Source organism: Lissotriton vulgaris, chromosome 10, assembly GCF_964263255.1.
Source record: "Lissotriton vulgaris chromosome 10, aLisVul1.2, whole genome shotgun sequence".
Taxonomy (NCBI): domain Eukaryota; kingdom Metazoa; phylum Chordata; class Amphibia; order Caudata; family Salamandridae; genus Lissotriton; species Lissotriton vulgaris.
Window position 1 is genome coordinate 30,593,231 of NC_141698.1, and position 121,896 is coordinate 30,715,126.

At 43.9% G+C, this 121,896-nt stretch overlaps 1 protein-coding gene across 1 annotated transcript; it reads right to left on the reverse strand.

Annotated features, from left to right (window-relative positions):
* Nucleotides 1-51,156: 51,156 nt before the first annotated feature.
* LOC147684414 (myosin-4-like) lies at nt 51,157-105,425 on the reverse strand. Its single transcript, XM_086940338.1, has 40 exons — nt 105,296-105,425; nt 100,249-100,467; nt 99,995-100,138; nt 99,308-99,464; nt 98,446-98,473; nt 98,218-98,338; nt 98,035-98,127; nt 97,862-97,925; nt 97,675-97,773; nt 93,987-94,090; nt 93,713-93,851; nt 83,334-83,452; nt 71,342-71,491; nt 71,083-71,253; nt 70,690-70,996; nt 70,501-70,577; nt 69,572-69,659; nt 69,349-69,466; nt 68,908-69,031; nt 68,685-68,821; nt 68,341-68,596; nt 68,007-68,249; nt 67,744-67,920; nt 67,390-67,535; nt 65,431-65,521; nt 64,638-65,027; nt 64,429-64,555; nt 63,424-63,542; nt 61,224-61,420; nt 60,950-61,133; nt 60,700-60,865; nt 59,547-59,671; nt 59,134-59,442; nt 58,842-59,045; nt 58,597-58,722; nt 58,161-58,331; nt 57,968-58,072; nt 57,403-57,498; nt 52,521-52,655; nt 51,157-51,311 (listed from the first exon to the last, which is right to left on the reverse strand). The coding sequence occupies exons 2-40, from the start codon at nt 100,450-100,452 to the stop codon at nt 51,294-51,296; spliced, it is 5,829 nt and encodes a 1,942-aa protein (XP_086796464.1). The 5' UTR covers nt 100,453-100,467; nt 105,296-105,425; the 3' UTR covers nt 51,157-51,293.
* Between the last annotated feature and the right edge of the window lie 16,471 nt (nt 105,426-121,896).

Here is a 121,896-nt window from a genome sequence, read left to right on the forward strand (position 1 = left end):
GTTGTTGCAGTACCAGACATTGTCACTTTGATTCAGAGAATTCAAAAGCATCCAGGTACATGGTATGCTTCTATTGATATTGCTAATGCTTTCTTTTCAATTCCGATTGCCCCTGAGTGTCAGGAACAATTCAGTTTTACGTGGAATGGACGTCAAATGACGTTCCGGAGTCTTCCTCAAGGCTATGTACACAGTCCCACGATCTGTCACCGGCTGGTGGCAGAGCATTTGTCTGAAGTGCCCGCTAATCCACATGTACAGGTGTGTCATTATATTGATGACATTTTGATTCAAGGTGAGACGCAGGATCAGGTACAGTCCCATTTAGATCAGATCCTTGACTGTTTGCGAGCAAAAGGTTGGGAAATGAATCCTGATAAATTACAAGGTCCATCCCAAAATGTGAAATTTTTAGGAATTAATTGGCATGAAGGTCACAGAGAGGTGATCCCACAGGTGAAGCGAAAAAACCTTGATTTTGCAGTCCCAAGGAACAGGAAAGAGGCTCAATGTTTCATTGGTTTGTTTGGCTTTTGGCGTCAACATATTCCCCATCTGAGTCAGATTTTGGCTCCATTATATCGAGTTACTCGTAAGAAGAATGCGTTTGAATGGGGTGAGTCTCAACAGAATGCTTTTAATTTATCAAAAGAAGCTATTCAGTATGCTTTGGATTTGTGGCCGGTGGGTGAAGGTGATGTGGACTTGAATGTGTCCGTGGAAGGCCTGTATGCCAATTGGAGTCTGTGGCAAAAGCAGGGCAGACAAAAAGTGCCATTAGGTTTTTGGACTAAAAAGTTACCTGAGGCTGGTGAGCGTTACTCACCCTTTGAGAAACAATTACTTGCTTGTTACTGGGCTCTGGTGGATACCGAGCAATTGACCCTAGGCCATGCTGTGGTTTTGAGGCCTGAAATTCCCATTATGCAGTGGGTTTTGAGATCGCCGAAATCTCATCGAATTGGACATGCTCAAGAGGCGAGCGTGATTAAATGGAAATGGTACATTCAGGACAGGGCACGTGTGGGTCCGAAAGGTGTGGCAGTTTTACATGAGCGAGTGGCGCAGGCGCCCTCCAATGAGACTGAAAGTGATTGTTCCGTACCCGTAGTGCAGGAATCTCCCGTTAAGTGGGGTAAATCATTTGATGATCTGTCCGCGGAGGATAGAAAACGTGTGGTTTACGGATGGTTCAGCAAAATTCATCGGTGAGAAAAGACATTGGAAAGCTGTCTCCTATAATCCAATCACGCAAAAATTATTGAGTACAACTGGTGATGGTAAGAGTAGTCAATATGCTGAACTCTATGCAGTTTACCAAGTTTTGAAACAGGAATTGCCTGGCACATGTCATATTTTCACTGATTCCTGGTCCACTGCTAATGGACTGGCGGTATGGTTACCAACATGGCATTCTCATAATTGGGAATTGCATTCAAAAGAATTGTGGGGAAAAGAATTATGGCAAGAAATTTGGGAGTTGCTCCCGCAGAGTACTGTAACAATCTTTCACGTGGATGCTCACACTCCAATTGACTCCCTTGATAAATTCTTTCATAACATTGCAGATGAGAAATCTAAAATTGCTGAGGCAGTGGTGGACATGCAAGATTCTGATTTGGCGGGATTGGCGAAATGGGCCCACCAGAAAGCGGGACATTTTGGAGAAAAGGCCACTAGCAGATCATTCTCTGGACTGCTGCTGCAGGATGTGTCGGCGTTGGACTCCTTTTGGCTTGCTACGCCGGGAGAGGAGAGGATCCACCGACTTCGGTTGATGGGAAAACCCGAGTTCCGCGTTCTGCATGGATAACATCATCCAACTTTTGGATAACTTTGGCTAAGAGAGTGACGAACTCTCCACATTTCTGTCTTACCCCCATGAGGTCTGTGACTGACATTTTGGCGACCTGCCTGGTTGCCGTCCCAGCATCTACTGAGACTTTGCGGCATATTTTTAATATTTCGAACGCCCGACCGAATGTTATTCTGGGCGATTTCGCAGCCCATGAATTTTGTCCCTTATGTACTGCTCTTCCTGACCTCGATATCCCTATTCATTCCCGAATTACTACTTTCAACATTACCCCTGGTGATTTATGTTTTATGATGACATGTGATCCAAAAGCTATCACCGAATGCATTAGGTTGAAGATACAGGCTGCAACTTCTTTTTCAGCTCATCAACGATTGCTGTGTTTAAAGAGACTTCCAAATTCGTGTATTTCTGTTAAGAATAATATGACATGTAAACGTTTATTAGTTGCCCCTAGTTATTACCGTTCCATGTTATTACCTTCTGGCTGGCTCTTTTCTTGCGGGAATTCGTCCTGGCCATATATTCCCGCAAATATTTCCGGTGGTCCATGTGCTATCACTAGATTGAGTTTATTAATGTTTTCCTCACATCCTAATTCACATTCCCGTATGGTACGAGATTCAATGTCATTACATGAGGACTGTGATTCCTCCGTTCATCTTTACTCTAAATCGGAATATCTTGGTTTAGCTTTTTCTATTATTGGAGTCCCTGCGTTGGCCGTTTACAATGCCAAAACAATCGGCAAGATGGCCTGCTGGATGGTTAAATCCATCAACCAAACCTCTACTGTTTTATCTGATCTGTTATTAGATGCCCAGGGTGAACGTAGAGCTATTTTACAAAATCGCGCTGCTATTGATTATCTTTTGTTAAAACATGGACATGAATGTTCTGATTTTGAGGGCCTATGCTGTTTTAATTTGTCCGACCATTCTAAATCAATCCAAGCCCATATTGACAAACTCCACGACTTGACTGCAGAAATTAGACAACACATTGATCAGGGTTTCTTTGACTGGCTCTTTAATTGGTTACCTGACTTGCATTCTTTACGACAGATTTTAGGGGGAGTTATCGTTGCCATTTGTGTTTTGATAGCTGTTTGTTGCTTTATTCAGTGCATTCCTTCCCTGCTCCAATTTTGTAGACTTAGCAAGAGACATAGGTCAGTTAATTTTGTTTCCTATTATTCTTCTACTGATGTGAGTTCTATTTAGTTTGTGGTTAATAGACTGGAGTCAAGGGGTGTAATGTAATGGCTGACCTTTTCTGGCTCCTTTAAGAGGGAGAATGATGGAGAGTGACTCCAGCCTATCACCCCTATAGCATAGGGATTAGGACTATAGATAGGATCCCTGCCTTTTATATAGTAGAGTATTTTCGTGTCCCTTTCCTTAGAGTAGGGCTTATGAATTTAAGTTAGGGGATAGATACATAAGTATTAATCATGATTTGCCCATTTGCTAACGTGTTAGGATATTTTCCATGGAGTTACGCATATTGCGGGCCCTGTAGGCCTTAAACGAGACAGACTCCATCTTGCTCTCTGCCTGGTAGCTCGAGAGGCCCTCTAGGTCAAGTGTAATGTTTTAGTTTCAAGCTGTTGTTCGCTTGGAGAGAACCGGCTCAGGCTGGCCCTTATCGAAGGAATGTATTTTTCTCCACTCCGAAGACACAACTTCAGGCCGGCCGGCTGGGAACGTGTCCTTGGTACGGGGAGGTACAAGAATTTGGTGGGCGGCAGGTTGCTGGCCGTAGCTTTCCATGAAGGAACAGGCTTTGATATTAGCGAAGGTGTTAGTTAGTCGACAGTCAGTTCGTAGGCGGCATCTAGCCGTTAGCATCTCTGCCATTAATTATTTCATGGCGGACAGTCGCCATCTTTGAAGTCCGAGAAAGATTTAAGACCGAAACTCTCTGAGAAAGACTGAAGGAGAATTAGCGCGGAGCGCACTGAGACAGAGAGAGAGAGAGACGGTAGTTAATAACCAGCAAGGTTCCAGTGGCCTGGAGGGAAGCAGACGAGGTTGAGCCTAGCGGTGCAGACGTGTACTTGTGACGGCTGGGGTGTGACTGCGAGACGAGCCAGGACACAGAGACGAGAAGGGAACCTAGATGACTGCCGAGTCCCGACTTCACGTTAACAAGGTGATATCCGCCCTCTTTACGATAAGCGCGCATTCTAACCCTTACCTTTTCCTTTTCTCTGCATAATTCGTGTTGCATAGTATTGTGTTATATATGTTAATGACAATAAATACCCTAGTTTCTAGTGAACTAATATGTGCCGTGTATTCTTGTTCAATCTTGGTAAACAGTGCTTCTAGGTGATTTTTGTTTATATGAATGGACGAGTAATCCCAATCAGGTAAGTGGTGATCACATAAATAGGGAGTAAAGTGGACCTTCGATGCCAAGGATAGTAGGCACATTAAACTATTCGGAAACCGTACTAAATTCTATTATTATAGTTTTATCCCAAGTAGACAAAGGAGAAATTGTTCCGATAGGTGCTCATAGGAATGTGGTCGTCGTTGATATGCGGCGTTAGTGAGAACGCTGGGGTGGATTACCAGCGCGTATACCCACAGGATTGTGGCTTGTGTAAGTGAGAGCGCCAGGGGGGATTACTGGCGTGTAGGTTTGCCGGATTGTAAACCGTTTGGAAAGGAGAGCATTGGGTTCTGCAGGCCCATGTGTAGACGCACCGGATTGTGTGTCATATCTGCCCTGGGGTAGATCAGTCTGGGTCGGAGTGGCCGCGAGACTAACTGATGTGAATAAGATATAGTAGAAAATCTATGCATGTTTATTGCTATTTTCCCATCCTTAGGTACGACCTGTATATACATATATATCCATATCCATTGTGAATACGTTCTAAGGAGGGAGGTGAGTACGTTTTGGCTGGGTTATAGGGGCCCCTAGGGGCTGATCCCATCTAAGCAGAAAATCCGGCCATTACAACGCCTAACTGGAGGGTTGGGGAGCAGTCCTGCAGGAATTGTGGATCAGTGGCAGATGGTCAGAGCAGGAAACACAGCTCCATATCAACCTACTGGAGCTGAGGGCAGTCTTCCTAGGCTTTCTTGCCAAGGATCAAGAACTCCCTAGTGCTCGTCAGGACTGACAACACTACGACAATGCACTACCTGAACAAACAGGGAGGGACACGTTCGCTAACACTCTCTTGCGAATCGCGAAAGATCTGGAATTGGCTCATTCTCCACAACGTATCGTTGAGGGTGGAGCATGTCCCAGGCAAGGACAATGTCATTGCAGACGCCCTAAGCAGACAGAGGTCTTCATCACACGAATGGGTGCTAGACATGGCGACCACCGCTCACATCTTCTCAAGGTGGGGAACACCGCAAATCGACCTATTTGCGACCAGGGAGAACGCCAAATGCCAAAGCTTCGCAAGTTGGCATACCCAACCAGGGTCTCTCGGAAATGCATTTTCCATCGCATGGCGCAACATCTTTGCGTACGCATTTCCGCCATTTCCATTGATTCCCAGAGCCCTCAGAAAGATGAAGAAGGAGCCTTGCACTTTAATTCTGATAGCCCCATTCTGGCCGAGGCAACATTGGTTCACAGACCTTCATCGCCTCTCACTGCAGCCGCCAATCTGTCTACGTCAGCATCCATCTCTGCTCACGATGAGCGACAAGCAGATTCAACATCCGGATCTGAAATCTCTCAGGTTATCGGCTTGGCTCCTGAGTACCGAGAATTCAGCAAGATGAACATTCCGCAGGATTGTAAAGATATCCTAGCCAGGGCACGAGCGGACATCACTAACAAGACTTATTCCCTGAAGTGGAAACGCTTCTGCATCTGGTGTGCGGACAAAGGTCTACGTCCCTTCGCTACCTCTCCAGAACAAATATTACCCTACTTGCTTCATCTGGCGCAGTCGGGCTAGCCCACTCCTCCATAAAAGTACATTTGGCGGCGATATCACAATTTAAAAGGACACCTAGAGAGCCCTCTCTCTGTTCTAGTAGACTGATAAAACAATTCCTTAAAGGTCTCTATAGATCTTTTCCTCGACCACGAATGGTCCCTTCAACATGGCATCTGAATGTGGTTCTTAACCAACTAATGAAGCACCCTTTTGAACCCATTCACAGGGCAGAACTAAAATACATTTCGTGGAAGGCAGCTCTCCTCCTGGCGCTTACATCTGCAAGGAGGGTCAGTGAACTGCAGGCTCTTTCCATCCAAGACCCCTTCCTGCAGTTTAGGGATGACAGAGTAATTTTAAGGACCAATCCTAGGTTTATTCCTAAGGTTCCGTCAGACTTCCACTTAAATGAGCCGGTGATTCTCAAATCATTCTTTCCAAATCCCAGCACCGCAGCTGAGAGATCGCTGCACTCATTGGACCTTAAAAGATGTCTAAAATTTTACATTGATAAAACCAAACATTTCAGGAAATCCAACCAACTATTCATAGCCTTCAGTAGACCTAGAAAGGGTCTACCGCTGTCCAAACAAAGCATCTCCAGATGGATCTCTTCGGCAATTGCCTTCTGCCCACACAGAGCCAGACATCCATTTCACTCTAAAATCAGGGCGCACTCTACAAGAGACATGTCGACTTCTATGGCGCTATTTGCTGGAGTGCCAGTTATTGACATCTGCAGGGCGGCAACATGGAAGTCGCCGCCTACCTTCACCAGGCACTACTGCCTGGATACAGAGCTGATGAAGGATGCAGCAGGGAGACAAGCAGTGTTACGCCATCTATTCCAGTGAGGTGAGCCTTCCTCCATCCCTCCATCCTTTTCTGGTATGCACATTTCTCTGTTACTGCTTCCTGTTGATATTTAGGGATGGTTCATAGTCGCATGATATGTATTATCTAATGACTTGAGTATGATGCTCCATCTGAAATGTGCACAAGATATTGCTTGCTACTCTGATTCAGGCATGTGAATCTATGAAAGACACCCATAATACTGGATAAGAAATGCGTTACTTACCTGTAACTGCAGTTATCCAGTATTGGTGTCTTTCATAGATTCACATGCAACCCTCCCGCCTCCCTTGGAAGGACTCACCTATCTCTCTATCAGTGCTACGCCTACTTAGCTTGGTGCGTACGAAAATCTGAGAGACTGAGGCTCCTGACAGGAAGGTTCTAGAGGGAGGTGTTAGCTGATTGGCTCTCTTCTAGAGTTTGGTCCTTTTTACCAAAGGACATAGATAGGCTACTAGGGTGAGACCCTTAGGCCTACTTCTCTCTATGTATGTCTATAGGACATTACTTTTCTATGTACCGGAGACTCCCGTCTCAATGACGGGGAATGATTCAGGCATGTGAATCTATGAAAGACACCAATACTGGATAACTGCAGTTACAGGTAAGTAACGCATTGCTCCCATTCTATTCAGCAATAGCTCTATGCACTAAGTGCAGTCCTCTGGGTTGTCCATAATGTCTTTTGAAGTCTTCTAAATGTTTATGCTTTGACAATTCCCAACAATAAAATGTCAATGACCACCAAGAAAGAATAAGACACTAGTTTACTTTTTGATTGGATAGGAGGACAATCCATACTACAATTGTTGCAGGGACAATTCTGCACAAACAGAACTATGGACACTAAATAGTGCATTGTTTATCAATTATAATAGGCGCAGTTAGACATCCACATACCTCAGTCATAACAGAATTTGAACCCCCAATCTCCTTACTGACTAGCTAGTGTGACAGAGTCATTTAGCTCCCTAATTCATCGATGATTGATCCCCAATGATGATTATCCAACCAGGACATAAGACTACGGAGTAAGTAAGTGTGGAAGGACGAGCGAGTTAAAAGTAATGATGACTGGCAAAGAATGATACGTGTTTTTGAATGCTGCCCATGGTCCATGGCCGGTTGAAGGATGAAGCAAGGATGGGTGGAAGGAGAAAGGGAAGAGGACTGCCTGGGTGGGTGAAACACAAACTGTATGTGTGCGCAATATATCCTTTGGTTGAAATTCAAATGCAAGTCAAGCACGGATGCATGGCTTGCGGTTTCCAAAATAAAATGAAAACGTTGTTTTCCCGTGAGAAAAAGTAAGGTTTGTCCAGTTGAGACATTAAGAAGAATGATTGACATTTACTTTGAATGGATGGATGCCTGGATCATGGTACTATCTGACTCATAGATAGCATATGTGTATGTAGAGAGAGTAGACGGTCACTGGATGAACTAAGTGTTACTTTGAAGAGCATGTAACACCGCACCCGCACGTCCGTTCCAGTGTAGGGAAGGCAAGGAAAAGAAGTTGTAATTTTTCCGAATACTACCATGAATAGTAGCAGTAGTTTGTATTGCAAGCACAGCATATATCCGGCAATTACGGGGGCCACTCACTACCTCTGTTAATAATTTTAGAACAACACTGTCATTCATGTGTGGCCTATCAGTGTTCACTCAATAAAAAACAAAGCACCTAAAGTCATCCCATATGTAATCAAATACATATCCTGTGAAGGGATAGATAATCATATTATTTATCTTCTTAATTTTCCTTTTCTAGTAGTCATTGGCACTGTAGGGTGAAAGTTAAATTAATTAAGCAGTAGCCCTTGTAACAGAGAATTCTCAGTAAGAGCTTCACCACCTGCATGTACTGGACTGGTACAGTAACGCAAGCTTGTGTCATCATGGCGTGCGTCTGTTTTTCTCGGGTGCAAGTTGACTGCGCTGGCATTATGCCGGCTTCCTGAAGTTTACGTACCAATTTCGCTAAACAAGAGAGAAGAAGAAGAATTAGACTGGTGTACTGTCATAGTCGACTCTAATGTAGTGAGTCCATAGTGCTCGTAGAATTGATTCCTGAAACTCCCACTAATGTTAGAGCAAGGCTGAAGAAGTGGGAGGTTAGATAGATACAGGCCACAAATGTTATGTACTGTGCTTGCATGTTCCTAGTTCTACTGTGACACAACTTTCTGCTGAATTATTTTGTGTTAATCTTAAAGAGCATTGGTTACAGACTATGTTTTTCTTTCTTCATATTGATGCTCCTTCAAAACTGTCACGGAAGGAGCTGGCTAGACGGGCCCGGCAATGGAAACTGGAGGCGACTGTCGCCGAATATCGGCGGCTGGTGGCCCAGGAGGAGGAGGACACGCAGTCGACCTCCACAACATCCACAGCGACAGCTGCATCCTCCTCCGCGCTCCCTCGGTCAGCCAGTCAGCGCAGGGCTCCAGCAGTACGGAGACGTGGTACCGCAGCCACCCGCCACCGCCAAGCAGCCAAAAAATCAGCTGCCCCCCACAGCAGGTGCAAGTCACGCGTGCACCGCCTAACCCTCAGGGAGTCCTATCTTGAGCAGAAGCAGAAAAAAATGAAAATCCTGCTCAAGAACCTCCTCAAGGAGCATGACCACCTGGCCAAAAAAGTACACCGCCTTCGGCATTAGAGGAGGAGAGACTGTCCCTTGCCCCTTTTTTAAAGACTTTTGGGGGGTGGGAATTGGGAGTTGGGTGTTTTGGACTTTGGGGACTTTTTATTTCACGGACATTCTTTGGGGTTAGGTTGGGGGGGTGGGTCGGGTCTTGCGGGATAGTTTATTTTTGTTAGGGATATACATAATTATTACTTTCAACTTAAACATAGCATACTTGTTTTTACTGCAGTTGAGGCTGGAGGGGGGTGGTTTTACTGTAAGTTTGTTTTCCTGAAACTTAAGTGCTTCTTGATTCAAATTGTGTAAGTAATTGCCCAAATGTTTACAAAAGTAGATGCCTCTCACAGAGTTAGTGAATTCAATTGTCCTAGGACTGTACTAGTACTACCGTCAGTCTCTCGTCTCTCCTACTACTCCATTATTCTTCCTCCCCCCAAATGCTTATCTTACCTGTAATTCGTGTTTGAAAATAGGGCTAGGCACAGGGCTGGCTGCATGGCAAATGGCGATTATGGTTGGCAATCCTGGGCGGATGAAATGGCATCATTGCGGTGGTACTAGTGGTGGTACACAGTGGCAGTTGCAGCATATGAAAAAAAAGAAAATGAAACCTTGATTAGCCTGAGCGGAGCATTAGAACAGTACGATAGATACTATAGCACGTGACAGTACACTAGAACAGTGCCATAATGTAGTCTCACAAATGCTAAAGTATTGAAAGTATAACTACTACTTGCGTAGAATTTGACATTGCTACTACTACAAGAAATAGTACTGAAGGTGAAGGACACAGCAGCGTAATCATTTGCCACGCGTAGGAGGAGGATGTTCTTCATGAACAATCCAGTTGATGGCGCCCATGAAAATCTGCTTTGATTTCCCAATAGTCATGGGTCTGTGTCAAGCTGAGTAAGAATATATCCTCAGATTCCTTCACAAGCCTTGAAATGTAATTCATTTTCAGTTGCTATGACCTTATCCTCCCCAGCAAGTGTGTGGAATTATTGCTGTCATTTACTCACACATCAATGAAAATCACACAGCCCGTGGGAAGAGGGTTAGGGTTTGGAAATTGGATGAGAATGGGGTTTTTGGGAAAGTTTTGTTGAGAGCATGGACAACAAATGAAGGTAAACAAATCTTTGGATACGAAGATATCCATAAATCTTTTAAGGGACATAAAGGAAGTGCATGCACTACTGCAGGCATGAAGTTGATTGCTAAATGGATGAATTTGCGATTTTTCGGTAATTTCTAGAGATTTGCGAAATACCGAAAAACAGCACATTTTACAAACATAACGGATGTTTGGCTCAAGCTTGAGGCAGTGCCATGCAGACGGTCAAGGCAGGTACCACTGAGTGAAGCAACCTGATGTAGCTTACCTAGGCTCTTTGTCAGACAGACAAAGCATATCTAATTGTATGCAGCAAGCCACATAGCCCCAATTTTACATTAGCTGCTGTCTGGAATGAACTCTGCTTGGCATTACAACAGCAGTACACTGCCTCGCCCTCGACCACTACATACCACGAATAGACAGACATGTAGTTCTGCTGTAGTAGTTGTTGTAGACTGGTTTACCTGTTTGCCACTCACAAATTGGCCATAGTTGTTCCGTAAACCCAACCGACGCTGATGATCGATCCATCCCAGTGAGTGACTGTAAAGAAAAAAGATATATTATTTAATCAATCATCATGGTATATTAGAAAGTGAGTCCGCTCCAAGGACATTTTGCATATTGTGAAATGCAACATAGTGGCCCCTGAATTTGAAGTACAATTTGAATTAAACAAGGTACAAAAAACAGAGTAGTTGACATGAGTTACAATTACTGTGTAAAAGATTAAATAATAACTAAGACAAGACATATGATTCATCATTTCATGCACAAAAAACAAACAGCAATTGGTTTCATCAGAGCCAGACAGCCATTGCTGTCCACTGCATGCCATCTTCTCAAATATTCATTACCTGTTCTACTTTTTGTCTGCATCTTCTTCGGAAAGTGAGGGCCCACAGGGCAGCCTCTCCTGTCAATATCAGAAGTAACTCTGTCAGCAATCAGCAAGCATGTAGTCAGTCAGTAATTTCAGTCCCACTTGAGGGGACTCGTCGTAATCCATCCATCTGCCTTGAGGGAAATGGATAGGGGGAGTCTGGAGGAAGAGTATAGAGGAGCATGATTGAGTTGTGAACTTGTGAACCTCAGGAATACAGACTGCAGCACCTTCAAATCAATAAGGAATATAAGATGAAGACAGTGCTGCTGATGGACTTGTTGTGATTAGGCGATTAGAGTTTTGTTGTGGTAAAAGTTGCAAAACAAAGAAAGACACACAGGAATAAAAGTGACTAAGGACGAAAAAAAGGAAGTCATTTTCAGGGCTCGGTGTCAGGGAAGTAGAGCTCGTCCTCAAACTCCATGAATTGAGACGGGAGTAGGTCAGGTAACAGAGAGGAACTTCCGTCACCTAAGTCGGTGTCCTCTTCTTCCTGCGTGCATTCACGTACTTTGTAATCTGGTGGTATGAAGTGCTGATTCATCTTGATCAGTGTTAACCTCTCCACGTTTTTGGCCGAGAGGTGAGCCCTTTTTGAAGTTATAATGGCACCAGCAGCACTGAAAACACGTTCAGAAGACACACTTGTGAGTGGGCAAGACAAATAATTTAGAGCCAGGTTGGTGATCAGCGGCCAAAAAGTAATTTTCCTGTACCAATACAGCAATAGGTTCTTATTAACAAAGACCTCTGTTGGGTCATCCGGATAGGCCTGCACCATCGACTCAAGGTCCTCCACGGTTGCTCCACTTTGCGTACCATCTGTGGCCTTTGCAGCACTGGAACGAGCAAACCCTTGATGAGTTAGCCAATCCGCTTCCGACAATATTATGGCTGGGCCTGATGCAGGTGAGGATGATGATACGGTTGCTGCTGGTGTCGTTAACGGATGTGAGGGAAAGTGACTCCCTTCGCCCACAGATTCAGAAGTGGAACTTGACGCCGGATGGCCTGCTGATTCAGTTGGACTTCTGCCGGCTCCTTGAATTTTCTGCCGATCTTTTTCGAAGCGAGTGGCTGACACAGCTAGCCAATGTTTGTACTTTGAAACATCTGCTTCATCAAAAGGAATGAATGCTTTGCTGGCCACTGCCTTTTTGTACCGTGGATCCAGAATAGTGGCACAAATGTAATGTTGTTCTGTATGTATGTTTTTAAGCCTTTCATTGTCAACTAGGCGGCTTAATAAACTCTCTGCCAAATGATATGCGTCTTGCTTTTCACCATCATCTCTGAACGTTGAAGACACCGCCTTCAGTTGGTACTCTAGCATGACCAACAATGGGATAGCTTTGCCCAAAGAACAGTCCTCCTGCTGACTTCACGCTTGAAGACCTCAAAAGGATGAAGCATGTCTGTCAGGCTTTTAACTAGCTTCCATTCCTCCAACTCTAGCCTCATGTCCTTCATAATAGAACCCCGTTGAAAGACATACTCATTGATTACCATGCACTGCTCAGACAGACACTCAAGCATGTAAAAGGTTGAGTTCCAACGTGTTGCCACCTCCTGGATGAGTCCTTTGACTGGCAGTCTACGTTCATGTTGAATGCCACTCAGCTGTTTCTGGGCCTTAAAAGAATGGCTGAAATGTGTGCAGATTCTTCGGCAGGTGGTCAGTAACTTCCTGACTGTGTTTTTTGTCAAGAAATCTTGCACCACAATGTTAATACTGTGCGCTAAACACGGCACTCTGAAGTACTCACCATCCTGCATGGCCTTAACTATATTACTGCCATTATCCGTGGAAACATAACCAACTATGCGATTTCTTGGATGCAGCCATTCAGAGACCTTACTGTTAAACTGCTCCAAAATGTTTTTTGCAGTAAGATTTCCCCATGGCAAACATGGCTAATGTTGCATGTTTACGAGTAGCTTGAAAAAGTGTGTATGGGTCAACACCTGCCCTTGACTTGTCTCTAACCCCTGCAAAAGAGACCCAGTGATGCACATGTAATCAAGGGCTTGGCAACTGGTCTACATGTCTGTTGTCAAGTGGATAGTGTGAACAGCACTCTTCTGGAAAGCTGCCCAATCACCTCCAGCACATCTTGATGTAGTGCTGGAACCGCAACTCTGGCAAAATAGGACCGGCTTGGAACCTTCCATTTAGGGCAGACTGTTGCCACTAATTCTAGAAACCCCACCCCTTCCACGAAAGAAAAAGGGAGAAGGTCCAGCTCTAGCATTTTAGCCAGCTTTGCGTTATACAGACATACCGTTGGGTGGTTGCGTTCAAATGGCGCCTCCGACCACAACATTCCGCGAATGGTGGGCTGGATCATTTTACGTGATGATGATGATGACGTCTTCAAACCAGTTAGGCCCAGTGATGTAGTTTTTCGCATTGGTGTCTCTCCAGAGTTGCAGGGGTAGAGAGTGTGGGCGATACCACTGCAGTGCTGCTGCCAGCGGTACTGGGTGTACCAGAAAAAATGTCTGTCGCTTCTTCACTTCCCCCCTGCACGATCAGCCTCTCGTCATCATCAGATGCAATATCAAGGGATACATTTGGATTTGTTTTTCTTTTGCCTTCCTCGATCTTCCTTATGTTTGCTTCCCAAATGATAGTGTGGTGTTTCTTGAGATGACCTCTCTGGCCTCCGGTACCATAGTTGGTACCAAGCTTACCCCGACTAACTGATGTTTTACAAATCGAACAAACGACCATGTTTTCCGCACTTTGTCTAACAGGAAAGAAGTTCCAAACTGGGGACTGGAAATGTCTGCTGGTGGTGGAGGTGCTACTTTCACTTTCAATGCCGGATGAAGTGGAGGATGGGTGTGGCTGAATTTGTTTCTGTTGTTCACTTACAGCACCACTACTTGAGGTCGAGCTGGATAGAAGTCCCTGCCGGCCCTTCTGACTAAAAAATATGGAAGCTGTAGGTCGTGTTGGTGTTGTAGTTGACTGCGTTGGTGGTGGTACCAGTGCCACGCCACCCACATCCCGCTCAGCAGCCATTCAGGATAGGGTCAAAATGTCTGTCTGCTGCATGCCCGTTGGGGCTGGAGTGACGACTGTAATGACTGGGTCATCGTCAGACTGTTCATCAGCAGCAGAAGACACCACTTCTTGTTCGTCGTCATCACCCATAAGTCGAAGCCTTGTGGGAACCTTCCTTTTAGGCTTAGCTACCTGTGTCGGCTCATGGCCTGACTCACTCTCAGACTGCATTGCTGGGTTCCAATCACGATCAAGGTCATCAGAATGAAGGGGGCTTGAAGAAGAACTTGTAGTAGTAGTAGCCCTCCTTGACCTTTTTCTTGCTGGGGATCTGAAAGACAATGGATCATCATCAGGAGGAGTGGCTACCTCAGATGATACCTCCTCTTCAATATCAATTTCCTGATGTGCCCCTACTTCTGGAGGAACAAGCTGCTGCAGGCGTAGTTTTTTTTCCCAAAAAAGGTGTCGGTGGGCACACCAGTCTCCTTGGTAGGTGGTGCCACTTGCTTCTCCTGCTCCTTCTTACTGGCAGTGGCACTGGCAACTTTTTTCGCTGAGGCGCTACGCCCACCTTTCTTTGGGGCCATCTTCTTCAGATGTCAGAACAGCAGGCCGCACGCAGTTGCAGAGTTGTCTTGTCTGTGGCTACACGTGACGTCACGTGATGTTGTGCTGCACACACCGCTGCAGGACTTCTTCGTGGCACTGGTGGTTCTCTTGTGCACCTAAAAGCAATGGAAGCCAGAGGAACATCAGTTATACACCCCAAAAAGTCGAAAAACACACAAAAATCACCACAATCCAATGCCATCCATGCCCTCAATGATGTTTAAATTCAAGACACCCCACAGAAAGACTAGGCCCATGCACCAGTGAGTACCCCTGGGCATAATGGTTGAAAGCAAGGCAAATTGGGTACAGGCCTGAGCACACTGCCTGGCTTCAAAATGGCCCCTTGACCCCCACCACATGGCAAGGCCCTTCCTGTCCCAGGCCTCAAAATGGCCCCCACCCACATGTCCAGGCCCCAACAACACCCCAAAAAGTCAAAAAACACTCAAAAATCACCACAATCCAATGCCATCTATGCCCTCAATGATGTTTAAATTCAAGACACCCCAGAGAAAGACTAGGCTCATGCACCACTGAGCACCCCTGGGCATAATGATTGAAAGCTAGGCAAACTGGCTGCAGGCCTGAGCACACTGCCTGGCTTCAAAATGGCTCCTTGACCCCCATCACATGGCCAGGCGCTGCCTGTCCCAGGCCTCAAAATGGCCCCCACCCACATGGCCAGGCCTCAACACCACCCCAAAAAGTCGAAAAACACTCAAAAATCACCACAATCCAATGCCATCCATGCCCTCAATGATGTTTAAATTCAAGACACCCCACAGAACGACTAGGCCCATTCACCACTGAGTACCCCTGGGCATAATTGTTGAAAGCAAGGCAAACTGGGTGCAGGCCTGCGCACACTGCCTGGCTTCAAAATGGCCCCTTAACCCCCACCACATGGCCAGGTCCTGCCTGTCCCAGGCCTCAAAATGGCCCCCACCCACATGGCCAGGCCCCAACACGCCCCAAAAAGTAAAAAAAACACTCAAAAATCACCACAATCCAATGCCATCCATGTCCTCAATGATGTTTAAATTCAAGACACCCCCAGAAAGACTAGGCCCATGCACCACTGAGTACCCCTGGGCATAATGGTTGAAAGCAAGGCAAACTGGGTGCAGGCCTGAGCACACTGCCTGGCTTAAAAATGGCCCCTTGACCCCCACCACATGGCCAGGCCCTGCCTGTCCCAGGCCTCAAAATGGCCCCACCCACATGGCCAGGCCCCAACAATGCCCCAAAAAGTCGAAAAACACTCAAAAATCACCACAATCCAATGCCATCCATGCCCTCAATGATGTTTAAATTCAAGACACCCCACAGAACGACTAGGCCCCTTCACCACTGAGTACCCCTGGGCATAATGGTTGAAAGCAAGGCAAACTGAGTGCAGGCCTGAGCACACTGCCTGGCTTCAAAATGGCCCCTTGACCCCCACCACATGGCCAGGCCCTGCCTGTCCCAGGCCTCAAAATGGCCCCCACCCACATGGCCAGGCCCCAACACCACCCCAAAAAGTCGTAAGACACACAAAAATCACCACAATTCAATGCCATCCATGCCCTCAATGATGTTTAAATTTAAGACTACACATAGAAAGACTAGGTCCATGCACCACTCACTACACCTGGGCCTACTGGCTAATGGGGCTTTACAGGCACCCCAAAATGTAAAAAAAAATCAACATATAACAGTGAGCTAAAATTCCATGACATAAATGAGAATTAAGTTTAAAACAAATCACAGAAACAGTTGCACCCATGACTAACCCTGGGCCTACTGAATACTGTGGCTACCCTCAATATATATTTTTTTAAAGTTGTGAAAAAAGTTTTAGAACTGTAGTTGCCTCAACTGCAATGCCCCAAACAAACAACACCAACTTACTTGTAAAATCTCAAGTCCAAAAGTGATCCAAACTCCAAAGTCCAAAATGTCCTCAAATACAAATATCCAGCAGCAGCCACAAAAAGTAATCCTTCCAGCTCCAGATCCAAATCAAAAGTGACCAGGACATGGACAAAGCAATGGGAGGAGCCTGCTGGCCAGGAACAGGAAGTTGGAGACTCTGGGGCAATTCCTTCCTCCCACCCACCCCAGAAAATGGACTCCTGCACCAAAAAGTGCAGCCAAATGTCAATCTGAGGAGTTATTCTGATCAAAATCATCATTTTCACAAGGTTTATGCTTCCTGCGGTGGATTTCTTGTGCAGAATTGCAATTTTTGCAATTTTGGGAACGCGAGCTGTTCAAATCTACCGCCGGAAGTCAGCTGCGCGCCGTATCTACGTGTTCGGCATTGTTTACTCCCGCAATGAGTGATCGCGGGCCTTTATGACGTACTCGCGTTGTCAAACTCTCGCTGTGCAAGATGGCAAGCCGCGATAACGTAATTGCGTTTGAAAAACTCTCGCGCGATCACGCAGCAAGATCGAAAATGGCTGAGCACACGCAAACCGGTAGGGAAACAACTCGGCGGACTCAGAATCACGGTAAGTCAACACCGCGCACGCGATATTGTATTTTTTAAGCGTGAATTTGCGTATTTTTGGCCAAATTTGTGCGATTTGCGGATCGCGAAATTGCCAAAAATCCGAAAATTTGCCAGCGAAATGGATTTTATGCCCATGCTTAACCAAAATATCATCCACGTATTGAATGAGAACATTACCCGACGGGAGAACTAACTCATCCAGTACCGCTTTCAGAGCTTGGCTATAAATACTAGGACTTTCAGTATAGCCTTGGGGTGCGCGGCAAAATCTGAAACTGCGGCCAGATAACGAGAATCCAAAAATATGACGGCTGTCAGGATGTATGGGGATACTAAAGAAAGCATTCTTTAGATCAATCACCGAGAAATACTGCGCGGTTGGGGGAATCATAGTCAAGATGGCAGTAATATCAGGGACCACAGGATACTGGGGAATCACTATTTTATTAACCTCTCTAAGGTCAATTACAAAACGATAAGTATCTTTATAATCGGGATCACCATCTAAAGGAGCCTTTTTCAGAATCGGTAAAATGGGACTATTACAAATATTCGACGCTGTTTCTTCGACAATGCCTTTCTTAATTAAATCACGAATGACCTGTAGCAAAGCCTGCTCACCTTCAGGCGAGATTCGATATTGGGGAATACGTGGCAGATGCACATTCGGTTTTAGCGTTATGGATACAGGTGGTATTTTTAACAACCCGACATCCGTGTCCCCTTTAGCCCATAAAGTGGGTGGGATATCCAAGAATTCAGAGGGAGGGGTGCATTTTGGACTAAACATTGAGATGCACATTCAACAGGAGGCCGCAATGTTAGATACACGCCATCAGGAGAACAGTAAATACGAGCATGCAACTTTTTCAAAATGTCCAAGCCTAGCAAATTCTCGCTGCAACTAGAGGTAAGCAAAAATGGTGATTCTACAGTAACGGGTCCAATGGTAAAGGGAAGTGGTTTCGAGACGGGGTTGACAACGGGATGCCTAAAAATCCCACTGATACGTTATTTTGCCCAGACAGAGCAGCCTCTGGGACCAATGCTTGGGCTATAGAACTATTCATAGCTCCAGTATCCACCAAAAACTTCTCAGATATCCCCATTAATTTCCCCTGGACGTAAGGCCCCTGCTGGTCAACTGGTACTGATATATGGTCCCTGCTCTGTCCGTGGCTGTCTCATGCATAATTGTTTCCACAATAGATGTCTTCTCGATAATCTTCATTATAGTACTGCCGTCCTTGAAAATCATCAAAATAACTTTATCCGGTCACCCCGTTTCATACTGCTCCGGTCAGTACCTCCTCTTCCTCGTCCCCATTCTGAAACCGCCCCGTTCATACAATAATGGACACTGGGCTCGCCAGTGTCCCTCCTGTCTGCAATTGGAGCACTGATCGTACCTTAAAGGGGGTCCCTGACCTCCGCCTCCTCTCATCATTGTACCCCTAGGAAAAAGGCCCCTACTTGCTCTTCTTCCATTTTGCCCTCTGCTGACTTGCTGCAGCAGGACACGGGTTTTTAAGTCCTTAACCTTTTTATCCGACTTATCCTTACTCTCATTTTCCCGATGTTCGTAACACTGGGCCATGCTAAGGATACCTGAAGGGGGTGATATAGTCCAAGTGCTTTCAGCAGCTTGTAAGCGGGTCTTTATTTCTGGTAACAAATTGGTGACAAATCTATTTACAAATAGTCTGATACCACCCTCCGTGGACAAATCCTGTCCACTGAAGTCAATAAATACTTTCTCAAACCGGGTAAAGAAATCTGACACATTCTCATCTTTCTTTTGGATGCAGGCTGTTAACTTATCCCAGTCTACCTTCCTCAGTGGAATAAGGGTTTGCATGAATGTAATAATTCGAGCTGGTACAGCTAAAAATCTCATCTTTAGGTTTATTGCCAGGTTTTCGATCTTTGTCCCATGCCTTAATCTGTTCCCAGGTCCCTCCAAGTTCAGCGGCATGATCTGAATCATGCACTTGTCTCCATATATCTACGGGGACTAAAAGGCCGAAAAATAACTCAATATCAGCTAGTGTCATGACGGCAGAATTCGCAGCTTCAGTTAATTCCTTATAATAAGCCGTAGGATTCTTCCGAGGGTCAGGGAGTTGAGCTTTCAAAGTGAGAACTTCACTCCGCTTCCAAGGGGTATAAACCCATTGGTCCTAGAAATGTGCCTCTATTCGCGCTCTAGTGACATTACCTCCTCCATCCAACACTTCGGGAACTTAAGGGTGGAAGATGGGATGCACTTCTCTCATAGGGTACTGCGTCCCCGCATCCGGACATCTCATTCGGCCCCGATAGTTTATTAGAGTTTCAACATCCTGAAATACCTCGTTCACCTGTAACTCAAATTTAAACGCTCGATCTCTGATGTCACACAATATTTGGGGGGCTAGGCCTTCATGAAAACATTGCTCCCATAAAGAAATCATTCTTATTGCCATATGTTCTAATGCTAATTGCTGAGTAACCTCGTTCATAATCTTTCATTGTACTCCAAACGTCTTCTAGAGTATAAATGGGATTCCGCATCCATTGGGAAGCTTGAATCACTACGGCCCGTCTTTCTTCCTCACCTAAAGATGATCGAGTAAAAACCCGACAACCTTCCATCCCTCCTGTGGGGCATCGCGGGGTGTCATCTGAAAAGGCAGTGGTCATCCCACTAGGGGTGACCGTCATTCCTCTAGCCTGGGGTGTTAGAAATATTGGGGAGGTAGGGGAAGCGACCGCCACCCCGGGTAGCAGGGTGATTAATTCTGACGTAGTGGCACGGAGGGTAGGAGGGACAGACAGTGGAGCAGGAGGGTGCACAGCCACTGGAGCGGTTGCAACCGCTGCTCCCATCCCTCCCTTCCGATCTATTGGAACTGCTGGGTACTGACCCTGGGGGGCATATGGTGGTGGGGGACGAGTCTCCAACAGCTCCTCTAATTCATCTTCTGCTTCTGTTCGGGTCACATAACTTTTATCAGTCTGTAACCTAAACTGCCTATCTAATTGTACAATATTTTTCTCTACCTTTTCCTTTTCGTACGCTACTGCCTTTTGGGTTACAGTCTGTCCTGCTTTCATTTTCTCTAATTTCTCTCCTCGTATTCGCCGTCGCTTTGCTTCCTTGACCCATAAGGTCAAGGAGTCGAACATACTCTGACGGCTCCTTCTCAAGATTAATTTGTTTTGTAAGTAATTTATTTTCCTTTCATCAAAAGACCCTGTTAAGGGCCACTGTAATTCCGCATTATCTTTAGTATATTTATTCCACAATGTATTAAACAAAATGGGAGTAAGACCATGTTTGACGTACATATCAAAACTAGGGCTGACTTCCGGAGGAGCAGGCTGTCTTTCTTCCAGCCGCCCACCTTTCCGTCGACAGCACCCAAAACATAACTTACTAAAACAAGACATTTTAATCAATATTCAACAGATCATATCATTTCAACTGCAGTCATACATGTAGACGCGTCTATTCACTTTACACTCTCTCTCTTTTTTCCATTTACCACAAATCAATATAAAGTGCATAGATTTCGATCGAGAAAGAAAATGCCCCGGTCATGACTTTACAATTCTTTACGACATGTCTCTTACGCAATCAGAGCCTGTCAACTCCTGTTCGGGGAATCGATCACTCTGGATTCCAGACCACCAAGAAATTTCACAAAAAGAGACAGTCCAAAGACTGTCCTGGGATCATCAGACAGGCGAACCACAGACCCTCTTACAGACTATCCCCCAGTCCTGTGCAGGTTGGGCCAGGCGTTATGGGTGCCACCCCAGACCCTGCGCTTACCCAGTTGCTCCTGGGGGCCTTTACCCGAAGAGGATCCGGCCGAGTGAGCACCCACTGTACAACACAAAGGCGTCCGACGTTTTCCCAATTATTCACCAAACAAGCCTGTGGAGCATCTGCCCGTGCAGTCACACCTCTGCCACGTCAGATCCCTAGATTCCCTTGTGGTTCACCAACCACCATACCATACGCAGTTAACTGTTTCTTTGAGCCACTTCTCTTTTTTTTAAATTTGTTTTTATTGATATTTGCGTTGCAAGTTTTACACAGATTATGACATGATACCCTTTTGAAAAGAAATTCGACTAGATGTTATACAATATATAGAAAGAAAAAAAAAAAAAAAAAAAAAAAACAAAGAAGAGCTGGATCACACACAGGTACACAATATACAAAATTCGCTAAGTCATTACTTCATCCGTCCATTTCTGAATTGGTGACCAGATTTTTAACCCAAGTTGTTTCCTTTTCTTCCCCTTGGTGGCATATATTGCTGATTCAAGCTTGTATCTAGCTAAAAGACGACCCCTCCATGTAGAGAAAGATGGTGAATCTGGACTGATCCAGTCCTTAGATATACATGCGCGAAATTCAGCCATCATGATAAATAATAGATTATTTTGGTCAATATCTATTGACTCTTTGGAAACACCAAACAATATAAGTTCAGGCGATATAACTATATTTTTACAAAGAATGTATTCAATGAATTTCTTAACATCACGAATTAATCCATCCAATTTTATACACGAATAAAACATATGTAACGTATCGGCCCCTCTTAAGTTACACCGATTACATTTAATTCCAGTAATACTCCCCCATTTCAGAACTTTTGCCGGTGTATAGTACAAATCACACAAAATCATATAATGTTGAGTACGATTACGCCCAGAAAATAAAATAGAGGAAGCCATTTTAATTGATTCTTCCAGAAGTACATCCTTTGTACCTAATTTCTCTTCCCATTTATCCCTGAGATGATTAAAGTCATCCAGAAGATAATTCATTAAGGCGTTATAATAGAACCCAATCCTTCTTTTATTATTTAGATTATCTAGAAGTAGAATTGGGCTTAAATCTATTCTTTCTATATTGGAGGATGAATGTAGGTAGCTGTTAATCTGTAGAAATTTAAAATAATCATTTGAAGGAATTTTAAAGTTATTTTGTAAATCATCAAAAGTAAGTAATATTTCCGAATTATTAATATATAAATCAGAGAGAAAGGTAATCCCCTTGTCATTCCAATTTTTCATCACCTGGTCTCTAAATATTGTGGGAAAACATTGACTTGAATTTAGAGGCGTATACCTGGTAATTTTCCTAATTCCCACCAATTTTTTTATTATTCTCCAGGCTTTATATGCTGCAGCCACTATCTTAAATTTTGTTTTTTTATAGTAGCTTGGCTCTATAAATTTTAACAAATGATAATTTGCATCAGTACCTATTACCATTTCATAAATATTCGGGTAGTGTGTCCAATTAATGGAATTTTTTTTACCTACAATTAAAGGAAACATATATTGGAGTGCGGCTGCCAAATAGTAAAATAAAAAGTGTGGTGCGGCCCATCCCCCCCTATCTTTCGGTATAATCAGCTTCTTATATGCTCTTCTAATACCTTTATAGCCCCATAGAAATCTTATTGCAGTTCTTTCGATTTCTTGGAAAAATTTTAAAGGAAATTCCAGGGGTATTGTTCTAAATAGGTATAGAAATTTGGGCAATATAAGCATCTTTAAAACGTTGTTTCTACCATGAAGAGATAAGTGTAAATGATTTATTCTTTCCAGAGTCGTATTAGCTTTTTTTAGGATTGGAGTATAATTAATACTAGGGATCTGTGAAATAGGTGTAGTTAATCTAATCCCTAAGTAAATTGCTTCCGAAACTATATTTATAATAGGAGGTGGATTTGGTCCTATAAACAGAATTTGCGTTTTAGACAAATTTAGTTTATACCCAGAAAAAGATCCGAATATACCTGCTAGTTCTTCAATCCTCCGGAACGTTCTTTCAATGTCTCTAGTGACTACTACCACATCGTCAGCATAGGCAAGGGCTCTATATGTCGTACCTCCTAACTGTAATGGAACTATACTCTCATCCCTATTAAGCTGATTAAGAAAGATATCTATATATATAGCAAAAAGAAGGGGAGAGGATGGACACCCTTGACGTGTTCCTCTTTGGATAGAGAATAATGCAGATTTATTAAGTCCTATTTTTATTGCTGAGACTGGGTTTTTATATAATGCCTTGAATGCATTTATTATTCCTAGGCCAAACCCTTTCATGGATAGGACATCCCAAAGATAGGGCCACCCTACTCTATCAAATGCTTTTTCAGCATCAAGCAGAGTGATTCCTATTGAATTGTTAGAGGCTTCTGCCCAATCCATCATTGCTATGATTCTACGTACGTGGTCCGCCGTATCTCTATTGGGAATGAACCCATGTTGCCACCGTGATACAATTGTTGGAATAATTCTTGACAATCTTGTGGCAAGTACTTTTGAGTAGACCTTGCTGTCGGAATTAATCAACGATATTGGCCTATAGGAGGCTGGGTTACATGGATCTTTATCTTTTTTTAAAAATGTCATGATTATTGATTCAGCCCAAGATACGGGAGATAAGCCTTTCTGTGCCTCTAAGAATATAGCCAACATCTCATTTTTTATATGTTTTCTAAAGAATCTATAAAATTCTAACGGAATAAGATCCGGACCAGTAGCTTTACCCATAGCTAATGAGTTTATGGCGTTCTCAATTTCCTCCCATGTGATAGCAGCATCTAAGAGTACTTTTTGATCGTGAGTAAGGATCGGAAGAAGATTTCCCATGGCAAAATTCAGACATGTATCAGATAAATAATTATCATCCTCTTGTGTATATAATTTCCGATAAAACTTACGAAAAACTTCCAGGATTTCCTCTTGTTTGTTATACACTTGCCCTGTTTCATCCTGAATTGTATTGATGGCATTATATACTTCTCTTTGCCTGATTCTTTTTGCCAAGATTTTCCCAGTGTTTTCTCCTATCTCATATATCTGAGTTCTATAACTTGCCATCAGTTTTGCTGATTTTTCTGCATAGAATTCGTAAGCAGTAGATTTACTAATTGCCAGCCTTGTTTCTATGTCTGCAATTGGTCGTTGATGTATTATTGCTGTAACTAATTCCTTCTCCCAAAATAATATTCTCTGAAGAACCTTCTCATTCCTTTCACGCATAATTTTCTGTTTTTTGATTGTATATGACAAAGTCTCACCCCTTATCCCTGATTTGAACGTATCCCAGACAATCTGCATTGACGCAGTACCTTTATTAATATCAAAAAATTCTTTCATCCATAAAGCCAATGTATTTATATACTCAGAATCATGTAGAAGTTTACGATCAAAAGTCCAGGATCTCGTTTGAGTGGTTATTTCATCGGTTTTAATTTCGATCACTATTGGATTGTGGTCAGATATTATGCGTGGAAATAATTCAAAGCTTGTATCATGAATAAATGATTTTTTAAGAAAAAAGTAGTCCAAACGGACCGATTTTTTATGAGGATGGGAGAAGAATGTATACATAGGAAGTATAGATTTTTTTTCATAAGCTACATCAACCAAGCCATGATCTAACACCATTGACCGTAGTGACATGAATATTTTTTTCTTAACGCCCTGATAACAAGATATATCAGATATCTCTTTACTCATATCTAAATGAATATTAAAGTCGCCGCACATTATTAATGAAGAGGACCAGTTAGAGAGTTCAAGATTTAGACTATCCAGAATACCTGGATCATCCACATTTGGAGCATACACAGCACATATGGTCCATAATGCATCATTGATTTTAAACTCTGCTATTGCCCATCTGCCATATTTATCCGCCTTATGTCGAGTTAACAGGCCTAACCCCCTCTTGTATAGAATAGCTACCCCTTTTGTCGTTGATCCTTGAGATGTACAAACCGCTACCTGCATACCTAAGTCTTTATATAAATGTCTGTCATTCCATGTTATATGTGATTCTTGAATGCATACTATGTCGTTTTTCATAGATTGTAAAATGTGTGCCGCTACTCCCCTCTTCTTCTTATTATTTAAACCACAAATGTTCCAAGAACACACTCGTAACTTTCCCATTTATAAGATTTTTTTATAACAGATAACATCATCTTAAGTAAAAAAAAAGATTTCATTTCCTTCTCTATAACAAGCCACCTAACCAACAGTATACCTACAAATATCAAAATAGTAAAATACAATCTATTTTTACTTGCAACTTCATTTTTTTCCCTCATCCACCCCTCACCCCTCTCTGGGCTCACCCTGAGCCTCCCCCACCCCCCCACCCCCCCCCCCCTCAGCGCTATCAGGGCAAAGGGACATATTGTCCCTCGTGTTGATGATGTGATGAGCACTAAGTGATTCTCATCGTGCAGCTCGGCTCATGATTACTTATACTTCGTTCATAATCATTAAAGCCGCAGTTAACTCAAATATATCTGAATATATCAGAACAAGTTATATCTTACTGCATTGATGTAATCATTTACTTTTTCCTTACAATTTTAGTCATTGATCAAAGGAAGAAAAAACAAAGAGAGAAAATACGCAACAATTTATCACAAAGTCATCAGGAATTCTTTGGCTGCTGCCTCGGTGGTGAAAAAGCTAACTCGTTCTTTGTATATGACTTTGAGTTTGGCAGGGTTTAGAAGAAATGCTTGGGCGCCTTTTGCCTGAAATGCTGTAATCAGTTGCCTTAATTGCCATCTTAATTGTACCGTAGAATGACAATAGTCCGGCCGGACAAAAAATTCAATATCTCGAACCTTGCGCTTCTTATTAGGTCTTGCTAAGTCATAAAGAGCTTCTCTTGCAAGAAAGTTATTCAGTGAGATAAGGATCGCTCTTGGTTTAGAAACTGAGGCTGTGTCTCGCCTTACTTGGAACGGGAATCTATGCGCCCTTTGAATTTCGGTCTCCCATTTCCATTGACTTAACTCAGGGAAAGCAGCAGAAAAAAGCTCTATCATGAATTGTCGTGGATTTGTATTTTCTTTCCCTTCCGGTATGCCCAGGACTCGGAGATTATTACGGCGAGCTCTATTTTCCAAATCCACCAGTTTCCAATTAATCTCCTCTTTCAAGCCCACCATTGATTCTAGCTGTGCCTTCTGTTGCACCATAGAGTCTTCCACCTGTGATATCCTGCTCTCCGTCTCCGTAACTCTTATAACTGTGTCGTTAGAAATTTTCATTACTTTCCTGAGATTATTTTGTAGCTTTTTTACAGCTCCCTGGGTTCGAAGATTTTCAGTTTTAGTCTCCTCTCTGTGATGCAGCATTACTCTATATAAGACTTCCAGTGTTATTTCAGGCAAGTCATCAGAAGAATTATGGGGTCCAAAAATTACAGGTGTTTGGGGTGAGTTAGGTCTGGTTACTCTTTGTGGGTCAAAGTTAGCATCAGAGTTCTCAATGTCCTCCTCTCGCCCCCACTCCTGTCTATTCGGGGACTCCTCTGGATCTGAATCTGAGCCTTCAGAAATGCTAAGATCATCTTGACCCACCCCCTCCTGCAGTAACTCGGTATTCGGTAACATCTCATCTATATTATCAGAGTCCAATGCTTGGGATAAATCAGTCATAGAGTAAAAGTTACCTGCTGAATCCAAGGACTCTGTATCTTCTCCTCGAGTATCAGCTGCCATTGAAATCTTTTGACTTAAATCTTTATTTTTTTCGCCACCACTAGACGCACCCTTAGCATGGCCTTCTGCTTCTGCTTCTAATTGTTTTTCTAGAGACTTCTGACTTACTTCAGGAATAGCAGATTTTCTCCTAAACATGCCAGGAATTTTCGGTATTGCTCCTGTCCTACAACTACCAGAAGCCATTGCGCTTTCGGCATTTTCAGCTGTGGTACTTATTATTATTGTTGCGTTAGTTGCATTAACATTATTTAATTGTGGAGTAGCTTGATGTAACCCCTCGGCTGTACTTAAAGCAGCTGAAACATTTTCATTACTTGCACTTGAGCTTGGGATTGTACTCACAATTGTAGCAGGCTGAGTGTTACCATCTATCACCGCTGCCGTGTAAATTGTATTTTGACTTGCTGTTGCTGTTGCTGTGTCAGCTCTTGTCTTTGGTTTCTGCTGCCGTAGCGTTCCTGACGGATTTTTTGGCGCCATTGTAGCCGAGGGAAGCCGAGACACTGAAACAATGTTGCAATCAAATCCGTATTGTTCCTTTGATTCTCGATGTCGACGTGCCGAGAAGGACTTTGATTCGCTCCCTGCTCCCTCTCTTACGGTATTCTGGTTGGCAGCTGACACTGATGAAAAGGGAGTCGGGCGCCCACACGCCGAACGAAGGGTTCGAATGTACTTTCTCCACGGGTCCAGGCGCATACCCGAGTTTTGAAAGCGTCCTTACTATTGCTGACACAAAGCACCGTCACCCCTTCAGACGGCTTTTCCTCCCGCAGTCAGGAAGAGAGAAACGAAGCACTCTCGTCTCCTCTCCGACGCCGCAATCCTCCGTGAAAGTGAGTAAAAAGCTACAGCATCGACATTGCCTTCCTTCTCGGCCACGTTCAGTAAGGAACACCAGTAACTCTGAGCGAGCCACACGAGAGCCTACACTAGCGTCTCCTCACTCGGACTTGCAGTCCGCCATCTTGCCCTTTGAGCCACTTCTCAAGAGTGCTCATTTCATACCATACGATCCACTCACCTGGTGCACGCAGGTCTGATTGAACGTTCTCCACCGCCAACTTCCTTTATAGACCAACACGGTCAGCTGTTCCCGGGTTAAGCCCGAAGGACTACGGCGAAGGGTTATTTTATCAGCTGGGAAGGTCTCTAGGTCGAAGAGTGGAATTTTCCGCTTCTACTACAAACTGGTTTCTCACTTAGGATCCTTTTTCAATCCACCCCCTTGACCAGAACCCCTCCCCGTCCCTCTTCTCCCATTTACAGGAGGGGACAACCCTATCGCGGAGTCCCGGCGGAGTCGCCAACTGAAGTACTAGAAAAATATACCATAGAGCTATACTTACCAATAGCCCATGTATCTCATATACCATACATAAATCAGTCGGCAATGGAAAAGGTTCAATCGTTTTATTTGCAAAGCGCCCTGTACAGGGGAGCCTCCCTCTCCACAGCTCGCAAAGGTGTGCAGAGGGGACTGCTGGATCATAGTCAAAACAATGCATATATACTTTCGACATACCTCATAGAAACCCCGTACATGAAAAAGTACTGGTTCAAGATAGAGTAACAGGAACACCCATATAAGGCACAATTAATTGGTGTGAAACTCTGCTGAAGCTATTCCGGGGGTAGGTCAGTGAAGGTGCCTCCCTTTCGTTCTGGAGCACGGGAGTACAGGCATGGTGCCTGCAGGAATGTGCTCATCCCTACAAGAAAGAGCAGATGTGACCTTGGTCTGTCTAAGTTAGAAGCAATGCTTTGTTCATAGCCTAGGCCAACCTTTCAGACTTTCCTCTTAGCAACATGTCACATGCTTTCCTTACTAACGACAGGGGCCTTTGGAAACGAAACCAAGATGGCATCTACTCAGATCGGGACTGATTCTTATAATGCACAAGCGTTGAACGTGTTTACGAGGGACTGTGATAGAAGTAAAATATATATTTGATATGTTATGGCAACCATATGGAGAATCGATTGTATATTCCTTCACCTCCACAAAACCGACTCCACACTCCTGATGGACAATGTAGCCGGATGTGGATTGAGTAACAGATAAAACATTTTTCAAAAACTTATCCTCCACCACTTGAATACCCTTCACATTCTTAAAACCCCAAAGCTCTGCCCCATACATTGCAAGGGAAATACATTTTGCACCATATATCTTTAAAAGCGCTTGAATTGGTTTAACTCCCATTTTGCGGGCAAAACCCAGGACGGCTAATGTGGATCTTGCCAACACATTTCTTTTTGCTGAGATTTGGGGTAACCATGTGCCTTTGTCGTCAAATATGACGCCTAGGTATGGGAAAGTGGATACCCTAGACAACACATTCCCTTCACAATCCATGGTTTTTACCCCTTTTACTTTAGTGCCAATCATCATAACATGTGATTTCGAGAAATTGACACTAAGGTCTATAGATTTCATAAAAACAGCAAATGTATTTAAAAGGCTTTGCAGCCCTACCGCAGTACGTGCTAAAAGGGCGGCATCATCCGCGCACAGCAGTGCCGGAAATAGTCGTTTACCTACCCTCGGAATATCCTTGCACGCCTTGGATAAAACTGGACCTAAATTATTGATATATAGAGGGTGAAAAGCAGGGGGGCCAAAATGCACCCCTGCCTAATACCATTGGTGATACGAATCTTCCCTGTACAATTACCCATTTGGTCGTATCTCACGGTAGCTGACAAATCCCTATGCAGGTCAGCAAGGAAGCACACAATATTTTTATCCACGCCAAGATGAAGAGGCATCGCCCATAATTTGGACCTATTCACTCGATCGAAAGCCGAGGAAACGTCCATAAGCATACAGCTATATTACCCAGGGTCTTCTCTGTTAATGATCCCTTGTGTTGGTCCATCAATCAGGATAAGAAGACAGAGGAGGTGAGCATGGGCTTTCCTTGTTCTTTCCCATTAGGAAGTAGCCACTTTTAGTATTACATTCATAGATGTTCGTGATCATCAAATGCAGTGAAGATTATTGTGATCAGTCTTCTTTCTGCACCTAAGTCTCTGTTTACAGCCATTATTGCAAAATCCATTTGGATAACGTTTGTGAACAATATTGTTGATTAAAATAAATATGAACAGGTCCAGTTTACCTGTGGTTACTGTAGTATCTTTTGATCATGTGCAAGGGGATCCGTGTGGTCCTCGGCAGACTCCTTACAATGTTATGTCATCAGTTGGGGTGTTTCTGGGTGTGCTCAATAAGGTTTGTGAGGCAGTGCGTTTAGTTAACAGTTGAATGCTGAAGAATAAAAACGTGTGTTACAACGCTCAGTGTGTGGAGTGGACCTTTACAGAGGATGCTACAACTGGCAAAGAAGATGGGATACGTGCCTCAAAAGGAGCAAGATTGCTCTCCCTGAGGGTTTGCTATGGTTCAGTAAACTGCTTTTGTGTGCTACGTGCTCCCCGAGGAACAATCAACAGTGGGTGTATTTGGAGACAAAATGGCGCCCTATCTTCCACAAGGCACTCAAAGAAGGTGAAGGATCTACAGAGGAGCACATCCTGAAAGCCCACCAGAAGATTGCTAGTAAGGCCAAAAGATACCACGCCACAGCGTAACACGGAGCCTTCATTCACAAAAAGCAGAAACACTAAAGGCCGCAATAAACAGGTGCAAAGAAAGGCTAAAGGCAGCGACAATCATGTTTAAGAAAGCGCTAAGGACAGACGCGAATGGGAGCAGAGAAACAATAGTCTACTCACTGGAGAAAGAAGGCAAGAGCCTATGACCTCAAGATCCGGTGAGGCAACTCAAGCACAAGCATAGGGGTTGTGCTTACGATGCTGTTGGTGTCTCATGCAGCAACCACCAAAGAGGCCATGGGTAGCCCTCAGTACACCTCAAAAAGTCTTTGAGAATCTGAAGTTATCTAGTGGCGTCGACCAAAGACATGGAGTATGATGCCATAGCATTGTTGAAGCCTCCACCACCATATGATACTGACAAAAAGTAGAATATTGGCGCCAGACAGACTGCATAACTCAAAACGTTTGATTACTTCATAGATACTCTAGAAGAAGCAGATGACAAAAAGATCATCAAATGCTTAAAGAACCTTGCAGATGATGGAGTGAAAGAAGTGATAAAGAAAATGTCACAAACCAGTGAAGCATCTTATGTCAAATCAAGGAAACGTTAGAACCCAAGTTCAATCCGATGCGAATGTCGACTATAAAAGTTACGTCTTAACCAGGCAAGACTGCTAACTGGTGAAACGATGGATAGGTTTATCAAAAGACTTGATGTCCTCATCTAGCTCTGCAAGTTCGGTGAATTCAAAAATGAAGAGGCCATAAATCTTCCTGACCTTACTAGTGCCCTGCTCCCTTCCCTGCACAGCACCACCTGGTAGCTGCTGCCCCTGTTGCTGATCCTCTGGTCAGGAGTTTGAGGCCCTCCTCCACCCGCAGGCTCTGCCTGTGCATCATCCCTAGTGGTCTAGTGGAAGGTATGTAAAGGTTGTGGGAAAGAAAATTATTTCATGACAGTCTGCAGAGCAAAAGAGAAGTAGGTGCATAATACAGAGAAGAGAAAATGGGTGCCAGAAAGTTCCAGAAGCACTTTGGCCACGCCGACAATTCCAAAAGGCAACATCAGTTGAGACAAGTAGAGACTAAATGGACTTGATCGTTATCATAGTCATCCTCCCATGGATCTTCAAAGTCAGTATTGAGTGATAGTAAAGAAGATAGATGTGCTATGGCAATGTCGATTATATGCTAAGGATACCTGAAGTGGGTGACGTAGTCCAAGTGCTTTCAGCAGCTTGTAAGCGGGTCTTTATTTCTGGTAACAAATTGGTGACAAATCTATTGACAAATAGTCTGATACCACCCTCCGTGGACAAATCCTGTCCACTGAAGTCAATAAATACTTTCTCAAACTGGGTAAATAAATCTGACACATTCTCATCTTTCTTTTGGATGCAGGCTGTTAACTTATCCCAGTCTACCTTCCTCAGTGGAATAAGTGTTTGCATGAATGTAATAATCCGAGCTGGTACCGCTAAAATCTCATCTTTAGGTTTATTGCCAGGTTTTCGATCTTTGTCCCATGCCTTAATCTGTTCCCAGGTCCCTCAAGTTCAGCGGCATGATCTGAATCATGCACTTGTCTCCATATATCTACGGGGACTAAAAGACCGAAAAATAACTCAATATCAGCTAGTGTCATGACGGCAGAATTCGCAGCTTCAGTTAATTCCTTATAATAAGCCATAGGATTCTTCCGAGGGTCAGGGAGTTGAGCTTTCAAAGTGAGACTTCACTCTGCTTCCAATGGGTATAAACCCATTGGTCCTAGAAATGCGCCTCTATTCGCGCTCTAGTGACATTACCTCCTCCATCCAACACTTCGGGAACTTCAGGGTGGAAGATGGGATGCACTTCTCTCATAGGGTACTGTGTCCCCGCATCCGGACATCTCTTAACCATTCGGCCCCGATAGTTTATTAGAGTTTCAACATCCTGAAATACCTCGTTCACCTGTAACTCAAATTTAAACGCTCGATCTCTGATGCCACACAATATTTGGGGGGCTAGGCCTTCATGAAAACATTGCTCCCATAAAGAAATCATTCCTATTGCCATATGTTCTAATGCTAATTGCTGAGTAACCTCGTTCATAATCTTTCATTGTACTCCAAACGTCTTCTAGAGTATAAATGAGATTCCGCATCCTTTGGGAAGCTTGAATCACTACAGCCCGTCTTTCTTCCTCACCTAAAGATGATCGAGTAAAAATCCGACGACCTTCCATCCCTCCTGTGGGGCATCGCGGGGTGTCATCTGAAAAGGCAGTGGTCATCCCACTAGGGGTGACCGTCATTCCTCTAGCCGGGGGTGTTAAAAATATTGGGGAGGTAGGGGAAGCGACCGCCACCCCGGGTAGCAGGGTGATTAATTCTGACGTAGTGGCACGGAGGGTAGGAGGGACAGACAATGGAGCAGGAGGGTGCACAGCCACTGGAGCGGTCGCAACCGCTGCTCCCATCCCTCCCTTCCGATCTATTGGAACTGCTGGGTACTGACTTTGGGGGGCATATGGTGGTGGGGGACGAGTCTCCAACAGCTCCTCTAATTCATCTTCTGCTTCTGTTCGGGTCACATAACTTTTATCAGTCTGTAACCTAAACTGCCTATCTAATTGTTCAATATTCTTCTCTACCTTTTCCTTTTCGTACGCTACTGCCTTTTGGGTTACAGTCTGTCCTGCTTTCATTTTCTCTAATTTCTCTCCTCGTATTCGCCGTCGCTTTGCTTCCTTGACCCATAAGATCAAGGAGTCGAACATACTCTGACGGCTCCTTCTCAAGATTAATTTGTTTTGTAAGTCATTTATTTTCCTTTCATCAAAAGACCCTGTTAAGGGCCACTGTAATACCGCATTATCTTTAGTATATTTATTCCGCAATGTATTAAACAAACTTGGAGTAAGACCATGTTTGACGTACATATCAAAACTAGGGCTGACTTCCGGAGGAGCAGGCTGTCTTTCTTCCAGCCGCCCACCTTTCCGTCGACAGCACCCAAAACATAACTTACTAAAACAAGACATTTTAATCAATATTCAACAGATCATATCATTTCATCTGCAGTCATACATGTAGACGCGTCTATTCCCTTTACACTCTCTCTCTTTTTTCCATTTACCACAAATCAATATAAAGTGCATAGATTTCGATCGAGAAAGAAAATGCTCCGGTCATGACTTTACAATTCTTTACGACATGTCTCTTACGCAAACAGAGCCCGTCGACTCCTGTTCGGGGAATCGATCACTCTGGATTCCAGACCACCAAGAAATTTCACAAAAAGAGACAGTCCAAAGACTGTCCTGGGATCATCAGACAGGCGAACCACAGACCCTCTTACAGACTATCCCCCAGTCCTGTGCTGGTTGGGCCAGGCGTTATGGGTGCCACCCCAGACCCTGCGCTTACCCAGTTGCTCCTGGGGGCCTTTACCCGAAGAGGATCCGGCCGAGTGAGCACCCACTGTGCAACACAAAGGCGTCTGACGTTTTCCCAATTATTCACCAAACAAGCCTGTGGAGCATCTGCCCGTGCAGTCACACCTCTGCCACGTCAGACCCCCAGATTCCCTTGTGGTTCACCAACCACCATACCATACGCATACGCAGGAGATGGGTGATGAGGAGGATTGGGAGGGTTCTGAGGACCCTCTGACCAGGGAGTGTCAGTCTCAAGAGGACTGGGCAGGAGACCTTGGGGAGGCCAGTAGTCTGGACACCTCTCCAGACACTGGTTTTGTCTCTCCTCCTACCGTGGCTTCGGAGGAGGGGGCAACCTATAGTGTGGTGTTGACGAGGGCGGCCAAGGCCTTGGGCCTTGAGCTCCCCGTCGTGGCCATGAGGACTAACCTCCTCACTGAGGTCCTTAAACCGCAGTCAAGCTCGGCCGAGCCTCTGCTGCCCTTTAATGAGGCCTTGACCGACGTTCTTTTGGGCACCTGGTCCAAGCCCGCTATGGGTTCGCCCGTAGAAAGGAACGTGGCCAGACGCCACCGCCCGTCCCCGGGCGACCCATGTTTCCTGTCCACCCACCCCCGAGAGTCTGGTCATCCAGGCCTCTAATTCCCAGACCGCATTCCCGTCAGCTCTGCCGGACAGGGAATCCAAGAGGTATGATAATTATGGAAAGAAAATATTCTCCTCCCTTAGTTTGGAACTGCGGTCTTCCAACACCGCATGCCTCTTGGGCCGCTACACCCACTCTCTGTGGGAGATGGTGGCGGAAGTGCTGCCAAAGTGTCCGTTGGAGGTACGGGCCAAACTCGGCCAAGCCCTTGTGGAAGGCCGAGATGAAGCCAAGTATTCTATCCGGTGTGGGCTGGATATCACCGACTCGCTGGGCAGAGCAATGGCAACGACGGTGGCAGTGAGACGCCACGCCTGGCTGAGGTTCGCCAATTTGTCGGCAGATGTCCAGATTACTCTGATGGACATGCCATTCGATGGCCGTCGCCTTTTTGGCAACAAGGCAGACCACGCGCTTGAGCGCTTTAAGGACTCCAGGGCTACGGCCAAGTCCTTGGGCCTCTCGGCCCCGCGCCAGCAAACGGCTGCCTTTCGTTCCTTTTGTGGCCACGGAAGGGGCGTCCCCACACGTGCCGCCAGCCACTCGCCGCAGACTAACATCCAGCGCTTTGGCGGCCGTGGAAACCGCCGTGGAGGCGGTCGGGGACAACGGCGAGGTCAGTCCACACCTTCCCCCGCAGCATCCGCCTCTAAACCCTCCTAGTCTGTGCTTTTCGGCCCATGTGACGCCAGTGGGGGGCAGGGTTCGCCATCACCACTCTCACTGGCGCACTGTCACTTTGGACAAGTGGGTGCTGCAGATCGTCCGGAGGGGCTACTCCCTCCCCTTCGAGACGACTCCTCAAGCCATGCCACCGCAACACCACCGGGTATCGGGGGATCACCTGCAGCTTCTGCAGGAGGAAGTTTCGGCCCTCTTGGCCAAGGGGGCCATCGAGCGCGTTCCTGGGCCAGAAGTAGGACGTGGTTGCTACTCCCACTACTTTCTGGTACCCAAGAAGGGCAAAGGGGGCCTACGCCCTATCTTGGACCTAAGGAACGTCAACGGCTTCCTCCGGAAGGAGAAGTTCAAAATGCTGACTCTGTCTCAGGTCTTAGCTGCCCTGGACCCAGGAGACTGGATGGTAGCGTTGGACTTGCATGACCCGTATTTCCACATCCCCGTCCTGCCGGCCCACTGGCGTTACCTGCGGTTCACGGTAGGCCACGAGCACTTTCAGTTTACCGTGCTCCCCTTCGGCCTTACAAGCACCCCACGGATGTTCACGACGGTGATGGCGGTGGTCGCAGCTCATCTGCGCAGGTTAGGGGTCTCAGTCTTCCCCTACCTCGACGACTGGTTGTTGAAGGCGTGCTCTCCCCAGACAGTCGTCAGCCACCTCCAGACTACGGCGGATCTCCTGCACCAGCTGGGGTTCTCCATCAATGTGCCAAAGTCACACCTGTGTCCCTCTCAGAGGCTCCTTTTCATCGGAGCGGTTCTCGACTTGGCGCAGTTTTGGATTTACCCACCCGAACAGCGGGATATACAGGCTCTGATTCCAATCTTCCAGCCTTTATCCCGGGTTTCGGTCAGGTTGACGCTGCGGCTTCTTGGGCTGATGGCTTCCTGCATCCTTCTGGTGCATCACGCCCGGTGGCGGATGCGGGCTCTGCAGTGGGACCTGAAGTTTCAGTGGGCCCAGCATCAGGGCAACCTGTCCGACCATGTCCTGATCTCGGAGGGCACTGCGAGACAGCTGCAATGGTGGCTCACGGACCGCGATTGGGTCAGCGGCAGACCCCTCTCCCTTCCCCAACCGGAGCACGTAGTTGTGACGGACGCGTCCCTCCAGGGCTGGGGAGGCCACATGGGAGAGGCGGAGATCAGAGGCATTTTTTTGACATTAGGTTCTAATAGCAATGTTATATGCTTTTGTATGTAGTTTTTTCTGTGTAATGATATATGAGGTATGAATGATAGTTCAGTATGAATGGAGGATGTGCTGTAATTTTGTAAATGTAATGGTTTTTTGTGACATGATGTTTTGAAATGTATTTTGTTATATCTGTTTGTACATGCATAATCAAACAAGAGATGTCTCTATGAAGTAATACGGTTTCACTATTGAAAATGAAGTAATAAAAAAATTCAGTGACGTAAATTCCAAAACGGACCGGTATGATTCATTCATAAAGGTGATTAGAAGTAGTGTTGAGTGTAGTCCAGTACTGGCATTTGTGTTGTTACTTTGTTTTCAAGTATAGTGATGACATATTAGCCTTTTGGGACACATGAAAGGAACATGACAAAGCTCTAATACAAGTGTACCATTTGCTCACTGATGCAGGTTTCACTTTGAACATCGAAAAGTGGGAGTTTCTCAAAACCAAACTCAAATTATTTGGGCATCTCATCTCTGAAGAAGGAATCTGTCCCGACCCTGAAAAGGTACAAGTGTTGTCATCCACTTGTCCCTTACAAGATGTGACCATGCTGCGATCCTTCTTAAGTATGGCCAGCTATTGCTCCAGATACATTTGTGACTTTGCTACAGTGAGTACTCTATCGAAAGCTGACCAAGAAAAATGTTCCGTTCCAGTGTACAGGAGGCTGGCTTATTGTATGGTGTACACTTAAAGAAGTGATGCACCTGCACGAATACAGGCAACACTTTTGGGGATTTTAGTGGTCTTTGATAACCTTACGCTCTCAAAGGTAGCTTTGGAGAGCAGCCTTCAGGCTTATCTTGAAGGAGTGTAAAGCAGCTTGTTTTACCACATTTAATCGAAGGTGTAGATTACATTAAAAGTACCTCCAGTGTTCATAAAAATAAGTCTATTTATTACGCAACTTAATCACTATCACATTGGTATATCTCCTAGCCGGAGATATAAACAATACAGATGAAAATACATTATAGAAATCAGGTAAGTAGCACAAATGTACACTGATCTCCAGGGGGAGACCAAACCATATATTAAAGAAGTGGAATGCAAACTGCGAGAAAGAGCGTGACTTGGAACAAAAGACTCAGTAGATCTGGAAGGACAAGGAACCACCCAAGGTAAGTACCCAGGAAACCCGCAGAGGTTATGTGCAGAGTAGAAACACAGCAGTGTGCCCAATGGAAGTTAATGGAGAAGTCACCTTTTTTAAGTATAAGACCCTGTCCAGAGGACCCTGAAAAAACCCTTTGGAGGACAGAATGTTGGAGAGCCATCGCCCCCGTGGATGCCCCAGGACCAGATTACCTGCACCTGGGAAACCAGGTACATGGGAGTGAAGTGACGTTGGAACTTCCCGTAGATGACAATGGAAGACTTGGGAAGTAAGGCCTCTGAAGAAGTCTCTGAGGAGGTCACTTGAAATCCAAGGGTGGATTCTTGAAGAAGAAAACCCTCTAGCAGAGTGGACAGAGTCTATGCTACTCGGAGGTGACAGGGAGGCACAAACCACAATGCCCACCCTTGGCAAGGAGCTCAGGCGAGTTGACACGGACCTTGTAGCTGAAGCTGAAGCTGAAGCTGTGGGGACCAGGCGACACTGATGAAGACCAGGAGCTGAACACAAGCTGTCCTACGTTAGATGTCAGTGTCTCAATGGTTGGTTTCTGGCGGGAGCACTAAAAATCCTTGGTAGCCGCAACTGGCATGGACGATGACAAGATGCAGTCATTGGGACCAGCAAGGTCCTAGGGACTAATCAAGTGCAGGAGAGTCAGAGCAGCCCCAAGCAAGCAGATGAGCCCACCAAAGCAGAAGAAGACCACAGAGAGGACCCTCAGACCAAAGGCACAGGAGTCGCAAGATGACCACAGGAAGCTCACCAAAGATGGATGCCCACGGTGCAAGGAATGCAGTGAGGACACTGATCTTCAGGGGATGAAGTGGTGGAGCCTGGAGCTTCTTGTAGCCCAAAGATCTCTGGAGTGCAAAGCCAATAAGCCTTGGCAATGGCAAGTCAACAGGGTGCACAGGAGTTTGCTCCCTGCTGCTCCGACGAGGGATACTGTCCTCCAAATTGCAGGGAAAACAGGTCAAGCCTCTGGAGAGCTGCAGAACCAATACCTGTGTTGCAGGGCCTCATGTCCGTAGGACAACAGGAGCAGCAGAACAGTCAGCTTCATTGCGGTGCCTTCAGATGCAGGGTAGTGACTACTTCACTCCAAGGGAGATTTCTTAGGATTGCCTTGATGCCCACAGGACTTCTGGAGAACCTGGGTGAACCTGAGTAAAGCACAGATACAAACGATGCCAAAGACTTGCAAAACATCATGAATAGGAGCAACAGGAGTCTGCCTTGATGCAGTCTCAGTTCCAGGCGAAGTCCAAATGTCCAGACAGTCGAAAAATGTCTTAATTTCAGTAGTGAGTATTGTTCGACTATGAATCTGAGGACCCACCCCTGGGGAGCCCTTAAATACCCAAGGAAAGGGTTGGAACGACTTGAGGGTCCGTCCCAGAGGAGGGGCTGGACAGAGGGGAGGGTACTCCTGTGTACTTTGTCCAGTTTCGCGCCAGAGCAGGAACTAAGGGCTCCTGAACTGGCTCAAACCAGAATATGCAAGAGGGCAACAAATGTGCCCTTCAATGCTGCATGGTGGCGCAAAAAAGCACCCCCACCTCAGCTCAATACACTAAGTCCTGAGACAGGAAACCTATTGTTCAACTTTTCCCTGCTCGAGCTCAGCTCAGGAGCAGGAGGGCACACAGTGTCTATGGTTAGCAGCAGCACTAACCTGTGGCAGACCCTGAAAGGCTGTAACTGGGAATACATGGGGCTCCCCTAAGGGGCCACCCAAGTACATGGGATCATACCTCCAACACCAGAATCGGTTTTGGGGTATGATTCTAACATGTTTGATACAAGACATGACCAGGTTTGGTACAACCCATTATGAAGTAAGACATCTCGTAATGACTGATGCCTACTATATGACTTACGATGGCTGACCTATTCATGCAGGGGCACCCTCACACTTATAACCAAGCGCCCTACGCTCAGGACTTAAGGGCCTACCATGGGGGTGACTTATAAGTTTTCTGTGTAGTGACCTCAGAAATAAGAAAAAGACAGACACTTGATGGACGGAATGCAGAACAAATCAAAACATTCACCCCCCAGTAAAGAGATCTGAGTTAAATCCATCATTCTTTTGCTCACCATGCCACCCCAGTTTAGACCTGGCCATATGCAAATCAGTCTTGACTCTATGCCTCATGGGAACAGTCCAGCTCTAACAGCCAAGCCAGGTCCTCCCTGGACCGGAAACAAGCATCCTAGGACCGGTTTAGGGTTTTCACCCCTCTTCAGCCAGGATAGCTTGCTTCCAGTGGCACAGTGAGCCCAGGACCCACGTCTGGGCATACCTGGCGCACTTAGGGCGAGAAAGCAAAAGACACACAATTGATAGGCGGAATGCAGAACAAATCAAAACATTCACCCACATTCAAGAGATCTGAGTTAAATCCACCATTCTTTTGCTCACCATGCCACCCCAGTTTAGACCTGGCCATATTCAAATCAGCCTTGACCCTGTGCCTCATGGGAACAGTCCAGCCTGAACTGCCAAGCCAGGTCCTCCCTGGACCGAAATCAAGCATCCTAGGATCGATTTCGGGGTTTCACCCCTCTTCAGCCAGGATACCTTGATTCCAGTGGCACAGTGAGCCCAGGACCCACGTCTGGGCATACCTGGCGCACTTAGGGCGAGAAAGCAAAAGACACGCAATTGATAGGCGGAATGCAGAACAAATCAAAACATTCACCCACATTCAAGAGATCCGAGTTAAATCCACCATTCTTTTGCTCACCATGCCACCCCAGTTTAGACCTGGCCATATTCAAATCAGCCTTGACCCTGTGCCTCATGGGAACAGTCCAGCTCGAACTGCCAAGCCAGGTCTTCCATGGACCGGACACAAGCATCTTCAGCCAGGATAGCTTGATTCCAGTGGCACAGGGAGCCCAGGACCCACGTCTGGGCATACCTGGCGCACTTAGGGCAAGAAAGCAAAAGACACACAATTGATGTACGAAATGCAGAACAAATCACAACATTCACCCCATTCAAGAGATCTGGTTTAAATCCATCATTCTTTTGCTCACCATGCACTCCAGTTTAGACCTAGCCATATGCAAATCAGATTTGACCCTGTGCCTCATGCGAACAGTCCAGCTCGAACTGCCAAGCCAGGTCTTCCATGGACCGGACACAAGCATCTTCAGCCAGGATAGCTTGATTCCAGTGGCACAGGGAGCCCAGGACCCACATCTGGGCAAAAGCGATGGTTTTAGGCCCTGATCACATGGTCAAGACTGATTTGCATATCGCTGGGCTCAAACTGGAATGGCATGGTGAGCAAAAAAACGATGGATTTAGGCCCAGATCTCTGTACTGTGGTGAATGTCTGACATTGTTCTGCATTCTGTCCATTAACTGTTGTTTTTGCATTTGTCACCCCGAGTGGGATGGGAATGCTCAGACGTGAGTCCCGTGCTCTCCATGCCACTGGAATCAAGCTATCCTGGCTGATGATGGCTGAAAGCCCGAAACCGGTCCTAAGATGCTTGTTTCCAGTCCAGGGAGGACCTGGCTTGACAGTTCGGGCTGGACTGTTCCCATGGGGCACAGACTGATTTGCATATGGCTGGGTTCAAACTGAAATGGCATAGTGTGCAAAAAAACTATGGATTTAGGCCCAGATCTCTGTACTGGGGTGAATGTATGACATTGCTCTGCATTCTGTCCATCAACTGTTGTACACAGCCGGGGCGGAAGTAGAACCGGCGGGGAGAACGGGACAAATTTGTCTGCTTGTTTTGTCAGTCCTGAAGAAGTCGATTGGGATAATTCCCACGACGAAGCATGTGTTGGCTGGGCAAATTTGTATGAAATAAAAGAACAATAGAACACCCAATGACTTATTATTTGAAAAACATTAAGAATAATTGATCTCACTGTGTTATCTTTACTACATGAATGTGATAAAGAGAGACATGAGATGTATAATTAGACACTAATGTCAATGATATCAGTGTGTGCATAGGACAAGTGTTACTTACCAAAGCCATTATGGGATAGGGAGTGCTGATGCTGGCCTCATGGTTAGCAGGATCCCAGCAAACTACAATCAAAATACACTTACACCCCGCAAAATGTTTGAGGGTAACCATGAAAGCAGATCCTACTTTCCTACACAGTGGTCCTCTGAATGTGATTGAAGTATTAAGTAAATCAAACATGCAATTGAAAATGCAACTGATATGGCTCGTTTTGATCAGAAGCCATATATTGAAGTGATAGTTGATGCAAGCCTGGTGGGTTTGGGTGCTATCCTTGTTCAATGCAATGGACATTCAAGTGCACAGAGAAACATTAGGGCAGATTTACAAGCCCCTTGCGTCATTTTTGCGCCGCCGTTGAGTCACTTTTTGGGATGCAGCAGCATCTAAGTCTTCATCTGAGTCTGTATCTGTGACTGAGATAGTAATTGAATTCAAGTCTGAACCATAACATTTAATCAGTTGATTAAATAGAGGTTTCAAAAGAGTTGCCCATGTCTATGGGGGTGTTTGCGGTGGGTTAGGTTGTCTTCAAACTTTCTTCCCTTCCGTTAATAATTACTCTAATTACTTAAACCGCTATCTATTCATTCCTGCATCAGGGGCCATTTTCTGTGCTCTCTTCCTCATGCTTTATCATGTGAAGTGCGAGCGTTTAAGTCCCATATAGAGTGCTTACTTTAAAATGGATATAAAGTTATTTGAACTTGAAGACCTTTATAAAATGATTCCGGAAATTAGATCATTACCCCCTGATGTTAGATAATTTTGAGCACTGGACCTGAAATTGTTATATGATATGCCATAGTCTGTATAGCATATTTAGGCCAGTATTATCGTTAAAATTACTTTTCTGCTAAGGCTCCAGTGTCTCCTTATATGGCCCTTTTGTGCTGCTGCTGCTAATGTATAGAATGATCATTAGTAGCGCGCCACCAGGGTAAGAGCAGAGGTCTGTGTGAATTACTATACGCAAGAAATCTCTACTGGCACGAAATATTTTTAAATAGAGGTCATCAGCTCAGCAATTCAGAGTTTCCAACATGGCACCCCTCAAACACTTTTTTATATGTCAAATCTAATCCCCCATGCATTAAGGACATAGCACTAACCCTTGAAGTCAGAAAGGTATGTCCATCTAATCATTACGACTGAATTGCTCAGTGCAAAAAAGGGAATTATCTGGGGGATGAATCCCAGCTTTCCTGCTAAACCAAATTTTGTGATCTTAGGCAAATATAGAGACCATTGTCAGTGCCTGGCCCTTGCTGCTTATTGTTGTGTGTGTGTCAATGTAGTTGTGATGGAGGTGAGTGAGCTGCTGAACATCTGAGGAGCTTGCACGGGAGGCAAAGGCAAGGTAGAGACATAGGGAAGCAGGTTCAAATCCCTGGGCTCAGCAGCACCCTTTGAATTCCTGCAAATCTGGATGTGCCTGGAAAAAAGTGTAACATAGTTGGTGTCTGCCTTGTGCTCACTCCTCTGTCTGTCCACGTCAGGGTTTGCACCATGTAAAACAGCAACACAAAAAATGTGGATTCTGCTCCTCACACCAACACTAATCTTATGCCCCATAGATTAAGGACAAAGTGGTAAACTTTGATGCCAGAATGAATTACAGATCTAAATATGATTAAAATTGGTGAATTGCAGAGTGTGAAAGTGGAGAATCTGGGGTCAATCCTGGCTTTCATGCTTGATCAGATGGTGTGCTTATTGGCAAATACTTTATTCAACTGAGCAAGTAGCCTTTTTGTTCATTTTCGCTTTTAGAGCACCTTCAAAAAACATGAGTTCAGGATGTACGTTGCACAAAAATCTGTCTTGCTTTTGACTTATTCGCCTTTTTAGCCTAAGTTGCTCCATCAGTCATTATCTAGGCCACATCATGGGGTATATATCATTGGAGCGAATAGTGGAAGTGGGTGGAGCCAATGGAGGATAGGGGTGGAGCAAGGAAAGTGGGTGGTGGCCTCCTACGAAAATGTTCAGCACCTGCACTTCTTATTTTACAAATTAAGCACTGCTCATAGTAGTCATTCATGAGTACTCACATTGTTTCCTGGTGGAAGATCTATCGTCAATCACCCATGACAAAATGATCGAGAGGCTGGATGATGTTTTTCTCAGTTTGGGATGTTTCTTATATCTATGAATCCGACAACAGTCCACCCTTTAATAGATGAAAGTTTAAGGACTTTCTCAGTCGCTTGAACTTCAAGCACCAGAAAAGCAAACCTCTCTGGCCGCAGGCAAATAGTGTAGTTGAACAATTTATGGGCACTCTGAAGAAAGTGGTTTAGAGCGCTTCACTGGAAGTAATCGATCTTAAAACAGGCTTGTGTCCAGACCTTCATGCATATAGGTCAACTACCCATTCAACAACAGGTGAAAGTCCTGTCACCTTGCTATTTGGGAGAGCCATTGGGAATAAGTTACAACAATGGACTAGGAGTGGAATAATAGATACTGATGAAGTTCATGTCATGGACACAGTTGACAAAAGCAAAATGAAAACGTATGTTTTTCAAGCGCCGATGCGCTCGAGATGTGTTTTTGAGAATGGGGGCCAAATCCTAGTCAAACAGAAGCGAATGCGCAAGACTAATGTTCAATTTGATGCCGTTCTACTGAGAGTCGTGACACGTAAAGGACATATATGGTGACTGCCAAACGTCACAGAGATTCCATTTCGAGAGACTCTTCGCACTTCAAGCATCGGCCTCGATGTTCGTCGGGTTCAGATCTCATGATTCAAGTCCATCTGAGTGCCCTAGTCAAGCATCAGAGTCCACCACTGTGATGCCAGATGACGGCGTGACTCCCTCACCCTTTACGACTCGATCTGGAAGAGGGGCAGGAGCACATGAACGACTCATTGAGGAACTCTAATGTATATATGTTGTTTGTTCTTTTTATTTTACAAGGGAGCAGATGACTCATGTGGTCCTCGACTTACTTTTTACAATGTCATGTCATCAGTTGGGGTGTGTCTGTGTGTGGTCAATAAAGTTTGTGACAATAAGCAAAGGGGAAACCTCTATAATGACCTATATTTCTTTATACTTGAGCAATAAAGTTACTTCAAAATTACATACATGATGCTACAAAAAACAGGAATACATTCACTTAAACTTGATTTTGGTATTTTATTTCTTTCAGTTATTTTCTATCATTTTCAAGACAGTTGAGTTTTTTCTCATTTTTTTGTGATTATTTTATCAAAAATTACAATACAGTGACATGGAAACATATGTACTAATCAATTAAAATACAAGAATAAATCATGCCTAAACAAAAACCCCTACACTTTGTATATACAATATTTTCCCTCATACCAACATTCATACATGCTCAGACTTTCATCCTGGTGGTGCTAACATACCTGACACAATACACAACAATGAAAGAAAATGAAAAACAAGAAAAAATGTCCTATAGTAGACCTCTCGAAATGTAGTTGAGACCAATTATTTTTAGATCATGCTTTTTTTGTATATGCGTTGTTGGTCTTTTTTGATCCTTTCATTTGTTTCTCCAAATTTTAAATTGGTTTATGCGTTAGGGTCTCTGGTGCGTACGGCCTACGTACGTTTCGGTGATAAAGTTATTTTACTTCACCTTCCTCAGGGCCAACAAAAGACTGGACAAAAAACAGGTGCATTCATACTCTTAAAACCAAGGGGTTCTCTTTATCTGTGTCTGTATCAGAATTTTATAGACACGTTTAAGAAAGAGTGGTATCACTGGGCGCTAGTATTCTGATCCTATGAACAAATATGTAAACCTAGGAGTTGTAAATCCACTGTGTGGGGACAGTTTTTTAATTGTATAACTGTAGTGATTTCTCTGACTCCATATAGGTACCATTCCATGACTGTGGGACCTTTGACTACGAAGATATTGCGATCTACTTGGGGGCGCCTCCGGCCGATGTCACTGCCACTGATCTTTTATTTAACAAGGGAGCAGATGACTCATGTGGTCCTCGACTTACTTTTTACAATGTCATGTCATCAGTTGGGGTGTGTCTGGGTGTGGTCAATAAAGTTTGTGATGCAGTGTGTTGGAAAGTAGGATCTGCTTTCGTGTTTCCCCCACTTTTTGCTTGGTGTCAGTATGTTTTTGACCTAGTCTGCTGGGATCCTGATAATCAGGACCCCAGCAACTGTGCTTTCTCCCCTAAATTGATATGGTAATTGCTTTGGTAGCTCCACAATTGGCTACTGGTGTACCCTTATAAGTCTATGATATATGGTACTAAGGCACCTAGGGAATAGGTACACCAGGTGTATCCCATGGGGTGCCTCATGTATTGTGCCACCCATGGAAGTCCACTTAAACTGCAACTACACACCTCCCATTGCAGCCTGTTTGAGTTGGTGTTCACAACTTTCACACAACTTTCACAACAAATATGTTTCCTTATATCTGAGGTCACTGGAATTAAAATGTATTAGTCACCCCTAAGGCAGGCTCTTCAGTCCTGAGGGTAGGGTGCTTGGTTATAGGTGTGAGGGTACCCCTGCATGAGCGGGACACCCCTACAACCTTCGGAATCTATTCTCCCACGTTGTAAGTGCACCAGCCATTACGATATATAGAGTGGCCATCCGCCATAACGCGATGACCATCTCTAAACTGGCTGTAACGAACGTTATCATGTTTGGTATCAAGCCCCCCCGCACCGTTAATGGTGTGGTAGGTATGATTCCATGCAGTGTAAGCTCCTCTAGGAGGCCCTCAGTGCTCCCGGTACCAGTCTTCCAGAAGCGGACAGCAAGCTAGAGCTGCTGCCAACCAAAGACATATTTCTGCCCTCCTGCTGCTGAGTCAAGCTCAAACAGGGGAAGGCAGAACAAAATATATCCTGTCAAAGGGAGGTGTGACCACCTCCCAGACAGGGTTTAGTGTATCTGGGCCCGAGACTGCAACTGGTAAGAGTTCTGCTGCTCCTGGTCTCATCGTCCTGCTCGCCTGCTGCAGCATCTGTGCCTGAGCTCCGTACAGGATCTGTAAAAGGCCTGTGGACATCCAAGACACCTGAAGGAACTCCCTTGAAGTGAAGGAGCCACTTCCCTAGCAGCTGCAGGAACCGCAACAAAGCTGACCGGTCTGCTGCTCCTTTGCTCCCACGGACTCCAAAAGGCTCAGCAGCAAAACAGGAGGGTGTTCTACAACTGCCTCGAGGCATGCAGTGTCTTCTCACTGAGTTTGAGGCCAGTATCCCTCGTCGGAACCACAGGAAACAAACCCCTGTGCACCACATCAACTTGCTATTGCCAAGACTTGTTGGCTCTCTTCCTCAGAGATCTTTGGGCTCCGAAATGCTCCACCCTCAAGCATCTCCTACGACCAAGATCTTTTTTCACACCACATCTCTTACACCGTGGGCATGCATTGTTGGTGAGCTGCTTGAGGTCCTCTTGTGAGTCCTGTGCCTCTGGTTTGTGGGTCCCCTTGAGGTACTTCTTTGGCTCCATTGGGCTCCCCTGATTGCTTGGGCCTGCGCCCACTCTCCCGCTTGCGGTGAATACCCTTAGACCTAGCTGGTCCTATTTCTACACCTATTTTCCCTTGCCACATTGTTTGCGGTTGCCAAGGCTTGTTGGTCTTCCAGACGTACACTGACCCTTCAGCTCTCGCCATCAGGCGTGGGACAGATCGTGAACGGCTCCTGGTCTTCCACAACATCCCCTGTTCCACATAGCTGCAGCTCCGAGGTCATCGCCAACTCTCCTGCATCTCCTGACATCGGTGGGCATTCGTCTCCTGAGCCTCCTGGTCACTCCTCAGTGGCATTCTCTGTCCCCTCTGCTTGCAAGCACTTCTCTAATTGAATCCACCTTTGGGTTCCCCCGGAGTTTAATGACGGTTTACGATGCCACTTCACACCTATGCACCTGGCTTCCCTTGTGTAGGTATCCTGGTTACTTGGGTATCCGCGGGTTGGATGGCTCTCCAACCTTCTGTCTTCCATGGGGTTCCTTCAGGGTCCACTGGGAGGGGTCCTTCTTCTTTAAAATTGCAACAACGACTGACCCTTTGACTTGAATAGAGCACGCAGTTGTATTCCCACACTGCACATGGCCCCCGCAGGGTTCCTTGTGTACTTACCTTGGGTAGTTCCTTGGGTCCCCAGTACTTCTACTACTTCTAGGTACAGTCTTGACTCGAGTCGTGATTAGCATCCCTCTATTTTAGTATATGGTTTGGTCTCCCCTGACGACCACTGTGAATTTGTGCTACTTACCTGTTTTTATTGCATAGTATTATGTGCATTGTATCACATCTCTCGGTAGGAGATATGGTTGTGTGTTAGTGAGTGTCCTATAATAAATACATCTTTTTATAAATACACTGTGTGGTTCTTTTTCACTTAACCTATACTGATAAGATTTAGATCTGGTAAAACAAGCTGCTTTACACTCCTTCTTGACAAAGCCTGAAGGCTGCTCTCCACAGCTACCACTTAGAGAGCTTTCTAAGGTTGTCTGCGACCACTACAAGCACCATAAGGATTGCCTGGATTAGTGCAGAGTGCTACACTTACATAAGTGAACACCATATACTAAGCCAGCCACCTACAGTTAGGAATCGATGAGCTGAACACCTGGTCCAAGCCCTGCACAGGGGCTCCTGTGACTAGGATGATTGTTCACCACTATTGTCCTGCACCGGGTGACCCAGTTTTCCTCACAACCCACCATACCCCAAAAAGCTTGGTGGTTCAAGCGTCCACTGCCCGTGGCGTGTTCACTACCACACCTCCCGACAGGAAATCCAAGAGACTGGAATGCTTTGGAGAGAAATAAAATGTCTTCTGCAGTCTGGCATTGGGGTCAGTGAACGATTTTTCCACAGGAGAGTCATGGTCTCCTCAAGAACAATCATTACACATCAACTGCTTGTAGCTGCTACCAGGCTCTTTTGCAGTACGATGTTGGACGAAGGACAGAGCTCAGTCCTGTGTGCTACTCAAGATGGACAATGTGTTGGCCGTCAGATACATCAACCATCTCGGGGATACGTGCTCAAAGGTTCTCTCATACCTGGCGACCAGTTTTGGGCAGTATTGCCTGGAGCATCATGTTTCTGTGACAGCGGAATACCTTTCGGGCTAGGAGAACCAAGTGGCAGACTGGCACTCCCGCCACTTGAGGGACTCTAGCCTGTGGCAGCTAGACCCAGGGGTATTTGCACACCTACAGAGCAGATGGGGTCCATTCTCAGTGGATCTGTTTGTGTCACTCTTGGACCACCAGCTTCCCCGGTTCTTGAAACGAAATCCGCTGGCGGCCGCAACGGCTGCCTTTCTGCAGGATTGGACCCAGGAACAGGGTTATGCCTTTCCTCCCTTCGCCATGATCACCCAAGTCTCGGCCCAGATCAGACGCCAATGAGCGGAAGTGGTTTTGGTCACCCCGATTTGGAGAGCTCAACTGTGGTTTCCAGTTCTACTGGAACTTTCCTGGGATTCGCCAATCCAACTGCGCCGATTTTCTCACCTACTTCTCAATACAGAACGGGATCCCCACCAGTTAGTCCTGGAGGGCGCCCTAACCCCGATGGCATGGCAGATTACAGGGGATGATGGTCAGTCTGAGGACTTTCGCACCAGGCTCAGTAACTCCTGGACAAAGCTTGGGCGGACAGTATGGACAGTATGGTCAAAAGGTACAGGTAAACTTGGAACCGATGGTCACGTTGGTGTCTGCGACGGGGTTTTGATCCCTTGGTCACCGAGGTAGTGCAGATAGTGAATTTCTTGGAGGAACTGGCAACAGAAAGATTGGTCTATCGATCCATAAACACCTTCTGTTCTGCAATATCCACCGGACACAGCCCAGTTGACGGGGTTCCAGTGGGAGAGCAAGTCCTTGTATGTAGTCTCCTTCATGGAATTAGGATGTTGTTACTGCCATCGCCAAGATATTCGGTGTTTTGGGGTTTTAACAGGGTTCTAAACCTGTTTCTCTTTTGGCAACCAAACAGATTCCTACCCTGAAAAGAGCTGTCTGCCAAATTGGTGATGCTGCTGTGTTTAATCTCTTGCAGAAAAGTTTTCGACGTACGATGTCTTGGCTATAACAGGGAGAATATTTTCCCCTTCGGGTGTCTTTCACAGTGTCTAGAAGAGCCAAATCTAATACCAGGGTTATAGAATTCCCAGTCTTCCCTGACTCACCAAAGCTCTGCGTAGTCCAATGTCTTAAAGAGTACGTGTTGATGTCTGAGGAGCTCAGCCCCCTGGCGAAAGACATTTACTCACTGCATTAAAAAAAAAGCACTTGGCAGTTTTCTCACACAGGATTGCAAGATGGATTAGATGGGTCATACAGGAGGCAGGCATCGACCTGACTATGTTCGGAGCCCATTCTACAAGGGGAGCATTGGCATCTGAGGTTTTCTACCTGGGGGCAAGGTTGAAGGACATTATGAATGCCGCAGATTGGTCAGCGGACTCCACTTTTAGGAGATTTTACTTCAAGCAGGTGCTGGATATGGCTCATGTGTTGGTGAGCAAGCTTTGAACCAGCATAATCCTCACCTCCGGTCCTGACATAGAATGAAAATTGTTCTTGTGTAGGAAAGTTTCAATTCTATTATGGACACGGAGGCGAGAATTATCCCACCTGCTGAGAAGTTTTTCCTCTACCAATGAAAGACCCACCCCAAGTCTTAAGTAATACTTTTAAAATGAATTTATGGTTTGTGTAATCTGGCAAAGTCATAATGATGTTATCCTGCAAGTTTTTGTCTTTGAAATGCTCAGGACATCGAATCTCCCTGATCCATCTCTTTTGTTCTTAGGCTTGGATGGCTCTAAATCGGACCAATGAGGAAGTGACTGTGGCATGACTCTTGCAAAGAAAGAGGGGCATGAAAGCGGAGGGAGGACTATGACAAAGAAATGTGGTTCCTGATCGACCAGGGCTATGGACTACTGTTGAATCCTCATTGCCTGTTTTTTCTTATTCTATTCCCAAGGACTCTTGGGACTGTTAGTTCTTCGCTTTAGGGTGAACCTTAACGAAAATGTGCTTTTTAAAAAAGGGTGCTGTTTAATAAAGCGAAGAGTGTTAATCATATTCCTCGACTCCCTGTCCTTAATAGAATTGAAACTTGCGTACACGAGAGTTAGGAACAATTTTCATTCTCCAGGATTCTGAGCGCTTGTGTTGTTAGCTCCATGATCACATGTCTTTGACACCAGATCTCAGGTAGACTGAGAGCAAAGCTGCATTTGAATGGGGAGTTACTTATAATCTCAGCCATGTTGGCATTACGTGTTGTATCCCTCATCAGCAGCTGAATGTCCACACAGGCTTCCATTTAAGATTTGTATTATATGATACATGTGGACACCCTGCAACTTGTTTCTGTGTTACTTTTCATTTTTGCTTTTTATTTACTTGTTTATATAATGTTACTTTTGGTCTGAAGCTGACACATCCTAGCACACAATGAAAGAGAAGTTAAGAAAAGGATTATTTAAAAACTATAAAATGTTAACAAACACCTACTGAAGACACTCCAGCCTGAATATCAAAGTCCATATTTAATGCAGGGATGAGACAAATTGGTAATGCAGTAACACTTTTATTGTTGTACAGGTTGACACAAGAAAGCCAACACTTAAATAAAGAGGTTCAAGGAAGCAGAAAATCCACATTTTGCAAATTTGTAAGTCTTCACTTGTTGATAGAAGTATAGCAACTATTCACCTTCGGTTTTCTAGGAGAAAGACACATTTATTGAAGCATTAATTGGAATGTATATTTCCATATTGATACAACATGCGTTTTTAATGACTGCATCAAGCAAGCACTTAAAAAAAAAATTACTAAAAATAAGAGTATTCTTTCAAGGAAACAGAAAAACATATGGAAAGAAGTATTAACACACAGACAGTGCTGTCTTTTCCTAAAATGGACACTGGTCAAACGAGACCTATTACTTTTACCAGATTTATAGTCCGAACATTGTAGAATTGGTAGCCTTATATATCTCGTAATTATGACAGAAATATCAATCCATGAGTTTATCTAAAGGTGTTCGCTGTCAAGAACAAGTTTGTATTTTTCATTAAAAAATGATTTCTGTGTTTATGAGGATTAAGAATGGAGGTCTTATTGTTCAAAAGTTTACTTTTGTGGCACAGAGGTAAATTTCTTTCCCTCACCTGCCACTAATGAATTTTCTTATTTTATATTTGTAGAACATGTTGTGTTATGATTTACACATTAATATAAATTCCATTCACTGCGAAAGTAAAGGAGCACGTGAAAGAACACCTAAGAGGGATATACCATCTAAAAAAGTAATTTTGAAACCACCTTAATTGTGAAGTCCAAGTAGAGCTGCAATTCTCTGATCCTTCCTGCCTGGACTACCGGAGTGCCATCTAGGTGGCCATCCCTTTCGCGCCTCTGGATGTCCAGATCAATATATTCAAACTTTGAACCTCTTCTGAACTCCACCTTACATTGACTTTGTACATAACAATTGCTTTGAATTATTTCCAAGTATTTCCGCCATACACAAGTTTTCAACTCAGTAGAAAAACTCTTCTCAAGGTCCTAAAAGCTGACAACTAGATCTAAAACTGTTTTTCTACGTAGAGTCTCTTGCTGCAAGCTTAAAAAGGCACAGAGCTAACCATCTCCAGTAGTGCTACAATCTGTCGAACTTCCACCCTGTTCATGGCTTTGCCTGATCTCCCAATTGCAAAAGCTAAATACAATTAAACTCTTCCTTGAGTTACCAGTCTGCACTGGCTCCGCTAGGTACCCATCCTTCTGTAAGTCTACCTCACTCTTTTTAATCCGTCCATTGCAACTTCAAATTCGTTAAAGTGCTCCAAAGCTGATACAGAGTATGATGTTGGCAAAGTTAAAAACTATAAACCAAATCGTAATTAAGACAGGTGTTGATTTAGCTTACCTTGCTGCCAACGTCACGACTCTTGGTCCTGAGTTTATTCACTTGGGATTCAGCAATGTCTGCTCTCTCCTCTGCTTCCTCAAGTTCATGTTGCACTTTCCTGAATCGAGTCAGATGTGCATTGGCTTGTTCCTCCTAATGGGAGGAAAACAACAAAATAAAAGTTACATACATGTAATGGATTTGCAGAACTATCCTAGCTTGTCAATGCCAATTGTAAATAGGATCGTTTTCTCGAACTGTTGTAAAAATGCATCCTTACATACTTCATATCCTGTCACCTTTAACATTTGTTTTGGTGCAAAGAAAAGTTGTGTATATGTGGTGGGAATTCTGGTCCACCCATCTAAATGGTAAAAAACCAGAACGGTTTTCCTCGACACCACATGTGATAGGAATGAAAAGAGCGTCAGGTTCCTTTTCTGCCATTAGATTATGTGTAACTCCACTGAGCCTGTTTCTCCACACGTGTGCCTTTGCATGGCAATCCAATTGAAACATTTTCAATAGATTAGATCAATACTTGCAGTCCCCATCTGGGCTAGTGGAAATCCAGACTCTCGTCTGCACCACTCCGAGGCTCCTCTTTTATAGGTTTCTGTGGCACACAGATGCATAGGAAACATCAAGTGACAGTATCAGCCTTAAGCCATAATGAAGTTGGTAAATATCCAGATCAGAAAGTGGCACAATTCTTCCCTAGACCCACACAGATCACAGCCATTGCAGGGACTCTCCTAACCCATAGCTCCCCTCCATCACTCCTCATCTGCCTCAGACCAACGATCTATATATATATTTATGAACTTCTCGGGTCAACCCTGCAGGCAGTATTTCATCTCCTCTCCTTGCCTACATCACTCCATATTGTATTCCCAGTCTCTCAATGTACGAATCTGTGGATAATCCCCACAAATGATCACATCCCTCCTTGCCACCGCCAGTGCTACAGTGCAGAGCAAAAGTGTGTAACTATTCAGGTCACCTCTCCCAAGATGCCTAGGCAGATCAACCGAAGAGTGAGCTCCAGGAATTCCCCCAGCACCCCAGAGAGCCTGCGTTGAACCCCTTTCCTGAAGGCCCTTACTCACAATCAGACAACAAATGAATACTAAACGCATCTCGCACAGGAATGTGTCTTTCCAGATGTATCCTGTTACGACTGTAGAACATACATTCAGAAGCTGTTACATTTGCCTTTAAAAGGCCCTGGCCTGCTGGCCTCCGGGCGAAACATGTGTCGGCTGCCTTTGTTATCACTTGCCTTAAAATAAAAAGGATAAGATTATAATGACACAGTATTCTACTTCCTGTATCTACCACGCCAAATCCGGATTGTGGGATTTGAATACCCAAGGATTTGATATTATCATTGTGGGCACAAACTTGTGAAAACTTACCGTATGCCAGGTGGCCCCTGGTTGAAACCACCAGATAGGCATGTGCTATAGCTACAATTGGGTCCGACTAATTGTGTGTAAACCCTGGTATCACCCACTACCCAAAAGTCGTTACACTTGGGCCCCCCAAAGTGTACGGAGCAGCATTCCCCGCTGTCCACAGCCCCCCAGGAGCGTTCCATGTCACATCTCCCATAACACAGAGCTTTGTTCGTGTAAAGTATGCCCAGTGCAATAGCTTTAATTTCCATTGGGTATTTACAGGCCTCCTCCCACTCATCCTCCTCCATTCTACCCAGGTCTCCCTTTCCTCTTTCTCATAGTCTCTGTTACGGGGCCTAGCCATTGCTAAGGTGTGTGGAATATGTCTGTGAAATAGCATGTCTGCAAAGCGGGGCGACCACTGCCCAATATTCCAAGGGGTTCTTGTCTGCCAGGTACTGAGGGTAGGAGATCTGCTGTGTCAAGATAGACCTAATCTATAGATCTCGCCAACAATTACCCCCCCCCCCCGGAATATGAAACTGGCTTTGCAAGTTTGAGCACGTCAGCATTCCCTCCCCTCCCCAGAGATCATCTACTTTTGAGATGCCAATCATATTCCAGCGCCAGTGGCTCAGCAGTCTTCGGAACTCTGCCAACGCACCTGAGTCCGACTGCGGTGTCTCCAGTGTCAATTGACCTGATGATCAGTTTCCAGGAAAGGATTCTAAGATAGGTGCCCTTGGCTAGTTGTTGAGAACCCATCTGTGCCATTGTATGTGAGTGATCCAAGTGTTCCAAATTCCCTCATCTGCCACTGTGCCCCCATTTCCCCTATAGCAGCTGCAGCTCCCTTCAAATGTACCCTCCCAACCCCTATCCCTGCCATCTCATTCTGCGAGTATTTAAAGACCCACCCCCAATGCTCAAGGCACCTGTCTCCCCCCGAACTTTGTGTTTTGTTTAGCACCATAACTCGTCCAGTAGGGGTACTGAGCGGCCCACCCTGCTGGCTCAGACTCCAGCCGGAGCACAGCCACCCTGCTCATATCACATCCTCACAGCCCTGAACCCCAGAGGAGTCCTTTAGGCATCCCAACATCAGGCGACCTTATCCGTTGTCATGGGGTAGTCCTCAGGAGGGCTACTTTCTCAAAATCTGCACTGGAGCTATTCGACCCATCTTCCGAGAGCCCCAGATTCCAAGCAAAGGCCACTAAGGGATGAAGGAGGCCACGTTGTAGCTCCACAACCATCTTTTCCTTGTCTCTCTCCGTTCTTGCCTCAGTCTTGGTGGGCACTTTTCAGGATGGCCCTGCGGCATCAGGTGGCCCTGCCTCTTCAGCCAGTCCCACACCTCCTTTGCCTCCCTGAAGAAATTAACTGATGTGCCCACAACCACCCAGACATGGTGGTCAAAAACAGCAAGGCATATTTGAATTTGAGATACCACAGATGTTTCTTCACAGACAAAACCGACTCATTTTTATGTTGGACTGAAGTCGTATAGTCCGGGTAGATGCTCATCCAGTTGTCCTCAACCCACCAGGTCACATGATGTGGTGCCTAGTGTTGGATGTTGTCCCGGAAATTGAGGAAGCCGGACACTATTGGTCTGGATCACACTCAAGGTGCCAGGGAACGACCCAAAACCATATGCACCCTCTCCACATAGAACAATGTGGTCTACCTTCCCTCCAGCACCTCGGAAGACAGCCATTGCTCCACAAAGAGTTCCCTCAAGTGTCCCTCCACCTAATCCATGACCCCCAGCAAACGCATATTGTTACGGCAGGTGCACCACTCAGCATCTTCCACCTTCTCTGTTTGAACTTCCAGCTCCCTCTGTAGCCAGTTAAATCTGTCCTCGTGGTCCCTCACAGCTGGTTGAAGCTGGGCCATATTCGACTTTGCATCAGTGACCCTATCGGCCAGGATCAATAGATCCACATCAATCAACACCGCCTCTATTTTATGCTCCAGTACCTCCTTCGAGTCTCAAATGACTGCCAGGATCATGGCCGTGTGGGCTTCAAGTCCATTATGGCTCCCACCGGAGTGTGGAGCTCTAAGACCTCCTTCACCAGCGTGGCACCCCCTTGTTTATTGCGTAACCTTGTAGATGCCAGCAGGCCCAGGCCCACAATCATCCATCAGCTCCCTCACCAGCAGCCAAATGTCCAAATGATCCTCAACTGTCTCCCTCGGGTGGCCCTGCACCCAGGGCCAAACAGGGGAGAGAGTCATTGCCAAGTCACTTCTACCTCCACCGAGGGCCCTTGTCTCCACCTGGCCCACCAACAGCTCCAACAGGGATCTGAACCGCCCATGTCTCTGCAGGACACACTCTTTGGCATTGCTGCACCAGAAGAGGAGTGGTGGTTTCTGATGGCATGGGCCCAAGCCGGCCACAGCAGCATTGCGTCTCGTAGTTGTGCCCACCCCCAGGCAAACCTCAGCTCCCAGGGTCCATTCATGTCGTATCTTGGCTCTCTCCAAGATTACTGGAACCTCCAAGAGGGCCGAGCCGTGCAGGCCTACCTGCTGGGTCCACAGCACCCTCATCGGATTCCACATACTTCTCCGTGCCCCCAGTGCCTCTTTATGTGGTCGGCCCAACACAGCCTCCTATGCTGCCCAATCACATCCCCGCCCGGCCTGGCACACCTGGCTGGACACGGCCCCCACTGTGCTCCATATCAGGCACTTCCAGGGCCCGTTGGCACCTCCGCGTCATCCGGCACTTCTCCGGGCAGTCAGCCATCAGCAGCTGTGGAGAGAGTCTCAACGCGGCCCAGCTCATCACACTTGCAGCCCGGCCGCAGGAGGCTCCTGGAATTCAGCCTCTAAGCCCGTCTTGGGCTCCACAGCTCCTCTGGGTCGTCCCCAATACACCTAGGACCCCAATTAGCTACACAGAGAATCGGGCTGGGGCAGATGGCGTAGGATACTCACACCAGCAGGCCAGCGGCATTGGAACATCAAGCTATGTGTCAGACGCCATTGATGCATTTAAAACCCCCCCACCCCCACCCCCCAAACGAGGCTCCTCCAGACAAAACTTCCTCTATGACCAGCAGTCCATCTAAGGGTACAAACTAGAGTGCTTTTGAATATCACAGTTCTCTAAATAGTTCTGCAAACATTCCTGAAGCAGAAGATTTCCTATTATCAGAATCTGTTTGGGAATTTATAAAAGTAAGTGACAGCACATTGTTTTAATCATGGACTGTTATGGTAGTTTGTTCTCCTAGATGAGTATTTCTTTTTAATATGTTTTTAGAATTCTCAGCTGTGCTTTTCAACCTTGCTATTGCATAGTGTGGTAGTTAGACTCCTATCACACATTGTTTGTATAACCACAGTGTTATGGAAAGAAAGTCATTCTACAGCTAGAAGAAGTCCTGGCAGGACATTTGTGAACCAGTAGCTCTATTTTGATGTGTGCATAGGTACCTGTTTCACATAAACAGTATGTTTAAAAATATTTTTTAACTTACCGATTCTTCAACTTGTCTCTTGTAGGCTTTGACCTTTAATTGCAATTTGTCTGCTAAGTCCTGGAGCCTTAGGACATTCTTCTTATCTTCTTCAGACTTAAGCAAAAGGAGAATACACATCATCAGTTCAATATCTGGTTGTACTTTCAATGACCACAGTCCGGTAAAGTTCAAAACAAATGTAGACTACATGTAGAAGATGTATTCTCTGATAAGAACATCAGTATGTATGTTCTTGCTGTTCTTGGATGTTGCAAAACGTTCAGTTAGGTTATCAAAGACACATAAAGATGGGAGACTATAATAGCTTATGAGACACACTGGACATGTCTTCTGGTGTGAGCAGATGTAGTTGTCTGAGGCGCCTTTAGTGAATCGAAGACTTAGAGAGGCTGTGCTTAAAAGGTAGTACTTTTTACATTATAAAAGCTTTACTCTCATAGGAGCTAAAAGAAAAGCTAATCTGTAAACGAAGAGAATGAGTGGTACAGTCAAGTTAAACTTCATGGAGAATTGCCAATTACGTATGACTACAAAATAATTCGAACAGTAAATGTACAAATACCTGATATGTCAGTTCCTTAACTCGCCTCTCGTACTTGCGGACGCCCTTAATGGCTTCTACCCCGCGTTTCTGTTCAGCTTCCAGCTCGTTCTCCAGTTCATGGACCTGAGAGTGGGATTGATATGGTTATTTTATTCCCTCACTGACCCCTACTTCCAGACCCTAACGATTTGCACTCTGCTGTGTAACTCACTCTGCTCTCCAGTTTCTGGAGCTGCTTCTTCCCTCCCTTCATCGCGAGCTGCTCGGCCTCATCCAGGCGATGCTGCAGGTCCTTCACGGTCTGCTCCAGGTTCTTCTTCATTCTCTCAAGATGGGCGCTTGTGTCCTGCTCCTTCTTGAGCTCCTCAGCCATCAAAGCAGCCTTCATGAAAGCATAGAAATGTGACTTACTATTGAAAACAACAGATTCCTTTCAATCACAATCTTCTAATAAATCACTTTAACTAAAAAGAGTAATAAAATCCAAATAGGTACTGTTAGAGTAAGTGACTGTTTAATTTGACTGAGCTTCTAAAATGTCAATTTTTATTTTGTGCAATAACCAGTCCCAAGTGTACCTGTATATTGTTTTGTGATAATTCAAAATAAATATTTACTTAATTGCTTAGTTTCCATAAGGAACCTACATCGGTAATGGCCTTCTTGGCTTTTTCTTCAGCATTCCTGGCTTCCTGGATGGCTTCCTCTACTTCGCTCTGGAGCTGGCTGCTGTCACTCTCAAGCTTCTTTTTGGTGTTGATCAAACTTGTATTCTTAAAAGGAAAGAAAAATGCATTCATTAAAGACTCCATTGTTTGTAATAGTATATATACATATATATATATATATATATATATGTATCATGAAATGTAGGCCAAAAAAAGGGTTCTACCTGAGAATGGAGGAGCTGCAAACGTTCACTGGCATCAAGAAGTTCTTGTTCAGCAGATTTACGAGATCGTTCTGTCTGTTCAAGAGCAGCTCTTAGCTCTTCAATTTCCGCCTGCTGCAGATTGTTTCTACGTTCAGTGACAGCCACCTGCTCCTTCAGGTCTTCTTGTCCCCTAGTAGCATCATCAAGATGTAATTGAGCATCCTATAAAAAATAAGCATGTTATGACTTAGCTATCTTTACCCAAAAGGAAAGTTAGAACCCCACTTGTCTCCTGTTATCACCAAAGTACCTTGAGTTGACCTTGTATGTTTCTGAGCTGCTTCTGTGCTTCTGCAGCCTGGCGGTTGGCATGGCTGAGCTGAATCTCTATTTCATTCAGATCTCCTTCCATTTTCTTCTTCAGCCTCAGAGCATCATTCCTGCTTCTGATCTCAGAGTCGAGTGTGCTCTGCAGAGAATCTACAGCTCTCTGGTTGTTCCTCTTCAGCTGCTCAATCTCCTCATCTTTTTCTGCAATCTTCCTGTCAACCTCGGATTTTACCTGGTTCAGCTCAAGTTGGATTCGCAGGATCTTAGCTTCTTCATGTTCCAATGATCCCTTTTACAACATAAAAATACAGTTTAAAGACCATTTACTCATTGCTCAGTCTCACCAATTCAACTCCATTGTTTTATTGTTATTAACGTGTATCTTTTACATACTTCTGCTTCTTCCAGGGCTGTTTGGAAGTCACTCTTTTCTTGTTCAACCTGCTTTTTGGCTTTTTCCAGTTCATGAATACACTTTCCAGTTTCTCCAATCTGTTCAGTAAGATCTGAGATCTCCTCTGAAAAGGATATAGATATACAATAAATGTAGCACATTTCAAAAGAAATATGTATTAACCTTTGAATAATCAATATAAAAGAGGTCTTTCATGAAATTAATTTGTATGGGATATTGCTTTGCTGACTTTCCCCTGCAAGCAATTTGTTAATTAATTATTTCTCTTTGTATACCCGAAATAAAATTGTTTGTGCTTTGCAATATTTAACTGATTTCTAGGCCCTTATAAATAGTATAACCTTTCTCATCTGTAGTTTTAATAAGTAGCCTTCTGTAAGTATTTTGGGTTTGACCTCTAAGTCTTGTCAAATGGTCTCCAGCAAACAAGTGGCTTTTATCCATGCTTATCTTTCACTGTCTCTAGTTAACCTTTAACTCAGTGGCCTTTTCAGGCTTTTTTTACACTCTCTCTAGTTAACCTTCCACTATTTAGCTGATCACAAAAATATTATTTTGATTCATTTCTGCTTCACAAAATGCAGTAAACTGTACACAAACCACAGAGTCACTAGCTTATTATGCTGCCTAAGATGTTACCTCTTTGTTCAAATCACAGCCCTACTGAATTTACTTCATTCAACCATGGAGCCATCATTTAAATGGTCCACAACAATTTTCAGAACAGTCTCTGCAATTTCATAGAGAGAGTTTGTTACAATGGCAGCCAGTCTGACTTAGAAGCATCTTTCATTGCTGACTTAGATGAATACAAATTGTTGGGCAGTTTTCTATCCCAATTCCAAAACAGAGTCAATCAAAAGATAGCATCATTGACGATTAAAAGAAACTTAAGTGTGATGCAGCTATAGTTCAGGTGTTGCTATTTCACAAATGAACAATGATGTTAAAATCGAAAAAAGATTTTGTATTTTAAAACAGGCATCTTAATCACTTATAAATCACAAATATTATTGGCCATTATGATAACTAAATATTTGTGAGAATTACGATTGGCGAAATTGTTAACAGGTATCATATATTTGTATCTTGAGTAACTTGAGCTTCATTAGCATATACTGAGAAACGTACGTTGCAGGTTCTTGTTTTCACGTTTCAAGGTTTCAAGGTGATCCAGAGACTCCTCATACGCATTCTTCATCTTGAACAGTTCAGTACTCAAGGAGCGGGTATCCTTCAGAGCAGCTTCTAATTCAGCCTGGCCCTCCTCATACTTTTGTTTCCAGTCTGCAAGGACCTGTTAAAAAATTATGCAGTACACTTAGCAAAACTGCACAAAGTACATGAAATGCTTTCTATGAATCTTTGTGTCAGGTGTTACCTTATCAAAGTTCCTCTGTTTCTTGTCAAGAGCTGCGGCAGCACTGTTAGCTCTCTCAACATCGACCATGAAGTCCTCTACTTCAGACTGTAGTCTCTGCTTGGTCTTTTCCAGAGATGCACACTTAGAGTTCACAGCCTCAACCTGTTCCTCAGCATCCTGAAGTCTCTGAGCCAGCTTTTTCCTAGATATTTGCAAGAACCAGATTATTATACAGTGGAAATGACTCAACTATTTCACATCAACATATATTGGCTTATTGAACTCTGCATACTTGGCCTCTTCCAGTTCCTCTGTCCGCTGAATGGCATCAGTTTCATACTTGGTCCTCCACTGGGCAACTTCCCCATTGGCTTTGGACAGAGCACGCTGGAGCTCTGCCTTGGCTTCTTGTTCTTCTTCATATTGCTCACGGAGCAAATCGCAATCATGCCGAGCAGATTGCAAAGCATGTGCCAAGGCATTCTTTGCCTGTAAGTAGACCAAAATGTAAATACACCTTTTCAGTGTTAATATGGTATGACACAGCATTTCAGAATGAAAGAGTAGAAGTGTGGTGCTGTTTTTGAATGACATTGGTTCGACAATAAGCGAGCATTATGCTGTTATGGTATGTAGAATTGTAGAGCGCACTATCACCCGGGAAAGTTTCCTGGAGCTAAGCAGGTGCAAGCCTAGCCAAACATAAGGCCTAGAGGGGCCTATTCGAATAAACAGGTCTTCAACTTCCTGTAGAATTTAAAAAGTGAGGGGGAGGTTCCTATGCATAGTAGCGTGTTGTTTATCGCTTTAGGATCAATTTAAGAGAATGCTTGACTGGTTTCTCTATGACTGGGATGTATGCAAGTAGCCGACCGGATGAGCGTAGGTGTCTGGAAGGTTTGTGAAAGCAAATGTGATTGTTGAGGTATGCAAGGCCAGCGCTACGTATTGCCTTGAAAGTGTCGGTGAAGAGTTTAAATTGTGTTTGTTTACGTATGCAAAGCCAGTGGAGCCCCTTCAGGTGAGATGTGAGTGCGGCTTGGAAGGTTTAGAGTGATTCTGGCAACTGAGTTCCGATTAATCTGCAGCCTTCTGGTGTGTTTAGCTTTAGATAGTTGGTCTTCATCCAGTGGGTGATTTCAGTCCTGCAGGCCTTGAATTTGATCACGGTATGGGGTATTTAATCCATGAGGAAGGTAATGAGTTGTGTGTCATTGACGTAGGAGAGGATGTTGATGTTGTGAGAGTGGATGATACTGGCTAGAGGGTTCGTGTATGCGTTGAAGAGTGAGGACGATTGCAGAACTTCGCAGATGAGGTCACAGACATTCGAGGTGCATGATGCTGGGCTGACTGACTGGGCCCTTCTAGTGAGGAAAGAGCAGAACCATCAGAGTATGTGTCCTTGGATCCTGATGTTGAATGGGCGTTGGGTGAGGATGGGGTGGGAGACCGTGTCAAATGCTGCAGAGAGGTTCAGGAGATGAGGGCTGCTTTGTCTACTCTGTCCAGACTCATGTGGATCATGTATCAAGGAGCGTAATGTATTTCTGTAGGTGATGATCTGGTTTGACAGAAGTATATGTAAACAAACTTAAATGCTTCTCAAATTTCAGTAACTTGATATGATTTTTTTCATGGGCCATTATCTGTGAAAAAAACGTCTTTATGTTGGGCTCATGCTTCAGAGAAGTTTTAATGAAATATGGTCTCAGACAGCCGTGACTATGCCAATATCGATTTGCAAATGTGACTCTACTGTACTTATGAGCTTTTTCTTATCCTGGATGTACAGATCCCTATCATGCGTTCATAAGATTGAGGGGATCATACTGCTCGATTCCTCTCAGCTGTTTTTAATTTGAGATAACTAAGATACGCGGCCACACGTCTCCTGCCTTAATGCACTTCGTAATACCCTGTTACAGAACAGTATCATTTCCTAACAATGTCAATAACCTATGGGTTCTTGTCTTGGCAACAGTTTCTTTCCCTAACAGGTTCTACTGTCGCCACCCCTCTGTACCTGATCTGTCATCACGCACTAGCTGACTTGTGTTTCCAGGTAGAGCATTTGAAAGACTTCGGCCAGTGATGTCAGAGATCTTTCTCTCATGGTATCTCAATTGTTGACTAATTTTGTACGTTTTCTATCTAAACTGAGATCCCAGTGAAGCCACTTCACTTCGCTGTCATTCAAGAATCTCTCTAACTCATCCACTCTATTTGCGTGGGCTTCCTTAACTGCATGAAAATGTAGTTTGCATTCCATTACCTGAACCGACGCAGATGAAAAGGCGGTGATGCTTTGAAAGGGACGTATGCATGTTCTTGAGCTCTATTAATATTGTCTCTTACTTCCCCTCATGCTACTATCCCATATAATGCATGTCATTCATTTCAAATGCTGTTTCTGTCAGCAAAATGTGGCCTTCAATATTCTGTGAAGACATTTGCTTGGAGCAGAGTTTTAAAAGTCGAAAATAAGGTACCTTTGTTTCCTCTTCCAGCTGTCTCTTCAGCTCTTCTGTCTGCTGAGTGAAGGCTTGTTTGCCTCTAGTGAGCTGGGAGATCAACGATTCCTTTTCTTCCAGCTGGCGAGAGAGTTCACCTTTAACGAACAAGCAAATCATGTAAGTACCTTTAATGTGAATTCTGAATGCTTTCCTGACATATTCTTGTTTCTTCTTGGGATTTATTTCCTGAGGTTGTGTGTATGCAGTAATTATCACCTCACACCAAGAGCATGAAACTTTGGGGCCTATTAGGATGGCGGGCGGACGAAAGCAGTGCTGGGTCCGGCTGCCAGTGGTGCGGGAGTCCCGCACCGGCGATTAGGATGCCACCGTGGCGGTGGCATCCTCCATTCCCTGCATTGTGGCGGGCAGTGCTGACAGCATACCCCGCCACAATGCTGGAAATGCACTGTGTTCATTGTCATGCACTAGGTGACAGGCACCGTGAGGTGCCTGCCACCATGTCCATGACAATGCAGGAGGGTACCATAGGTACTCCCCATGTCCACCCCCCACCCCTCCAATACCCTGGGGGCCGCAACAGGCCCCCGAAAGAAAAATCTGCATGCTTTTTGCCGCCACGGAAAGGCTGCTTCCAGCTCCCATGCTAATATGGGTGGCGGTGTCTAGTGGACACTGCCACTATATATAGCCCCTTTTCTGCCCAGTCAAATTGTCGACCGGCAGAACACCGGCGGAACACCGGCGGACGGTCTTTCCGTCCGCCGGGGTCCCCCCGCCATACTAATATGGCGGGGGGGAAATGGGTGGCGGGCGGGTAGGATGTAGTATCCACAGTCATAATGAATACATCACATTAAAGATGATTGTGAGGTGCTTTGAGAAGAATGCTATCAGTCATGCGTGTTGGAACAGGGTATCAATATTGCTAAATACTCCTTTATGAATCTTGTAAGCATCACTCTATAACTCTAAAGATATGTGCTATAAATCAACAAACATTTGTGTTAAAATTCGTACCATTTTCCGTCTGGAAGCGTGCCTTCTGAGTGGTGAGGTCATTAATGAGACGCTGATGCTCGTCGTCTTTAGCTTTAACCTCACTGAGTTGGTCTTCCAACAGACGACTCACCTTCTCAAGGTTGGCCTTTAAAAAAAGATTGCATTGGCATTATATTCCATAACTGAATGAACCTTCATTATCAGAAGACTGAATTCTAAAGTCTCACCTTAGACTTGGAAACATTCTCCATGTTGCTGGCAAGGTCATCGACTTCCATCTTGTATTCACTCTTTTCTTTCTCTAGCTTTTGTTTAACCCGCTGCAGATTGTCGATCTGTTCCCCAAGTTCTGCAACGCTGTCAGCGTGCTTCTTACGAAGGGCAGCAGCAGTAGCTTCATGCTGTAAAGTGGACTCTTCCAGATCTCGCCTCATTTTCTGAAATTCTGCTTCACGCTTCTTGTTCATCTCAATCTGGGCTGATGTGGCTCCACCAGCTTCTTCCAGTCTTTCACTGATTTCTTCAAGTTCCCTGGAGAGATCAGCCCTCTGTTTCTCAACCTTTGCCCTAGCTGCACGCTCAGCTTCAATTTCTTCCTCCAGTTCTTCAATACGAGCCTCAAAAATTAAAATATTAAATCCTATGAATTGCATTCTATTTATAACAATATGCATTTCTGCTACGCCAGTTCACTTAATAAAGTGTATATCAAATGTGGGGAACAGCCTTTACGACGCGGCTGTTACACCGCATGCCGTTACAACGCGGTTTTTAAAACGCAAGTCGTTACCACGACTTGCGCTGGAGAGCGCTGCAGGACAAGGAATTTTTTAATTTACTATTCAACACCTTCCCTACTGTATGTAGGCTGGTGTTGGAATAGTAAATTAAAAAATTCCTAAGTCCGCACCCCCTCCAACGCAAGTCGTGGTAACGACTTGCGTTGAAAAAAACGCGTTGTAACGGCACGCGGTGTAATAGCACGCGTTGTAAAGCCGTACATCCATCAAATGTAAGTACCTGAAGCTCTTTGATTTTTTTCTGCAGCTGGGCTCCAAGAGATTGTTCATCTTCAATCTTGCTCTGAAATTGACTTATTTCAAAGTCTTTCCTGTTTTTGTGGAAAAATAAGGTCTTATTTTCAAGTAATTTATTTAACCGTAGGATTTTATCAATAGAGCTTTAGGTCTATTGGTTTAAACATAACAAAATGTACTTTGTTAACACAAAATAAGAAACGACTATTAATAGACTAAAAAACTATATAACTTCAGTGCATATAAATCAAATTGATGCTTGCTTCAACAATCAACTACTAACCCTGCTTCTGTTTTGCCCCCACTTCCTGAGGTCTGTGGCAGTCCGCAGCTAATGCCCTGTCTCCTTTATGTCCTTTGTGCCTCCACTGAATTCTTTCTCACATTGCAGTCTTTGAGATAAATCCTTTTACCCTGCTGTAGCCCATTTCCCTCTCCTCCTTCTGATCTGCCACTCCCTTTTCTTTCTTAGTGCAATGTGTGCCATGCTAGCCCTCATTACATACACACTGGTAATGAAGCTGGAAATTCCAGCCCCAGTAGACACAGCTACACACCTTAATAGTACCCCGTTACAGGCTGGACCTTGATGATCCACGTAGGAATAGGGAAAACCATGTGAATTTGATTTAACACACCCTATTCCCCTGTTTTTTCTTCACTCCTTACCATGTGTTTGCCTGGGAATTCCAGCTGCTTTGAGCAGCTGAAGTCCCCCGGGGGTAATGTTGGTGCCCTTGGGATTACCATGTTACTCATAATCCCAATGTGCCCGGTAACTCATGTTACCCGGCCCATAAGAGGTTACAACAGTTGGACTGAGAGCCATTGTGTCAGTGGTAGAATGTTTTTTTTACAGCACCTCTCCTTATCTGCCTATCCTCATCTCTGTTTCCCCACCCAAAATCCTCTTCTTAAACCATCCTAGCATGATGTTTCGGTGGCCACAGATTGATTTTATTGTGTTCCCCCTACCCCTTGCTTGCAGTCGCCTTTTTTTCTACAGCTTCCTCATAGGTTGTCCTTTGTTTTTTTTACATTCTACAGCAGCCATCATGTGTCGAAAAAATGAGAATCAGACCCAATAAATTAAGTGGCATTCCGAGGTACATATATTGGATTGCAATCTAACTCACTACAGTGAATCTCATTTCTTGGCGTGTAACCCATGTACATTTCCAGCGGTCACTGTTTGCTCTGCTTGCATCTTGAAAATTTACAAAACAAATATATATATTTATAAAACATTTATTTAAACCACTTTTTTAGCCACAAGAGAATTAATCAGGTAAATGATACTATTCTCAAAGGTATGGGACTCACACCCCAACAAATGAACTTTTTTTCATCTTTGAGATGTGATAATCTCGCCAATTGACTTAAATTGTTCTTCAAGGTATGAGACACACAAGGTTAGCGAGACACTGTCACGTCTCTAGGCCCTGGTGCTACCCTTCTTTGTGCATGGAGCATGATGTTTTTGACCATGATAATTTATCAGTCAGCTGAGCTCCATGGACTCATCTTCTGGTGCCGTTCTTTCTCTTGTACCTTCCTCTCTCTTCCCTGGAGGGTGCTTCCCCTTCTGGTGTTTGTTGTTTTGCCCTGTGTTCTGTGCCCTGTGTAACCTTTCATCCATCTCAGTAAGGGCCCTCTTTTTGTCCGTGGCAGACCTCTGCCTCCCGAGTCCGGACTTTGTAGTGCTGGAAACAGACACATTCAAAGACACACAAGAAATGTAATGTAATAAATATGTACACTTTTCATTAATGGTGTAATCCCCAAAGTGAAGTCTTCTAAATATATACATTTGTTTTGAAAATAGCCAGTAACGACAAATAGTTTTTTAATAAAACTATTTATAAAAAGTGGCAAATATTCATCATTGGAACTGAAACAAAAACATGTTTTTAGAAATCAGGTTTTCTCTATTGATACTAACTTCTTCAGTTTTTCGTCGCTCTGCTGCTTATCATTCTCAAGATCCATCGTTGTTTCCTGGGACAGCTTTAGGTCACCCTCAAGCTTCCTCTTGGCCCTCTCAAGGTCCATGCGAAGTTTCTTCTCTTGTTCCAAGGAGCCTTCAAGCTGTGTAATGTTAAATGTATCGGTTAATTTATGCTAATCAAAAAGATGTTATTTTTTTAATACTAATTACTGATGAAAATTACCATTTAACTGGAGAGTTTTGAAAGAGCAAAAGCCTATCATTGGTAAATTCCATGTACTGGTTCAGCATTATAACAAGAAATGTGTTGAGGTTTTCTCTGTTAATTCTCTTTTCATGGACACTTACGTCATCTACTTGCTGTTCCAGCTTAGTTTTGGCTTTGGTAAGAGTGCTGACTTTGTCTTCTTCTGCCTGTAGGTCATCCAGGGTCTGCTGATGGGCCTCCTGGAGAGCTTTCTTCTCCTTCGAAACCTTTGCAATGTTTTCATCAAGAGCTGCCATTTCCTCTGTGAGGTTTTTCACCTAAAATAACACAGTAGCAGTCATTTAAATCAATCTTAAATTTACTATGTTGATGCTTAGATTTAAATCGAACTTTATCACATTACCTTATTCTCCGTGGCATGCTTTTCCTTCTCTACTTTGGCGAGAGTGAGCTCAAGGTCATCGATGTCTTTCTTCAGCTCAGAGCATTCGTCCTCCAGTTTCCTCTTCTTGGCTGTCAGCTCAGCATTACTTTCCTCTTCATCTTCAAGTCTTTCTGTCAACTCTTTCACTTTACCCTCCAGTTGAATTTTATTTTTAATGAGACCTTCACATCGTTCTTCTGCATCTGCCATGTTTTCACTTTCCTAATTGAATATTACAATCAAACATGTTTCATTTATTTTTGTTTATAAAAACGTACTTAGTCATCCCTAAAATTCATTACATTTCACCTACCGCTTGAACCTGTAATGCAAGATCATTTTTCTCCTGAAGAAGGGAAACCATTTTCTCTTCCAGTTCCTTCTTCCTTGCTTCAGATTTTACCAGAGCTTCTTTTGTCTTTTCAAACTCTTCTTTCATGTTTGCCATTTCCTTTTCTGTTTCCGCACTCTGCAGAAGTGGCTTTATCTTAAAGTAAAGCTTCATCCATGGCCAGGTTTTGACATTCATGAATGACCTGATGTTGTACTGGATGGTCATAATGGATTCTCTGTTCAGGGTTGAAATAAAGATGTTAAAAAAGACCCCATATAGATTATTAATAAAAGTTTTACTGATGAATCAGTTCTAGTTAAAACCTTCTTTCCATCATCTTCTTGAATTCTACTCTCATGAGGAACCCTCTGCAAGCCGCCTGTGTGCGTGTGATGAGCTCTGCCAGCTTTTCATCTCTCATTTCTTCTAGAACACCGAGGAGGCCAGCTTTGAAGAACACCTTTAATGTAAAGGAAGTGAATGAGAAAAGTCTTTCTTGCAATATTATCCGCTGCCGTTTTATGAAGTGATTACATAATTCCCTACCTTTGTGTGTCCCAATTTGTACTGAGTGTGGTCCACATCTATGGAACCCAACAGTTTCTCACTAGCCTTCTTGCTGTCAATAAATGCGCCCTCTGGAATTGCACTTGCATTGAGCACTTTGTACCTTAAAGAAATGGTGTTCAAACTTAGATTTGTGATAATATGACTTGGTTTATTTAAACTCTTTATAATATTCATTCATTAAATGGGAAGCTCTATCTTACATATTTACGAGAAAGAGGACCCGTGTATGAGTTTGCGTTCTCTAACTTCAGTAGTACATATTCTATTCTAGTTTTACCATGATTCATAAAACAATTATGCTAACTGTTAACTAAAGAGGTATCATATACATTTCCATTATTTTAATATAAGTATGCACTGTGCAATTGCTTAGTTATGGTTCAAGATTTGTTAAACTATTTTTTGAAGTCTTTTTACCTTTGCTTAAAATCACCATAGAGGATCCTGCTTGGGAATCCCTTTCTGCAAATTCTGATGCCTTCTAAGACACCATTGCATCTCAACTGATGGATCAGCAGATGATTGTCCATTACACCTAAAGGCAGAGAATAGAGCTCATATCAGTTCACTTAATGGTCACAAGCAACACAGTGATACTCAAATACTGTATGAATGGGTGGTCATTTAAGAGACACTCTACCTGGAGTCTTTGTCTCATTGGGAATCAGGCAGCGCACAAAGTGGGGATGAGTGCTCCTCAGGTTAGTCATCAGCTTGCCCAGATTTTCCTGTAGTGTAGTTGTAGTGATATAAGTGTATTTAAAATATTGCAAATATTTTAGTTAATGGCTTACGAATTGGAAGCAACAATTAATTCAGAAGACATATTGTCCCATATTTTGTACCAGAAGGCTATCTGGCACATGCATCAAGGTAGGCGTCTGCGATTCTTTAATTGCGATTATTAAGGAATTGCAAAAGTCTATGCATGTAGGAATCTCTATAAAAATAGCGATTCCTAAACATTCCTTAATAGCGACTCGCAAATTGCGAGTCGCAATTGAGGAATGACTTCCCATTCATTCCTATGAGTCTAAAGGCCCATAGAAATTAATGGGAAATTGCATGCGCAATTTGCGAGTACCAGTAAGTACTCGCAAATTGCTCATGCAATTTCAAGGGTGCAAGGGTGTCAAAATGACACCCTATTTCACCCCTAAAATTGTGATGTGTACCCATGTTGCGCACACACATGCCCCAAGGACATGTGTGTGTGTGTAACCTAAAACTTAAAAAAATGCATTTTAGTGCATTTTTTAACGTTTTTGCAAATTACAGACAAGTTTGATTTGTCTGTAATTTGCGGTCCCAAGTAGCGAAATCACAATTTGAAAGTGCTTTTAGCTTTGCATTTAAGGAAAAACAATTTGCGATTCCTTCAATGCAATCGCAATATAGGAATTCGCAAATAATTGCGAATTCTTAAATTGTGCATAGGAAACACTTTCATGCATTTCCAAAGGCCAATTTGCGATCGCAAATGGGTGATTTATTTTGAGATCGCAAAAAACTTTAATGCATGTGCCCCAAAATGTACAACAGAAACATAAGTTTATGTATACTACTCACTCTGAACAAAGCAGACACTGTCTGGAAAGACCCACCCTTCTTCTTCTTTCCACTCTTTCCACCAGCAGCAGCTGCTTCTATAATTTGAACGTAGCAAAAAAAATACATTCATCAGGCACTTGCTTAAGAGTGAATACTTTGCATATTTTCCTTTGCACCTTTTTCCATGTGTTGCTACAAAATATTTACCAGCCTCTGCAGCAGTTGCTGTGTAAAGCATGGACAATACTTTAAGGGAGGACTTCTGATACAGTTGGATGACAGAGTCATTCAATGGATCCTTGTTCTTTTCCAGCCAGCCAGTGATGTTGTAATCCACAGTACCAGCATAATGCACCAGGGAAAAGTGAGCTTCAGCCTTTCCTTTGCCTGGCTTGGGTTTCTCAAAGTTCTTGCACTTGCCCATATGCTGGTCATAGAGCTTGTTCTTGAAGGATGTGTCTGTAGACTTGGGAAACATGCACTCCTCTTCAAGGATGGAGAAAATACCCATGGGCTGAGAAGTATAAATATTTCTATGAGTCTTCAGTGTATTTGTGCATTATATATAGAAAACCACAAGTTGTTCACATAGACACCCACCTTTTCAATAAGTTCAATGCAGGCAGCCAGATCCATGCCGAAGTCAATGAACTCCCAGTCAATGCCTTCCTTCTTGTATTCCTCTTGTTCCAAGACAAACATGTGGTGGTTGAAGAACTGTTGCAGTTTTTCATTGGTGAAGTTGATACACAGCTGTTCTAAGGTGTTGAACTAAAACATAACACAGGTGTTCAGTGTCATTGTGATCAGAGTGACAGCATGGTTTAAAACATCACCCACCAAAAGATCTCAAACTTACATCAAAAATCTCAAAGCCTGCAATATCCAAGACACCGATGTAGTACTGCCTGGCTTGCTTGGTGTCCAGCTGTTGGTTGATACGGATCACCATCCATAAGAAGAGCTTCTCATAGACAGACTTGCAGAGTGCACCGATGGAGTTATAGACCTTTTGGGGAAAAGATTACGTTGGTGAGGTTCAAGCAGTCTAGTTAGCCGTACATTGTTTATTTTCTGCATGTTTAAATGACCCAAAACTTTAATAGTCATATCCAAAGAATGAAACATTAAGGAGATTGCTTGTGGAGAGGCTGTGGTGTGAGCTTATGAAGCTATACCAGAGTTTTCTTGTAAAAGTCCTCAGCACCTATTGCTAGAAAATACCATGTGCAGAGTGGGCTAAAGTAGTTTCAGTTTTAACTTTTTGATTTATCATATGGCACATAGTCAGATACTACCTTTCAGGTTTATATATAACACAGACTCTTTTTCACTGTGGGAGTTTAGCTGCAAGCTATGCTAGAAGACCTGCATTTAGAGGGTGGCATTAAGGATGGATGCTTTTCTTCTTCATTCTCAGGCTGGAGTATCTAAACATCATAAATGGACCTAATTTAAGTGCCAAAATCAGTAAGGTAAGAAACCAGACAGGGTGTCTTCCAAAACAAAGTCACGTTACACCTTTCCAAGACTATAACTATACCAAATGTACTCTTAATGTGAAGTAAATAGATTAAATATCCTGTCTATTCAGGTGATTTGTATTGTAATGTATTCCGTCTGCAGTGTGTACATTATAAAATGCATAGAAGTGAGGGCGTGCCCAGCAAAATGGCCAACTAGCAGGTATTCTTGCCGGCTCTGCCATCTCGTTTCATTATCCTACTATAATCCTGCAATCGTCATACCATCCAAATGCAGAAAACATGCCCAGATTGCCAAGGTTCACAACAGAGCAGGCTGAAAGAAGAATGGAGCTGCCTCGAGCCAATTATGGAAAAGGTGACCCACCTAACTGTAGGCCTGGTAGGCACCCTCAACATAATGGTGAGGAAGGAGAGCGGCAAGATCGGGACACCAGATAACGATTCTCGCAGTGAGTGAAGCTGGAGAAGCCCCTTTCCTGCAATAGAATAAGGCGCAGATGGCCCCGTGTCCCTCTCCCCATCAGAACGTGTGGCGCTGAACACTGGACCCTGAGCAGAGTCCGTGGCAGGCAGAGGTGCAGGCCGAGCCCACCAATTGAGTGAACCTAACCGGTGTGCGCACAGTGGAGTGGAAGAGACGAGAAACACTCTGAAGTTACGACTCCCCCAGGGCATGGGTCCGGACCGGGCCAGTGAGGACACACGCGGCTCCAGGGCCACGTGAGAACGTAGCTAGGAGGGGTCACAGCAAGGCTGTGCTTGCCCTGTGGACACCAGTAGAGTCTGCGAGGCCCTTTAAGAAAGTGCACTGTTGGACATTGAGGCTGGAGGGGACGACCTCACACTGATGCCCTGCTGGACATGGATGGGAAGGTTCCCAGCAGGAAAGAATTACCTTACCAGGTAAGACTGCGATGTTCAACTCAGAAAAAAACAGAGGGTGCTATGGTCAATACATTCTTGCTTTCTTATCCCTTTTCCATTAGACTTCTGCATTCTGCCCGCCCTCTGTCTTATCTGTCTCTGCCTTAACCGAAAACAATGTGGGGGACCTGGGTATATCTAGGGTTGGAACTCTCGTAAGAAGGGCAGTTCAAACAGGCTGTCTCTAATTGCTTCTTCCTTTTGAACATCCTCATGAAGATATTACCCTTTCTTTCAAAAAACATCCATTGTGTATTGATCCATGGTACCATTCTCTAGTCATAGTCATCTGGACAACTGCAATTCTGTCTTTGTGGGTAGGGACATAGGCCTGATGAGTAAGTTGAAAAGGGTTCGATATGTGCTGGTCATACGAGCTCTTGTGCTTTTCACTGGCTTCCGGTGGAAAATAAGAGTTATTTTTAAGTCTCAGTATCATGTTTGTAAAGCTGGATATCAACAAACTGAGGGTTGAGGCTATAACACTCCGCACCCGACATTACAGTATGTGAGCAGTGAATAACAGTGCAAACAACCATGGAGTACACCCCTCTATACTCCTAAACCAGGAAAATATTCCTAATCAAACATAAACACAATAGGTTCTGCACTAGTAATGAAAACAGTATCTGTGTGCACATTGAAAAACTCCCAGTTATCAGTTGTTTCTTTTTGTTCAAAGTCGTATTTAATTTCTTGTTTAAATTCAATGACCATAGCCGACGCGCTTTGTCCCACAAAGGACTTCTTCAGGGCTCCACAATATAACAAAAACTTTCAATGTTGACATTTGTTCAGCAGTCTGTCTTAGGTCTGTTGTTCAAATATTTTGTGAGGTACTCGTTTCCATCTTTATTGCTCGGTGACCGGCAGCGTGTAAGTGCATCTGTTTCACAGTTTGGAAAAAAACGTTTTGTGAGTAACATTGAAAGTTCTTTGTTATATTGCTGAGCCCTGAAGAAATCCCTTTGGGGGACAAAACGCATATTCTATGGTCATTGAATTTTAACAAGAAATTAAATAATGAACAACTTTGAACAAAAAGAAACAACTGAGAACTGGGAGTTTTTCAATGTGCACACAGATACTGTTTTGATTACTATGATGCATTTTATAGTGCTGAACCTATTGTGTTTATGTTTTTAAAGCGGTTCACAATATAGGTCAGGGCTACTTGTGGAAATAATTCACCAACCATGTACCTGCACGTTGTTTGCAATCCTCTGAGGCATCGCTCCTCACTATTCCGAGAATAAAGCAGGTTTACTCTTTTCCTTTTTTGGTGTTGCTAATGCACATTAATGATGAGTGCAGGGAGGTTGATTTAAATTAGCTATATAGTTTTATGCAGTTGGAGAATGGACATTGGATGCTCACAAGCGGTGGTATGGAAACCTTACATTTATGGTGTTTTTTTTAGAGAGTCAGAGTGCGTGAAGTTGGAGTGTGAGAGAAGGAAACTGGGAGGGGGTGTAAGGAAGTTTTGTCAGTACCGGGAGTCAAATGGCAGAATACATATGATAGTTAACTTTTTTATTTTCTGTTTTTCTGTTGTTTCATTTACAGTCTAGAAGTGTTCAGAAAGCATGTTAATATGATGGTTATTATTTAATTGGACTACCTCAAATACAAGGTCCCTCTTAATTCCATTGGTACAACTAACCTATGTTGCCACATTCATAGGAATTACAAGATTTGCTGGGGGACTGTGGGACTGTGGATGCATTTTGATTCACTCTGATATTTTTGCTGTTTAAAGAAACTAAAAAACCTGGGTGAAAGTTCAAAAGGAAATTGAAGAATTAATGGGACAATAGGTTCCGGAATTACTGGTCCCCCTGGTAATTCCTCATGTCAAAGGGAACCCTCAAAGTGCTGCTTGAAATTCCCGGTATGTCTGCCTCCCCCCAAGAGTTACCAGGACTTCTGGTATTAATACATTCACTGAGGTGAAGTTGCCGGGCCTCACAAAGGAGACCTTGTAGTGAGAGCAACTAAAGAGTCCTGTAGTTTCACAACAGAAAGCAGACCAGAATGATAAATTGAGGATTTTTGACTATGTTGGGTTGAGAGCTCAAAGTAGAGATATCAGCCGCGGCCAGCCCAGGTAAGCGTGGTCGGCGGTGGGATACGGCAGGGCTCGGTAGGGGGTAAGCCGACAGACAACGAATAGGTGTTCATTATTTATTTAATTATACCTATTCCGTCGCCTGTCAATCTCCCTCCGGTCCCATCCCGCCCCGCCCCACTGCCTGCCATGTTTACCTGTGGCAGCTGCTGCTGAGAGATATTAATAGGTACATTGTGTCCATGGGTCAACTCAGACTCTTTTCTTGCAAATCACTGAATTGTCCAACATTAGGAAAAGGAGCGGGGGTAAAACATTCTATGCAAAGTGAATCTTTGAAGGGGGACAGTGACTGTTATTTTTCTCATGACAATAGCACATGCTGCTTCTCGTCACATTACATTTTAATTAAGTAATAAATGAAAACCTAATATATATCCTAACCCTTAAGCAGCTATATTTTAGAAGTGGGTGAAGTTTTTGTAGCACCTGCGTACAAGTGGGAAGTTGGGACATTTTGATATTTGTGAAAATACGTCATGTTTGCTGGCTTCACTTGTTTCACCCATGCAAAGGAAATCTGCTAAGAGAATAGTAATAATTGCTTCTCTATGCATGGATGCCTGTGCGTTCACGCACTACTTCTTTTCACATGGAGGACTGGGCTGGAAGAGTGAATGCAGCAGCGGTCGAAGCACATAAAGAAAAGTATGGGAATTGTGATCCTTAGAATAATGGTGGCGTGGAAAGCGAGTGTAGGAGTGTGGTGAGAGACATGGCTAAAAGAACAAAATATTCTGTATTTCTCATAGGATAATTCGGTAGGTTGATGCGACCACTTCAGATACCTGTGGTGTGCCCGTACTGTCACTAACTTGAAACGTGGTTTTTGCACTGGGGAAAAAGTGATGTGTGCTAAAAGGTCCAAGCCTGTGACAGAAAGCAAAGTGACTAAGGGGCTCATTACGATGGTGAACGGTCTTCAGTCCGTCCGCCATTGTCTCCTATTTGGGGCCGCTCGCCAACCTGTGCAGCAGTCCCACAATAGGAATTACAATGCAACCGCCACTGCGGTGGTCGCATTACCCACCTTTACCACTGCGGCAGGTCCTGTTGGCTGCAACACCAGCCGCAATGTAAAAAAACAATGTTTTACATATCCCTGTACTGCGTCACAGGCACCATGTGATGCTTGTCACCTGGTACAGTGATATGTTGGGGGCACCTTAGGTGCCCCCCAACACCCACAGGAATCGGACAGGTGCCTGCTACAGGCTCCCAATGTCCATCCCCGCCAGCCTTTTCCTGGTGGGTGCGCTGCCATGGAAAGGCTGCCGGGGATTGACATCATAATGTGGCCTGTTAGACACTGCCGCCATTCTGGGGTATGCGGTCAGTGCGAATGGTGGATTCAATGCGACTGTCGGAACCTTGCGTTCGGGTTTTACAACCGCCATCGATCCAACCGCCATCATAATGTGGCAGTCGGATCGGCCCTTACGATTGTCGGGGGGACCACCGCTGACGGTGGCAGTCCTACCACTATCATAATCAGGCCCTAAGTCATTAATTTCAAATATGTATTAAACACAGTATAGATAAATTGCACACATACTGTCATAAAACGTGCAAAAATATTTCATTTTCATGTTTTAGTGCTTTCAAACTTACATTTTTAGTAATGTGCTGATTGTAACTAGTGCAAAAAAAATGTAGGCTTGGTTTGAAAGGACGCATTATAGATTTATATTTCTTTCAGGTAGCAGGCACCCTAGAGAGAATGCTTGTTTCTTCTTTGCTTACCTCTCTTTTGTCTCACTTCACGCTAAAAAAGTTCCTTCTCCACTTTCAACCTGAAGCAACTCAGCCATTCAGGAATACTTTTTTGAATAAAAAGTATGAAGACTGTTTTTATCAAATGAATAAATCTTGGGCACATTGTTCTCATGTTGCCTGTCAACTTCGACCTCTGGAATGCAGCATCTGCACTTTTGCCCCAGCCTTCTTCTTTGCCCACAATTGGCATTCGTGAATCAGGGGCCTGTAGCTTCTGACACTGTGGTGAGGATCATGCTGGTAGCTTGTCTCCTTTCTGGTGAAGAATTGGCTTGGTAGTTTAGTCTGCCCTGTTCCCATGATGCACTGGGCCAGGGACAGACTGATTTGCATTTAGCCAGGTTCTGAGCTGGGATGGGGCAGTGAGATAAATAACGGTGATGGATCAAGCCCTGATCTTTGGACTGGGTAAGAGTGGTCTGTTTAACTCAGACACTCTGTTCATCACCACCCCCTTTTCTAAATCGTTTTTGGCCACTATAGGTGTGGCAGGGTATACTCAGACATGAGTCCCTTTCTCACTGCTCCATCAGGATTCAAGCAAGCCGGGCCGAAGAAGGCTGAAATGCCAGAAACCGGTCCCCGGTAGCTTGTCTCCTTTCTGGTGAAGAATTGGCTTGGTAGTTTAGTCTGCCCTGTTCCCATGATGCACTGGGCCAGGGACAGACTGATTTGCATATAGCCAGGTTCTGAGCTGGGATGGGGCAGTGAGATAAATAACGGTGATGGATCAAGCCCTGATCTTTGGACTGGGTAAGAGTGGTCTGTTTAACTCAGACACTCTGTTCATCACCACCCCCTTTTCTAAATCGTTTTTGGCCACTATAGGTGTGGCAGGGTATACTCAGACATGAGTCCCTTTCTCACTGCTCCATCAGGATTCAAGCAAGCCGGGCCGAAGAAGGCTGAAATGCCAGAAACCGGTCCCCGCTAGCTTGTCTCCTTTTTGGTGAAGAATTGGCTTGGTAGTTTAGTCTGCCCTGTTCCCATGATGCACTGGGCCAGGGACAGACTGATTTGCATATAGCCAGGTTCTGAGCTGGGATGGGGCAGTGAGATAAATAACGGTGATGGATCAAGCCCTGATCTTTGGACTGGGTAAGAGTGGTCTGTTTAACTCAGACACTCTGTTCATCACCACCCCCTTTTCTAAATCGTTTTTGGCCACTATAGGTGTGGCAGGGTATACTCAGACATGAGTCCCTTTCTCACTGCTCCATCAGGATTCAAGCAAGCCGGGCCGAAGAAGGCTGAAATGCCAGAAACCGGTCCCCGGTAGCTTGTCTCCTTTCTGGTGAAGAATTGGCTTGGTAGTTTAGTCTGCCCTGTTCCCATGATGCACTGGGCCAGGGACAGACTGATTTGCATATAGCCAGGTTCTGAGCTGGGATGGGGCAGTGAGATAAATAACGGTGATGGATCAAGCCCTGATCTTTGGACTGGGTAAGAGTGGTCTGTTTAACTCAGACACTCTGTTCATCACCACCCCCTTTTCTAAATCGTTTTTGGCCACTATAGGTGTGGCAGGGTATACTCAGACATGAGTCCCTTTCTCACTGCTCCATCAGGATTCAAGCAAGCCGGGCCGAAGAAGGCTGAAATGCCAGAAACCGGTCCCCGGTAGCTTGTCTCCTTTCTGGTGAAGAATTGGCTTGGTAGTTTAGTCTGCCCTGTTCCCATGATGCACTGGGCCAGGGACAGACTGATTTGCATATAGCCAGGTTCTGAGCTGGGATGGGGCAGTGAGATAAATAACGGTGATGGATCAAGCCCTGATCTTTGGACTGGGTAAGAGTGGTCTGTTTAACTCAGACACTCTGTTCATCACCACCCCCTTTTCTAAATCGTTTTTGGCCACTATAGGTGTGGCAGGGTATACTCAGACATGAGTCCCTTTCTCACTGCTCCATCAGGATTCAAGCAAGCCGGGCCGAAGAAGGCTGAAATGCCAGAAACCGGTCCCCGGTAGCTTGTCTCCTTTCTGGTGAAGAATTGGCTTGGTAGTTTAGTCTGCCCTGTTCCCATGATGCACTGGGCCAGGGACAGACTGATTTGCATATAGCCAGGTTCTGAGCTGGGATGGGGCAGTGAGATAAATAACGGTGATGGATCAAGCCCTGATCTTTGGACTGGGTAAGAGTGGTCTGTTTAACTCAGACACTCTGTTCATCACCACCCCCTTTTCTAAATCGTTTTTGGCCACTATAGGTGTGGCAGGGTATACTCAGACATGAGTCCCTTTCTCACTGCTCCATCAGGATTCAAGCAAGCCGGGCCGAAGAAGGCTGAAATGCCAGAAACCGGTCCCCGGTAGCTTGTCTCCTTTCTGGTGAAGAATTGGCTTGGTAGTTTAGTCTGCCCTGTTCCCATGATGCACTGGGCCAGGGACAGACTGATTTGCATATAGCCAGTTTCTGAGCTGGGATGGGGCAGTGAGATAAATAACGGTGATGGATCAAGCCCTGATCTTTGGACTGGGTAAGAGTGGTCTGTTTAACTCAGACACTCTGTTCATCACCACCCCCTTTTCTAAATCGTTTTTGGCCACTATAGGTGTGGCAGGGTATACTCAGACATGAGTCCCTTTCTCACTGCTCCATCAGGATTCAAGCAAGCCGGGCCGAAGAAGGCTGAAATGCCAGAAACCGGTCCCCGGTAGCTTGTCTCCTTTCTGGTGAAGAATTGGCTTGGTAGTTTAGTCTGCCCTGTTCCCATGATGCACTGGGCCAGGGACAGACTGATTTGCATATAGCCAGGTTCTGAGCTGGGATGGGGCAGTGAGATAAATAACGGTGATGGATCAAGCCCTGATCTTTGGACTGGGTAAGAGTGGTCTGTTTAACTCAGACACTCTGTTCATCACCACCCCCTTTTCTAAATCGTTTTTGGCCACTATAGGTGTGGCAGGGTATACTCAGACATGAGTCCCTTTCTCACTGCTCCATCAGGATTCAAGCAAGCCGGGCCGAAGAAGGCTGAAATGCCAGAAACCGGTCCCCGGTAGCTTGTCTCCTTTCTGGTGAAGAATTGGCTTGGTAGTTTAGTCTGCCCTGTTCCCATGATGCACTGGGCCAGGGACAGACTGATTTGCATATAGCCAGGTTCTGAGCTGGGATGGGGCAGTGAGATAAATAACGGTGATGGATCAAGCCCTGATCTTTGGACTGGGTAAGAGTGGTCTGGTTAACTCAGACACTCTGTTCATCACCACCCCCTTTTCTAAATCGTTTTTGGCCACTATAGGTGTGGCAGGGTATACTCAGACATGAGTCCCTTTCTCACTGCTCCATCAGGATTCAAGCAAGCCGGGCCGAAGAAGGCTGAAATGCCAGAAACCGGTCCCCGGTAGCTTGTCTCCTTTCTGGTGAAGAATTGGCTTGGTAGTTTAGTCTGCCCTGTTCCCATGATGCACTGGGCCAGGGACAGACTGATTTGCATATAGCCAGGTTCTGAGCTGGGATGGGGCAGTGAGATAAATAACGGTGATGGATCAAGCCCTGATCTTTGGACTGGGTAAGAGTGGTCTGTTTAACTCAGACACTCTGTTCATCACCACCCCCTTTTCTAAATCGTTTTTGGCCACTATAGGTGTGGCAGGGTATACTCAGACATGAGTCCCTTTCTCACTGCTCCATCAGGATTCAAGCAAGCCGGGCCGAAGAAGGCTGAAATGCCAGAAACCGGTCCCCGGTAGCTTGTCTCCTTTCTGGTGAAGAATTGGCTTGGTAGTTTAGTCTGCCCTGTTCCCATGATGCACTGGGCCAGGGACAGACTGATTTGCATATAGCCAGGTTCTGAGCTGGGATGGGGCAGTGAGATAAATAACGGTGATGGATCAAGCCCTGATCTTTGGACTGGGTAAGAGTGGTCTGTTTAACTCAGACACTCTGTTCATCACCACCCCCTTTTCTAAATCGTTTTTGGCCACTATAGGTGTGGCAGGGTATACTCAGACATGAGTCCCTTTCTCACTGCTCCATCAGGATTCAAGCAAGCCGGGCCGAAGAAGGCTGAAATGCCAGAAACCGGTCCCCGGTAGCTTGTCTCCTTTCTGGTGAAGAATTGGCTTGGTAGTTTAGTCTGCCCTGTTCCCATGATGCACTGGGTCAGGGACAGACTGATTTGCATATAGCCAGGTTCTGAGCTGGGATGGGGCAGTGAGATAAATAACGGTGATGGATCAAGCCCTGATCTTTGGACTGGGTAAGAGTGGTCTGTTTAACTCAGACACTCTGTTCATCATCACCACCCCCTTTTCTAAATCGTTTTTGGCCACTATAGGTGTGGCAGGGTATACTCAGACATGAGTCCCTTTCTCACTGCTCCATCAGGATTCAAGCAAGCCAGGCCGAAGAAGGCTGAAATGCCAGAAACCGGTCCCCGGTAGCTTGTCTCCTTTCTGGTGAAGAATTGGCTTGGTAGTTTAGTCTGCCCTGTTCCCATGATGCACTGGGCCAGGGACAGACTGATTTGCATATAGCCAGGTTCTGAGCTGGGATGGGGCAGTGAGATAAATAACGGTGATGGATCAAGCCCTGATCTTTGGACTGGGTAAGAGTGGTCTGTTTAACTCAGACACTCTGTTCATCACCACCCCCTTTTCTAAATCGTTTTTGGCCACTATAGGTGTGGCAGGGTATACTCAGACATGAGTCCCTTTCTCACTGCTCCATCAGGATTCAAGCAAGCCGGGCCGAAGAAGGCTGAAATGCCAGAAACCGGTCCCCGGTAGCTTGTCTCCTTTCTGGTGAAGAATTGGCTTGGTAGTTTAGTCTGCCCTGTTCCCATGATGCACTGGGCCAGGGACAGACTGATTTGCATATAGCCAGGTTCTGAGCTGGGATGGGGCAGTGAGATAAATAACGGTGATGGATCAAGCCCTGATCTTTGGACTGGGTAAGAGTGGTCTGTTTAACTCAGACACTCTGTTCATCACCACCCCCTTTTCTAAATCGTACTTGCAAATTAGCATCTGCGGTTTCATGAATTTGACCCTAAGTCTGACATATTAGCTTCCTGTATGTGTTTTATTTATTTAATGCTCAACTGAACTAAGGTCCCTAAACCCATTATGCCCTTTACAAGGAAAATTACAGATTTCCTTGGAACATTTAAGGAACAGGGCATAATTGGGATAATAGGCAAGCTTTCAGTAAATAGGGAGGGGGTGCAGGGGGAACACATAAAACAAACAGAATGGCAGAAGTACGCTATCCATAGTTAGTTTATGTGGAAACAGGCGAGATGGTTTTCAGTATTTTCCTCACAGACAAAAGGTTTGATTGAGTTCTTTGGCCGGGAGCTAACTTTCCTAACTGAGGCTGAGGGCCTGATTACGATGTCGGGCAGACCGCAATCAACCGACCGTCGGTTGCAGTCCACCTGACATCTGCCCCTGCGGTCCACCCACCACATTACGATGCGTTGGGAGGAGGCATTGGGCAGAGGAACCGTCTGCAGCAGAGCAGGAAGAATTGCAATCCCATAATGACGGCGGAGTCAGCCTCTGCTCCGCTGTCTGGATTATGATGCCTCGTCCAACAGCTGTTCCATGTTGACCTTTCTGACATGGAATGTCTGTAGGAAAGGGACTTTGGTGGCCCTTTGCAGGGCCCCCTATCTCTCCGCTATCGGGCCTGGGGGGCAATATGTGTACACACCCGAAACATCCCTGGACCGTGTGGCATGCACTACATAAGGGCTGCCACACAAGTTTTTCACTGGCAGCATGTGCTGCAGGCCTTTTCCACCCACTGCACAAGCTGCCATTGAAGGATTAATGTTTCTAACCACCGATAGGGCGGTCACATCCAAATTGTGTGCTCGGAAGCTCTGACCTATGGTTGGGCGGTTCCAATCCACAATGGTGTTGCCGCCTGACATCGTAATCAGGCCCTTAATGTTCTGGGTTAATGTTGGAATGCTTATTGCTAACTGAATATATACAGCTAGCTAAATGGTTCTTAGACCGGAGTATACATTATAACAAGCTAAAGTGGAATTCCATTTACCAAAGAGTGCATAGAGTGTTTATTGCTTACCCAAGTGCATGTACAAGACCAGTGATGATATCAACATTTCTTACAAATAAATCAAGTGTCAGCTTTAGATTCCAGCAGAAAGGAAAATTTGCTAATATATAATGCCGGTCTTTGTCGAATAGATTTTGTTGTTTCAAATACAGTTCAGAAATATTGGAACAACAATTGCTATTTTGAGATAAAGTTCCCACATAACCATTTTTAAGGATGAGTGAGAGAAATTTCCTGTACATAGGATATAAAGAGACTATTTGTTGGTACTCTAGAAAGTTAAAGATACCTTTGCTTTTTTGGAGTGCATTTGTTAACTATCTTATTACACTTCAGTTTCAGAATTGATCATTCATAAAAGTGGTACTGAGTTGCCTTCACTTAAGTTTTATGTAATTTCGCCACAGTGCAACTGTTGTTCTAAAAGAAGTACATTTTATTGTTTTATTGATTCCAATATGTCATGAGTATGTTGAAAATGCAAACAAAAAATTGAAAATGTACCTGATTAACAGTCTGCCCCTTAGTGACATATTCATTGCCAACCTTGACTCTTGGGTAGCACAATGCTTTCAGTAAGTCAGCTGAGTTGAGACCCATCAAATAAGAAATCTTGTCAGCAACTGCAGGGAGAAATGAAAGGCGTGAGTGTGTTATGGACTTTTGATTCATCATCTAATTTTACAATTCGGGTTACCAGTGTTTTGCTTCATCATCTAATTTTACAATTCGGGTAACCGGTCTTTTGCTCCATCATCTAATTTTACAATTTGTGTAAACACTTTAACTTGTAAACATTACCATATTGGCCATCTCAGTGTAATTGATCACTTCTCTTCCAGGGGATACTCATCAATAGTCATAAGCACTGAATAGTCCCGCCCACGTGCGGGACCCCGGAGCAATAGCCAATAATATGCATATATCTACGTATATATATAAATACACATAAAAACACCCATATATATATATATATATAGATAATATGCATATACACATACATATGCAGCCTGAAATACACCATACTAGGCTAAAAAACTGCCATTATTGCATTATTATTATATTCTAGGGGTCTTACAATCACATTAATTTCCTATGCCCATTTACAGTTAACAGGTTACTAGAGTATGAATTTGTCAGTAACCATTATCTTGTAAAAGGCAAGGGAGTGACTGATTCGGCTTATTAGGTGTGCTCTTCTTATGTCTCCAGACATGAAAGTGTTGCAATTAAGAAGTAGTATAAAAACTGAATCATTTTGAAGTAGAAATAGAACCTCATTCACCAAAGCGAATTCCTCTATTCATCACAGATACATCAAATTCTCACACACCCTTTGACGAAAAACGCCAAGTAAATCCAACACCTTAGGCATCACAAAGGGTGGGCCCTGAAAACAGCCCTGACTCAAGTCCCCCTCTCGATCAACTAACAAAACGAAAAAGAAACCATCTAAGAAGACAGAATAAAAAGCAAGATAAAATCTAGGAGGGGAAAGGGCGTGTGGCTAGGATAAAGAACTTCTTTACCCTGCAAAAAGAAAGCCCACCAACAGCGCTGACACATCTAAAGCCCCACAGGGTGGGGACACTGAAAAACCCATTGAGCATTCTTCTAACCCAGCACGTCTATGGATGATACTACAAATTGCTCATTGGACTCTATAATGAGCCCTGTCCCAACTCTCACCAGTTTTCAAGACTCTACTAAATGAACTTCAGGCCATTAATGATCAATTATTAATCAGTGATCACATATCAAGCAAGGCTCAGGCCTCTGTATTAATCAATGAACACTTATCAAGTTAGGCATGGGCCCCTCCTACATCAATAAACAACTCTGGCCAAATCTCAGATGGGATCAGCTCTCAGGGGATAATATCCAGGAAAGCATCAAACACAATCAGTCAAGCCCGTGAAGGTCCACAGCAACACTCAAGTAAACAACAGGAAAATGAAACAATGAGCACTCAACAGGGGATTTTAAAGACACCCCTGCCTAACACATTAATCGGCCCTCCCAAAAAATATACACTGTCAACGTCTGCTAATTTAACAACCATTCTCTAGCCAGAGTATATCTCCAAAGGATCTGATTATATCCAGAACATAGTCAAACTTTTAAATGCTCTTCCCAAGTTTTGTCATCTAAACTCTACAGACATCAAGAGGATTCAGTTCATCCCTTCAACCTTATTTTTCCAAAAGAAGGAAGCAACAGCTGTAACATGGACCCCCCCCCCCCCATGCAGCAGCTAAAACTATATACTCTTTTAGAGGAATGGGGATCTTGACCACATTGCCTTGGAAAGCCAAATATCCATGTTTATTTTACCAGCAAGACACACAGCATCACTGAAGCCCATCCCTACAAGCAACATCGACAAATAACACTGGTAGCAAGCAGCACCAAATGCCACGTTCTACAACACTCTTTAGGAACGCAGTTGGGCCTCTTTTCACAACTACAAACAATCTTAAACAAGGCTTGATCATTTCCACCAATTCACATGAAGGCAGGCTCTGTAAACTTTCACCACCATCTATGAGAAATCAACCAGAAGACTGGAGTTGGCAGGCCGCCACTTTGGCAGGTCTCTCGTCTGAATGACTTAATTACAAAAAGATAGTACCATCAGCATGGTACATGAATAGCGAGTCCAAACCTATGAGCATATTGTCTTGGAACATGTCTGGTCTCGAAAACATCTTAACTGACTCCAGATACAAAGTCCTTTTTAACGTCACATGATAATATATGCATCCAGGAATCATGGCGCAAAGAAAAGAGTCAGATTGAAGGCTACCATGTTTTCTTCACTCCAGCTACCCTACAATCTGCCGAGGGACACGTGATGGGCGGTTTGTCCATTTATCTATCCCTTTGTTGGTCCTTTGATGTCTGTCTTCACCTCAACAGTAATCACAACTGCCTATGTGTCGTAATCAAAAACTGGGGTCAAGACTTTGCCGTAACCAGACTAATTATAATAAACGTTTATATAAATCCAGCAGCTCGCGAAAAGAACCATAAGATCAAAGCTTTGCAGCTTCTGTTAGCCGATATAAAATGAACCTATCCCAATGATCATTTACTGCTGACCGGAGATTTCAATTGAAACTTAATGTACAACCCATACCATAATCTCCCCTCAGATTTAGTTGACTGTCCATGGCTAATAGACTCTCAGATCTATCCACCTGAAAAGGTCTTTGTTGCAAAGTCATCCTGTGCCCTAGGCACCCCCCAACTTTTGCTGACTGGTACTGGTGGTAACTGACTCTGACTGACCATGGGCTCTTCCTAACCAGGCCCAGGGCCAGTTCTATGCTAAGAGACACTTGGAATACAGTGAAAACACCTACATTCACTAGGGTACGCTATGGGTTGGGGTACCCCTGTGATTTGCATGACCTACCTTATAGGGCCACAGTGCATAATAGTGCAGGGGGATTGAAACTACCTCTCAGTCCCTAGAATATAATAGGGCATGGCAGTTTAGAGGCCAGCAGCCCTTTCTGCTGAGCCTAAGGTAAGTTTAAACGTAACTCTGTGTTGCAGGACTGCTTTTAAAAAGCAAATTGTGCCCAAACTCGACTTTGGTGTGTGTTTGGGACACCTAAAATGGATAACCTACAATGTTTGGATATATTAGGTACCCCCATAGTCTCTCCTAGGTGTCCCAAGGGTGGGGCATCAGGTATTTATAAGGAGGACCCTTATAAAATGTGTTTTATATGCCTTGGGGTAAGTGAAGTTGCACATTTCACTCCCCACATTGTGATAAAGTGCTGCACAAAATCGACTTTGGAGTTAAGAGCACTATGAAGGGAGGATCTGAAATTTTTCTACATATTGAGAACCCCTAAAGTCTCCCCAAGGTGTTCCAGGGGTGGGGGTTCTGTAGATATAGACTTATAAAATAAATATGTTTTTATAAGCCCTGGTGCTGGAAAAAAGGCCCATGTCATTTTTCCCATTGTGAATCCCCTGCCACATAGGTTATCATGGCAAGGAGTTATTAACTAATAACTCTTGATAGGAGAAGGCTGAAAATACCATTCAAAGACTTCCCATAATGGTATTAATAATCTCAAAGATATGCTATTGTTGAATTTCTTCAAAAATGTACAGACAAGAGTTCATAAGACTTTATTGTCTGTACGCCCAGATTCAGTCTTCTAGTGGTCTGTCCTGATTGGTCAGAGTTAAGTAAATTAACCAGGCTTCTTTGAAGAGGTGATAAAGAGCTTCTGTGGTTGACTAGCTCTGCTGGGAGGGCAGTGGTCTGTTACACAGGAATGCCAGAGCAGGGGAGGAGTCATAAACAACGGATTTCAAGGGACTGGGAAGACACCAGTGTCATTTACAAATCTATTCTTTTGAATCCAGCCAGATGCAAGGCTTAAGGAAGGATTGAACAGATGCCAGTGGGAGAGACTATGGAGATTAGCCATCCTAGGGGGTTGTTTATCCAGCTCTTCTCTCCCTGCTGGAAAATCAGCAATTAGGAATTTGGAAGAATTTATGCACCCTGGGACAAACAGAAATATGCGGAGAGGCACGGAGATTGGTTTAATCTCCGTGCCTCTCCGTGTAAGTCCCTTACGTGACTTCCGCCCACCCCTACCCTACACGCCATTGGACAGGAGTGGCCTCCTGCTTGACCCAGAGAACTTGGAATATGTATCTGAGAGGGGCAGAGCCTCTCAGATCTGCTGCTTGAAACCTAAGAAAGTAAGAATGGCCATGCTGAGAAATTTGTTGTGCATTTCCTAAGGCCTGCACTCTGAAGATTGCACCTTCTGCACTATCTGGAACTATCTGAAACTACAGCCCTGTCGAGTAACTTGCTGTAAAAGGACTAAAGAGTGGACTCCCTGCAAGCTACAGATTAACAGAGTTTACCTGGAACATCAACACCAAGAATCCTCAACCTGGAGCACTACCTGTTGATTTGTAAGGGTTTTGTCCAAGTGGATTGTGGGAACTAAAGTCCTCAACTTTCAAGGACCATCTTGGATATTCCAGACCCTTGGAGTGAGTTTGAGACACTTTGAGACCCTTGATAAACTTAAGGAATAAGTTCCAGGAGTTTGGAGAACTTTGGAGAAACTTTGGAAAAAAGCTCCATAAGGGGACTGACTCAACCTGGCCAGCCAAGCCTCCAGCCTTCAACCGCGAGCCGGCCTTCCGTCCAGGTTTGTCCTGCTGAAAATCTCCGTAGGTCCTACTTCCAGAGTTTGACCGGGAGTAGGCGAAATCTGAGGCCTGCGAACCCTCACTGAATCCGGCCTGGTGAAGAGCATCAAGGGACCCCGCAAGAAAAAGCTCTCTAAAGGTTTCTAAGTCCGAACGACGAAGAGGTGACCGGGAGCAACCGCAAAAGCCAAGCTGCTTGCCTTCAACTGCGTGTCGGCCTGGATCCTTGGTTCATCTCGCTGGAACACTCAGGAGGTCGGACTGCCATAAGTTTGACCGGGAGCTCGTCGCAAGGCAATCCAGCGAACCGTCCCCTAATCCAAACTGGCTGAAAGCTTCAAGAGACCCCAGGAAGAAAAGCTCAAGAAATGTTTCTAAGTCAGAAGGTAAAAACTTTGACTGAGACCTTCTGTGAGGGGTAGCCACACAGAGCTTCATCGTGGTCGGCCTGAAATTTGACTTTGACCCGGTCTGTCATGACCAGATGTCCCGATAGGTGGTATAGTTTTCTATGTGCTAGATAAGGCTAAATCTTTGAAAATTCGTATCTCTTGTTCCCTACATTGGATGTTTGTTGTTTTGGTGTCATTTTAAAGATAACATTATTTCCTATTTGTATAAATTGGTGCCCAGCTTCCAAGGGTTGAGCATAGGAATAATTTTATAAGACCTATTCTGAGCTCTATACTGTGTTAGTGGCTTTATTGCCAGTGGCAGATATACATTTGCCCCTACTGATAATCCACTTTCCAACAGTCTCACTCCTCTGGACAAGCTTTACTAGCTGCAGTATATGGCATGCGTTTATGTGCGTTAAATGGACGCTACCTGGACGATCAGCCAGCCCGTTACACACACTTTATACGAAATAGTCAGTCGGCCATGGACTGCACATTTTGCTCAATTCCATTGATAAACTACATAAAAACCTTTGCAATTATAACACGCTGCGAAAGTGATCATATGTCCCAGCAGCTGTCCATAGACCTTTGGATCCGGGCACTGGAGAAACAAAAGCAAGGCGGTGCGAGGAGCCCATCTCAAAACTGGAAACGCATCAAATGGTCTGTGGACATTGTTATGAAATATTCACTATGGAAAACTACACTCCTTACTCAGATTCTTCTCCAAATCCATAAAACCGAAGCCTGGGAACCATTCTTTCATCAACTTCGCTCAACTCTTACTTATTCTCAACTGCACAGATGGGTTCCTGGCCCTGCAAGACCTACTGCAATGCAGCCATGGTTTACAAAAGATCTTAAAATCCAGAAGAGTATTTCACAAAAGAAGACCAGGCAAATAAAAACTGGACCAAATATTGTCCACTTAGATGAAATTAACACCTTGCGTAGGACTTATAAATGATCTATATGGCACGCAAGAAGGAGTAATGAAGAAGCAATATAACTAAAGTAGTTCTTGGCTTGTCGTACAAAAAACTGTGAAGGTTTCTGGTTTATTATAAATCAACTAAACAATAAAAAGGCTTCTTCTCAAACAAAACAGAAACTACGTTACTGCAAAATGCTGGTCTCAATATATTGGCACGGTGTACCAACAACTTCTAATTCCTCTAATTATCAAGTTCTAACCTCTACCATTGCCCAAACCTTCTGAACCAAAGAGGATATCAATGAACAAGTGAACCTTCTAGCAATAACCATTATGGTCAAAAGGATCGCTTTTCTAATTAGAAAAAAGTAGAGTGGACAGTGCCTCTGGTCCAAATGGGATCCCGGCCTCGGTTTACAAACATAATATTGAATTTTAGTCAGAATTGCTAAAAAGGCGTTTCAGAACTTGTCTTACCAAAAATACCGTCCCACTCTATAAAAAAGGTGCAGTGGTGAACCCGAAAAGTTATCACTTCATTGCCCTTTTAGGTGTTGAGGCTAAATATTTTGCTTCCTTACTATTGGAGGACCTAGAAGTATGGGTAGGCTCAATTAATCTGATCTCATTAAATCAAACCGGTTTTAGACCCATGCTGGGCACCACTGATAAGCGAGTGGAAACTGGATGCTAGTCTCAAAACAGATACAGAAAAAACAACTCATTTAGAGTTGTCTTGTAGACTTCAGTAAGGCCTTTGATCATGTCAGACGCAATCTTCTCTGGCAAAAATTAAAACACTGGGGCATACAGAAGCCTTCACTCTGAGGCATTCAATTACTCTATTCAGAAACATGGGATAGAGTCAAATTAGATAATCATTCAACAGTCTCTAATAAGATCAGGATTGCACAAGGAGTCAAACAAGGATGTGCTTTGCACCAGCCCTCCTCAATCTATTTTTTAAGCGATCGGGTCCCTGCTATTGACGTGATTGTCAATGATCCACCAAAGCTAGGGCTTCGACATTTTACTTCTTTACTTTACGCGGACGACGTTGTTCTCAGCCAAACAGCTAAGGGCTGCAAAGGCTGATCAATGTTTTAGCTGCACATAGCACTACGAATTCCTTGACAGTGAATCTGGAGAAGACCAATGTTATGATATTTGGGGGGAGAAGGAAAAACATGGGACATGGTATTTTAACAATCACACACTGTCCAGAACCCCCAGCTACAAGTACCTTGGATGTTGGCTCAAGGGAGGGCACTTAGCCCACGAGAACGCAGTTAAACCAAAAGTTGCAGCATTTCTCTTTCCAATCCATCCTTAATCATACGAAGACTCCCACTTTAGAGCCTGTGCTGAGGATAGTTAAAGCCAAACGAATCCTCCCATTGGCTTGTGGCTCAGAAGCCTTCCCCGGCAAACTGGACTCCTTTCTGAACAGATCCCAGAGCCAAGTCTTTAGGGCATTGTTTAAACGTCCAAACTATTCCGCAGCCGCGAAGATTCGACTAGAATTCAGTTTACATGCTCAAGCCCTGGCACAAAAGGCCTGTATTCTCAAATACTTACATGCGACGCGTGCTGCTAAAGAAGGAATGCTGAAAAATGTTAATCTGGCAGGAGACAGCAGAAACAATTTTTCCAAGTTGTCGCCTGCATTAAGCACTAAAACTGAAAATAGCCACCGTACTTTGGACCCAAAATCTTTAACATCAAACTTTGAAGATGTTGTTAAACAGAACAATTGTAAAAGCTTTGTTTCTGCAAGACCGACGGACCCTGAACGCTAGAAAGCATGCCTATCTCATAAAGAGGAGTGACAACAAAAAAAGCAAACATATCTTACCAACACTTTCGTGGGGCATTTTAAAATCAAGTATTGCCACATCAGGATGAGAATTTTTTCTCATCTCTGGACCTATCACCATCTTGGTCCCTGCGCCCAGTGTCAAATGAGTGTCGGGTGTGTAGTCAATCACGAGAAAATTTGGCATATCTACTCTGTATCTGCCCAGTTTTAATTGATTACCGCCGGAATCTTCTCCGTCAAGCATGGATCAAATAAGGGAACCGTACATTTCAGAGCCGCAGACTTTTTGCTAAATGACCCTCATCCTCAAGCTATCTGCAGCCTGGTCAAATTTCTGAGTAAAGTTGACAAAATTTTAAGAGCTGTCGCTCCACTGGTCTTCCTTGGAACGTAAAATTCCAATTATTGTTCTTCCTGTATTATAACATATGAAGCATGAAGCACTGATTTACAAGTAACAACAATGTTCGCCCACTAAAAGTTCAATTCATCATCTGATGGCTTCAAATCTGTCCTCAGGGCTCCATGCTAGAAACTTAGGAAAGACCAGTGTAAAACTGTTTCAGTGCGCAACAAACTCATCGATCAACGCACCAGCCCTTTGACTTTCCCAATGAAGGAAATGGCTGACAGAGCTCCAAACGCACAAAATTACCCATATCTTAACTCATTATAGAGACAAAAAATGTCTTGGGTAACACATTGATCGAAGGCTGTCAGATCTATTTGCAACAACGATGAATTTGTTTTTATAGTATTCATTACCTCGTTTATTTACTAATTATTCCCTTGAGAGATGCATTTGAAATTTGCCTTCTATTCTGGCCATTAGATCTAATTTGGTAGTTTTGAACGTTTTATAAATTTTAGTAACGGTTCTCATTACACACTTGCAATGGTTTTTATTAACCGTGCATGCATAAAATAAACTTGAAACTTGATCTTTATTCTAAATATTGTACAGTGCTCAGTTAGTTTTAAAGTTAAGGCAATATAATACCCAGGGTACACATACAAAGAGTCAATCTCCATTTACACACCGTTGACAGATATCAGTGCATTGTTAGACTTTTCCTATAATAAAGAGTCCAGAATGAAATAGGTTATACTGCATGCTATCAATGCCTTTTGCCCCGTGACTAATCATTTGGACCGACGCTATGAGTGGACTGACTCAGTGAGTCGTTTACACTGGGGTTTCAGAATAATATTTGTTGACAATACAGATTTTTGTGGATACTGCAGAGCGATAACTTTGGATTACAGCATTACAGGTTTTGGTCTCAGCCCTGAAGAAGTCGAGGTGTGAGATAACACACGACGAAACACGTGCTGGGTGTAGGAAACTGCACTGTTGACGAATTGACTTTATCAAGTTGTGCTGTTGATAAAGCTGTATTGATAAAAATTGAATTTGGAATGAATTATGTCCCTGAACGGATGTCTAAGGATTAAAAGTGGATTTGAATATTGGAGACTTTGAGTCTGTTATTGATCATTGATTACTTAATGTGTGCTCGGAAAGGATTTGTATAGAATTTCGACTCTCTTCTTTGAAGGGACTTTCGGGTAGAATTGGCAACCAACCCTTCCTCACCTGAGCACCATCATTACTGCAGTACAACTACCTCTCGATACTGTTTGCTGAGCGCCCGTGGTCTTATTCTATGCCTGGTTGCCAACTGATTGTTTACTATCACAGCCATAGCACCATTGAACATTATTAGAAGAACTCCTGCATATGTACCACAAATGTGTGAGGACCAGTAAGATGTGGCAATAGTAGTTGCTAAACAGCAGCACCATATAAAACATTTACAGAATGCGAATAGCGAGCGTGAGGACCTGCTCATGCTTGCTAAATGTGATCTTGGGTGGGATTTCCCCCAACAGCATTTAGCTCCATTTCTTGTAGCTCAAAATGGACATGACACTCTATTTTGCACAAAACAATAGTACTGAATGCAGCAGAAGACTTTTAGCAAGTGCAAGCAACCACTCATACCTGCTAAATGTGCTCTTGCTGTAAGACTTTCCCCCAGACTATGCAACCAGGAGTAATTATCTGTAATCCACTTAAAAGATTAACGTGAATTTACCGAGATTTCTCTGGCATATTCAAAATGTCACCCAGGCCTAGTTTTAGGCCTTTCAAGGATTTATACTGTCCTAAATAAATACCAATGCAAAAGCCACAATATGTATTTGTTTAAAATAAGTAAGAAGTGAATATTTTACAGTTGTAAAATCCTCTGCTTTTCACTTATCGTTTTCTTTTGTTGTACAATAAAGTACTATTGTCTCTCTGTCAACCTGTCCTTATATCATATGTCTCGTTTTAAAAAAACATCTTCCTCTTACACTGTAAATCACTCTGCTCTCTGTAGCTTTCCATCTTCAAACCCATCACGCCTTGTTTCTTTTAAATCTATTCAGTAGGCAGGCTCTAGTTTTAATTACTGGGCAATACAGTAGCATTTTATTTTCTGATGATTTTCTCTTTGATGAAGTGCACAGCATGCCCTACCTTCTGTGCCATCAGGCTCAGCCTGTTCCTCACGCTGTTTCTGCTTGAACTTCATGTTTCCGTGGTGCATAACTGCTCCAGTCAGCTTGTAGATGGCAATCTTCTCATCTTGGTTGAACCCCAGGATGTCAATGGCACTCTGTGATGAAGCAAGGGGGAGATTTTTATGAATGATACTATTTAGTTAGGGGAATAACCTTGTATTGGTTTGCAGTCCTTGTTTATAGTAATTTCAATTAACAAAGCAATGTGAGCTGTGGTTATTGTAACTCACATCAGTAGCCAGCAGCTCCTCTTCGTCATCAATGCTCTTTACCGTAATTTCACCCTGGCTGATGGTTGGGAAGTCATATGGGTTAGTGGTAATGAGGAGCATTTCTGTTTAGGAAAAATTATAAGAGGAGTCAAATGTTACAGCAGGCCATTCCTCATAGCACACCAATGCCTATCTAGATGCAAAGTGCTTGAATTTCCTTCTGACCTGGGACTAAATGTTATGGTATCCAAAAATCTAATATTTTACAGTTTAACTACTATATATTGTATAACCTTTATTGAGTGACACCATCAAGTGTTCTCATTTCACAACAATTTTGATGATGTTATATAACCAAATAATCTAAGTCAGTCATCAGGATTCAAGTATCCTTGCAATGTAAACAGCTTTATGTTTTGAATACTAAATATTTGGCTGTGGTATTTCTTCTGGATAAGAAATGGCATAAAATGGGAGAAAGATTTTCTACTCATAGGATTAGATGTCTGGAGCCTCTACATACCTATTCCTCATCATTTAGGGATAGAGTCATGTTGTTACTTCCTGCAAGCATGTATGTTCCCTGTCTCACTTACTCCACACTGAAGCCATCCTGGACATAATCAGGTTCTGTCTTGATAACAACTACTAAATTTTTTATAACAAACACTATTGGCTAACCCAGGGCACTGCGATGGGAGTTGCTTCGCCCCTATCTATGCTTGACTTTACATGAGCTGGTTGGAGGAGCAAACCATGAGTGGCATCCATCTATTGGATGAACATGTAGTGCTCTGGGCTCGCTACATTGATGACATTTTTGACCTCTGGAAAGGGTCCAATGAACTTACCTTACAGTTTGTGAAAGGAATAAACTCCAAAAATCACAACTTGAAATTCATAAGTGACATCAACAAAAATAGACTTGAATTTACATTTAAAGCTCACTATAATGAATTCTCAGATTAAAATTGTTCTGTTTAGGAAAAAGCATTTTGCTTGTGAGTAGCTGCTAGCATAAGCGTTTGATCAGTAGCATCTCCTAAGTAGAGCTAACGCGTGCAAGGCGTAGTTTTTGTAATAGTTATTGAATGTGAAAAAAGAATTATAATGGACAGGTTCAGTGCTAGGGGCTTCAGCCGATGTGGCCCGGTATTGCTTTTTGGGAAAAAGGGCTTGGAAGTTAGTGAACAATCCTGTGTTGGAAATGGTATATTAAGAATATCAGGGCATTGTGATGTAATATACGTTTTTAGCACTAAGCAGAATATGCACTAAGCAATACAAATTAAACATTCCAAGTGTGAGAACTACAACTCCCATAATGCCTGACTGTATATAAAAGAGAGCAATTAGCCCAACGAGTCAACACTCACTTGAAAAAGACATGGTATTGAAACGCGTCGTGGGAATCTGTTGGTTTTGTCGATCAACCCTGACCCTGAGAGTTCAGCGTCATCTCCCTTGGTATATAATATATATATAATCGACAAATGCGTTTCGGCGTTCCCGCCTTCATCAGGGTCCTGACGAAGGCGGGAACGCCGAAACGTGTTTGTCGATTTATTTTTCTGCAAAAAATGAAGATGGAATAAATTCCTAAACTACAGTCTCTGGGGACCGTGTATTGCTTGGAGTGTGCGCTTTATACTTTGGTTCTGGCATGTACGGACTGAGCGTGAACAATATATATATATATATATATATATATATATATATATATATATATATATATATGAAGAAACACTCCTGTTCCGTCAGTGATCGGCGGAACCAAACAGGTATGGATCTCCAGCTATCCTCTTCAAATGTAGCGAGCAGTAATTACAAACAAAAGAATCACTTCTCAAGTGAGTTGCAGGATGACGTGTTTATTCAATGAAAAGACGACGCGTGGGAGCTTGCTCACATCAAACATATATATATATACGTATGTATGTATGTATATACATATATATAAATATATATATGTGTGTATGTGTGTATGTATGCATGTATATATATATATATATATATATATATATATATATATATATATATATATATATATATATATACTTCGCACCAACTCCGGTTAAAGGATCTGCCTGGCTAACTCACGGGCAGTCCGAGATGGGGCTACGGGAAGCCCAATAAATCATAACTCCGTACTGCTCCTCCAACAGACGAACACTACTCGGACACAACACAATGCTGGTGAAATATTTAATTGCAATTAAATATTTCACCAGCATTGTGTTGTGTCCGAGTACGTCTGTTGGAGGAGCAGTACGGAGTTATGATTATATCTATATATATATATATATTTCATTTTTTTTTTTTAGGTGCACTCTTTTTCTTGACTGTTCGATCACAGGGAGTCTTGTGCATCTTTGTGATGGTCACTTATCAATTTCTCAATTTCTAATTATGCTTTCAAATTGAAAATGTCAGTCCTAAATGCTTCAACTACAAGTTCTGGGCTTCTACATGCTTCCTCATGTCTATGTCAACAGGCTGCACTTTGGACCCAGTGGTGTCCCTTTTGTCTTAGTTTGTGATAGTTTAGTAATAGTATTATTTTACTGTCTCAGCTGCAGCAGTTAAATGTCTACTTCCAGGGGACCTTCAACTAATAAAACAGAAGCATTGGGAAATAAATCCTGAAGGAGAGTTGCTCCATCACTGCTGTTCTTGAAGTAGCTACTGATTTCGCTCCTTAATTTTGTGCTGATGTATTTGAAAGAAAGAGTTTCCTGTTTATTCAGATATGGATGTGATGTTCCTTTTAATAGATAAAAGCTCTCACCCACACAACAGGAGCCATGCTTCATCATAGGGCTCCTCCTCACAAGTTATGAACACATGAGAGCTATAATACTTGCTATGGGGGACCTCCTGCTGTCCCTTTATCTGTGTTAATGAAAGAAATCTCCTAATCTTGAGAAGGGAAACAATGGTAAAAGCTAAAACTACCAAATGGTGAATTACAACCTTTATTCCTGTCTCCAGTGTACAGATTACAACTTGCATGCAAATAATTATATATATATTTTTATATCTTCAAGATACATAAGTTATTTCCCACCATCACAACCTGCACAAGGTTGTAGGAACCAGAACAACAGGAATCTTCCTTTGATGAACATTATTAAAACTTTTGAATTCAAGCGTATAAATCATTAAAAATGTGCATCCATGGTTGCTATTAAGTATTGAATGTTCTGAGAATTCTACCAGTTACTGTGTGATATTGGTTGAAATGAGAGTCCTATAATGTATAGAAAAGATTCTTTGGAATCCTAAGTCAAAGAGGTATTTTATTTTGGTGTGTAAAATATTCTTGTAGCCCAATATTTGTGTGCTCAATATTTTGACATACATCCAAAGACATTGATTAAGAGCACATATAGCCATGACATACATAACATAATACAAAATAACACATACAATTGATATCAGACATAGATATACATATTACAAGAACTAAAACTGTACAACGCGAAAAACTGAAAACAATGACACACCAACAAGGTTACTTCAAGTTGTTTCGATGTGACAATTTACAAAGAAGCCATCTTAAGAAGAACGTGCAAATACATTTCTGATAATTGAACATAAGAATTGCAAGGGCCGTGTTATATTGCGGTTTTGAAAATTTGGAAGTATGCATTAAATGTGCAGTTGAATTCTGGAAACTGGAGCTACGACCATTTCTAAAACTTACCGACATACTCTGGCTTCTTGTTGGTCATGATCTGGTAGAAGATGTGGTAACTCCTCTCAGCTGAGAGCTGAAATGTTACTCTGGACTTTTCCAGCAGGTCTGTAAAAAAAAAGCATCAATGATAAAGAATATTATTTAATCTTGGTCATATTTGATAATATATATAGATTTTAGAGTCAAGGCTTACATGTTTCTATATCTGCTGACGCCAGTTTTCCTGTAGCTCCGAAATGGATTCTGATAAATTTACCCTAAGGGGTGAATAGAGGCTAAAATCAATTCACGTTTTTATTGCAAGACAGTAAATGGCTCTTTAAAATTGAGAATTGGGAAGGAAGCAAACGAAGTTGGAAGTCTTACAAAACGAGATGAGTTGTCATTCCTCACGGTCTTGGCGTTACCAAAGGCTTCCAGCAGAGGGTTAGCCTGGATGATTTGATCTTCCAGAGTTCCCTATTAGAGAACCAAGGTTTCACCATCAATTAAGTTGACTGACATACATATAGTGTGTGGTGTTAAAATGAGTTGGACAGAGGAACAAACCTGCATCTTGTTGCCTGTGCCGGCGGCTTCTTTTTTCTTGTCACCACCACCAACAGCAATTGTTGCAAAGTACTGGATGACACGCTTGGTGTTCACAGTCTTTCCTGCACCGGATTCTCCACTTTAAATAAAATCAGAACAATTAATTGATCATATACTTGGACCATGGTGCACCGTAAAACATGTGCTTCTTGCAAAGGACTTTTTAGCAATATGTGATTTACTTACGTAATCAGGACTGACTGGTTTTCGCGATCTTTTTTAAAGAAAATAAATACATATCAGTTCAGTTTTTAACGTCTTTATTTCGATTTTTCATCATAAAAGACACATATATACAAAAGATTTACATAGTCTACAATAGATACAACATAGTCATAACGATATAAATATCCAAATACATACAGTAACCAAAACAGAAAATAAGGAACAAAACCAATCGTTGAAAAAAAAAAAAAAAAAAAAAAAAAAGAAAAACAAATGAGGTTAAGATCTCTATTAAACATACATATAAAGACGTCAAGGGAAATGGTAAAATCATTTAAGCATATATAAAAGTAGCAGATCATCAATGCTATTAAATTCATAGACCGAAGAAACAGTCAGGGAACATGGTATACAGGTTGTTTAGATCGTGAATTATGAACTGATTGACTTAGACCTTATCAACCAAGCCCACCCGAGGAATTTCGCCAATCCTATAGTTAGCCATTCAGAAGTATTCGTTTTCAAGGTGTACAATGCTTCGCTACTCACTCGGGTGTTTAGTCTAGTACATACAGGTTTCAGCCACTTTTTACGAGGTTCGTGATAGGCAGTACAGACAAATAAAAAATGGCCTAGTGTTTCTTCACAAACGGCACAACAGGGACAGAAGCTTGACTCCAGCCCCTGCCAGCCGCTAGTAAAGGCCCTCAGGGGCAATGTGCCCACACGGAATTGATGATATAGTTTCCTATCCAATGTTTTAAGGATTACATCCCAATATACTTCTTTGTTAGGAATTACTTTGTGGAGATAAATACATATCATTATTGGGTAGGCAATGATGATTTTGAAACAGTGCACCAAATTTAAAATAAAACTTTACCTGTCAACATGAACTGATAGGCATTATCAGAGATGGAGAAGATGTGAGGCGGGGCTTCCTGGCGCTTCTTGCCTCTGTAGGCAGATACAACCTCAGGGTTGTACACTGGCAGCCACTTGTAGGGGTTCACAGTGGCACAGAAAAGGCCAGAGTAGGTCTGTAAAGAGAAACAACTCTTTTAGGTGATAGGAACCATAATTTGGTAGTATTAAGAAGAGAGTTTCTACTTTAGAGATGTTGTGGCAAAAAAAGAAATGCAGAGACTAGCTTGGGTTTAATCAGGGAAACAACACGAGTCATTAACGAGGTTCAAAAGGAAGCCAGTAGGGCAAAATCAGAAGAGTATAGGTGAAAGAGTGAGACCAGTGGAGAAACTAGTATTATAACAGTGCACTTGGGTCCTTGCCGTAAGACAGAACAACACTTATAAAGAATGGCACACAGATCAATTGTGTCAGTTTCTTTACATGTACTGAGTTGTTTCACCCCTTAAGAGGTGATAAAAGTCATACACTGGTCATTGAAAATACATGGCCCAAATCACAAAGCTTTTTTTCCGTAAGTGTGATTTGTTCATAAAATTCAGTAGTAAGTTACACCTACGTCATGAGTTTGTCAAACCTACTGACAGAAAAATCTTAGTGATAAAGAGCAAGCAGTGCTAAAGTGTCTCTGATTTGTACTTACGTAGATCATCCAGGCTGCATATCGGTCAGCGAGGTTAAACAGCACAGAGGCTTCATTCAGATGGGTCATTATGACCATGTCTTCAATCTTGTCGTACTTGGGAGGATTCTGAGGGTAGACTTGGTCCTCTTTAACTGTTACAGTCTAGGAAGAAAGAAAGACAGGCATAGATAAAGTTGGAGTTGAGCAGAGATGTCTGGCTGCATTATGGTGCTAGGCTTGTTTACGTCATTGTTGGTACAAGCTGTTTTTACCCTTCCATCATCGGTCTTCACGGTGACTTTGCCGCCTTCTCGGGACGTGATCATCCCCTTAACGAAAAGTGCTTTTTCATCATCTACGAAGCAGGAGTTCTTGGCATCAAAGGGCCTATTCTGAGCCTCCAAGCGTTCTTTGTCAGACTTGCGAAGGTATTGTGCGGCCTCCCCAAACACGGCCATTTCTGCATCCGAAGCCATGGCTGCTGGCAGTTACTAAAGTGGTTAGAAACAAGATTTCTGTCATACAAAGATAAAGGGTGTTTTATTGTCACAAACATCACTGAAACAGGTGAATGTAGTTTATCCATTTAGCACCCCCACATATTGCACTTTGACCATAAAGACTTCAGTAGATCGCGAATGACGACACTCTCTGAGCCTGCAGTTTACCTGCTCTGGTTCAAGGCAGTGAAGCTTTTGAACCTGTTGTTCACACGTGAACTATTTGTAATGTGGGCACTTCACTAAAACACAAGCACTTAACAGGGCTGGACTCGGCAATCAATGGGCACCACCAGTGGCACTAGGGCATCCGGGGTCAGAGTATCAATGTTAGTCAATGGGGCTAGGGGTCACCCTGGCTAGAGACTGCTCATGGGCAGGACACTCAAACTGAGTGACAGAGGGCGCTTTTACTGGCTTGTCAGGAGCAGTGAGGAAGCTTGCTTGGACATTAAACTTCAGGTGCAAGCACTCCATCAGCAGGCTTAGAAGCAGTAACTCTAAGGCTCATGTAGGCTGCTAGAAGTGATCCAATCCCCGGTCTGTGCTGCACAGAAAACAGAAGAAATGCTCCCCCTTATTCCATATGAAAGGCCTTGTGTGCATACAGCTCGTAGAGCATAAAGAGTTGAAACATTCTCAGTTTGACATCCCCTGCGGGCCCCTTCAAATCCACTTGCAAAGCTTACACCTGTCATTCTAATCCCTGTAAAGCGTCCCCAGAAGACACTACATACGTGTATTCTTTCAAGAAATTGATCCGTGAAATGGACTTAAGCAAGTAGAACTCATCAAGCTACATACACATTCTGTTGTCACTGGAAGAGGTAGGGTAGGCAGACGTGTTTGAAAACATGCTTCAGGCCAGTACGACGTAGGCTAACTCTTCCTGTGTGCAAGATGTAACCTCTTCCCTGCACCGTTTGTAAAAAACATGAATGCTAAGCGCTGAATAAAACATTGTGCTGACCGAGCATTCAGCTCTGCCTTCAGTGCATCTTCCGAATCAGTAGATCCACTGTAGGAGGCAACATCCCCGCAGTGCAGGCGGGATCTCTATATATGGTGTGTGGTCCTCACATGGCAGCTGCCTGCGGTCCAAAAGACCCTCTTAGTTATTTCAAAGTGCTGTTGAACCTACGTGCAACTACGACATCCAGTGCAGAATCCATTAAACTTTAATCCATCAGTATAGCTCCAAGAAATGGCCTGTAACTACTCACTTTGAATTCAAATACAGCATCTTACAGTCTAACATGTCTTGCTTCCAGCGAAAGGTCCTGTAATTCCAATGATCCTTTCTTCTTTAGTCAATGTGAGAGAACAATGCTTTTCTAGGTACCCTGATCATAGAGTGCAGCTTGGTGGATTTCTCACCATCCTACTGGACTCTAACCACATGGTACTTACTTAGTGGTTGTTTGCCCTGCTTTCCTTCATCACAACTGAGAGCTATGAATTTAGGGCAAGATGACAACCAGCATTTTACAGATCTCCTTAATAAATAAATGTATATAGCATTGAATCAGGGACTTTGCCATCTACGTTTGACCAATCCACCTGCAAGTACCTTTTCTAACCTCTAACCAGAGCACCTTTCTCCAATCTTTGGGCCCGATTCACAGAACTAATTTAAGACTAAATCCTAAACTTACTACTTTTGGTATTCACAGAAGTTAAGATTTTGTCTTAAGACAGACTTAAGTTAGGATTTTGTCTTAAGTCTGCCTTAAGTCTGTCTTAAGACAAACTTAAGACAAAATCCGAACTTCTGTGAATACCAAAAGTAGTAAGTTTAGGATTTTGTCTTCAGTTAGTTCTGTGAATCGGGCCCTATATACTTACAGCAACACACAAAACCATTATACAAACACACACACGAAAAATAAGGGAAACTTACAGTCAGATGGTGAACCTGTTCTGTGTGTTTTAAGTAGGTGCACTGATTTTGTTACATTTATGTGAACACAAATGAAGCTTGCACAGGTTTTCCACATGCTGTTCCTCACATTTGTCGTGTGGGTATGTGTGTGTGTGTGCATGTTTTTTCGGTTGTATGTATGTGCATTTGTATGTGTGTGTCGTGCTGATACCTGTGTGGTAACTGTTGAGTATATGAAGGAAACTTGTACTGCTGTTCCTTTGTGCTGCGGCATAGCTCACTGTAGTGTGTGTTAGTGAAGTATAGTAAACATCTTTTCACTATTTAAAAGCTGCTGTCAATGCGTGTCCTCTACAGAGACTCATATATTAATCAATATCCAAAGTGGCCATCCTGTTGGTAAACATAGTGCTTTACTGATGCCCTAGATGCATAGTGGGGTCATGGCAGCTCAAACGGATTTTAAAGCAGCACCGAGTTGGCCGGCTACAGCATATGTCAGAGTGGAGGAATGGCCTGTCCATGTCTGCCAGTTGCCACAATTTGAGCCATCTGATAATGTTACAATCCCTCCTGCTACCCAATGCATACCTGTGTGTGATTTGGGATGACTTTGCTCTGGCTGAGTCCTTCGTTATATTGGCAACGGGGAGCCCTACAATCAATTATTGAGTATGGACAGTTTTCACTTTGCTAAAATCATAAACCTAGGGCTCCATTTACTTTTTAAAGTCTTTTTTCAGTTTTCAAAATCCTTGTTGGCAGTGTATGCTGCTAATCTCCTTCACCAGTTGGTGTGGAACAGTCTGTAAGGGCGTCTTCAGGTGTTGGGTGTCCTTCAGTATTAATGGTCTGCGTATCCAACATTGTAGAAGGCGGTTTCGAAACCTGTGTGGATATAGGTACCAACCCCTAATAGAAAAATGTTGCGCAAGAATTATCCTCAATAATGTGAGGGGGCACTCAGTTATTGAGTTCAATGTGTCCAGTACCGTAGAGGGGTGACTCACGCCTAAAGCTGTGGGGATATGTGATCCCAGCCCCTAATAGAAGCGTGTTTATCAAGAATTACTCTCAATAATATGATAGGCCGCTCAGTTATTGAGTTAATTGCTTCCAGAACCTTCGGGGGGGGGCGGGTGGGGGGGGGGTTGACACCCTTAAAAGCTGTGTGGATATGTGTACTAGCCTCTAATAGAAGCATGTTTATCAAGAATCATTCTCAATATTATGAGGAGCCGCTCAGGTATTGAGTTCAATAATTCCAGTTCTGTTGAGGAGTGAAACACCCCTGAAAGCTGTCTGGAGATGTGTACCAGCCCCTAAGAGAAGCATGTTTATCAAGAATTCTCCTCAATAAAATGAGGGCCGCTCAGTTATTGAGTTCAATGTTTCCAGCACCGTTGAGGGGTGACGCAGTACGTGCCTCAAGCAGCCAGTAAAGGGGGGTCTACCACATTTGCAGAGTCGCTGCTTTTTGAATGACTACTGGAGAAAGCATGTCTGCTGATCGCTAGCATCACTCACAAGCTTGGTTTCTCCCGCCCACACGACAGAGGAGAGTATGTGCTACTGTTGGGCCATCATGTGTGCTTGGTATGCATGCATGTAGGGCTGACACAGTACATGTCTCAAGCAGTCAGTAAAGAGGGGTCTGCCACATTTGCAGAGTCGCTGCTGACTTCTGGACATGTCTGCTGATCGCTAGCATCACTCACAAGCTTGGTTTCTCCCGCCCACACGACAGAGGAGAGTATGTGCTACTGTTGGGCCATCATGTGTGCTTGGTATGCATGTATGTAGGGCTGACACAGTACATGTCTCAAGCAGTCAGTAAAGAGGGGTCTACCACATTTGCAGAGTCGCTGCTGACTTCTGGACATGTCTGCTGATCAGTAGCATCACTCACATGCTTGGTTTCTCCCCCCACACAACAGAGGAGAGTATGTGCTACTGTTGGACCATCATGTATGCTTGATATGCATGTATGTGGGGCTGACACAGTACATGTCTCAAGTAGTCAGTAAAGAGGGGTCTACCTCATTTGCAGAGTCGCTGCTGACTTCTGGACATGTCTGCTGATCAGTAGCATCACTCACATGCTTGGTTTCTCCCCCCACACAACAGAGGAGAGTATGTGCTACTGTTGGACCATCATGTATGCTTGATATGCATGTATGTGGGGCTGACACAGTACATGTCTCAAGTAGTCAGTAAAGAGGGGTCTACCTCATTTGCAGAGTCGCTGCTGACTTCTGGACATGTCTGCTGATCAGTAGCATCACTCACATGCTTGGTTTCTCCCCCCACACAACAGAGGAGAGTATGTGCTACTGTTGGACCATCATGTATGCTTGATATGCATGTATGTGGGGCTGACACAGTACATGTCTCAAGTAGTCAGTAAAGAGGGGTCTACCTCATTTGCAGAGTCGCTGCTGACTTCTGGACATGTCTGCAGATCAGTAGCATCACTCATGCTTGGTTTCTCCCCCCACACACAACAGAGGAGAGTATGTGCTACTGTTGGACCATCATGTATGCTTGGTATACATGTATGTAGGGCTGACCTGCCGCTCTAGCGTCCGAGATCTTTGGAGATGCTCGTCGTTCCCAGACTCATGGGACTGCTCCTTCCACAAGAGCACAGGGAGCTTTGCACCTGTGCTGGGTGAAGCGTGAACAAGAAGCTCTTACGGGATATTATGATTGGAGTACTCTGACCATATGTAGCAAGTGCTGTTCTGAGTGTTACAGAATCCTAGCCTCACTGAGCTGCATCTGCTGAGGGCTGGGTTGTGGACCCTCCAATGCTTGAAGATTGTTGTTGTGTAACAATGCATGAAGCGTTAGTATTCAACCATGAACACCTAAAGCAAATAATGTCTGACATCCTGTGACTTCATGACTTACCTCTCAATGGAACGAAAGCCTTACCTGACAGTGTCGCTGTGTTGGGAAAAAGAAACCCTCACCAGGGTCCCTGGAAGGAAAAGCAAAAATACTTGTGTTATTAAGATTATTCAAAAATTAAAATTAGAAAAGTCATCTTCCAGTTATAGTTGCTACTACGCGTAAGTGAATGACGAGTGAGTGACTTACTGAGGGAGTAGTTTATAAAATGAATGGAAGCTAATGAGTGGGTGACTATATAAGGAGTGAAAGCAGCAGCAGCAGCAGCAGAAGTGAACAATTAAGGTAGTGCCTCAAAAATGTACTGAAGGAGATGGTAAGGGGGCAGCAAAATGAATTGTCAATTTGGCAGGTGAGTGAATGGTGAGTGAGTGATGATGGGAAAGTAAAATGAAACTAAAGTGCAGGTGCAGATCTCGAGACATGCACTTTCTGCAAAATGACCCAAGTCCCAGACAAAGTTTCTGCACTTACCTGAAAAGTCTGAAGCTTCAGTATTGGGACGGCATCTCTTCTTATATAGGAAGTTCACCTGCTGAGTCAGCACATGCGCCCTCCCACTCATGGTAATAATGCACAGCCAATGCAGTCTGCTGAAATCCAAGCCACTCTATACCATTAATACTAAAAATATCTTGTATAATTAAAACTGCCTATTGGTGCCAAGTAGCTCCGAGCTGTAACATAGACAGGAGATTTATGATTTAGGAATGAGAGAGCATGCAGTGTAGGAAGCACTTTCTGGCTGGCTGACTCTGAAAGTCGATATTCTAATAAAAATAGATAGAATTCTCTAAATCTCTTTATAGAAGGCCTGGACAGAGTTTGGTACTGTTTATTTATATTTGACCACGTGCTAAACTGTAAGCACAATTTTACCGTGTCTCATTAGAAAGGTTCCCATGTTTGTGATGTTTCTGGCTTCTTTGAATGCACCTCAGCTCTAAAAACAACATGAGGCGCAGAGGTTCCATTCTTTGCATCTCCGTGTCACATGGCTGGGGACCCTGTACAACTGACACTATTCACTAGCATCCAAAGATGACGTGTCCCAATTAGACTTAAGTACTTCCATTCTCTTGGACGCTCTAAATGGGCTTCGGGCTCGGTAGTGCTAGGCGTTTCCACTCTGGGTGTCAGACTTCTTTCCCTATCATCCCTACAATAGCAAAGATTGCAGATGCCTACTACGTGACAAATCATTGGGTACTCTGCCAGCAATAAAAAGTTGGTCCCAAAACCTCTCTGATGTTTCAAGGTAGCTTGTCAAAGCTTAAAAGAGAACAAGCAAAACACACCTAATGCTGGTGGAGGGGATGCTAGGAAGAGTCACATTCAGATCACATGCACTTAAAGGTAGATAGTTCTTAGACAGCCACTCTCTCTTCTCAGCTGAGGACTATAGACAGTTATTGGCAGTCTGTACCAAGGCTATGATCAAACAGGGTGCTGTTCCTAACCAAACCTAGGGTAACACCATTTGTGTGCCTTAGTGGTTGAGAGTTCAGAGAGTGTTTTACTTGTTGGAGCAAAAGCCCCTACCCACCCAAAAGGGTGACATGCTTCATCAATCGGCTAGCTCATCGCCGGTCTGGCGATGCAATGCAAGTGGACCATAGGGACGGGGTAGGGCGATGGATATGTCCACGAGTGGTATATAGAATTCCAACAATTGGCCGAATATCCAATCTATTCCAAGGGGCTTGATTCCAGTATGGATTGGCTCAATTTTAGTGTTTGGAATTATCCATCTACAAAGAATGAGCAATACAATTTATACCTGGTGAATACACATTTGGTTCAAGGTTTTCATTAAAGATTTAGATCTCACAATGAGATCTACAATATATAAAATACAGCAATTAATACAACTTTAAAACAAAGCTAAAAAATTTGAAAATATTACAGCACATTAATTTATTCAAAGGATAGTTTATCACCTCCATAGCAGCTTTAGCGGTTGCAATTCCATGTTTTTTCAAAAGTGGTTTTAAAAATCTTGGTTGGTAACCCCTTAAAACAGGACAGACAAATATAACATGTTCAATAGTCTGTATACCATTATGACATAAAGTGCAAATTCTTTCCTCCCGGACTACGTTCTGCAATGTATCTGTCACAGTTTTTAAACAGTAAACACGTCAACCTACAAAGCATCATACATCTTCGCACCCTGTGTTCCAGTTCAAATACGCTTAGGGTACAGTTGCCTGACATGATTGAGTGACACACTGGAGCCAATGTTTCACGCCACATATACCCCTATCATTCTCCATCAAAGAGTTTGCCATAGTAAGCTTTACAAATCTTTTAGGGTTAACATAGTTCATACTCTCAATTTCTGATTTAGTCAGGGGAAGGTTCTAAAGTGCAGCTAACATATTAGTTCTAAACAGACTGGCCTTAGTTGTGGGAAGAAGACTCTCCATGGCCATAATTCTCCTTAAAGATTTTTTCTTGGCCTGAAGGATACAATGATACCATCGTAGATTGGCAGCTAGTCCTTATATATGAGCGCTCACCTATCCAAATTCTAGCCTAAGCGCTTCTATTGAGGCCTTGGAATGTAAATGCAAATAGTGCAGAAAATCTTTCCCTCAACCTGATATATGAAGTGTCATTCCTTGATAGGTATTGTCTCTATAACATAAAGAAGGGCCAGTGGAATCTTCATTTTATATACTGTTAGGTGATGATTAAAGTGCCTGTTACGTGTCGGTTCACAAAGTGACTGTGGTGCATTCCCATGAGCATTTGCCTTATTAAACATGTTTACAATATATATTTTTTTAACTTTATTGACCATTTTCATACTGATTACATACAGTACATGGTTACTCACTGTAATTCCACCCGCCCCAATACAACTAAGATAGCTTTGAGTTGAATGACAAGGGCTATATCACCCCACGCTGGTGGGGACAATCCAGGCTGGTTGTTGTGAAGACGGGGCGGTGCTGACTTCGAGCAAGTAGCTCTTAAGAGGCCCCAAATATCTTTTGAGGGGATGCCAGAGGCTGGGTGGCAGCAAAGAGTTCACTGTTCATGTTGCAATATGTGAGGCTGTTAAGCCAGGCTTTTACTGTAGGGGAAGCTTTACAGCCCTATTTAAGAGCTATTTCCCTCTTCACAAGTAAAAGAGCAATGACCGATTTTTACATTTTACTGCTTCTGTTATTTTACCCAGATTTTATAGGAGCTACAGCTCTTTTGGATTCTTACCCATCAAGTTCTTATTCTTTTAAAGGGAGAAGCCCACTTATTTCATTCCTTAGAATACTTTACTTTACTTTACTCATTTGTAGAGTGCAGTGAATCATCCCCGGGGGGTCTCTCTGCGCTTAGAGAAATTAGTACTAATGAGCAGGGCCTCCTAAAACAGCCAAGTCTTTAACAGTTTCTTAAAACTAGATATCTCGGTACAGGACCGGATCTTCTCAGGTAGGTTGTTCCAGTGACTGGGAGCCAGGTGAGAGAAAGCCCGACCCCCCATTTTCGGCTCGTTTATTCTTTGTGTACACAAAAAATTACGATTGCTAGATCTTAACCGCCGTATGGGTTGGTACAGGGTAAGTTTCTTTTTGAAGTAAGCTGGGCCTTTCCACCGTAGAGACTTGAAGACCACACATACCATCTTAAAAATGGCTCATTTCCTAATCGGAAGCCAATGAAGTGGGTTCAGGAGGGGTGCAGAAGGGGTGCGTGCCGGTTTGTTCAGGGCAAGGTGAGCTGCAGTGTTTTGCACCACCTGTAGTTTGGATAGTAGATCTTCCCTTATTCCAACAAGCAACGATTTGCCATTATCCAGTCGACTAACCAAAAGTGACTGGATAAGGGTTTTTCTTGCTGAGAGTGGGATCCAGGGGAAGTTCTTTCTAAGCATCCTCATGGTTCCGAAGCAGGTGCCTGACAGTGTCTTCACCTGCTCCTCCATTGATAGCTTATTATCAATCCTGATGCCAAGATTCTTAGCCCAATTTTTTGGAGAAGGGGCCTCTCCCAGCTCTACATGCCACCAATGGGGGGGCGGAGATTTCTTCGGCCTTCCCAAACAGCAGTATCTCTGATTTGGATGAGTTGAGCTGTAGGAAGTTCTTCTTCATCCTTATCGCAATGCCAGACATGCAGTTTTAAAATTTTGATTGAGTTGATACAATGTCATCCTCAGTGGGGACAATCAACTGCGTGTCGTCGGCATTCAAGATGGTCTCAAACCCATAGCTTCTTATGATTTCAGCTAGGGGAACCACATACACAATAAATAGGATGGGAACCAGGATAGATCTCTGAGGAACTCCCCTGTCCACCAATGTGGTCTGTGACACAAAGGAATCCAGCTGGATGCTTTGGATACGATCTGATAGATAGCTTTGTATCCATTTAAGGGCCATGACTCTGACAACAATCCCTCGCAGTCTTTTCAGCGGTATCCTGTGAGAGATAGTGTCAAAGGTTGCCGACAGATCAATAAGGACTAGGATCACTGGGGTCGCCCTGTCCAGTGTCAGCTTCATGGTATCCGTAACCTCCAACAGTGCGGCCTCCGTGCTATGAGAGGCACGGAAGCCGGACTGGGAAGGATCCGAAAGGTTGTTTTGTTCCAGATAACAGGACAAATGCTGGTTTACTAGTGATTCCATTACCTTCGAGCAACAGGAGAGGAGAGAGATAGGTCTATAGTTTTGTAGATCAGTCGGATCCCCTAGCGTCTTTTTAAGCAATGGTTTTATACATGCGCTTTTCCACTTCCTAGGAAACGTGTCAGTGTCTAGTGAGATGTTACAAACCACAGCAAGCGCATCACCTGAGACTGGACTGAGTTCTGACATAACAGTCAGTGGTGCAGGATCTAATGGGGATCCTGATTTCACTAGACTTAATAAGGAGCACACTTGTTCACTCGTGATATGAGGAAAATGTTCTAGCCTAAAAGGAATTAGTGTTTCCTGCGAAGGATCTACAAGAAGGTCTGCTTCCACCAATTCAAAAGAGCGATAGATTGTATCAATCTTATGAGTGAAATAGATGGCTAGGTCATCACAAAGCAAGGTCATCACGAAGGACAAAGTTCATTACAAAACAAATAAAAGTTGTACTGCCTTCTTTGCAGATGATTAAAGGGGTTTTTAAAACACAAAATGTATTTAAGTTATTGGATTGTCTTAGGAGTTTATTGGAAGGGCTACCCCCGAATTCAGAGTTATCCTCACTAGTTTTCCCATGTCTTCTTCAAATACATTTATAGGTAACCATCCTGATGTGGAATATTTTCAATAATTTTCTTTAATTCTACTGATAGCGACTGTTTATCTTTCTTGGTCCATAAAAGCTTCCCAATTGGTACACTAAGTACCACATCATCACTCTCAGTGATTTGCCATGAATCCACATCCTCTGGCATCCCATTAATGGTCAAAACCTCAATGGGAGCACAGAGGGAAAATGGGGCCGGGTCGCCCTCCACTCAAACTTAGACCAATCAACAAAAGACCCTGTCCACCGCACGACAACTTGTGTCAGTTACTAAAAGAATAGCACAGTCTATATGTACTGATACCTATTCTGGTACCCTACAATTATGAGGGGACACTTCACTGCACTGCGCTCAAATTCATGTTAAAAAAGGCCCATCTTACTTGACAGCTACACAGAACAACAAGTACAAGTTGTCTGACCCATCTAGGTCAATAACAAGGATCCACACCCTCAGTTTTGGACCAGTCTTCTACTTAGAAAAAATGTGTGAAAAACAAATGACACCTCACGGAAACACCACCAACGGGGTAACTGGTATGTAATTTCCAGACAAGCCCCTGTCTCATCATCGGTAGTCACTTGCTTCTCAAAGAAAGAAGAAGGAAAGTGTCCAAAACAAACAACCAAAAACATGTAACAAACAGTGGAAAGCAGAAAACATCTGCTAGTGACAAACACACAACATAAAAAAGTGCGTAAAACACAGCATCCAATTCCCTTAACCATCTTTATTCATAGGGAAATGAGTGTATGTTGTACATATAAAAAGGCTGGTAGCTATTCATGCATACCATTACCTATTGCCAATGCTGACATGTTTCACTGCCACATCAATTTAGGCAGTTTCATCAGGGCTGCACTATGGGCTGCCACTCCACTCTTGGACACTTGTTCTGTGTTAACCAGAGCTAGGCTGATTGTTCATGCTGGCTGCCCAGGGGTTGAAAGGGATTCAAGAGTACTCCAAACGTGAGTTCTCGCCTTCACGTAGCCTTTAGCATTCGTGAAGTCCCTGCTTGAGCGCTGCGTCTCCTTCACAGTGGACACTTTTAGTATTACATTTATAGATGTTTGTGATCATCGAATGCAGTGAAGATTATTGTGATCAGTCTTCTTTCTGCACCTAAGTCTCTGTTTACGGATATTATTGTAAAATCTATTTGGATAACGTTTGCGAATAATCTTGTTGAATATGAAGAGGTTCAGTGTACCTGTGGTTACTGTAGATTCTTTTGATCATGTGCAAGGGGATCGGTGTGGTCCTCGTCAGACTCCTTACAATGTTACGTCATCAGTTGGGGTGTGTCTGGCTGTGTTCAATAATGTTTGTGAGTCAGTTGGGGTATGTTTGGGTGTGTTCAATAAGGTTTGTGAGCTGTGCGTTTAGTTAACAGTTGCATGCTGAAGAATAAAAATGTGTGTTACAAAGTTCACTGTGTGTAGTGGACCTTTATGGAGGATGCTACAACTGGCAAAGAAGATGGGATACGTGCATCAAACTGATTGTTCGTGCCACGTGCTCCCAGAGGAGCACTCAACAGTGGGCGTATTTGGGGACAAAATGCCGCTCTATCTTCCACAAGGCACTCAAAGAAGGTGAACGATCTACAGAGGAGCACATTCTGAGAGCCCACCAGAAGACTGCTAGTAAGGCCAAAAGATACCACGCCACAGCTTAACACGGAGCCTTCGTTCGCACAAAGCAGATACACTGAAGGCCGCGATAACCAGGTGCAAAGAAATGCTAAAGGCAGCGAAAACCATGTTTAAGAAAGCGCTAAGGACAGAGACGAATAGGAGCGGAGATACAAGAGTCTACTCACTGGGGAAAGCAGGCAAGAGCCTACGACCTCGAGATCCGGCGAGGCAACTCAAGCACAAGCATAGGGGTTATGCTTACAATACTGTTGGTGTCTCATGCAGCAATAACCAAAGAGGCCATGGGTGGCCCACAGTACAACTCAAAAAGTATTTTCAGAATCTGACGTTCTCTAGTGGGTCTCGACCAAAGACATGGAGTATGATGCCGCAGCATTCTTGAAGCCTCCACCACCATTTGATACTGACAAAAAGCTGAATATTGGCGCCAGACAAACTGCATGAATCAAAACGTTTGATTACTTCATAGATACTCTAGAAGAAGCAGATGACAAAAAGGTCATCATATGCTTAAAGAACCTTGCAGATGATGGAGTGAAAGAAGTGATAAAGAAGATATCACAAACCAGTGAAGCATCTTATGTCAAATCAAAGAAACGTTAGAAGCCAAGTTCAATCCGATGCCGAATGTCGACTATAAAAGGTACGTCTTAACCAGGCAAGACGGCTAACTGGTGAAACGATGGATGGGTTTATCAAAAGACTTGATGTCCTCATCTAGCTCTGCAAGTTCAGTGAATTCAATGATGAAGAGGCTATACATCTCCCTGACCTTACTAGTGGATTTCTCCGTTCCCTGCATAGCACCGCCTGGTAGCTGCTGCCCCTGTTGCTGCTGCTGATCCTCTGGCCAGGAGTTCGAGGCCCTCCTCCACCCGCAGGCTCTGCCTGTGCATCATCCCTAGTGGTCTAGAGGCAGGTATGTAAAGGCTGTGGGAAAGAAAATTATTTCATAACGGGCGGCAGAGCAAAAGAAAAGTAGGTGCATAATACTGGGAAGAGAAAATGGATGCCAGAAAGTTCCAGAAGCATTCTGGCCACGCCGACAAGTCCAAATGGCAACATCAGTTGATACAAGTAGAGACTAAATTAAGTTGATCGTTATAATAGTCATCCACCCATGCATCTTCAAAGTCAGTATTGAGTGATAGTAAAGAAGATGGATGTGCTATGGCAATTTCGATTACTGAACAACATGCACATGTAGGTTTGGTTGTCTGTAAGGAAGAATAAAGGTTAAGGAAAGATCGCCATGGGAAGAGACCCAATTTATTTTGGAGTTGCCCCAAAATCATTCTAAAGGTGAATGACTGCTAAACAACTTTAATCAAAGACATGGTGCTTCTATCAACATCATGCCAGCAGAATTGTACAATGAACTGTCTCCAGTGCCTCGTCTAATGCCATCAAAAAACCGAAGTGTGCACGTGAGCTGCTTTCACGCCATTGAAAGTCAAGGATCATTAGTGGAGACTATGAAGCATAAGAAAACGCCAATTCATGTTCTGCCAGGTACCTTGTCGAGTGCTTGCCTCCTCAATTTCAGCACTGCTGCTGACATGGGAATGATATTCATCAATTACATTCTTAAGCACACTCTGAAATTGTGGTTCAATTCCGGTCTGTGTTTCATGAACTAGGGAAACTCAGGCCAATGAAAGTGCAACTTCACATTAATGAAAAGCTGCAGAATTGAATCTTTCACCACGATAGCAGTAACAGGTCAGGCAGCTTACTGCCAGAGTTCTTAAACCATTTTTAAACCATTTTGTACTTTTGCACGTTGTTTTTAATACCTGCTCGCAGTCATCTGCACCTCTGGTGTCCCCCTGGTCCATCACGGCGTGTGCCAATTGTGCGGAGGGGTCAAAGACCATCTTCCACCAGGATTGACTCACTTCCTGGAGCAGAGGGTTAGCGCTCCACACCCAAAGCATCCCTGCTGCGGTCCCGCCCACTTCCTGTTTATCAGCAAGTGCGACGAGCGGACGCGAGCAGCGGCACTCCAAAGGCAAGCCCATCTGCGCTCGTCCGCGCCTGTCCAACGCCAGACGCCAGGTACCCTGTCCGTTTTTACTCTTTTTAAACCCCCTTCTGGGATACCCTGACAGCTGATGGCCATAATCCAATATACCAGTCAGGAGCTCCGCTCTTTGAATGCTGCTTCCCGCTTCCCAGTCTTCACAGGAAAACCTCCCACCCCCAGAGCTCAAAAACCATGGTGGTTGCGTAAAAGCCCCCAGCAGCATCAAACACAACAAAAGCGAGCCTGCCCCTCACCCCCGACAAACCTAATTTGCTTATATTGCAATGCTCGGTCTCTCTCTAAACACGCCCTAGAAATATGGTCGCTACTTGATATTGAAAAGCCAGACCTTTTTTTGTCACAGAAACCTGGCTTCAAGAGCCTTCCACACCTGACATCTTTATAGCCTTACCCCATGACTATAAGATCCACAGACTTGATCGACCCGGCAAAAGAGTAGGGGGTACCGCAATCCTCTATAAGTCATATATTAAACTCCATAGCATTGACTCCCACTTAGAAAACTGGGGTGAAATGTGCATCGCTACCATAAAAGCTGGGAATAAGGAGTCATAGAAGGTTGCCCTTATCTATAGACCCCCAGGCGTTAAAACCCACTTTGTAAATAAACTCATGGAGGTAATAGGACCACATGCCCTGGTCTCCAGCAATTTTCTCAAATTAGGGGATTTCAACTATCATGTGGAGCAAATCCTTGGCCCCCATACCAGTGACCTTATTACCAGCATCAACTCCTTAGGACTAAACATACTAACCACAGGCCCTACTCACATTGCTAGTCATTCATTAGATCTACTATGCACTAATTCCCCAATGGTAGAAATCAGTCAAATATTCCCAGTCCTCTGGTCTGACCATTATGTCAATAAATTTCACATCGCAGGCACCCCTACAATGCCTAAGATCAGTAACCGAGCAAAACCGAGTAGACTATGGAATAAGATCAATCTGGACTCCTTCACCACCCATTTCACTCCCCCCCTTATCACCAAGTCCACCGATCCTAACAAAGCAGCCGTCGACCTTAAACTTGCGATCTCCTCGGCCTTAGATACAATTGTGCCATTAAAGGAATCCAGGCCTCCAACTAAAATCTCCCCATGGTTCACTCCGAACCTGAAAAAAATTAAACTTTCAGCCAGGACAGCAGAAAGGAAATGGCGACAAACCAAAACCCAAATTGACAGACAACAATATAAAACAACGCACAGACTGTATATGAAAGAAATCGCTATTGCAAAAAAAGTCTATGTAGGCAACAGGATAACTCAGGCAGCCAACTGGCAGAGAGCTATACAAAATAGTTAAAAAATTCACGAACCCCCCTGTCTCACCGAATCAAAAGATTGGGTCATCTTACTTCCACGATAAAATTAATGATATTCAAAAAAAAATTCCCCAACCAACTCCCCCTATTCAGACCACACCCCTGTTCAACAAAATCAACAAAGATTCCGACCAACTAGACATAGCCCTCAAAGAATTTCTACCTTTTTTAGAAAGAGAGGTAGAATCTACCTTGCACAAAATTAAGTCAGGATCCCCTAGTGACCCAGCCTCCTCTCAGATTTTCATTGAAAACAATGGGGTAAACCCAAGAAATCAATAGAACCTGGGTAACTGTATATATATAAGAAAAATGGTCCTAGATACAAATTTTAAACACAATTAATGATGTGAATATTATTTCTTCACAGTCAACACAAAGTCAGACTAAATCTGAACATACAAACACATGGAGATGTATTGTTAGCTTAATTCAGCTCAAAAATACAGGAGACCCAACACAACAGTGTATACAACAATTTCTACTGCAGTTTATTTACAAATTCATAAAATTTCAACAAAAAGAGAAAGGAAAGAAAAGGAAATGGTGCTCAAGTGAAGGAGGGTGTAAATATAGATTTGGAAGTAATTTAGTGCAACAGAGAGATTATTTGTACATTGCACATGTAAAGCCTACCCATTCACAATCTATATACAATATTATACAAGGGGACAGGAAGGGGCAGGTGTAGGCTTTAAGGGAGTAACGGGGGGGATCGTCGACGTTTCGACCCTGGCGCAATAAGGGAAAGTCACGACCTCTGCTGCGGGTCTTCTTCAGGACGGTAGTAGGGACAGGGGGCGGGGAAGCACCTGTAATGGTAAGTATAAATATTTTAACGATTTTTAAACTGGGATTCAAATCTCAAGGAGTTTAAAAGAAGTGTTGGGTACATTACCAATTAAAATTGGAAAGGTGTCGCAATTCCAGTTCAGTTGGGCGATGCACCTATCGGAGATAAAGACAGACCGGAAAAACTGTTAGCCCATCTCCAAAGGCACAGTCCTCCCAGGTTTGTCAAGGAAGAGGTGTTCAGCAAAAATAAGACTCACCTCGAGATGAGAATTTCTGCTCAGAATAGGGAATCAATCCAAAACTATTAGGTACACAACGGGCAGTCGTAATCAATCGTGCTGCATAAGGGAAAAAAGGAACCAATCAATCCCTTGATATAGTTGAACGCCCAGCAACATAAGTCCCATACATGAGAAAAAACTCACCCTAGTCCAGTAACACGGGGGACATGGTACCGATGGTCAAGGGCGAGAAGGGAACTGATTTAAGTTCAAGTGAATCTGTTCAGAAAAAACAGGGTATGAAGCCCATATTGTAAATCCCTACACATACATAGGCAAAATGCTGAGCAATCAAAAAATGCCCATACAAACAATCGTTATGCAGGTAGATCAGCATTAATTGTATCATGTAAATTAACCTGTATTGTAACAAAAGTCAAAGTGCACCAATACTAATTAGAGCCAGTGCAGGATGACCTGTATTATTTGCACCCATCTTACTCAGAGTCCAAACTTAAGGGTGGCAAAGGTGAAATAACCAAGAACACAATGAGTCCCGCTACTGGTGTCCAGATTACAGTTAATTGAAGGGAAGTCTAAAAAGGTGGCCACAGTGAAACTCTATGCGTGCCGCTATTGTGAATCACGTTGGGAACAGCGCGTTATTCCCTAGCCACAATGCGTGCCGCTATTGTCAATTACCTCGACTTTGCAGCGTAAAACCCCCAACGTATAGAGACGGGGAGCGGCCAAACCGCAGTTTGCAAGGGAGTTCGAAATCCGTTCAGGCAGCTTCCGCGACCGGCTGGGACCACGTGATCGAGCGCCACCAACTACAGTTAAGTAGGCGCGTACACAGGCAGAAGGGATTCGGGCTTACTAGAAATCAGCGAAGGACTGCAAAACTCAACGCGAGTGAATATGAAAAAGGGACTTAATCCAGGATGAAGCAATGCCATTACTACAATAGGGTTAGGAATACGCTTGGGCTGCCATATTGATCGAGGATTTCGCGTTGAGTTTTGCAGTCCTTCGCTGATTTCTAGTAAGCCCGAATCCCTTCTGCCTGTGTACGCGCCTACTTAACTGTAGTTGGTGGCGCTCGATCACGTGGTCCCAGCCGGTCGCGGAAGCTGCCTGAACGGATTTCGAACTCCCTTGCAAACTGCGGTTTGGCCGCTCCCCGTCTCTATACGTTGGGGGTTTTACGCTGCAAAGTCGAGGTAATTGACAATAGCGGCACGCATTGTGGCTAGGGAATAACGCGCTGTTCCCAACGTGATTCACAATAGCGGCACGCATAGAGTTTCACTGTGGCCACCTTTTTAGACTTCCCTTCAATTAACTGTAATCTGGACACCAGTAGCGGGACTCATTGTGTTCTTGGTTATTTCACCTTTGCCACCCTTAAGTTTGGACTCTGAGTAAGATGGGTGCAAATAATACAGGTCATCCTGCACTGGCTCTAATTAGTATTGGTGCACTTTGACTTTTGTTACAATACAGGTTAATTTACATGATACAATTAATGCTGATCTACCTGCATAACGATTGTTTGTATGGGCATTTTTTGATTGCTCAGCATTTTGCCTATGCATGTGTAGGGATTTACAATATGGGCTTCATACCCTGTTTTTTCTGAACAGATTCATTTGAACTTAAATCAGTTCCATTCTCGCCCTTGACCATCGGTACCATGTCCCCCGTGTTACTGGACTAGGGTGAGTTTTTTCTCATGTATGGGACTTATGTTGCTGGGCGTTCAACTATATCAAGGGATTGATTGGTTCCTTTTTTCCCTTATGCAGCACGATTGATTACGACTGCCCGTTGTGTACCTAATAGTTTTGGATTGATTCCCTATTCTGAGCAGAAATTCTCATCTCGAGGTGAGTCTTATTTTTGCTGAACACCTCTTCCTTGACAAACCTGGGAGGACTGTGCCTTTGGAGATGGGCTAACAGTTTTTCCGGTCTGTCTTTATCTCCGATAGGTGCATCGCCCAACTGAACTGGAATTGCGACACCTTTCCAATTTTAATTGGTAATGTACCCAACACTTCTTTTAAACTCCTTGAGATTTGAATCCCAGTTTAAAAATCGTTAAAATATTTATACTTACCATTACAGGTGCTTCCCCGCCCCCTGTCCCTACTACCGTCCTGAAGAAGACCCGCAGCAGAGGTCGTGACTTTCCCTTATTGCGCCAGGGTCGAAACGTCGACGATCCCCCCCGTTACTCCCTTAAAGCCTACACCTGCCCCTTCCTGTCCCCTTGTATAATATTGTATATAGATTGTGAATGGGTAGGCTTTACATGTGCAATGTACAAATAATCTCTCTGTTGCACTAAATTACTTCCAAATCTATATTTACACCCTCCTTCACCTGAGCACCATTTCCTTTTCTTTCCTTTCTCTTTTTGTTGAAATTTTATGAATTTGTAAATTAACTGCAGTAGAAATTGTTGTATACACTGTTGTGTTGGGTCTCCTGTATTTTTGAGCTGAATTAAGCTAACAATACATCTCCATGTGTTTGTATGTTCAGATTTAGTCTGACTTTGTGTTGACTGTGAAGAAATAATATTCACATCATTAATTGTGTTAAAAATTGTATCTAGGACCATTTTTCTTATATATATCCTCTCAGATTTTAGCAAAAATTGCACCCGCCCTGATTCCCGACCTAACCAAGACCCTTAATCTCTCCTTATCTCATGCTTCTGTTCCCCTGCACTGGAAGGAGGCCACAATCAGACCAATTTTAAAGAAACCCACGGCCGACCCTAAACAACTCTCCAACTACCGGCCTATTTCTCTCCTGCCTTTATTTGGAAAGGTCATGGAATCGTTGATAAATAAACAATTAGGCACATATCTGGAGACAAACAAATTCTTAGACTCCTCGCAATCAGATAATGTCAGGATGACTCTTAATACAGGACAGTCTGCCATACTGGTCCTGCTCGATCTGTCGGAGGCCTTCGACACCATCTCACATCACACTCTCTTAGAGCGTCTTGCAGAGATTGGTGTCAAGGGCTCCGTGCTACTCTGGATCAAAAGCCAAGAGGGGCTCAAAGGTCCAAGTAGGAATATACTCCTCCAGCTACCAGGAGAACGACAAAGGTGTACCCCAGGGATCTATACTGAGCCCTACGCTCTTTAATCTATATGTATCCCCCTTGGCTAAGGTGATCAGAGCTCACGGTTTTGGAACCGTATCTTACGCCGAAGACACTCAGTTACTGATTACCTTCGGCCCAGATCCTGATGAAACCAAACAGAAATTCCAAAAGTGCATGGTTGCAATCCACAACTGGATGACCAACAACTTTTTAATGCTAAATGCTAGCAAAACGGAGATTGTGCTTTTCGGAATGGCCGACAAGCTCTGGACAGATGAATGGTGGCCTCCAACATTAGGACCTTGCCCCTCTCCCAAGTCCTCAGTCAGGAATCTAGGGGTGACAGTTGACAACAGGCTGTCCATGACTGAACATGTCAACAAAGTAGTGCACACCAGCTTTGGACTAATGCGCAGCTTGAAGAACATTTTCAAATGGATTCCCCTCCCGTCCTGCATGCCCTTAGTCCAAGGTCTCATCATCAGCTGTATAGATTACCGGAATGCCCTGCTGTCCTCCATTAATGAAAATCTCTTGGCAAAACTCCAGGTACTACAAAACACCGCTGCCAGACTGGTGCTTAACCTTCATCCCCACACCCCATCATTGCCCTGCCTCAAGACCTGCACTGGCTCCCTATAAAGAAACGCATAAAATTCAAATTATGCTGCCTAGTTCACAAAACCATCCATGGACAAGGACTGATATACCTGGAAAAAAAGCTTAAACTCCACAGCTTGGCCAGAACTCTTAGATCCTCTAGCCAGCTACTTCTAACTATTCCCAAAGTCCGCACTGTTAGAAACGGTGATAGAGCCTTCAGTAAAACAGCTCCTGAAGCCTGGAACGCCCTACCCCTATACATTAGGTCAGAACTCAACAACTTGAGATTCCGTAAAAACCTTAAAACTTGGCTCTTTTAATTCTCTGCCTACTGTCTCTGTCTTGTGGATCTGCTAGCACTCTGAGACCTTCGGGTGAGTTATGCGCTATATAAATGTATTTTATGTTATCTTAATATGTTATGTTATGTTAATATTTATTTATTAAGCGCTCGTACGCCCGTAGGCTTCATGGCGCTGTCGGGAGGGACATAACACAAAAATCCTTCTCTAAAAGTAAGCCTGTTTGAAAAGCCATGTCTTAAGAGAGTGTCCGAAGGTAAGGAGGTCTGGACTCTGCCTTACCGGCAGTGGTAGGGAATTCCAAAAGGTGGCTGCAAGATGGTCAAAGCAGCAACCACCAAGGCGTTTTTTCTTAAAAGTCGGAACGACTAAAAGAGCTTTGTGAGCAGAGCGGAGATTTAATGAGGGATTATACCTAGAGACAAGTTTTTTGATAAATTTTGGGCCTGTATTCTGTAGGGCTTTAAAGGTAATACATCCGGTTTTAAACGCAATCCTCTGCACCACAGGTAGCCAATGTAATTTTTCCAGGCCAGGTCTGATAGGCTGCCATTTCGGTTGTTTACAAATAAGCCTGGCTGCTTGGTTTTGAACAAGTTGAAGTCTTTTTAACAAGCCTGCTGGAAGTCCCAGATAGAGACTGTTAGAAAAATCCAGTCGGGACAGAACGAGAGCAATAATAACCTGGATAAGTGCAGATTGCGTTAGGAACTGGGCTATTTTCTTTATTTTCTTAAGTTGAAAAAAACTGGCAGAGACTACTGTTCCAACTTGTCCTTTCAGTGAGAGGTCTGCGCTGAGCGTAACCCCCAAACTTTTAACCGAGAGGGATTTAGTGGGTGGGGCCTCCATACTGGGTGGCCAAAAACATGGGCCCCAGCTTAATTCGCTTTTCCCAGGCAAGATCAATTCTGTCTTGCCTGGGTTAAGTTTTAGATGGTTAAGGTTCATCCACCTCTGTATGTGTGTCATGGTGTTCTGGAATTCTATCACCGAGACTGCAGTATTAAGGGGAAAGACAAGTTGGAGATCGTCCGCATAATTATAAATAGTAACTTTAGCATTCCTTAAGGAATATAGTAGTGGGCGAAGATAAAGATTAAATAATAAAGGTGATAAAGAAGATCCTTGAGGGACTCCACATGTAGTGGGAATTCTGGGAGCTGTGAAGGTACCAAGTCTCACTGATTGTGTGCGTCCTGTAACAAAGGAAGTGATCCAGCTTAAGGCGGGGCCCCTGAGGCCAGCCTGTTCGACACGGTTGATAAGGATGGTGTAATCAACCG

Bases quoted from the DNA above. Each gene is read 5' to 3' on its own strand.
- LOC147684414 (XM_086940338.1), bottom strand. From the start codon at position 100,452: ATGGCTTCGGATGCAGAAATGGCCGTGTTTGGGGAGGCCGCACAATAC. The intron at 61,421-63,423 runs GTACCTTATTTT...GTCTACTTACAG, and splicing joins AGCTGGAAGAGGAAACAAAG to GCAAAGAATGCCTTGGCACA. The intron at 59,443-59,546 runs GTATGTAAAAGA...ATGTTGTAAAAG, and splicing joins CAGCCCTGGAAGAAGCAGAA to GGATCATTGGAACATGAAGA.